Raw genomic sequence first — 144,179 nt, 5'->3', positions numbered from 1 at the left:
TTAGTCGCCGGTGATCCGACCATGAGACAGGTAGTACTGGGTTACATGGTACCAGTAGCATATGACATGACCTGACACATACATACATACATACATACATACATACATACATACATTACATATATACAAACTCGTCTAGCAGCAAAATCCCATGACTTTATTGTTGAGGTCTTTAGACGCTGGAAAACCTTCTACACTAATAGTTTCTTCTGTCGGAGTGCTGGACTTTGGAATTCCTCCATGTTTTCTGCTTCTCTGGCTGTACTGGCATGCAGAAGTTTAAATGTGATGCGAGCAGACATTTCACTCATCTCTTCACATAGTTCCCAGAAGACATGGTCCCAAATGGTAGCCACCCCCACCTTTGTGTCCAAGCAATATATTTTGTGTGGAGTGAGCAAGAGTAATAAAAATAATTAGATAAAAAAATAAATAAATAAAAATAAAAATAAAAAGCAGTAGACAATGGAAAGTTTATATTTGAAATATTAGTCAAAACGACCTTGCAATACTTAAGGATTGTATTGAGTCTGCTCAGAATCTTTTGAAATGAGTCGAGAAGGCTTGTCAAGACGTTGGGCTGCATCTCAATGCTCCCAAAAACAAAGTACATGCATCTAAATTGATCTTCTGACGCGCTGTTGCTTTCATCGGATTGATTAGAAATTGACTGTTGACGACTTCAAATATTTGGGAGGCTATTCCGAAAGCGAACATGATATGACTGTTAGGATCGCGCTGGCATGAAGGGCACTTCATTCTTTAGAGAAAGTATCGAAATCTGCAACCAAGAAAGAAACCAAGACCAAGGTCTTCAAAGCCTACATAGAGTCAATCATTCTGTACGGCTCATAATCATGGACGCTAAGCGTATCACGCCGAAAACATCTCGATAGTAAATATACAAAAATGCTTCGACTAGCTTACAACATCTCCTGGAAAAGTCACCCAACAAACAAGTCATTATATGGTTCCCTACCACGTGTTTTCAATATTGTGAGACAGACATCTAGCACTTGCCGGTCATATTCGTCGTCATGATGAACCGGCAGGAAAGCTTCTACTTTGGACTCCAGACGCAAAAAGAAGAGCTGGACGTCCATGTGTAACACTGAAATTCATTATTGAAGAGGATACTGGTCTGAGCTGGTTGCTGCAATGGCCGACCGAGAACTCTTCAATCGGAATTTGTTCACATTTCATCTGCGCCTACTGGCATTGGATGAAACAACAGCAACAATGTCTTCCTATCTCTCTATCATTGTGTATCTATCTATCTATCTATCTATCTATCTATCTATCTATCTATCTATCTATCTATCTATCTGTCTATCTTTCATTGTGTGTGTCTCCCTGTCACTATCTCTCTCTCTCTCTCTCATTGTATGTGTGTATTTCTTTCTCTCATATTTATACAAAAAATTATATTTAATTTAATTTTTTTTTTAAATTAATTTAAATTCACTCCATTTAAGTCAAACATACTCAGAATTGAATGAAGATCTCTACTTTGTACCTTTTTACGGCGCTCACAATACTATATTACTACCCGTCACCTTCTCCTATTTCACACCCTTACATGGTCAGAAGAAGCATTAGAAAATTCTGCCTTAAAGCCTTATACACATATATATCTTTATTTTCATTAAAATCTATATTTAAAGTTTTCGGAAAATCCTGAGTTTAGAGTTAAGGTAAATATTTGGTACATAGAAGGTAACAGGAATTCATTGTGTTCCCCAACGAATTTTATATATATGTTTCATCAAAATAGATTGTTTGAAGTTTTAAAAGACGTTTGATCCTCACAGTTTCTTGGATTAGGAGGGCAGTTGAAGATTTAGAACGACTTCAATCGTGACCATCGTCATATTACGGTAGCCACGCTTCAATTGTCTTCTCAAAAAATGTATTTTAATTTCATAAGGTAAGATATGTTTGAAGTTTTGAGGGGAGTATGTTTTTTATAGGATGCTTAGATTAGATTAGAGATTCAGGAGTATTTTTATTATCTTCTCCAGTAAATTTTATATTTTTATATTTTATATACATTTTTTTAAAATCTTTTCTTTGTATAGAGAAAACATAACCGATACACATACACACAAACATTGACTTAATATATATGATGCATATATATATATATATATATATATATATATATATATATATATATATATATATATATATATATATATGTATGTATAGGTGCCCGGAAAACTCGTCCCGGGAAAACGCGTCTTCGGAAAACCCGTACCCGGAAAACTCGTACCCGGAAAACTCGTACCCAGCAAAATCCCCCCCTTTTTGCTAAGTAGGAAAACTAGTCCCTTATTGAATAAATATCGATTGAAAACACATTTTATTATCGTTCTTGAAGGAGATATTGTTTTTAAAAGAGACTATGCACCCCCATAATATTTTAAAAAAATTATTTTTAACTCTTGCTTAAAAAAATAAACTTGATCACGGAGTCAAGATACGAAAAACGAAACCAACTATTTATTTTAAAAAATACTCTAGTTTTAACACTTTTTGTGTCATTACAAAACAAAAATAAAGAAAGAAAACACATATTATCAAAGAAAGCAATTATTTTATTTAGAAGAATTAATTCAGTTTAAATAATTCTTGTGTTATTACAAAACAACAAAAAAGAAAACACCGTCTTATGTAATTGTGGTACTGCGCTGAAATGATAACGTTATTATTTCGAAAGCCAGGAGGGGAGGGTACCTCTTAAAAGTCATGTCGGGGGCACTTGTGCAGTACTTAAAAATATACAAATTTATTTTCTTTTGGAGGTGGGGGAGGCTCGTTTTAAAACTATATCTACCTCAGTATTTTCTTTCATTTTCGGACATTTTTTGTAAAAAATTATTTGCTAAGTAATGTCGAGTGCGACGTTACTTGTTATTTCTTTTTAACCAAATAAACTCTTTAAAATAAGTTTAAACACCAAAAACTTACAAAGCTAGGTAGAAAACGAAAACTTAGAAAAGTCAATTTTTTTTTTAAACAATAAACGTGTAAAAATATTTTTTTTAAATATTATGGGATATGCATTATTACCTAAAAATATACACATTTATGTTTTTTTGTGAGGAGGGCTCGTTTTAAAATTATATCTACCTTAATATATTCTTTAATTTTCTATTTTTTTATCCTCCTGAAAACGTGATCCTCTTATGTCGGACATTTTTTGTTCATAAGGAACACTCGACATTACTTTTTTTTTTTTTTAACTAAATAAACTCTTTAAAGTAAGTTGAAAGACCAAAAACTTTCAAAGCTAGGTAGAAAACGAAAACTTAGAAAAATTAATTTTAATTTTTTTAAAACAGCAGTAAACAATTCAAAAATATTTTTTAAAATATTATGGGATGTGTATTCTCTTTTAAAGACAATATCTTCTTCAGGAACGGTCATAAAATGTGTTTTCAATCGATATTTATTCAATAAGGGATCAGTTTTCCTACCTAGCAAAAGGGGACGAATTTTCCGGGGTCGATTTTTCTGGGTACGAGTTTTCCGGGTACAAGTTTTCCGGGGACGAGTTTTCCGGGGACGAGTTTTCCTAAATTCATATATATATATATATATATATATATATATATATATATATATATATATATATATATATATTAAAAGTGGTGATTGTGTAGTTCCAACGAGAGAAAAAATGTATATTTAAAAGAGTGTAGCCATCAACAATTGTGGGTTTTTTAGACTTTTATAATTTTTTATTTTTATAAAGCGTTTCAAGCCTTGTTCATCTCTGTTCAGATGTTTTTATATAAATTATTTTTTAAGTGAACGCCTGAAATGTCTTTCTGGAAAACATTTTAACTCTGACAAAACTGATTGTGTTTTTCAGAAAAATGCCAATCTCAGACTTTTTGTCACCAATAGTCGGTGTGTTGCTCTAGAGTTCAATCAGAGTTAAGTCCATTTAGTAGGCGATGGGGCTTTCGGTCTATTTTGTGAAGATTTTTATGGTTTTTTTTTAATGATTTTCTTTCTTTTTGATGTCTGTGCATGTATACGTCAGTGTGTGACTGTGTGTTAAGGCGAGAATTGACTGTTGTGCGTGTGTGTGCGTGAATATGTGTGCGTCAAGATCCGTGATTTATTTTTGTCGATTCCCAATCCAAACACACATGCATACATGTACTCAGTCACCCAAACATATGTACACGCACACACACAAACAAAATGAAAAATAGATTACAGATGATATATACACACACACACAATCACACACACATATACATATACATACATACACACACACACATATATATATACATATATGTATATATATACACACACATACACACGCATACGCATGTAGGCACATACACACATATACGCATATATACAGAAACACATACAGGAACACACATGCATACACACACCTATATATACACACATACACACACGCATACATCCACCCACCCATCTTGACTGTCGTACAGACGGTCGGATTTAAATTCTGGCTTGAGGTAGTTGCCTGTCTAGCCGCACATAAGATGCGAAACAGCGAAACAGTACTGTATGTGGATGACTATATATATATATATATATATATATATATATATATATATAAATACACACACGCGCGCACCCACACCCACACCCACACCCACACACACACTCACGCACCACACACATATTGGTTAAGGTTTTCTTTGTCTAGAAAGATTTTCTTTTATTAAATGTGGGCAGAGTAGTGTATTTTGTTTCTACTTGTTTGTTTAGTTTAGGGAAATGGTATTATACTGGATACGGATGCGCGTGCCCGTGAATGTGTGCGCATTCTTTATCGTCCTTGTTTTGTTTCGTGTGTGAGGGTTCACATTTGCCTAAGTATGCATGCGTGTAAGTGTATTTTGTGTTTTGCCTATATACGTGTATTGTTATTGGGATATATTTAAAGTGGGGTTGAACTTTGCTATGAAGTTTTTTTTTTCTTATGTTAGTAAGTAGACGTAGTTGTCGGTTTGGAAAATGGGCATTATCTCGAATTTGCCTCCACTGCATGTGTGCATGTGCTGTGGCACATGCAGGTGTCTGTTTTCTGCGATTTTGATGTTGGATCGATGTAGAGCTACTTCTACTAAGGTTTTTAATGGCGCCTATGTAGGATTTATCGCATGCTGCACATTTATTTTTTGAGGTGCAGTCTAGGTCTTTTTTAATTTTGACTGTTTGTATGGGTTTCATGAATGTGTATGGTTTCCCTTTAATATTATGTTGCAGACTCCACATCGTTGTTTGTTGCACTTTGTGACTCCTTTTGTTGTGACTTGATTGAGTTTGGATGAAGTAAGAATGCGTTTTAGGTTTTTGAGTTGGCGTTTGCTTTTTATTATTTTTGTTGTTTTAAGGAAGTTGTTTAGTTTGCTGTTTTGGTTAAGTAGGACGAGGGTTTTCGTTATCTCTGTGAAAAGTTCTGGGTGTTTGTGTTGTGTGTAGAGACGTATGTTAGGATTTGTTCTATGTTTCGTTCTTTATGTATATATATATATACAGACACATAAACTAATTTTTTGTTTTAAAATACTATCTCTATCTTCTTGTATATAATATTTTGTTCGCAGACCCCCCCCCCGGGACCAATGTACACTAGGTTTGCAACAACAGATGCTACATACAAATGTTTTTTCTGCCTAATCTATTATACACCATCTTATGTAACTTCAAAACGACTTCACAGACACATTTATTCGTTAAAATAAAATCTTACTTTACTTCCTAGAAGAAACGTCATCTCGATTACCTACATCTTTAAAGGAAGTAGTTCGTATTTTTTCATTTAATCCTTAAGTCTTCTTATCGCACCCAGTGATCACCCGGAAGAGGTATCCACGTTATTACTAATATTAAAATTTGAAAAAGTTTAAACTGTTTCAAATTATAACATGTTCTATTTATATTTTTGATAATATATATAAAAAAACCTGTACATATTGTTTAAAATAAATGATAATTGTTTATTATTTAAAAGAAAACGTTCTGTTTACATTGTTTCTTTTTTCTGCTTATTTAAAACTGTCACTTTCTGAAATACCGTTTACATGTTTACATGTTAACGTACCGGTGACTACAGCAATTTAGTTCTTTTTAAGTGATAGAAGGTTTGAGAGTAATTTGCCACTTAAACTCCAGTCTTGCCAACAAAAATACCATACCCGCCATATTAATACGCATGGGCCGAGCGACACCGCAACCACCAAATTTTGTTGTTCGTTCGTTGTATTTGCACGTGGGAATCCTGACAGCGATTATCAAATTTACATTTCGAGCAAATTTTTTATAACCACACTCACACTTACAAAATAGAGTGTCTATTCGGAAAGCCATTCTTAACATAGAGAGGTTGGGAGTATCCATTCTGAAAGCCGTTCTTAACATGAGGATTGAGGTTGAGCAACAAGAGCCGTACCTTAATTCTCAACCACCGATTGCCATGACATATGTATCTGAGAGTCTGTCTTTCAAATTCATCGCCTTAACATTTACAGGTAACATGAATTGGAAGAAATACATTGAGGACATTGCTAAGGCTGCTGCTAAAATTATGGGTTCCTTCTATCGTGCTGGAAAATTACACACACCTGAGAGTATTCCTTTATCTTTACAGAGTCACCATTCACACATGCATGAAGTTTTGTTGCCGCATCTGGGCTGGTACACCAACCACTGGTCTCCCCTTCTTAGACAGGGTCCAAAAAGGAGTCTCAAATCCTATAAGTTTTGCAATATCACAAGCATGCGCAGAAACGCACAACAATTGTGCGCCAATGTATGAGTCGGGCCTTCCTGCAGTGAAAAGCGAACCTGGGACCTTTCGATTGCAAATCAAAAGTCTACCAATAAGCTACATCCATTCTGTCCACAGCAACGATTGAGTTTCGCCTAACAACTATAAAAAAACAAGTCGATAAGTCATTCAGGGGCAGTTGAAAAAAAAACTGATAGAACAGGCCTGATGGCTGGACACTTCACCAAAGTTAAATTGTTCTTAGTCAATGGAGGAGGAAACCTTTCTATACTGAGGCGATTTTATTTTTCCACTCTGCTAGAGTGACCCCTTGGGGACACTGGTTTTCTCCCACATTTAAAAACGACCTAGTGTCACATATTGTTTTTCGTTGAGAAATAAATAAATAACCAATTGAAAAAGATTGCTATGTGGTACTGCATTCGTGATTGTGTCATGTCAATTCGACAATATTGTTCAGAATCGTGTTGTGTCAATTGACGGTGTAGTTTGGGATCGTGTCGTGTCGTGTCGTGTCGTGTCGAGTTAACGGTATCGTTTGGGATCATGTTGTGCCGCAATCGTCGGTATCGTTTGAGACGAACTTCTACAGGACCGTGCTACCACGTGTAATATATATATATATATATATATATATATATATATATTTCTTTATTTTTTTGCATTCTATACTCCTTCGTGAAAAAACACAACCAAGCTCTAACTCCTGTCTCATTGCAAAAAATGTTGCTTCCATTTGTCTATTTTACAAGTACTTTAATGGAATATGCTCTGACGAACTCATTGATCATTCTATCCCATACTCTCTACATAATCTCGATTAACCCGGCAAGCAGCAAAATCCCACTCTTTCACTGTTGAGGTCCATACATGCCAGAAAGCTTTTTACTTTAAAAGATTTTACTTTGGATTGCTAGACTTTGGAATTCTCTACATGATTCCTGCTTTCTTGACTGTACTAACCTGTAAAAGTATAAATGTAATGTAAACAGTATCTCGGTGCTCAACTCCCCACAGTCCTCTGTTAGACACAATCCTAAATACTATCCCCTTACATTCAAAATAACAATATGTCTTGCTTGGGGTAGAATAGAGTTTTAAGTTTATCTTTAAAAGAACGGATGACGGTTCTTGCATTAGATGTAGAACAGTTGCGGTAACAAGTCTAGTTTACAGCGTAACACAAAACAAAGCATGAGCAGACGTGATAATGAATTAACTTGAGTGAAAGAGGTATAAATAAAGACCTAATCAGAGATAGGTTAGTTTGGAAGACAATTTTATTAAAGCTGTCCAACGTGTGCTAATTTGTAAAGTGGACGTTAAGCCGAATGCGATGATGATGAAGAGATGGAATATTTCCAACAATGGCAGGTGAATATCGTTGTGTTGGCAAAAAACTTTAATTATGCACTTGTTCAGCAAAAAAAAAAAAAATGATTTCTTAAAACACACAAAAACAGCTCCAATTCACGATAAATTCTAATGAAGAGTGATAAATCACTTTCAGAATGCAGGTGAGACACGAAAGTTTACTTAAATGGTGATTGATGGAAAGCTAATACGCAACACAGCCACCCAGGAGAGTATGTCAAAGTTGGTAAAATAAAAAGGCACTCGCTAACAATTGCATTCCTAAAATTAAGACAGCGAAAATGGATACAGCTGATGTAAATAGGGAATGGAATTAACTAAGCATGAAACGAAATACGAAACCATATAGAAATATTTTATTTAAAAAAAAATATTTATTTAAACAAGAAGTGTTAAAACTAAATTAATTTTTTAAAAATAAAATATTTCTATATGGTTTCGTATTTTAAATATTAAAAAAATATTTATAGAAATGCAACAAACAAAAGTTGTTTTTTTATTGTTTCACGGTAATACAAGAAGTGTTAAAAGTAAATTATTTTTTTTAATAAAATATTTCTATATGGTTTCGTATTTCGTTTCATGCTTAGTGACTTCCGTTCCCTATTGACACCAACTGTATCCATTTCTGCCGTCTTAATTTTAGGAACGCAATTCTCAGAGATTGTCAACAGAAATACTTAGCATATTGTGCTCTCTCTGTCTCTGTCTCTGTCTGTCTGTCTGTCTATCTGTCTCTCTCTCTCTCTCTCTCTCTCTCTCTCTCTCTTTGAGTAATGAGACTATGTACGTTGCATACGGTAGTGTTCGAGCTATTCTGTCAAGGAAATCCACTAACAGGGCTGTAGTGAATGTCGATGAAGAGAGGCATCAGGATATATTGTCCTCTAATTGTTTCTGCGTTTAGCAATTAAAGACATGCTAAGTGTAGAACGAAAACTCATCGAAGTAAGGGTGGTAACGTTTTTCTGACCATGATAAGTAAATATTTATATTTATACTAGCAAGTCAGCCGGCGTTGCCCTAGCTAAAAATGCATTTACATATAATATTTTAATTCATGCAGATTTCGTATTCATTTCTATAGAGTAAATTTTCTATTGCTTATTATATTGTACCAAATATAGAGTAGTGATTTCAAAAGTAAAAAAAATATGATTTAGATGCCATTAGCTAGAATCGAAATCAAAACATATATCTCTCCAGCCTTATTCGTTACCGTCTGACTTAAATCCATACGCATACAAAAACTTAAAAAATAACGTTGTTAAAAGTATAAATGTATATTTGCGCATACATAGAAACAGCACATTTAGTCGACCTACGCTTGCCAAGTTCTAATTTTATTTGAATTTTGACTCCTTAGCAGCTATTTTTACCAGCTAAAAACCCAATCGAATTTCTTCCATAAGTTTAAATTATCTATATCAAGATTTAAATCCATAGACAAAAAATTGACTGAGGAATTTGGTAGAGACCGTCTCTCACATAGACAAACAAGGTCACTTATATATATATATATATATATATATATATATATATATATATATATATATATATATTATTATTATTATTATTATTATTATTATTATTAGTACTTCTGTTCACCTCAAGAAAGGTATATTGCCACTGAAACACAAAGGTCTACCGTGATAAAGGACAAAATATTTTTAGTTTGATGTTAATTTCTAAAAGCGGTCCAACTCATACCAGCATGTAAAACGGACGTGAAACCGATGATGATGATGATGATGATGATGATGATGATGATGATGATGATGATGATGACAACGACGACGATGACGACGGCGGAAAAGATAAGTTCGATTTTATATATGATAAAAGTTTGTTTAGCTATTTTTTCTTATATATGTAATGAAGTCTCTTAAAAAAACTTGAGAGAGAGAGAGAGAGAGAGAGAGAGAGATCTATATCTGGTAGTGCAATATCTGTAATGTTTGTAAGAGGATATCAAGTCGTGATTATATTGTGTGGTCACTGCAGTATAAATAGCCGAGAGTTTTGTGTTGAAATGTTAAAGTCTGATTCTTCTGCACGCACCTGACCAATCCTGAATACACTCAGTCAGACATACAACCTTTCACCTTTAAATAAATGTAAACAGAATACTTGATCCCTTAAAGCAAAACACACACACACACACACACACACACACACACACACACACACAAATAACTTCTTTCTTTGATTCCAGTTTAGCAAAGTTGAACTTATTTCTTTGATAATAGTTAATAGCTTCTAATCTATTTGACATGTAAAATTTTTCTTTCTGTCCATGCATAACCTGATCGTTTACTGAAGGGAGTATATTCGTGTGCTCGCGTTGTGGAGCCATTTCTGGAACGGTTGTTACGTCCTGAATACGGAAACCAGCTCCCCGGGGAAATGAACGATAGTCAATAGGCACAATTTAAAAATGTAATTCTTTAGAAAACGTTTAATTCACAAAGCTTTGAAAACACCGCCTCCTTTAAAATCAAAACTCAAAAATGATATATGGTACACCTAAATTTTGACGAGTGAGAGAATATTACTTAAATAAGAGTTGAGTACTGTGGTTACTCTGTATGTCCGGCAAAAGCTTTTGGAGGGGTGGTTCTCAGGTTGGTCGCTCATTCTTATAACTTTTTATATTCTCCTTAGATTATAATATGTACAATTTACGAAACGACGTCGTAAATATCTTTTATTTCAGCGACTTTTATATTACAACATTCGCGCTGTGAATTCGTTTTCTCTGTTACTGCTACTGCTATGGCGCTATATTTGACCTAGAAAATCACCTGCGTTTTTAAACGATTATTTTCGACCGTTCTCAACTCACTGCCTTCGTGGTGTCATGCTATGTCATCAGACTATTAACCTTTCGGGTTCGAGCCTACCCCCCTCTCAAATTTTTTCGATGTTTTTTGTTTTTGTTCGTTTTTTTTTATATTTAAACAGGGTTATTTCTTCGCTTATTATTTAGTTTCCATTTCGTTTTGATCTACCCCCAACACACACACACCTACAAACACCCGGGCAACGCCGGGTACCCCCGCTAGTATATTCTAAAACTTAGATGCTTCAGGCATACTAGTGTAAACGAAAAAAGTTTTTTAGTGTGGAACGATAACATTGTCGCCCTAGAAAAGACGACATGATTCTATTTCCGTTTGATGAAAACGGTTTTGCTTTCTTTCTTTCGTTTTTTTTTTTTACAGATCATCTACTAGTTGACCAGTTGTGTACAAATCCCAAGAGCAATCAGAGCTTTCTATCATGTCTGAAAATGACACAATGTTCAATGAGCGAGATCGGAGAGGCGCCGTTGTACAACTCACGCTCGCTACCGACCCAAGTTATGATAACAGGATTATTGCCAACACCTTCAAAATGCATCGCTGGATTGCCACAAATAACAGAGACATGACCAGGGTAATGAAAACAAAGTTTCCGGGCACGATTATTGCTTTATCATGTCATGCCACTTCGAAGTCGGTTTGAAAGTCAACACCAAAGTGTACCTGGATGTGCTGAAGAGTGCGGTTATCCTCACAATCAGGTGGCTGTGTGGTGGCTGCTCTGACACTGTACCAAAGTTAAATTTAGGTGTAGCAGCAGAACTCGGCGCCGGCCCACATGTCCAAAGAGACTCAGGCTTGGCTTCAGAGGAGTGTTATGACTTTGTACCCTTCTCTCACTGGCCCCATCCTCGCCTACCTGGATCCGTTGGACTACTTCGTTTGGTCATATGCCGAGAACATCACCAACATGACCTCCCACAACACCAAAGCCAGTCTGATCTAACCATTCTTTAAGTAAATAAAACGAATGGCACATTTTTTAAATGTATTTATTAAAAATTATTCCATTTTAATCAATATAAAATGATACTGGAACAACATATCTTAGAATGAGTAAAATCAGAATTATTTACCTTAGCGACATCAGATTAATACCCAATTCTTCAGAGACAGACACCTGAATCCGCCCCTGGTAATAAAAGTAAAGATTTTCTATGTGAAAGATTCTACGATTTAAGTTTCAGCAAGAAAAAACGATGAGAAACGTTATTTCTTTTCTCGTGTAATGGATCTCGTGTGAGTCTTAAGCTTGGCCTTCTCACTGACCTTATTCATAAAAGTGAATTTGACAGTCTCCATATTGCAAATAGACTATTATAGGCCAACGAGAAAATGTCAGAATTTAAAATAGCCACAGGGATAACAACTTTCCTTAATCTACAGAAGAAAACTTCTTTAATATATATATATATATATATATATATATATATATATTCAACCTAGATGTCTTCAAGTCCAACACAAACAAATTCCTGATGAACCGCCCCCCCCAAGTAATGACACCTTATCACTTCTCCAATACTATTGCTATACTATCCCTTTGATTACTGTACACACAATAACCCTTATCCCTGAGTGGCCATTGGGCCTTAATAAGTGGTGAACTCCATGTAATATATATATATATATATATATATATATATATATATATATATATATATATATATAAATTAATAATGAAATAAAAATTAAATACGTTTCCAAAAGTAACATTCGTTTAATTGATCTGATGAATAATTAGCGGATAATTATTTTTACTATAAGAAGGAAAAGAATAGTTATTGCTTTATAAAGAACTAGCCTGGTTGCCCGGGTGTTTTTGCAATGTTTTGACCCTTTGATTATGATCATAGCGTAGTATCTGTGTTAACGGTGACAGGCAGGGCTAAGGGTCAAAACATTATTATTGTTATTAATTCATTTGAGCGCTGGATCGATTATTATGATTAGAAAAAAAAACAATTAGATTGGGATAAGTGTTTGACAACTGAAATAATAAACAACCACAAAAAATGTGATTTTAGAAAATACAGGAAAATATAATTTTTGGTTTGGATAAACTAATAATCAAATTTATGTTATGTCAGCGGTTGGGGTCTTAGACAGGTGATGAGATGTAGATTTGGAGAGATTCTATTCAGTCATTAGATGAACATCAGAGAGAACGGACGACTCAAGGGGTGGGGTGGTCCCTCCATGACGCAGGGAGCGGCGTTTTCTTAGGCAGCCAAGATGTGAAGACGTTGTAATCTCTGAATATGCTGACCGGAATCATGAAGATAAATATTCATATATAATTCAGGCATGTGTTGTGTTATTTACATCTGTTAAAAAGAACTGTTTATCTACAACTGTTTCGATACGTTCACGTCAATCGTTTCCTGTTAGAACTGTTGCATAAATGTTAAAATATACACACTAGACGATCAACTAAATGATACGACGTTTATACATACACGCATTTACATGTACATGAATATAGAGATAAAATATAAACCCCACTATTCAACATGAACGTCGTTATGGAATATAGTCATATACACACACAAAGTAAGATTGTAGATGTGTGTTGAGCAAAAACAAAAAAAGTTGTTGTAGGCAGGCAGGCTCGAACCCGTGACGCGAAGACGGAAAAGAAAGTGGAGGCGTGTGTAAGGGTATTAGTTGAGCAAAAAAAAAAATAAATAAAAATAGGAGAAGTAAGCAGGCTCGAACCCGTAAAGCGCCAAAGGAAGAATAAGTGAGGGAAAAAACGGTCTGATCGATGCTCCCACCGCGATTGTGACGTTACAGACGGTCGAAATAACGTGTTTTATCCGACGTCAGTGACGCGAGGTTTGAATGTCTTGCAAAAATGTAAGCGAAAAAATTGACTCCTCCTTGTAGAAAAGTGTCCAGTTGAGAGTGATGAAATTAATGTTTTTAGCCAATTTTTCGATATTTGTCGTCCGAAGGGTCGGGCTTCAAAAGGATACCGATCTCGTGAAAATCTGTCACCTCTGTCAAAAGTTTTAGGCACACATACATACATACATACATACATACATACATTTAAACAGACAGGGGAGATTTATATAATAAATTAATTACTTTTTTTAAAATTTCAATAAATAAATGAGGAGGGAACATATTTGTTTTATTTTTAAAATATTTACCTGAGAATGACAATTATTTTTACGGAAGAAGAAAAATCATTTTTTTTTTTTTTTTGTAAAAAGTATTAAATCTGATGGACCTTTCTTATTTAAAAAAGTGGATATTATTATAAACAGCAAATGAAACTGACTGATGTAGAAAATAGCGTGGAATTTCCAGAGTCCCATTAGTTATTTTAATTGCAATTTAATTGATTGCATAAAGTTATGTGCTATTAAAACTCGTGCATGACGTCATCGTTTTGCGATGTTACGAATTAAAAAAGCGGGTGAGTTCAACCACCAGAATAGAGAAAGGGATGGTATTTATTTGTTTCCCCACGAAAGCAAATTAGACACAAGGTCGTTTTTTAATGTGGGGAAGACCAGTCTCCCACCCCAAAAGGGGGCACTCTGGCAATGTGCAAATAAATAGCAAGTTTCTCGATATGAAGGGGTTCCCCCACATTGACCGAGGCCCAATTGACTAAAAAAAAGTATGTGTCTCGGTATGAAGCGTCTCCCCCCACATTGACCAAAGTGAAGCACCAGAACAGATACTACACTGTGATCCTGGCCTGAAGGCCAGGGAATGACATTATCTATCAAATCAGAAAGAGACGGTAGAAGAGATCCTCTATGACGTCATCCATTGTGCATGGTTATCAGGTTTATCTAGACAAAGGTTAAGAGTCATGGGTCGTCTAATAAACTTGAGAGCCTGGTACATCATATAAATAGGTTGTTTCTCTCTCCCCCCCTCTCTCTCTGTCTCTCTGTCTCTGTCTCTCTCTCTCTCCCTCCCGCTGTCTCTCTCTTTCTCTCTCCAGGGATGGAATTGAAAAAAAAAAAAAAAGAAGCTCTATTCCAAGATTAAATACTACTTATTTTAAATTTTGTAGCAGGAGTTTTTATAATTATTTCGTGGGGTCTTCGTTTGTAACGGACATCCATTTCTATATTATATTTCTCTTAGTCTGTCTTCCCGTTTCACTTTTTTTCAGAATCTGCTCAGCTAATCCAGCTGAAACTTTGTATGGACATTTGTTATGATACGGTGTACCAAACTAAGTATTATGGCATCCGTTCGAGCATTAGGACTAGAAGGAATTAATAGAGGTTAGTCACCACAATACAACATTTATTCTAGAAAATTCTAGAAATTTCGCAGAAATCATTCATTCTAAGTCAACAGTCTATAACTTTTGTTTAGCAGGCTAAAAAGTCTAGTTACTTATAATTTTAAAACAACAAAAATAAAGAAATAAGAATAAAAATGGTAAGATAAGGTTCAGGGCTAGGAGTAGTACACAAGGGTTATCATCTATTTCCAGGCAGCACTAAAGTTGTTTCTCCTCCTTTTTACATGAATCCACATGTAATTTTTATTTTCAATTTGATTCTGTTGTTAGCATGATTTCCTTGATTCCTTTTAAAAATGAAATACTCATAGGAGAAACTACATGAAGATTGTCAACATTTGTAGTGAAAACAGTGTTATGAATTTCACAAGATTTGACACGGCACTTCAAGTTATTAGTCAGGGTCGATATGCACTTGATCTGTTAGTAAAAGTTGCCGTCTCATATTTGATCAGACTAAACAAAAAAAAAATAAATAAATAAAGGAATTCAGCATTACATCTTTAGAAGTTGGTTGACGAAATCTGATGACCTTTAGAGGTCATACTGACAGCATTTACTGGAATGTTCTGTAATGTTGTTTATAATCACTGATTTCCATATTCAGCTGGTTTGACTTTTTTGGCTTTGTTGTGGTAAACGTTTTCTGAAAAAAATATATGAAAATTGCCAGGGAAATATGGAGGAGGGAGTACAACTGATGCTGTGTCTTTCACTCCGTAATGATAGATGTTCTACAACATCTCTCTCTCTCTCTCTCTCTCTCTCTCTCTCTCTCTATATATATATATATATATATATATATATATATATATATATATATATATATATATATATACAGTGATGATCATATTTATTGGCACGGTAAAATAAAAGTTAAATTTTGTCTAATAAATTCTAAAAAAGGGATTAAATTAAAGAAAATAACAAAGTATATTATGTATTTTTAACTGGCCTTTCCGATGCAGCAATCGGATTTTAGAAAAAAATAAATAACAAAGGAACAACAAACATAATTGCAAAAAATTGCAAAGAATATATATATATATATATATATATATATATATTCTTCTTTCATCATGTTTCAGATTTCAAATCTATTCTTTGTCTTACATAGAATAATAAAAATCTTTTGATTTGAAATTAAACCATTTCACGTCATAAATTTTTAAATTTATTGAATGACTAAAATATTATATATATATGTGTGTGTGTGTGTGTGTGTGTGTGTGTGTGTGTGTGTGTGTGTATTATGGCAGTAGAGTTTAGTTTCCTAGAAGTACATCCAATGAAACAACATGTGTCTACCAAACAGTGCTCAAAGAGTTATCGAGGATAATTCTTGGCCTGAAGACGTAATCTCCCCATTACAGAAACATGTATGCACATATGTAACCATAAATGTTTGTATAAATAGATTTTATATATATATATATATATATATATATATATATATATATATATATATATATATATATATATATATATGCCACTCCCTCTCGTCAAAATTTACGTATGAGCTCTGCGACAACAGCATAAGTTGCTTGGAAATCCATGCAGATGATTTGTTTATAGTGGTGAAGACTTTGTGCAGAACCAACCACATTTTTAGTACAACTGCTAATATTTGTCGGTGCAACGGTTACCAGAAGACAGAGCAGACAATAGACCTCAGATTTTACATCAAGATTTTCCTTCTCATGTCTTAACGAAGACTTGGGGTACATCTCTTCCAGTGAATAAAATGTGTCTCCAGATTCCAACCTGGAAATTTCTATCTCTCGGCACATATATATATATAGTGCGTAACCTTCCCAAATGGTCACTCTTCTAGTACTTGCCAGTTTCATTGTTGCTTAACTTCGGTGATCTGGCGAAAACTAGTGTGCAAATGAGATTATGCCGTATATATCGGTTGGCCTATCCATTAAACTTGGAAAAAATTGGATTTCTACCTGTGGAAATATTCTTTATTTTTAATGCTACCATCTCTTTCTTTGTCCAGAGATGAAATTGAAAAAAAAGCTCTATTCCAAGATTATATATTTCTTTCGTTTTATTATTAATTCTGACCGTTAATAAACAAAAAGAACGATGATGGCAACCTTCTGTCTTGTGAGATAATGGCGTTCTGCAACTGGTCTGGTGCATTGCAGCATCTTCTGTGGCTATAAAGTCGATATTGGAGTTGTCTCTCCAGATGCAGACGTGAGCGAGTAATATAGAGAACTAGGTTTGCCCAGTTACCAGGGTTTCTCTCTTGATTTAACGGACAAAGTCCGACATAAAGACAAGCGATATAAAGACAAGCTCAACTTCAGGAGTTGCCGGAAAGGTGTTACAGATCTTCATATTCTAAACTGGTTTTTCAAGGTTTACTCCCTTAGATTTGTCGTTTCCAAGGCATCCACAAGGCAGTGGAGCTATTTGCCTATAGCTGGTGAAAATTTGGAAATATTTCCAATGTTAACGAAAATAACAAAGATCTTTATCATAGTTATATTTGCATCAAAATATAAACGAAATCCTTAGGTGATGCTTCATAAAAACCTGAGATATCGTAAGGTTGGTTGGTTGGTTTTGTTTTACGGCATATCAACCCTTTTCGGGTTATTTAATGCCGAATCCAAAGATTTTGAAGAAATTTTTTTTTAATAGAATATATTTGTTGTTTTCACGTCGGTTTCTATTCAACCCATAGTTGGGACCCTAACAGGTACTACCACTCCGGGTCAGAGTGGACCTGGGAGCAATGGTAATTAAAGGGTGGCTCCACACTCCCCAAAGCCCACAAGCTGGGGCCCTCACCACTGGATATAGTTTAAGGTCATATCCAGGACCCCCATTGAGGAACTTTTACCCTCTGCAGGGGGGGGGTCAGTCGGCGTATTCTAATGCCCCCCCGACAGGGCCTAGATATCGTAAGAAATACAATCAGAGAGTTAAGCATGCAAGTGATGCAAATGAACAAAAAATGCTTCATTTCATGAGTTAATCGCAAAATTGTGGTTAATTAAAACAATCAAATTGGAAGCTTTTTAAACATGACCTAATCGTAAAAATGAGGAATATATTTTATGTGATTAAAATATATAAGTATAAGTTACATATTTTAGGTGTTATTTTCTTTTGCTCTAAGCAGATAAGTTTACGACAGAGTGATTAGTCCCCCTCCCAATTACCAAACCTAGCGTAGGAATACATTAATCGTTATCTACTTATTACAGGGCCCGTGCGATTTAAGTTTACCACCTTGGCCAGTTAGAACAAGTTCGTCATCTGAGCAAGACGCATTTCGTTGATTTCCCAAGTCGCCAACGATATAGTCAATCTACCAAGTCTCATGACGTGTTTTTTTATATATAAAAATTTACTCTTTGTTGCTTTAATTCACTTTCAACACAACCCAAAATAAAAGGTATTCCTATGCAATCTTCATCGTCGTCTGCTGTCGTCTATTAATTTATCCATTGAGTCAGATGAAGTTTCTCTTGCACCCCGTTATAACTATATTAGAGACTTTCATCGTTGTATCAATCAAAAGCCTTAAGGAAACAAACGTTGATTAACTCAGCTTTAATACATATAATACATACAATAGATAGTTAATTATTTTCTGGAAACTTTTATATAAAAAAAGTCTTACTGAAAAATATAATTGTGTAATGTCGGTTCAATGTGCTTATCTTGCTTAAGATGTTTGAGTTTTATTTTTTACCCCCCCCCCCCTCAAAAAATATATATAATAAAGTTAGACTTTAAAACAACTTCCGCCATAAGAAGTAAAGATAAGGAGATTAATGAGAGAACAAAAAAAGTTCTTAAAGAAATAAAGAAAAAAAAATGATATTTGATAAAAAGAAAGTAATAATTAACGATCGAAAAAGTATTTGGAAAATACAGAAAAGAATCGACTAGTTCAACAAAACATAGTAAAAACTTGCTCTTAGAGCTGATCTTCTCCTGTCAGACATAACTAAACGTACAGATCAAATGAACTCTATCAAGATTCCGAAGTCACATTTGGTGGGGGTGCTGCTCAAAGCATTCTTTCTTCCCTTGACAAAGTACAAAACCAACTTCGCAATCTAGTGGAGGACGACCATTTCTATTCGTTTCTCACAGAAGAGACATTTGTAGTCTTTCTCTACTCCAACGTTATTTTTTTCCAAGGAAGATGCTCGACTGGGCTCCAATTATTAGTTCTTTTTTATATGTTTACGACAAGAACTCGTCTCCTATATATATAAAAGCGAAAATGTGTGTTTGTTAGTGTGTGTGTGTGTGTGTGTGTGTGTGTGTATGTGTGTGTATGCACTTTTTGTGTATGTCCACAAAAGGCTTTTTTCCAGGGGGCCCTCGGTCGGCTCACCCCTTCTTAAAACTTTTTATATACTGTCTAAATCATAATACCTACTAGTTAAGAACGGGGGTCGCGTCTATCTTTAATTTGCCCGACTTTTACGCGCTATTTTCGAGATTTTTTTTTTGATCGCCACGTGTTCGTTTCGCTTTTCAGTATAAAAAAGCGAAACTGAACCCGAATCAGCGGTTGTCCATAAAGCAAATTGATGTTTGGTCAATGTCGGTTTTCACCGTTATATTAGACAATTGCTTTCATTTGGACATTCCCCTAATAAGGGGGTGGGGAAACACATTGGGGAAACAAAACCAGACAAAGTTGGGTAAAAAACAACTCAATTTTAACTGCGGGATAGCTCTTTTAAGTGCGAAATTTCATTTTCTTTGACCTAATTAGATTCGCCGCGCACCTGCCATTTATAAATGTTAAATTGAAATTGGTTTCAGTTACTTTCCTTTCGTGGGCGAGCGGGCAACTTAATTTATCAAGTTTTTTGCCTCAACGTTCCGGGTTCGATCCTACCTACCTACCAAAACTCTTTTCTTTTTTTTTTTTTTTTTTACTTTTTCTTCTTTTTACCTCATGTTCGTCGTGTTTTTTTCCGATTTTTCAAAAGAAGTTTAACATAGGGTTTTGATCTACCCCCAACACACACACCTACAAAAAACTTTTTTCGTTGTTCTTTTTTTTGTTTTTGTTCGTTTTTTTTAATATTTGTTTTCGAGCCTACCTTCCTAGCAAAACTTTATTTTCTTTTTTTATCTACCCACCTCCCAAAAACACAAACCTACAAACACCCGGGCAACGCCGGGTACCCCCGATAGTTTATAACATAAATCTCATCTGTCTTTTTCAATGCATGCATGTATGTATGTCTGCCTAAAACTTTCAACAGAGGCGACAGATTTTCACGAGATCGGCAGCATTTTGAAGCTCGACGTCTCGGACAAGAAATATCGAACAATTGGCTAAAACCATTCATTCGTTCACCCTCAACTGCGCACTTTTCTACAAGAAGGGGTCGATTTTTTGTGAGCCATTTTTGCAAGTCATCATATCGGTTGGATTGACTTTGCCTAATTTTAACATTCCGAACTTCCGGTCGCGTCATGGAGTAGCGGTAAAACGTCATATTTTCTTTCACTTTTTTTTCCGCCTTTGCATCATGGGTTCGAGCCTGCCTGCCTGCCTGCCTGCCTGCCTGCCTGCCTGCTACCACTTTTTTTTTTTTGCTCAACACATAACTCCAAACACCCGGGTAACGCCGAAAACCCAAGCTAGTCCTCTTATAAATGACTCCTTATGACTAGTGTGAAGTAGAATGTCTATGAAGAGTTTCTACAACATGGTTATCTTCAAATCCGATTTCAACAAATATATGTCGTAAATCATGCCTATAAGTGATCAAATTTTGATAGCGCATTGATCATTTTCAATCCTCTCATAATATTGTTCATAATTAAACCGACGATTCATGCATCTCATTGACTTTTATTTTCGAGTGACTTTTGGGTTTTGATAAGTTGTGACGCGTTTGTAAAATTCACATCTAATTTTGAATTGCCTAAGTATCTCTCTTAGAGGCTATGGCCAATAGTCAGTCTGTCAACATGAAGTTTGAAATAACATTTACTTTGCTTTCTAATCTTTAAGTTTTCGTCAGTTTGTTATACGTTTTAAAAATACAATTTCTGCTGGCATGTGATGGTTATGTTTTAAACAACATTTTTGTTGTTTTTATCAAATGTAAGTTTGAAATAGTATTTTCGTTTCTAAACCTGCTGAATGAATGGACACATCTTAAGAATCCTTTCCTTAAAGATGAATGAAGATTAAAAAATTCAGTAATGAGAAAAAGTATTTGAAAACTATAAAAAAGATTCAATTTGTTAAAAAAAAAATATGATTTCAGTTTGGTCGAGCTGATAGAAATTCTGTTTTCCTCTTCAAGGCAAATCATATTATCATATTATCATATTATAATGGAAACTTTGGTCAATTCATAATTAAAAATCGATATATTATTGAAAAAGAGATATAAAGACCTCAACGACATTGATCATAATCGGTTTATACCCAAGCGTATATAAAGTGTAATCTGTTTGAGTTGTTGAGTTTTACGGCAGGCCAAACCTTTATGCCGAATGATTTGTTCATTTATTTGTTTTGTTGTTGTACATATTGTAAATGAACTAAGAAAAAATTGCCGTTGACTCACCCATTGAGCTTGGGTTAAGTTGTTTGAATGAAAAAAAAATGTGCAAATCGATTTAAACATAAAAATATAAAACTGCGAAATCTAAAATTAGCCTCTATCAAGGCACGATATGCCACACACACACACACACACACACACATACACACACACACACATTTACTAGCAGGGAGGTGCGACGTTGTCCGGGACTGAATGAAGATCTCATACCTTTTATTGTCTACAAAATCGGTGAAATTGTCCATTTTTTTTAATCAAATCAAATCAGGGATCCCCTAGCACTGTACCAGGAGTAAGTTTGATACTCCTATTCGCAGTGATTTAGTTCACAATAAATTGTACTATACATTACACTGTAGATAATATACTATTTATTATATAAAAATTATCTGTAAAATAATAGGTTCATTTAAAGTTCAAATGCAAAAGTCAAGTATCATGGTTCAAGTGTGCTCTATAGAGAAACAGGGTGGAGCCACTCAAATTAGAGATATGTTTCTGCACTTTATCAAGAACTGTCAAATGGGACAGATATTCACCTAAATACGATAAAAAGCACGGCATACATGGTTTGATAGTATATTTGTAGAGATGACATTTTGAATGATGGAAAATAGAATAGCAAGTATTCTAAGTATCCAAAGCTTTTTAAAAGTGTTCTACACATGGATAAAACAGTAGATGTATGTATGTGTGTCTGTTTGAAAATATTTAACCGATAAACTTTTAAACAACTGGTCACATAACACCGAAATTAACAGAAAATAGTAATCATACACCAAGAACGGTTTATAACGAGTAAAATCTTTGTTTGGATACATTAATAATGTGTACAGAAATATGTCGGTAAAGTTGAAATACAAAATGTTCATTTCAACTCACCAACAATATTTCTTTTATTTTTGCACATGCGCAAATTCATTCGTAGCTTAAAGTAGTTTGATTTAAAATCTTTCTTATCTATCTGTCGATAGCTCAAATAGTAGCGAACGCAGCTGGAGCACTAAATCTTTTGGTTTTAATTATCTGTAAAATAATAGCTTCATTTAATGATGGCACTCAATTAATTTTTTTTAATATTTTGAAATTAGTACTGTATATTGGGTACAATATAATATTCAATAGAAAATTAGCTCTATAATAATAAATATGAAATCAGCATTAAATAAAATATATTTAAACGTATATACGACCGGACAAGACCAGGTGCCCCCCCACTAGTTTGAAAATAAAAAAGGTTTATCTCTCTTTCGTTTTCACGTTAATCTATTAATCTGTAAATGTCTGAAAGCAATTTATCTAATGGATCATCTTGTATCGAGAATGACATCACTTCAGGTACACAAACTATTGTCGATTGTATTTTAATATTTAATTCATCCATTGTCTTTACGTCTAGGTTCTGAGAATCATAAAACCAATCAATATTATCCCCTTTGTCTAGAATGAACTCTTTAATAATGCACAAACATTTCTCCAGCTTCCTGTTTATACCATCACCACCATCAGGTTTTGATATTACCTCATGTTCTATGCAAACAAAATATTATACACATAACAACTAATTAAATAACATTCATTATATTTTCGTCAGATATTTTTGCCGTTAAAAACAAGCAAAAGTTATATCCCGTTGATTATGGTTAAATTTATGTACATTTTTGCATTAAATACTAATCCCTATCAGTCCCTAACTCTGAATCGAGTGGATACCACAATACTAAGTTCGCTCCACCTCATAATAGCAAAGGTACATACAAAATTTCAATCAGATCGGTTCAGTAGTTTTGAAAAAAAATTCTGAAGTAAATGCGTAAAAAGTAAATGAAGTAAATAGTAAATGCTATTAATTCCTAACTGGACATCGGAAAGATATCATAATACTTAAACTTTACCATAACAAAGAACCATATAAAATTTTATCTAGATCAACCTAGTAGTTTCCAAGAAAAAGTGGAATGGACAAAAAGACAGATTAAAAATATATAATATAGATTATTTAAGAACAACCTGGTCTAAAATAGCTGTCAGCTCAAGATATTCAGCATTACCTTTCTTGAGCCATGTTTAAGTTATTTCCCTTGAATCATACTGCCAATAAGAAAATTAACTTTTAGTTATGAAGGACAAAAAAGACTCACACTACGCTTGTATGAGATTGAAATTTTTCTTGGCTGTGAGTTTGAGAACATGTTCCATCCCAGTTGTACGTTTTTACATATTTTCAAACCATTGTGTTGTCATATATCGTTTCTGATTGCAATTTAGATATAACTCACAAATGGCTCATTATAGCACGAGATCTGTCTACCGGTCACATCATTCGTTATCAGAATCGTTTTAAGCTGACTTCAAAGTCAGTCATAATTACTTTGCATAGCCTACGGATTTTCTATTATTTGTTTGCCCTGACAATTCATGGTTATTTTGACTGTGATTCAAGACTTTTAACATAGAATATTTAATCTTTCATTATTACTTTATATTACTCTCATTTCATGTATCGTGTTCCTCTTGCGTTTTTCTTATATATATATATATATATATATATATATATATATATATATATATATATATATAAGAGAGAGAGAGAGAGAAGAAATTATAACAATATAAAATTTATATAGATCAGATTGATTCACGAAGAGATCGAATGTCAATTACAAAAGACAAGTACAATATCAGTATTTAGTATTAAAAGAGCTTTAGATATGTTTTAATGAGGGGGGTCACTGCTTATCAAGGTATAGAGACCACTCGAGGATAAAGGTTAACGAGAGAACACCGTGATAATCAGGTAATGGATGAAAATTGGGCAGAATTTCGTTATTTATGGCTTAACAAGAAATTATTTATTTAATTGGACTTGAAAACGACCATTTTATAGTTAGTTGGGAAGCACCACCGTTGTATTGTGTTCCACAGAAAGGCAGTTCTAGGAAAGAAGCTTTGCTCATGGAAATTTGTTTAATTTTAGTTATAGATAGAAAGTAAGGGAAATTGTTGGTAGTGCTTGCAGTTAGGCGAGTTTTTGTCGTGAATGTTTGACAGGGAAGCACTATAGATTGAAGCTCAATTGAGTTCCTGCCATGAAAATAAAGATAGACCAAAAACAGACTTGTCTGTGAGAAAAAGTTCGGTATATTTATTTCAAGATTTACTATCATATATTTTGTAATAATTATATTCATTATATTTATTCATTCATTTATTTAATTCACATTTTTAAGTTGATCGATTTGCTTTTTGTATATAATATTTAGAAATATTTGCTTTTGCATATGAATTTAAATTTTCTTTCTATTTTTTTTTCAATAATACCTTTTTTGCTCCATTTTCACTTCCAGTAATAATAGTAGGAGTAGGAGAATGAGGAGGAGAAGTAGGAGAATGAGAAAGGGGAGTAGTAGTAGTAGTAGTATGAGGAGGAGGAGGAGGAGCAGGAGCAGGAGGAGAATGAGTAGTAGTAGTAGTAGTAGTATAGAAGGAGGAGGAGGAAGAGGGGAAGGAGGAGAGGTGTTATGTGTTTTCTTTCTTTTTTCCTTTCTTTTTTCGTATGCACTTTCTTTGTCCTTGTCAAGATTAATCAAAATATTTTCTGCAATAATTAGGCTAAATTTTTTCGTCACAATTTCTAGTTAATGAGAAAATTTGCATCTTCCTTGTGTTAATCTAATGTAAAAAATGTTATCCGTTTGGTCACCCATTGATTCGGGCTGAATGATTTAAATAAGCAAAAGGTGAGTTTGCAATAATAATAATAATAATACAACATGCAAAATTTCTGTTGTCAATATCTGCTATGCTCTATTTCTTTATATCATTTCTCTATTGTCATGTGTTAATTAGTATTAATACTTATTGTGATATGCCCTACGTTTCATGAAAGACTATGCTAATCTTTTATTTCATATGTAAGTTTCATTATCTTTGAGATATTGATAAACAAAAAGAAAAAGAGAGAATGACGGAAGCGAGAGTTATAGATAGAATTAAAATTTCCCTTCCCTACTTTCCCACAGTAGAGAAATTGTGAGAATATCATTATTTACATATCAGGTGCTCGACTGAGCTTTAATCTATAGTTCCTCACAACAAATACTCGTCAAACTACAACTACCAATGATTTCTCTAATTCTTAATCAGTGCCTAACACTAAAAAGTCCCACGAGCAAAGTTTCTTTCCTAGTATTGTCCGTCTATGGGACACAATACCACAGGGCTGCTTCCCAGCTCACTATAACATGGACGTTTCTAAATCTAATGGAAATAATTTCTTTTTGAGCCGCTATCTTAAATAATAAAATCTTACACAAGTTCTGCCATTACGAATCATCAAGATGTTGTCTCACAGTCTATCAGATATTCACCAACCCTCATTCTCGAGTAGATTTGGAGGATTGATTAACGGTGACCTAATAAAAAAGCAGAAAAAATACATACATTGTAAGAGGGTGAGAGAAATAGACAGAGACTTAGTAAGACATGGGTAACTTTGTGAATAAATTGCCAATTACAGTTAGTTTAACGACTTTTTACCAATGTAAATTTTAACACATAAAAAAGATAAGAAAAAACTTTAGGGAAACAAGCGTTGATTAATTCAGCTTTAACATAATTAGCTTTTTGATTGTTAGGCGTTGATTAACTAAGCGTTAATATGGAAATAGGTCTTTGATTGTTAGGCGTTGATTATTCATGGGGTCTGGTTTGAGTTAGGGTTAGTTGATTTGTAGAGAAAAATGTTTGTTATTGTCTTCAACTTTGCAGAACATGCTTGAGTTTTGCAAATCGAAAGAAAAAACAATAACAGTAATATCTAGTACATTTTAGGTCAGGCATTCAGTATAGTTGTTAGAGGAAAGGTGCTTCATCTTAGTAACATTAAACGTGATCTTCCATTTTTGGTCCCCTGTTAGCATAAAAAGTTTCATTGCTCTATCAATTATATATCTATCCCTTTTATATATCCATGACCCATCAGCGTTGTTATTCTTCCTTATGCTTAAATATATTGACAATAAAAGTTGTTTCTAATTTTTACATTTGGTTTAGTGTACCAGCACATATATGGTAACAATAGTCTATTCATGTCAAATACCGGCTTTGTAAAGGTATAGGACAGTGGCAGGTGTAAGAAATTACCTAGACCTTCCATCTTTGCAGCAGACTTTGCAGCATCTTCTATGAACTTCATTTTGCTGGAAAATGGCAAGTTGAGGAGTTTAAACATTGGAATCTTGGAAAGGGAGCTATAGGCTATGACAGTAGTGGTTGAAAATGTTTCTTATTTTATCGGATTTACCTCTTCTTCAGGTTATACACAAGGTTGAGTGTTGGTTCGATGAAAGTGTTTCTGTGAAACGAATTCAATTCAAACTTGACACACCAAGGTTTCCAGCCTGTTAAACACTTAGCCACCGTTATACTATAAGGTTTCTTATAATTGTTAGAGGAGAGTAATTTTGTCTTAACAACATTAAATGTGACCGTCTAGTTTTGGTCCTGTTAATATTAAAATAGAATTTTCGTTCGTCTGTTACATACATGTATCCAAGGTTTATCTGCTTTTGCTATATATATTCATAGCCCATCAATGTTGTTATTCTTCTTGGGCTTATTAAGACAATAAGAGTCGTTTCTAATTTTGACCGCTTCCAAATTATGGACATTAGGTACAAAAATAAACACGGCGGCTTTGTCATGAATTTTTAAATGGCTTAAAAGTCATGATAAGAACAATGCTTATGTCTAATAGTGTTGGACTATATAATATCATCTACACGCTACACTGTCAGTTGAACACAATAATTTCAAAAGGAAGAACTAAATAATAGATCAAGTGATTTATATGACATATTGACAGCATCATAAATAGATGAAAATACAGGCCAATAGGTTGGGTCCACAATTTGAAGATGAAGAATTTTAATCTTCTTAAAGGGGACATTATGTCAATGTTGTAAATACCATAAGACTTTGTACGTCTCAGTCTGGAGGATCCACGAAAATCAAGGGCTCATGCAGCCTCGTTTTGTTATTTAATCTATGGATATGTCCCCACATTCCTGCATGCGCTATTAAAATTAATTACATTTGACACAAGATTAAATGAGCGTTCAAGATTATAATGATTATAATTTTCTTTTTATAAAGGACCAGTTATACCTACCCGGCGTTGTCCGGGTGGAAGCATAATAGCAGGTAAAGTGTCTAAATAAAAACTGAAAAGAAACAAGATAATATAACTGGAACTTACAATAAATTTGTGGATATTCTTTTTAAAACGCAAATATAAACGTGATTATATTTTTAAGTATTTTTTAGTTTTACAAGTAATGTGCTCTGACGAACTAACCATCATCGGGTCTTCCAACATAAATACACTCGATCCATCCAACTAGCAGAAATATCCAACTTCTTTATGGCAGAATCCCCTAGATTCCAAATGTTTTACTTGAATAGTTTGTTTCCTCTGACCGCTCACTTTTGAAATTCCAGCCTTTTCCTGGTTTCCCCAATTATACAAACTCCTGGTAAATACAGCTATATATATATAATAAATATACATATTGCCAGGTAGGTAACTCAGATAAAATTAAAGATGAATATATACTGCTTGTATGTTTTTTTGTTTTTTTTACACAGAAATCACCACTTATCAAGGCCAAGACGCCACTTGAGGATAAGGGTTGCTGGGTATACATTAGTCAATGTGATTATAGCGTAGTAAACATAGATAGTGGTAATTTTGTAAATTGGATTACTTAGGGGGACGGTTCATCAAGAACTTGTTTATGTTGGACTTGAAAACAATCAGATTGTAGTCAGCTGGAAAGCAGGCAATCGGAAAAGAGTTCCACAGGCGTGCAGTTCTAAGAAAGAAGCTTTGTTAATGGAATCTAGCTTTAGGTTTAGGCACAGATAAAGAGTCTGGGAAATTATTGATAGTAATTTTGGCTAGACGAGTGTTTTTCACAAAAGTTTAGCGAGAGAAGGGGGAACCATAGATTGAAGCTCAGCTGAGCATTTGCTATGAAAATAATGATAAAGCAGAGACAGGCTCGCAATGTCTCTTTTGTGTGAAAGAGGTTGCAGGGAAGAGAAAAGGGTATCCACACTAAGCTACGAAGTCTATTTTGAACTCTGTCAAGGCAGGATAAGCTGTTTCTAGCAAATATACAAACATAAGATCAAAGGGAAGTAACTAAAAACATCATTATCAAAGGAAGCAATTTGCTGCTAATCGGAAAATATAGAAATTTAAAGATTTACTTAAAAGGAATACAGCTAGTATGTAATAATATGTCGGTGGAAGAATTATTACACAAAAAAGGCCGAATATACATAGAGGGAAAGAGTTGGTAAATAAGAAATATATTATACACCTACAAAGCTTTAATGGCTTCCATAATGAAATTACATTTGTTGCAGAAAGGAAAGATTTGTTTCAACCCGAAAAATAATCTGAGCAGGATATGCTGTATTTGCAAAGAAATGAAATTTAATCAAAATTTATTGTTCCTTATAAGTTAATATGCACCAAGGATCATCAACAGCAACAACAACAACAACAACAACACCCAAAAACAGGTAAGTAGAATCAAATATTGATTTTATATATTCGATACTATTTAGGCATGAAGTAAGTCAGCAGTGATATTTAATTATATACATGAGATAAGATTATATCCTCAATCTTGATCGCCAATCTTTCCAAGCAGTAGCTCTCCCATTACACCAAATTGGATGGGAATGTTGAATTATCTCCCTTTGTATTATGATAAAAAGAATTCTGTTGTTTGCGTTAAATTCTTAGAGTTATCTCCCTTTCGTTTTGTAGTGGATTATTGACTGGAAAACAAAGATGACTGCTTTGATAAACGATCGTGTGTTTGTAATTATAATTATGGGCAAAATAAATCAACATGGAAGATCCATTGGTTGTGTGAGGAACTCCCTTCCTTATTGATTACCAAGATATACGAGGAAGATTTTACAGATATTTTGTCCGAAGGGTCGAGCTTCAAAACACTGCTAATCTCATGCAAATTCATCGCTTCTGTCGAACGTTTTAGGCAGCCATACATACAAACATACATACATACATACATTTAAACAGACAGGTGAGATTTATATAATAGACAGCTGAAGTAGACTGCTCTCCTTCACTCAGCCATGACAAAGTAGAAGTATCAAGTAATTTTTATTTTATATTCTTAGCATCACCTATAACGAACATTGAACTTTCAATCTTCTGGAGATTGTCACATAGAACTGTTTTTACTTAGCAGTTTATCCGTTGCACAACAGACTCTAAACTTCTGGGTGGTCATCTCTGACGGAATGAGAACAATCTACCTTCATGGTTAAATGAATGATTCAGTTCCAAATTTTGTACAGATTCCAGAATTAGATTCATTTGCGGTTGAAGAATTGAAAAGAAAAAAAAAGGGAATCATCTCACCAAATTTCTTCAAAAAGAAAAGATGCTTACCTACAAAAGAGAAATAAAAAGGAAACATAAGAACATTTAAATACAAATGAAAATTCATGGAAATGACGTTAATCAGAATTAATAGAAATAATGTTAAAATGCACATGCATACATCTACTTTTATATTTCAAATACAAATACCTATTTCATATTTTTAAAAACAAAGTCCCATAAACAGCTCAATATCAAATAAAAGAAATAAAAATATCAAAAACAAAAGCTTTCAAGTACTGAATGTAAATCTGAACGGACGGATTGCAACAAAGTTATTCCCAGTAAAAGTTGCTATTTGTTTTTGTTGAGCATTATGGAAAATAGAAACACACATATGTGATGACCTTCAAATATATATAAATATATGTCGAAAAATATTTTGCTCTAATGAATAGTAAAAGACCTTTTTTGATGAGTATAATGAATTTTTATTCCCTGTATTAAAGTAGCAAAAGAATTAAAAAGAATATATATATGATGTTACCTAAAATCCTCTCTCTTCTTCTGATGAGAAGCATTGGGCTTCGAAATACCATGATATAAAGAGTTCTCACTTACCCTACACCCCTAATTGAATAAATGGATAAATAAATAAACAAATATATATATATATATATATATATATATATATATATATATATATATATATATATATATATATATATATATATATAAAATGAAAATTACAATTGAATTTACCAAAATGATCCAAGATGGTAAAATTAAAGTAAAGTATAAATATTAAAGAATTAATATTTATCAAATTATCTCAGCCAGATAAAAAAGCTCGATAAAACCAAATAGGAAATAGAGCTTATAATATGAGCAAACAGTTAATAAAATATGTTAAAAAACACTTTGAAATGAGTTAAAAATATATTTAATCTGAAAAGGAAACACTAGATAATTGGATAGTCCTTAATCCGCAGAGTTTCGAAGAAATGCTTTCCTTCTCATCAGAGGGTAGGAATTAGCAAAATGCGGGATTGGATTTTGCATGCAGAAGTATTTGATGAAACAACAAGTAAGCCAAAGATTTTACTTGAAAACAAAAAAGTGAAGCAGAGGGAATATGGTAAAGAAAAGGTGATTGCACACGAATGGATAGTCTGGTGGAAGATAAAAAAATCTAGTGACGGTAAAATCCAAGGAGATCCCGTAAATGGAAGAAGATGGTCCATAATAATCCAAAGGCAGAAATCCATGGAATAATTCACAAAAATGTGTACAAGGGGAAAAAAGAAAAGATTCCAATAATATTAATAAAAGAAAAATAAGATGTGCTTTTCACTCTACTTCCGAGACATAAATATAAATAAGAAAGATCTGGGAAGAGAAAGAAGAGAGAAAAAAATGATGATAAAGTTAAATATAAAATATAAAATAAAGGGAAACAAAAGTCAAAATGACCCAGACAGGAAATGTTAAAGGCGCGAAAAAATATATAGGGCAAAATAATATAGATCAACTGAAATGTACAAGTCATCACTTAAAAAAAATGTCAGCAAGAGTTATTAAACGACACTAAAAGGAAAATAAAAATAAATAAATAAATAAGTAATAAATATATAGAAAATAAAGAATAAATAAATAAATAAAAAATAAAATATAATATAAGAAATAATAAAATTAAGAAATAATTAAGAAAAGAATATCAAACCACATTTCTTCTTTTAACAACCATAATTTTAATAATAACCAAGGAACTTCTCTAACCACTTTAATTAAAAAACTTAACTCTAACAATACTCCCTTCTCAATCAAATGGAATATTATAAAAAAGTTAAGTCTTATACTGCAGGCTCTAAATCATGTCGCCTCTGCACAACCGAAGCTATAATTATAATTACTTCCCCTCAAAGTAACAATATAATAAATTCTAAAAATGAACTGATCTCTTTCTGTAAACATAAGTCCAAATTTAATTATGGCAATTTTGAAATTACATAGTTATTACTTTTACCCTTTATATAGATATAAAGATTTTTCTTTAACTTTATCGCTTTTCGACATACTTCTTAATACTTTATAATTTAATAATCCTTATTTTAATTCTTTACCTCTTTGCATTGCCGGTTTTTTATCTGCAATTTTGTTTTATTCTTTAAACTTTCATATCTATCTAATATATCAATCTACCCACACTTTCATTTTACTATATGCATTTACTTACTTTTTTTTCCTGAATTTGCAGATACCGGCCATCCTCTCCCCTTATATAATTTTTATTTTTTATTTTTATTCTTATCTTATTTTATTTTATTTTATATTTTATTTTTTATTATATTATATTTTATGTTTTTATTTATTTATTTATTCTTTATTTTCTATATATTTATTATTTATTTATTTATTTATTCCACCAGACTATCCATTCGTGTGTAATCACCTTTTCTTTACCATATTCCCCTTGCTTCACTTTTTTGTTTTCAAGTAAGATCTTTGACTTACTTATTGTTTCATCAAATACTTCTGCATGCAAAATCCAATCCCGCATTTTGCTAATTCCTACCCTCTGATGAGAAGGAAAGTATTTCTTCGAAACTCCGCGGATTAAGGACTATCCATTTATCTAGTGTTTCCTTTTCAGATTAAATATGTTTTTAACTCATTTCAAAGTGTTTTTTAACATATTTTATTAATTGTTTGCTCATATATATATATATATATATATATATATATATATATATATATATATATATATATATATATATATATATACAGTGTCTCACAAAAGTGAGTACACTCCTCACATTTCTTCAAATATTTAAGTATATCTCTTCATGGGACAACACTGAAAAACATTTTTGACACAATGAAAAGAAGTTTGCCTGCAGCATATATAACAGAGTTTATTTATTTTCACCTTAAAATACTCAAAATATAGCCATTAAAAACTAAATCCCTGGCAACAAAAGTGAGTACACCCCTTACAAAAAGTTGTCAATATTAACATACAACATGTCGACTCCCAATATTTTGTATGACTCCCGTCATTTTCCAAAAGCGCTTTTACTCTCCTAAACTAAAAGTTTACCAGAGCTTCACCTGTAGCCATTGGAATGCTCTTCCACTCTTCAATTACGACGCCAAAGAGCTGACAGATATTTGAGACTTTGGGCACATCCATCTTCTGCTTGAGGATGCCTCAAAGATGTTCTATTGGGTTCAAGTCTGGGGACATGCTTGGCCAGTCCATCATTTTAACCCTTGGCTTCTTCAGTAAAGCAGTGGTTGTCTTGGATGTGTGTTTTGGGTCATTCTCATGCTGGAACATTGTTCTGCAACTCAGTTTCTGGAGGGAGAGGGTCATACTCTGCTGCAGTATTTCACAGTACATGTTCGAGTTCATATTTCCCTTACAGCACTCATGCAGCCCCAGATCATGACATTCCCACCATCATGCCTCACTGTAGGCATGACACATTTACTTTTGGACTCCTCAAATTGGTGTACATGGCTGTCACCTCAGGAGGAAGGCCTTTTCTGAAGGCAACACACAAGAAAGCCCGTAAACAGTTATCTGAAGACATGTCCACTAAACCCATAGATTACTGGAACCATGTCCTATGAACCATGATGAGACGAAATTTAATTTATTTGGTTCTGATGGCCTTAAGCATGTGTGGCAGCGACAAGGTGAGGAGTACAAGGATAAGTGTGCCATGCCTACAGTCAGCATGGTGATGAGAATGTCATGGTCTGGGGCTGCGTGAGTGGAGAGCCATTCTTGTAATATACAAAATGATCCAAAAAGAAACTTATCCAATTGCGAATATTAGATTTAGTTGTCCCAAGCGAAACTTGGCACCATCAACCTAATCAGAGAAGCTTTGAATTGCAAACAAAAATGGTAATATTATCTAGTCACGATCAGCAGAGCGTAGTTTCCTTTCTCGTGTCTAAACAAAAAACTATGACTGAAAAATTGAAAAAAATTCAGCATATTTTATACATCGAATCTGGTATCTGGTTGGTTCATGCCTTTGGTTATAAATATAATCATTGAAACCTTTGTGATCATACCCAGTTTTTATACCAAAACTATTGCAACAGACTGAGTCTGATTAGACGATAAACTAAAATTGTTTGATAGTGACAGACTCACAAATAAATAATTTAAATATCCCATATATATATATATATATATATATATATATATATATATATAGTCTAAAGAAGCTTTGAATAAAAAGTGCAAAAATTAAAAATAAAGAATGCAGTTTAAATTCCCGGAAGGAAAAAAATATTTTAACTTTAACCTATATATATATATATATATATATATATATATATATATATATATATATATATATATATATATATATATATATATATATATATATATATACATATATATATATATATATATATATATATATATATATATATATGTGTGTGTTCCAGGTAGAGAGATATCCAAAAATGAAGAATAACTGAATTTCAACAAAGGTCATTAATAGTGCTCAATCTTATAATATACAAAATGATCCCAAAAAAAAGACGCTGCTTCTCTAAAAGAGTTGCAGCTAAGCAACTTTAACCTCTCTCTCCCCCTCTCTCTCTCTCTCTCTCGCTCTCTCTCTCTCTCTCTCTCTCTATATATATATATATATATATATATATATATATATATATACGAAACAAGAGTAAGAGAGAAGACATATAAAGCTATTTCAAAACGCAAATATTTATTCTGGTCTTCAGTGAATAGATCAATGATTATTTTTCGTCTGTATCTCGTTCTGTTATTTTTCTTTCTTCATTTTCCTTTTTTCCTTAGCCAGCCGCAATAATTGATGTGTAGGAAACCTCTTAAGATTTCTTCCAATGAGGATAGAGTCACACATGAATGAGACCAGCGGCCATTGCAGATGACAGTAGCACACGCGAAGTGGGCAGACGACATTTGCAAGAATGAACAGAAATCTGACAATGAAAAGAAACAAACAAAAAAAGAAAAAGAAAAAACTGAAAAGAAAACAATGATTTCGAAAAGAAAGAGCGAAACGAAAAGAGTAAAACAGTTGCCACAGAAAAGAACTGAGGTAGATTAAAACTTCTGTGGAACGAATACAAAAAGATTTTTTTTAACAAAAGACAAAAACCGTTATTCGTATAATACATCCATTGAATCGACATATGTAAAAAATGGTATTTCAAATGTTAGTGTGGCAGACCAAAATGCTATTTCAAACGTAAGCATGACAGACCAACAGGAATGCGACATACCAATAGAAATACCATTTCAAACGTAAGCCTGACAGACCAACAAAAAATGCTATTTCAAATGTTAGTATGATAGACCAAAAACAAATGTTAATTCAAACTTAAGCATGACAGACAAACAGAAACGTCATTTTAAATGTTAGCGCAACAGACCAACAAGATGTTATTTCAAACTTAAGCATGACCGATCTACAGAAATGGCATTTCAAGTGTCAATGTGATAGACAAAAAAAATGCTATTTCAAGCGTAAGCATGACAGACCCACAGAAATGTTATTTCAGATATAAGCAAAATAGACTAACGTACGTGTGACAGACGACCAGAAATGCTATTTCAAATAAACTGTGTCAATCGCTTTATTGTAGATTAGTATCATTTACCATATTTTTCTGTCAAAGAATAAGGAACAAAAGCACATCCGAGCTGCTAAGCCTTAAATAAATCAATTATTTATTGGCATATCCACCATTTTTAAAATAACTTTAAACAACCTTTTGTCCACCAGGGAAGTCAATTGTTTGATCTGAAAAAGAGTTATGGCTCTGGTGACATCAACTATTTTCCTCTACAGGGCATCCTTCGAAGTAAATTGCTTTCCTTCCTCATAAACCCCTCTTTTCAATATTGACCAGAGATGTTTAATATGGGTTACGATCTGGAGAACACGATGAATGTTTTTTCAATGAAGCTCATAGATTCAAGGAAGGCTGCAGTCGCCCTAACAAAATGTAATAGTGCATTGTCATTCATAAAAATCATCTGAAAACGATGTGATAAGGGTAGCCATGGTGACAAATGATTATCCAAAAAGGCCGAGTATGCATTGCTGGTAAGCTTTACACCCTCTGGCACTCGGAATGGTTCAACCAATTTATCCCCAATGATTCCCGGCCAAAACATGATGCCTCTATATTCTTGATAGCGATGAATTCTGTAAGAAGTTGAGGTTCCGTTTGGGCTCAAAAATTTGACCCGTTCATCTGAACCATCAAGAGTAGTACGGGCCTCATCTGTAAATTGGACACGTTGGAAATCCATTTTCATGTAATTCTTTGCCCAAGCCATTCGTTTTTCCCTATTTTGTTTGCCCAATGGAGATCTTGGAAGAGGTTTGATGCTCCTTGACATCTCATTACCACACATCAGCCTGCCTGGATCTTGAAACAATTCCAGCTCTTGCAAAAACGGAAACCCTGGTGCTGTTTGGGTTTCGGTTGACTTCCCTATGAATTTTGTGAATATCACAATCTGAAAGGTTTTTCCTGATGTCCTTGTGGGATTTTATGTTGGGGTTGTTCAAGAATGAAGCTAAGGTTCTTGGATCTCTTTTCAGCTCCATGACTAAATCTTTGATGGACAATTCTTTTGTGAGTCCAACCATAATCCTTTGCTTTTCGATAACCTTCAATCGATCGTTTTTTTAAGAGATCTGCAATAAAATTTAGGGAAATAACAAACCTTTAAAGAGGTTCTTTGATGATACAATTTTAATTTTTTTGACGTATATTTTAGTGAAATATTGATATTTTACTAATCTGCAATAAAGTGACTGACACAGTTTATAATTGTAACGAACCGATGTAAATGTGACAAACCAACAAATAAAAGTGTGATAGACCACCGGACATGTGACACACTAATAAATGCTATTTCACACATGAATATGACAGACTAACAGTTGGATAGAAGTACTAGAAGAATACCTGTCTCAGATCGAGTGAAATTAATTTCCTGGATAAAACTGTTTGGCATCACTTGTATGTCGTATTATAACGATTTAAATACAATTGTATTCTAATTTTGATCACAACCGATTACATGATTTTGATTTTTAAAGATTTTGTTGTTTAGAATTAAAGGTATAAGTTTCAGCTGTATTCAAAAGAAATTAATATTTATGGAATCTAGAGAATCAAAACAATGATAAGAATATTCTCTTTTCATCCATCCATCCAGCACGGCCGCAGTCGAGATTGAACTCACTACACGAGTTTGTAGTATAATTCAAATCTTGTTGGTAGCTGAAGACTTGATGCTTCGCTAGGACTATCAAGGGCATTTTTATCATGACGCCATCATGAGATGGGGTACCTACCACGGTTTAAGAGAGTCCCATCTATCCTCAAGAGAAGGATAGACTGCGCCAGTTTCGCAACCTGGTATTTTTACCTCACGATATATAATAATATAGCGCCTCACCTTCCTAAATAATCATCTGACCTGTACCAGTGTGTCAACGTTATTGTGCCGTATATAGCCCGACTAATGACTATAAATAAAATTCAACACAAATCTGAAATATTTTAATTTTCAAATACAAGGTTGTGCTTATGCTATGGCCTTTTAAAAACCTGTAAAATACTCAAAGGAACTTATATTTATGGAATATAAATATCTAATACCTATTGTTAAAAAAAAAAAAAAAAAACCAAAAACAGTTTGGTGAATTTTCACAAAGGGCTTCCATTCTCTTTTTATTTGTATGAAACTAAATATGAACCCCTTATGCTTACTAACTGCGTTCCAAAATTCATAATGATTGATTAATTAGTTTAGGAGTGAATCCTGTACATATAAACATAACTAACTTTATAATGATAGTGATTGAAAGTAGACAACCTTCTATAAATTTTAGAATTAAGTTTCTCTCTCCTTCTAAGTATCGCCATTATCTGCACTCATAACCCCTCCACCAGGAATTAGCTTAAACATGCAAGGAATGGTTTCAACAATGCTCTGGAGGTCTCTTTAGTTTTAGTCTTCTTACTTAAAATGACCAAATAAAATGATAAGATCATTTTTATGGTTGTGTAAGAAGAAAAAAGATTAGATCAGGCGTTTTTTTTGTTTTTTATTACTTTTATTTAAATTTCACTATGAAATGTTATTAATTGAATAAATGTTGAAAAAAAAATTTCATTAAAATTGTAACGTTCTCATATTTTTGGTGATATAAAACAAAAAAAAAATAATAATTAAGAAGAAATTAATATTTATGGAATCTTGCTTAATTAATGTGCAATGACTATAAATCAAATTTAATGTAAATTTGAAATATTTGAATTTTCAAATAATGTTTTATTCATACTATACCCCATAAAAATAGTTTAAAATATTCCAAAGAAACTGAAATTTAGTGAATACTTATTAATTTATGTCTAATATCCGTCGTAAAAGTTTTACAAAAATCGATAGTATCTTAATTTTCAAGTAGGGTTTCCATTCTCTTTTTACCTCTTTTGCCAAAAAAAAAAAACTACATTAAAATAATTATAGCCTACATTTACATGCTAACGCTTGCAGCTGTGTTCAATATCCATAGTGCTTGACAAATTTAGTTTAGGAATGAATCCTGTGACTACAAAATATAAACATATGCACACAGCTAACTTTATAAAAAATAGATATAATCTTTGGTTTGGTTGAAAGAAATCTAACGGAATGTTCAATTATTGAATAATAAGACCATAATAGTTATTGTGTTACACAAGATGAAAACGTATGAAACGTGATACTGCAGATTTCGAGTTGCACATCCCAAGAAAACAAAGCACAATATAAGCAAACCAACCGTAAGTTCTCGTCAGCCATGTTTGATATGTTCTGGTCTCTTATAATACAATTAATAAATACATAATAAATATATTAATAAAAATAGAGATATGCAGATACATCTAAAAGTCTTGTGGGGAGGGAAAAATAATAATGACAGATATCCAAACAGAATCTGTGTTGACCACATTTCTGGAGGTTAGGGTTAGGGTTAGGGTTAGGGTTAAACTTTTTGTTGTGTGGATCAGTATCGTGAGCGAAATAAGAGATAAAAATAAGGAATTTTCCTTTGCTTTTTTTTTCATTTTTTGTTAAGTCTGGTTCTCTGCCATCGAATTAACTCAAAGAGTGGACAGAGTCACGAAAAATAAAATCGAAAACCAAAAGCGAACAAATAAACACTGATTTAGAATGACAGAAGGTTGATCCGAAATAAAAGACGCCAGACAAAAAGACGGAGAGACCAAAATATAAGGAAAGATTATATACGATGTTTGAGACATCTGTTCAACAAAAAAATAATAAACTAAACTTGAAATACATCCGATGGTGTCGAAGTATTAACGTGATTGTCAAGAGGACAAGTTTGGTCATTTCATAGTGAATAAAGATCTTGGTTCAAGATTTTGTTTTGATTAAAGATTTCTTTAACGTTACCGACCAAAAATATAACTGAAGAAAGATGAAGAATATAGCAGTGAAAATGAAGCCATGACAAAAATAATGAGAATAACAATAAAAAAAAAATTCAAATTTGTTTACCTGCCGCATACTGGCACAAAGTAAGGCAAAATGTCAATTTGTAATAAGAAATGCAGATATCTCCAAAAGGGGCAGATGCAAATTTTGCTTTGCTTGGTTCTGCACACATTCCCCAGACGTTTTCTAACCCTCCCCCATTCCAAAGGGAGGTAATGCATAGAAGCATGACCTTATGAGATCGACTAAAATAAAAAAAAGGTAACTTCATAGTAAGAAATCAAGATCCAGAGTGTATAATTTGTTATGATCGTCCCTGTTGAGATATTCCCGGTGGGAGTGCCTCAGATGTTGGATTATAAGCCCCACTCGACAGGGGAGGTAAGGATTGGCAGGATGATCTCTTAACACCGACCAAAACAGAATGTCAGTTTATAGGAGAAAAGCCAGATCCATTCACAATGAGGAATTCTGAACACGTGAAAATTAGCCATGATCAGCCTTGTGGCATTTATCAAAGAGGTAATCGATTAATACCAACGAATACATAATAATGCAAAATCAAAGTTCCCACACGACGTAGAGTAAGTAAAACTAAAAATATACTAATTAATATATATATATATATATATATATATATATATATATATATATATATATATATATATATATATATATATATATATATATATATATATATATTGGCACCTATAGATACGAAATTTCCAGCTTACAAATCGGGATATTATTTTTTGCATACGAAAAATTTTCAGGATACGAAAAAATAATCCCTCATTTTGGGTGATAGAAAGACTGTCTTCAAGTACCTAGTTCTCTGAAAGTCTTTTTAAAATGAAATTGTTATTCGATTTAAAAATGTTTTAGTCATTTTCTGGTAATATTTGTGTTGATGTTTTTATTGGGATTGACTATATTTTTTTATTTTTCTGCACCGTCTTAATAAAACTTATTTTTAAAAAGTTGAAAAATGAATGTACAATTTTTGTTACATTTGAAGAAATATATTCTGTTTTCATTTTTATCGTACTCCCTTTTGTAAGAGGCGGTGTGATTTGTTGTTGTTATTTTGTTTGGAAATCGCAAATTAAGAGTAAGAAAATAAATAATCCATTTCGCTTTTAATCCTTTTTCTTTTGCTCGCCTACGGACCTTACGAGTAATTAGGAAAATAACGATAAAAAAAATGAAAATCGTTTTTCACTAAATAGGATTTTATATTTGGATGTCAAAGAAAAGTAAAAATATAAATAGCAAGTGAAAGCATAAACGATTAGATTAGGTACACTTAGGTCCTTATTTTATTTTATACGGATATTTAATTTAATTGTTTAATCTATAAGGATAAAACTATAAGGTTTTATCCTCATAAAATTTAATGAGTGTTTTCATAGTGCTTTGAACGCATCAAACGATTCACGTATAAAACAGCTTCCAGGATAGGAACATTTCAATATATGAAAGCCAAGTAGGGATCAATTAATTTCGTATTTAGAGGTTTCACTATCTATCTATCTATCTATCTATCTATCTATCTATCTATCTATATATATATATATATATATATATATATGTATATATATATGTATATATATATATGTATATATATATGTATATATATATATGCATATATATATGTACATATATATGTAAATATATATATGGTGCCCGGAAAACTCGTCCCGGGAAAACTCGTCCCGGGAAAACTCGTCCCGGGAAAACTCGTCTCCGGAAAACTGGTCCCCTTTCGTTAGGTAGGAAAACTGGTCCCTTATTGAATAAATATCGATTAAAAACACATTTTATGATCGTTCTTGAAGGAGATATTATTTTTTAAAATAGAATATAGCCCCCCCCCCCATAATATTTTTTAAAAATATTTTTACTTGTTCAATGTTTTTTTTTTTTTTTTTTTTAAATAAAAGCGATTTTCTAAGTGTTCGTTTTCTACCTAACTGGCTAAGTTCTTAGTGGTTTCACTTCTTTTAAAGCGTTTATTATGTTCATACAAAGTTAATTGCAAATTTTTTTTTTTGTTCTTATTTTAACGATGCTTTTTGGAGTCATAAAAACAATAATAAAAAACAAAACCAAAAAATTAAAAAACAGGGAGCGATTCGATTTTTCGTTACTTTTTTGTTTTGGTTTTTTAATTGTGATAGTTTTTTTTGTTGTTATGTTTTTGTTTTCTCTCATACCAAATGCGTTATTTAAAATTATAATTTTATCAATTATCAACATTTATTGTCGTCCTGTCAAATTTTGCAAAAATTAACTAATAAATTAAAAACGAAATATTTTTTGGCGCGAGGGATGCCATGTGCTAACAATCTCTCGTTAACTAATTTTTAATTTTTTTTAATTTTTACTTCAAAATTCTAAAATCAATCATTAAGATATAAGGTAATCACTAAATAAATTTATTAATCAATTTTATTGAAAACTCCGCTATCGTTTATCAAGAATCTTTTTAATTTCATTTTTTGTTGGTTATTTTTCGGAGGGAGATATAGTTTTTACCCCCCCCACTCTCTCTCTCTCTCTCTCTATCTAAATTATATTTTAAAAAATATTAAAATTTATTATTTTCTTTTTAAAACCAAATCTCCCTCAGTAATTTCTTTAATTTTCTATTTTTTAGCGATTATCAAGACCCCTAAGATGTGATACACCAGACATTATTTCTCGTTCTCACGTAACACTCGACATGTTTTTTGCTTGTTTTCTGTGTTTTTTTTTCTTTACCGAATAAACGATTCCAAATAAATTAAACAACATAGTCGGCGAGGTAGAAAAATCGATTTTACCCTTTTATAAACGACAGTAAATAAGTAATTTTTTTTTATATTAATATAAAAAAAATGCGGTCTCGTTTATGAACATAATAAACGCTTTAAAAGAAGTGAAACCACTAAGAACTTAGCCAGTTAGGTAGAAAACGGACACTTAGAAAATCGATTTTATTTAAAAAAAAACAAACAAAAAAAACATAAAACAAGTAAAAATATTTTTTTAAAATATTATGGGGGCTATAGTCTATTTTAAAAAAACAATATCTCCTTCAAGAACGATCATAAAATGTGTTTTCAATCGATATTTATTCAATAAGTGACGAGTTTTCCTACCTAGCGAAAAGGGACGAGTTTTCCGGGGTCGAGTTTTCCGGAGACGAGTTTTCCCGAGACGAGTATTCCTGAATTCATATATATATATATATATATATATATATATATGTATATATACATATATATACATATATATATATATATATATATATATATATATATACATATATATATACATATATATATATACGTATATATATATATATATGTATATATATATACATACATATATATATACATATATATACATATATATATGTATATATATACATACATATACATACATATATATATATATATATACATATATATATACATATATATATATATATATACAGAAAAGCTTTGAGGAGAAATTTACTATGTTTTATCTTAATTTTGAACTCTGAATGAACGTTCGCATGAACTGCTTTTCCATATTTATACTTGTATGTTTTTTAAGTTTTGTGACTACAACTCATAAAACTCATAGCGTCATCATATGCAATAACCAGCAAATACATAGAAATACTAAAATTTAGCGTGACTATCTGATTATTTTGCTAACAGTTTTCCTCTGATTAGAAGAATTAGCATTCATTGAAACTCCGCGGATTAAAAATTACCTAGCTACCAGCTTTGGAGTATTCTGCCGAATAATAAAATCTTTTTGTAAGCTTCTACTTTACAGTTCTGTTTTTATTATAATTTATATATATATATATATATATATATATATATATATATATATATATATATATATATATATATATCCTGGCTTGAGGTAACTACTTGTCTGACCGATCTGATGAGTGCTGAAACAGTGAAACAGGACAGTATATGGATGACTATATATATATATATATATATATATATATATATATATATATATAGTGAATGAATGACAAAAGTCTATATTCCAAAGTTCACAATATTGACCATCTTACAATTTATTTTTTTAATTCAGTTGACATTTACAATTCTTGACAAACTCTGTTTCAAGCACTTAATTGTTAAATCATTTATTCAAAATTGCGTAATGGAAACATATTATATTGTATTTACAGCTTATCTTCCAATTTTCGGATTTTAATCATGTCAAAGCGCACTTTATTTCCTTTTGATGGGTTGATTGTTGCTATTTCTTCTGAAGAGATAAAGATAAAATAGGTTCACTAATTGATATAATAATTAGGTGACTGATTTTGTGCTATGAAACAGATACTGTCAAGAATTGTAAGCATCAACTGAATTAAAGCAATAAATTGTAAGATAGTCAACATCATAAACTTTGGAATATAGACTTTTGTCATTCATTCACTATATTGCTCTGTAATTACATTGAGATTCTTCATATTTATATATATATTATTTTTTTTACATGGGGATCACCACTTACCAAGGCCCGGAAGCCACTCGGGGATAAGGGTTATTTTGTGTACAATAGTCAATGGGATAATATCCTAGTAATAGTTGGTATTGGAGATTTGATAAAGTGTCTTACTTAAAGGGGCGATTAATCAGGAATTTGTTTATGTTGGACTTGAAGACGTCCAAGTTGTAGTCAGGTGGGAAACAGGCAAACAGAAGAGAATTCCACAGGCGTGCACTTCTCAGAAAAAAGCTATGGTCATGGAATCTACGTTTTGATTTAGGCACAGATAAAGAGTGGGTAAATTACTGACAGTGGTTTTAACTAGATGGGTGTTTATCATGAAGGGTTGGAGAGAGGGGACCAGCGATTGGAGCTCGGACGAGCACTTGCCATGGAAATAACAATAAAACAAAGACAGGCTCACAACGTCTCTTCTATGGGAGAGAGGTTGTAGGGAAGAGAAGAGAGCATCTCCCACTAAGCCATGAAGTCTATTTTGTACTTTGTCAAGGCAGGATAGGCTGTTTTTTGAAGCTCTAGCCCAGATGTGGCAGCAGTATTCCATCTTTGGACGTACTTGGCTTTTATAGAGATAGAGAATTGCATCAGTAGTGAGATATCTTTTGGAGCGGTAGAAGGATCCCACCATTTTCCCAGCGGCCCGGGCAACAGACTTGATATACATGTTCCATTTCAGATCAGGAGTAAAGGTCAAACCCAGAAGCTTGTCAAAACATGAAGCCTCCCCACGACGAGAGCCATCCATATCAATTGATGCTAGATGAGGAACAATGCGTTGATGATGTCAAGTTAAGAGCTTGGTTTTAGATGCATTAAAAGGTAACCAGCCACCTCTTCACCCACTGTACCACATGCTCAAGATCAGAGGAGAGGGAATCAGAGAGAGCTTTGTCATTTACAGTCTTTGATGTGTTGCCGTAGATGGTCGTGTCATCACCATAGATGACAACGAATGATTTAATATGTGTGTTGGGAGATCATTGATGTAGATAAGGAAGAGAGTTGGACCCAGGATGGACCCCTGGGGGACTCCAGCATTAATACTGTGGGCCTCTGATTGCTGCCCATCAACCACTACTCTTATGAAGCTATCAGAGAGAAATGATTTAATTATTGAGAAAACATTTACAGTTATACCGTACCTGGAAATCTTGTGAAGTAAGCCCTTATGCCAAACCTTATCGAAGGCCTTTGATATGTCAAGATCAATTGCCCTAGAAAGGAAGCCTTTGCCGAGAGATTCACTAATTCTATGAGATATAACTGTTAGCACATCAGCTGTAGATCTAGCAGAACGGAAACCATATTGCATATCACTAAGGAGGTTATTTCTGCTGAGGAGGTTGTCTACTTCTTTATTTAATATGGATTCCAGTAACTTACTCATGACACACAAGAGACTTGTTGGTCTGTACTGAGATGATTTATCTAGTCAAAGCTTTTTCAATACTATAATTGGAATGCCGTCTGGGCCAGTTGCTTTGGCGACCTTGTGCACAGATATTTGTATGTTGGATAGTGTGTTGTCTGTTGTAGGAGGAAATACGGGGAGTTGATGCCTTTCGTCGCAGAGTGTAGAGTTAGCTGCAAAGTTTTTGGCGAATAGTTTGGCCTTGTCTGATGCTGATGAGATGACCTCAGGTCCATTGACGATGACTGGGATAGAACGCACTCATCTCTTCAGGATCATATTTGCTATTTGCCAAAACTGGTGGGAACCAAGCCGTTGCTCAGCTACTTTGGATTTGACGGACTGACCATATAGCTCTCTTGCATTTTTTATTACCCTTTTATAGTGGTTGCTGGCAGTCCTGAAGGCAGCTTTAGTGTCAGTACATCTATTACGTTGGTAGCTATGGAAAAAGTGATTTCTGTGTGCAATGATAGCAGCACATTCTGGGGAGAACCATGGCTGGCTCTTAAGTTTTTGTTGGAATTTTCTTAGATGGTACGAATCGGTCTGCCTACAATTAATCATTCAGTCTGAGAGGATACATCCTTTTTAAACATGGAATGCAGAGGTAGATCAGATATGAATGTACGGAAGCTATTCCAGTCAGCCATAGAGTATCAATATACAGTACGGTGGAGAGGTACATCTGAAGACTTATTGTATTTCATTTTTATCTTAACTGATACAACTGTGTGATCGCGTGATCCCAGGGGAGATAGAACGGAACATGAACATAGCTCAGTGGAAGTTGTGAGAAAAAGGTCTAGAAGGCTTGCATACTGACCAGTAGTATCAGACACACGGGTGGTTTTGTGAACAATCTGAGTAAGGTCATAGGCAATGGCAAAATCATCACAGAACCTCCTCTCATCATCTGTCTTATTTGAGTGGGTCAGCCATTCCACACTATGGACATTGAAGTCACCGCAAATGTGAATGGTAGCCGAAGGATGAGCAGACAGGATGAGGTCAATTTTCTCTTAAGGACAGTAACCCCGCTGTTGTAGGGGCGATAGAGGGCAAATATGAATGCGGTGGTGTAAGCAAGTGCAACCCAGAAGCACATCTTTAATGTAGGCGCATATTCCATGTCCATGGCGATCTTGGGGTTCAGATTTAGATGTTAAGTTAGAGTATCCTTTTATTATGAACTCATCTAGGGAAGTGGTCGGCCCTATGCCAGTTTCGCTTAGAAAGAGTAAGTCTGGTTTCATCTCCTGTAATTGAGTTTCAACCACTGGAAGGTTGAAACGTAGACCCCTGATGTTGGAGAAGGAGACATGGTAGTAGGGGTCTACGCTGGAGGATGGGGTTCTAGGTTTATTCGTGTTTTTTTTTTTTTAGATATTTCATGTTGACTTTTGGGGGTTTGTGGAACAGGTCGACAGACTTGGTTAGAGTAGGACAGAGAGGGAAAGTAAGAAAGAGAAAGAGAGGAAAATGTTTTTTTTGTAGCACATGATAAGGTAAAGCTGTAACAATTACCCACTAGTATGGCATCGAGAGGCCCCACCAGAAACTACTGCATGGTCCAGAATCCATTCACCAAATGACAATACAGCAGTCCCAGTACTTTACACCTGCTGATAGGACAGCCTCCTTAGTGGTTAACCAAGGTTCGGGTCCCTGACTATCAGGCGTTAACGTCAGCCCAGATGAAATGTTTACCTCCAGCACCCTTACTAGTGACGTGGCCACAAGGATAGACATAGAAACAGAAAAATTTCCCACATCCCAGGCTACTGTTCACAAAGTATTACCGACCTGGAAAGCAGCTTTTTCTACACCCTTTGTCAGAAAAATCACTCATTGGAAATGAGGACGGAGGGACAAAAAAAAAAATATATATATATATATATATATATATATATATATATATATATATATATATATATATATATATTTGTTTACATCAAAAAAATATGGGCGATTTTTTAAGGAAAGATATTTTCCTAGATCTCCAAAGTTTGAGACGCTAATAACTGTATTATCGTAAAAAAAAATCAACAACAAAAATATCAAAGTAAATTTATAAGTGATAAAAATAACATGTAAAGTCATCTAGAACTTTGTGGCATAATGGTTAACGCACTCGAACATATGGTATGAGGTTCGAATCATAGAATACGGTAGAACCGTGATGCACGTGTTTGTAGATTACTGTTTTATCTCCTATATAATAATTTGACCGCAGAAATTCACCTCTGTACCAAAGTATCATAGGTTTGCAACACCAAATGCCAAATATAAATTTAATACATCTAGCCTATTAGCCAGTTTTATATGTAGCTTTCGCCCACCATTACAGACACATTCAGCCATGATATCAAAATGCTACATTCCATCCGATGAGCATCACCATTGCAATATTTTAAGAGGATGGGGTCCTTACTTTTCTCTCTAGATATTTAGTCTACCACTACTACCAGATGTCACCAGATCCTATTGTACATTTTTCAACTATTACTTTGTAACTGGCTAAGACAAACATAGACATGACATATTCTTTCCGATTTCCAAATACTAAATAATAACGTCTCCCTAGCAATGTTCCGCCATTTCTAATTGGCTGAGACCGTATATTCTCATTTTCCAGAAAAAAAAACTAATTCCTAGTAAACAAACACTTCTAAAAGTTTACAGAAATGGCGTCACTCTCCACATGAGGTACTGGCGCTAAAAAAAGAAGAACTATAAACATTTTAACTACTCATAAATAAACACTTAAATACTGATAACGTTAATTACTGGAACCAACGTGCAGAAGTAACCAACTTTATATACATGGCGTAATTTGCTTAGAGGTCCGGAAGACTCAGAAAAATGTAAACACAGCAATGGTTTGGAAATGTAATCATATACAAAGTACCGACAGCACTACCCCTTCCCCCAAAATTTTAATCTACCTGGAAAAAAATAAACGTTTGCTGGGTTTTAAATATGTACGACTAAAACTTATCTGCAATCAATGTACGACTAATTGCCGCTGCTGCTGATTAAAGCAATTTCGACACATACGGTCGACTGGGTCCATCAGTGTAAAATATCGTAAAACAAAACAATTAAACGAATTTACTCAGAAGTTTTGAGAGGTTATTTTTGGAAAATATCTTTTAAATTCCATACTTAAACAGATATTTACTAAAGAAAACTTCCAATTTTTGTTAAAAATTCCCTCTTATACTAAGTCCGTTAGTGTAAAAAATGTTGTTAAAATAAAAAAATAACACTTTAGTCAGAGTTGCGATTAATTTTTGGGAAATTCTTAAACTTTCATTTCAACCCAGTGTGCCACTTTGTTTATTTTTAATCTTTGTAAAAAATAAATAAATAAATAAATAAATTTTCAGCTGAGAGATTTTTTTGTAAATTAAATCTTACAAGTGACCTTTTTTAAAATTTGAAATTTGTATCTCAATAACAACGTAACACTAGAAAATCTTTGTAAAAAGTAGAATCTGTTAAATGTCTTCATCCAAAATAAACAAGTTTTTTATTTATTTTTTTAATTGGGGTAACGTTTTAAATACGATATTGTGTGTGTGTGTGTGTGTGTGTGTGTGTGTGTGTGTGTGTGTGTGTGTATTTATTTTGCTTTCAAGTTTATAAAATTCAGGAGTTTATTTTTGAGGCTTTACCAAAATGAAACTCGATTTCGTATAATTTTAATAGTTAAATATTGTCAAACATGAATAATAATAAAACGAAAAGTTATTTACGAGCACAGGAGAGAGTTAGACACAAGGTCCGTTTAAGATGTAGGGAAAATCCAGTTCTTCTAGAAGTGGTGCACTGGATTGAGAAAAAAAACTTTTTAATAGGTGGGAGGTAATGTTTATATTAGGTCCACCTTCACAATTTTCTTTACAATGACGACGTTTATTGGTTTTCAACTATGCTGATTAATAAAATCCCATTCTTATTTTGTGGAGACAAATACTTTTAGAGATCACTGCCTGTCAGGTTTGTACGCATGCACGATAAACAAATCTACTTCTCTCCGACCGACACTGCCACACCTATTTGTTTTTGTATTTGCAGGTGGGTATGCTGACAATGATTATCCCATTTAAATTTGGGGGAATAATTTCCCCCTCCAAAAAAGGCGGTTGTCTACTCTGACAGCCGTTCTTCACATGGTGATGTTAGGTTGTTCTTTGTTGGGGACGTTCTTAAGATAGGGAGGTTGGTGGTGTCTATTCTGAAAGCCCTTCTAAACATGGGAAGTTTGGGATGTCTATTCCAAACGCCGTTCTTAACATGGCAATCATCAAAAAAGTACAGTGAAAAAAGTCGCAATTGTTTTGTTTTACACGTTAAAATAAGACGCCATAAAACTGGAATTTAATTTAATACTATTGGTGGGAGAGTTAAAAAGAAGAAGAATACTTGAACAACAAACGGAAACAGCTAGGACTGCTTCCACTGATTACAATCACTATACACAGTTCATATACAGTGAGAATCTAAAACTTCTGTTTTTACGTTCTAATATTATTTTAATGGATCATTTTTCGTAATTTTATTTATTCATACTGATTTACGCATTCTCTTAATTGCTTTTCTTAGATTAAAACAGTATCTGCAGTGAAAGCCAGAGTATTACATTTCAGCCACGGTCGTCAGTACTTTACTGTTTGCAAGGGAGAGGGTAGGCTTCCACTAGGCGACGAAGATTAACAGGTCCTTCTAGTATATATATATATATATATATATATATATATATATATATATATATATATATATATATATATATATAGGGTGCCTTAAATAAGTTTTTAGACTAGTTTTGTATGGGCACTTTTATTGATAGTACGCATACGAAACTTAAGTGCCCTTCGAAGTAATCTCCTCCGGTTGCAATGCACTTGTACCCTTTCTACAACTTCTTGAAGACCTCATGTAAGTCCTCTTATGTGAACGTGTCAATAGCCCTTGTCACAGCCTCTTTCATCTCCTTAATTGTCTCATAACGAAAGCCTAAGCTTTTCTTGGAGTTTAGGGAATAACCAAAAGTCACAGGGAGCAAGGTCTGAACTATAGTGAGGAACTGTTTTGATGCCCATTTTGGGTAAATAGTCTGTAAAAAGGATAGAGCACCCTTAGATCAAACTTTGCGAAACTCTTCCGCATTTTCAGTTCCTCGCAAATAATTGTGTGTACAGTTCCCACGTTGATATCAAACTGTGCACTTATTGTCTCTATAGCCAACGATGATCCTTATCCATGAAATTCTTTATCTGGTAAATCAACACTAGTATTCTGAGTAACTTAATCCTCCCACACTTCTCACCATCCCTCACAGACTCTCTGCCTTCCTTGAATCTCTTATGCCACTCAAAAACTGATGTTCGATTCATGCACGATGGTCCAAACGCAGTTTCAAGCATCCCATACGTTTCTATGGCTTTTATCCAAGTTAAGAACAGAATGTATATTACATATCGTTCTACTAAAATGTCCTCATGTCCGATTTGCATTTTGGAAATTCACCAGCTGTGACAATCAGACTTTAGTTGGTGGTATTCCAATTACTGCTGTAGCTGTTCATTTGAACCTGAAATCAATAAAATTGGCAGTCATTTCAGACATACTGAATTTTCAAGAGTCTACGATAATTTTAAATGCCCATATAAAATGTCTGGAAACTTATTGAAGACAACTCATCTCTCTCTCTTTCTCTCTCTCTCTCTCTCTCTCTCTATATATATATATATATATATATATATATATATATATATATAATTATAATTATAATATTTGCTCAGGCCCTATGTACTGTTCATAAATTTATGTGTATATATATATATATATATATATATATATATATATATATATATATATATATATATATATATATATATATATTAATTAAAATGTTTGACTCATGTCCAGGTAACCTATATCTAAAATTTCAAGTGTTTAGACCCAAAATTGGCGAAGGAGTTTGGTAGAGTCTGCAAAGTTCAATTCTGTAAACTTTGACCTGTTGGTGGCAACCAAATTTTCGCCCAAAAACAGATTAAAAAGCTTGCTGTGTGTCTGAATACCCTTTATGTAAATTTTCAAATGTTTAGACCCAAAATTTGCTGAATAGTTTGCTAGATACTGCAAAAGTAAAATCTTTTGAACTTTGACCCCTTGACAGCTAAATTTTCGTCCAAAAACCGATTCAAAAGCTTGCCCTATGTTCGAATACACTTTATGTAAAATTTCAAATGTTTAGACCAAAAATTATCTGAGAGGTCAATTTTTAAAAATACTTTGACCCCAATTTTGACCCCTTAAGTTTGATCTATGTCCAAGGAACCTACATCTAAAATTTCAAGTGTTTAGACCCAAAATTGACGGAGGAGTTTAGTAGAGTTTACAAAGGTCAAATCGTTGCACTTTGACCCCTTGACAACCAAATTTCTGGCCGAGAACCAATTAAAAAGATTTTCCCAAATCTCTATACTATTTATGTCGAATCTCGAGTCTGTAGAATGAAAATTGACAGAGTAGTTTGGTAGAGAAATATACACACATTCAGACAGACAATTTCACTTCATATATATATATATATATATATATATATATATATATATATAAGATACCTTCTATTATTATATTGTTTTGCTTTCAAAACATTGCCTCCCCAATACTCATCTATTCATCTAAATTATAATTATTATTTTTCTCCTGTCCTATTATCTCAGTAGTTTTCAAAACTCTAGACAATTCACACCCGGTCATTAATATCCAGCAAAACTAAAAGCGCTACAATACAACCCCCTCCATAAACCCTGACAATGTATTGACTGTTTAGGTCTATAAAAGCAAGCCAAACTATCAATCAATTGTTTATTACTTAACTAATGTGACGAGGAATATTAATGGCTAAGAGTGTATTGGCTGTGTTTCAGAATAATGATAATTGGTTCTGCCGAACAAATGACATGATAATTTCGTACTTGCACACAATTGATTATACATAATTTCCATTATTGGAACTCTGAATATTGAAACTTAGACTAATAATACAATAACAATATTGTTATTATCAACAATTTTTTTGTTCTTTGATGTTAATCAGAAAAACTTACGTTTTTTGTCAATGTCCGTTTGGCTTCTGTGTTTCTCAAAATTGGTTCATTAGTTTTTTACCAAAGTTGGCAAAACGTTTAACTGAGCTGGATTATATATTGTGCATTAAATAGTCTTAGAGAGGAAGAAGACAGGATGTAAGTTATTAAAAGTTAAGGGATTCAAAATGAATGCATAAAACCGGAAGTGGCAAAACGGAAGTATAAATTAAGCGAAATGAACACGCATGATAAAATGCAGCTCTTAGAATATTCAATAAGAGATTATTTTTCTGCTTCCCTCTTTTTCTATTCCACTTTGCTCGAATAATGTATCTGAAATATTAAAATAAACAACTTTCGTTTATCTTTCATGGGGCTAAAATGTCCCCAATGATATTTTTTTTATAAACACGGAATTTTTCAGATAAGGATTCATAATTTGTATTATTTAGACTACTGTTCTCATCTTGGGTATTAATGTTACAACGTTCAGCCGATGTAACGTCCAAACATTTTCAGGTGCATCTTTTCGAACTTGGGAATCTTTTTGTTATAAATCTATATGGAATTTCAAACTGAACACTTTATTTAATCTACAAGGTTAGATTATTCTCGTTAAATCAGCCATTACTGGGTAGAAGTAAATTTTTTACTTTATTCTTAATATTACTTAATTGAAACTTCAACATCCAGAAATTATCACATAGACCTGATTGTACTCAATACGTTTATCCGTTGCACCATATGTTAAAATCTCTCTGCAGCACAATGACAAGAAATATTTCATGACATAATTATTTCCCTTCTATGCTTAAAATATTCGGCGAATAAAGAAAAAGGACTTAATTTTAAAAGTTGTCTTTTAGCAATAAATATTTTCAGAAAGAAACTGATACAATATAAATTATAATCCGGCCAATAACTTAGCAGAAGAAAAAATGGAAAAAATATAGGCTAGTCCGAATCAAGTATCACTTCAAGACAGATTGCTATTTCGGTCTGGCTTCTAAAATCTTGCAACATAATTTTATATGTTAGATAAAATTTATACATTAAAATCAGTTACATGATAGGATGGAAGCAAAAACCCATTTAGCATTGCTAACATCATAATGTTTTCATTTGATGTTGTCTTTTGTTTGTTAATCTCTTAGTGATAATAACGAGAAGAAATAATTCAAGCGTAATAATGATATGATATAAATGTTTGTATATAGAGCTGACATATGTGAGAAGGTCCACTAGCCACCTTCAACTCCGATGTTGTGAGACAAGACATGAACACGATTGACATCAACATTAGGTCTTGCGAAGGCATTGCAGATGACCAATCAAAATGGAAAGGAAACCTGCACCCACATCTGAAAGCAGGGGGGGGGGAGAAGCTGATAAACGTTGATGCAGAAAAACATGCACACATAAATGAGAACATCATTATGCACGTTTTTGCCCATTGTTTTGCAATCTCACATTTTTTTTTCAACCACAAGCAGTTTTGCTCCATCCAAGCAAAGCGGCCCTGTCGGTGATGCATTAGAATACACCGACTGCGCCCCTGCAGAGGGTAAAAGTCCCTCAACGGGGGTCCTGGATATGACCTTAAACTATATCCAGTGATGAGGCCCCAGCTTGTGGGCTTTGGGGAGTGTGGAGCCACCCTTTAATTACCATTGCTCCCAGGTCCACTCTGACCCAGAATGGTAGTACCTGTTAGGGTCCCAACTATGGGTTAAATAGAAACCGACGTGAAAACAACAAATATATTCTATTAAAAAAATGTTTCTTAAATCTTTGTATTCAGCATTAAATAATCCAAAAAGGGTTGATATGCCGTAAAACTAAACAACCAGCCAACCAACCAAGCAAAGTCGAAACAGTTAGGCTACGGATGGTTCATCCACAATCGACTCTGACTGACAGAGATCTACTATAATATTATATAATTTTTTTTTTTAAATTAATTTCCTAAATACTTATTGAAAGTAAACAAATTTAATATTATATTATTTAATACAAGTATAAATCTCGATCATAACATTTAACTCTACAAAATATATAAATCACGTAATGATAAATATTAAAACCTAGTGAATGTTCGCCATTTATTTTTTAAGCATTTTTGCTACCATGTTTGCCAGATTTGTATCATATATATGCCGGTGATATGAAAAGAAACTGGATTAAAAAAAAAAATTATCTAACAAATATGCCCGGTGACCCAAGTGCAACAGAGATTCAAACAATTCCGTTTAAAAGGACGGTTGGGATCTTTAAAAAGATCTCTCGGTTGGAATGTCTAAGATAGTGGGTGAATGTCTGGCATTCGGAAGGATTTCCCATCTCCAGCCAATCAAAATGATAAGTAAATTGAAAAAAAAAAAACTTGGTTTTATATATATATATATATATATATATATATATATATATATATATATATGTATATATATATATATAAATATATATATATATATATATAAATATATATATATAAATATATATATATTAACTACTTCATTTAATCACATAAATTAATATGCGAAAGTATTATTTTATGCGTAAACTTTAAGTATTTACTTCAACAGTGCTCAATACATAGGTAGAGCTAGGAAGTAAGTTATAAAAATATATATCCTGGCGTCTATGAAACGCGAAATATTCTGTATAGCTTAATTGCCATACATATTTTTATAACTTACTATATATACATATATATATATCATATTTTCTCCCGCTAACATGGAATGGAAGTATTAAAATTGGCTGTCTTCAATATTTTAAACTCCTGTTTCTGACGACGGATTTCAACTTGGATTATTCAAACGCGCACCTGTTGTTTTTTTTTGTTTTTTTTTACCTGCAACTAATAACCTCCATTACAGTGGGCTTTTCTTTATATACGGTTGGTTGTTTTTTGTCTTAATGTTGAACTCTGAATCAAATATATGCCTATGGATCTATTTATGTGCATGCATGCTCTTATATATATATATATATATATATATATATATATATATATATATATATATATATATATATATGCCAATTGGATGTATACCTATATACATCTAATTGACTTTTTCCTCAAAATATTTCTATTTGCATTAATTGTTTCCTTGTTTATATTCTTATATTTTTATATTTTATGACTAAAACTCATAAACTCATAAAAGTTTTAGTTTCATCTTATGCAGTAACCAGCAAATGCATATAATGCTAATATCTAGCATTCCTATCTGATGTTTTTGCTAACAGTTTTCCACTGATGAGAAGATTTGGTTGGTTGTTTTTGTTTTACGGCATATCAACCCTTTTTAGGTTATTTAATGTCGAATCGAAAGATTTTGAAGAAAATTTTTTTTAGAATATATTTGTTGTTTTCAAGTCGGTTTCTATTTAACCCATAGTTGGGACCCTAACAGGTACTACCACTCTGGGTAAGAGTCGACCTGGGAGCAATGGTAATTAAAGGGTGGCTCCACACTCCCCAAATCCCGCAACCTGGGGCCTCACCACTGGATATAGTTTAAGGTCATATCCAGGAGCTCTGATAAGAAGAATAAACATTCTTTAAAACTCCATGGATTAAGGATTACCTAACATACCAGTTTTGGAGTGTTCTGCCGAATAATGAAAACTAATTGTAAACTTCTATTTTACAGCTTTGTTCTTATTATATATATATATATATATATATATATATATATATATATATATATATATATATATATATATAGTAATTTATAAAATATATATGGCGATTAAGCTACACTGAATATTCTGCGTTTCATCCAACTATAGGATTCGTCAGGCTTATGCGCGAATTCTGTCGTTGTTTCTTGTTTTTATATATGTTGAGGATTTCTAGTCGGCCAATCAGCTTTCTAGTATCCACCGCGCCCCTTCCTACCAGCCAATGGGCATGCATTTTATCAAACAAAGGATCTGTTTTAGAACTAGGTTAGTGGTTTTAGGTAGTTGTTCTCGTTTTTTTTTTTTTTTTTTTTTTTTTTATACATATAAATATTTTTTTTATACACATAAATGCATGCCCATTGGCTGGTAGGAATGGGCGTGGTGGATACTAGAAAGCTGATTGGCCGACTAGAAATCCTCAACATATATAAAAACAAGAAGCAACGACAGAATTCGCGCATAAGCCTGACGAATCCTATAGTTCGATGAAACGCAGAATATTTAGTGTAGCTTAATCGCCATATATATTTTATAAATTACTAACTAGCTCTACCTACGTATTGAGCACTTTTGAAGTAAATACTTAAAGTTTATGCATAAATCTATACTTTCGTATATTAAATTTATGCGAATAAATGAAGTAGTTATATATATATATATATATATATATATATATATATATATATATATATATATTCACTTGAAATAGCCCTTATGCACAGATCATCATATAATGATTAGATCACTTTGACAGACGTTAAAAAGCATTTTAAAAAATAAATGTTTAAATTTCAACAGAGATGGCTTCTGTTGCCGGGTTTGAATCTATCAGCTGGTATTAATCGTGACACCTGGCACTGATGATTCCCAAAAGGATGAAACACTAGTGTCTGTACGTATTTAATAATTATTATAATAAATAACTATATATATATATACATATATTTAAATAGAATTATAGAAGGCGGTACAATGCAGAAGTAACGGAAAGACACAAGCTGAAGCAGGTAAATAGAATTCCGTTACTTCTGCATTGTACCGCCTTCTACAATTCTATTTAACTACATACTATACAATGCTTCAAGCAAACTACACCCACCTCATATACATATATATATATATATATATATATATATATATATATATATGAAAGTTGAAATATGAAAGCTTAATCGCGTTGAGACACCGGTTCTCATCAGATTACCAAAGTTAAGCAACATTGAGCCTAGTTAGTACCAGATGGGTAAATATTTGGGAATTCTAGGCTTTTCATGTGCTCTCTGCTTATCTCAGCATTTGTTTCCAGTCGTCCTGCACATACACTTCACTTGCCACAGGTATTTAACAATGTTGACTCAGGAGAGGTGTGGTTGGAGATTGTGCACCTCCTGCTACAAAAATTTCATGTGCAGTCACCCCTACGTGTGTATCCATAGTCTGTCAAAGACTGACGGAGCCTATATGAAAATTGTATGTGAGTGAATTATATATGCACATGACATTTAATGTATACATATGCAAAGACGCATGCATATACATACCACTTAATTGGCACAATTATTTACACATATATGCATATACATACCATTTAATTGGTACAATTATTTACACATAAAAGAAAGGAGAGAACTTGAACGCCTACTAGAACTGAATGCCTTGGAAAATATGGGCAGAATTTATAAGAATAAACTTTTCTTTTATTTTTTTACACAGTCATAACCACTTATCAAGGCCCAGAGACCACTCGAGGATAAGGGTTAAGAGTGTACAGTAGTCAATTGGAAATCGTTAGTAATGGAAATTCGGTAAATTTGTTAACTTAAGTTGAACGGCTCATGAAGAACTTGTTTACATTAGACTTGAAGACAACCCTATTGTAGTCAGCTGGAACTTGCGATAAAGAAAGATAAATAAATACCTGGATAGAGATAGGTTAATTTTGAAGGAAATGCTTAAAAGATGCCCATGTGTGCAAGCAAATACGACGATAATTATGAGGAGAACGGAAGTTTATTTCATACAATGATAGCTGAATATCATTGCAGTGAGAAAAACTTATGCATTTGTACTGCAAAGAACGCTCCCTTAACAAAACAGATCCAATGTACAAGAATGCAGGTGAGACATAAAAGTCTAATTATGTAGTTATTAACAGAAAGCTGATATGCAACTCAGTCAGAGTGTATTGAAGTTGGTAGGACAAAAATACTTAGCGTATTGTCCTCTAGGCTATGATCCGTCTGCAAATTAATGGGACTAGGTGTGCTGTGTGCGCTATAAGTAAATTAGAATAAGTATAAGGATTTTTTTTTAGAAACAGCGAACTTTAAATTAAAATAAATCACAGAAAATAGTTTTATTATACAAATATGTTTTATTCCAAATATTAATTTTTGGCATTTATAATTAAAATAAAATTTTGGATATATAGCTCACACAAAGATGGCATAGTCTACAGGTTCAATTTTGACAAATTCTATGCATTAAATTAAGCTATATTTCAGCAATAATGCGCCGAATGTTATATTCTAAGTAGTCTATTGTATCTGGTTTATCAGCATATACATGAGACTTTGCATACCCCCCCAAAAAAAAAATAATGTAATAGGATTAAATCGCATGAACAAGCTGGTCTGTTCATTTTGTCAAATTTTTTATTCATCAAATGTTTCTCTCAGTAAATTGATCATATTGCGTGTTGTGTGGCATGTGGCTCCGTCCTCCTAAAGCAACATGATGAATTACTAAACCAACTAAACTCAAAATAACCGATAATTGCCAAAGTAACATTCATTGGTGGCTAGGCTAGTCTTTTACCATAAAATGGTAATCTTTTTAGTTCCTTACTTCAAATGGCTTGTCTGGAGCAATTTTCATAACAAAAAGAATAACTAGTGGTAGTAGTTGTGTTTTGTTAGTGTCTAAAACTCTAAGAAGATCTAGCAAGCTTAATGATTGTTACATACTCCATGATAAAGGCCTGTATACATTCTGGAATGTCCCATTAAGAATTGGTCTATAGCAGAATTATGTTATTATTCTATTTTGAATTACATAATTCTAGGTGTTTTTGTTGTTTTTTTTTGTATGGTATATGTTGTTTAACTCTACTATCCAGTTGTTGAGAAGTGCTACCTGAAATCACACCAACACCAGCATTGAGATACTTAAAAACCACTTTGGTTAGTAGGAAAATAAACCTCAAGAACAGATGGTAGAGTATATTTGATACTAAATGATAAATACACATTAAATTAGTAGCAATGAAACATCTTCTGACAGCCTTTGTGATTTGATTACGAAACCACAAAGCATCGCCTCTCTGAGAAAACCATAGATATACGGGGATATTCTATCACAATAAACATCTGAAATCTCTTTGCAAAGAAACGATTTATGATTATAGTTTCTGGGTAGCCATTTTGTGTAATGCAGTTTTATTTTTATCAGTTCAAACGATGATGTATGAGTCGTATTCTTTTGTATTTATGACAGCTTAAATGCCTAAGAATCAATAAACAAGTAAAATGGATTTCCAACGGTCGTTGTTAATAGATGTACAAAAATCTATATAATACAAAAACTGATAATCTTGTTTGCTTATTCGCACGTTGAATATCATAGATGGTGGGAGGAAGAGAACATGAGGCAAGAAGTGTTTGCATGAGACGAATGAGGAAGCAGAAAGTGGTGGGAAGAGGGGAGAAAGAGAAAGTAGTAGAAGTATTAATAGTAGGAATTAGTGAATAAATGATGTCAATAATAGATCAGCCTGTAAATGGTTGATTGTTCATTTAGTCAACATGGCAACAAGTGTTTTACTTGGATAATGTAAACATAGTTTTATTTAGCAGCAGCATTTAAACAATAAATTAGTGTGCTTATTTCATTTTATTTTTTTTCGTAACTGATACTTTCGATGTGTATTCATAAAATTTTAGTAAGTTTTCCTTAAATTGTATTTATCCTCTAACTCATTTAAAACAACTATTTGCCATTACATCAATTAAGGCGGTTTTGACCTTCCCCTATGTTTTTTTTCCATTGCCTCAGGATTCGTTTTATCACTCTCTCTCTCTCTCTCTCTCTCTCTCTCTCTCTCTCTCTCTCTCTCTCTCTCTCTCTCTCTCTCTCCCTACCTCTCACTCTGTATATATAACTTTTATTAACCTTAAACAAGGCACAGTGGCATTTGAACGTAAGGGCTACTATTTGAGATTATATCTACAGGGGCACTATGCTGGGAGTAGAGCAATGAAATTTTTTTTGTAGCTGATATTTTTTATGTGTATTCATAAAATTTTAGTAAGTTTTCCTTAAATTGTATTTATCCTCTAACTCATTTAAAACAACTACTTGCCAGTACATCAATTAAGGAGGTTTTGACCTTCCCCTATGTTTTTCCATTGCCTCAGGATTCGTTTTATCTCTCTCTCTCTCTCTCTCTCTCTCTCTCTCTCTCTATATATATATATATATATATATATATATATATATATATATATATATATATATTTGAGATTATATCTAAAAGGACACTATGTTGGGAGTAGAGCAATGGGATGTCTGTATATATTCATTATATTTATGCTCCTGTATATCAGAGAAGTAGAAAATCAGGAGGGAATTTTAAAATCAAGCAGTTCAGGGGCAAAAAAATGTATTCCACCCTAATAGCACCTTCCCTCAAATTTCCGGCATCTGATGATCTCTACAGTGCAGAAGTGGGGTTTTGTTGCTTGTTGAGGGAGTATTTATGTCAAGGGGGGCACAAGTGCTACGAGTGTCAGTGCATATCCAATAAGAATACTTGTAAAATAGGCACAGCGATGTAACAGTGTGGCAATGGAACAGAGGTTGGAATTTGGTTGATAGTGCAGGACCTATTAGGTTGGAGACTCTTTTCTGGACCTTTCCAAGAGCGAAATACTAGTCTGGGTGGCAACCTCCATGTATGGGCAAGGTGGCTTTGTAGAGGTGTAGGATACTCTCAGGTGTGAGTTTCTAGCATGGTAGAAAGATCCGACCTTCTTTGCAGAATCCTTGGCAATATCTTCATTGTATTTTTCCGATTCTTGTTGCCAGTGAATGTTAAGTCGAGTAGTTTGAATGAAGAGCTCTCAGGTAGTATATTATTAGTCATGGCAATCTGGTTGAGAAAGTTACTTATAATTGATAAAGGAAAGAAGCTTAGTCTTAGTAGCATTAAATGTTATCATCCATTTATGTCCTCATTCCACTAAAGACAAGAGGTCTTCCTCTAAGGTTTCAGCATTGTCTTAGATATGTGTTCATTCATTTTCTCATGTCTGCTATAGTGCGTGGTATCACCAGCAAATATAATCATCTCAGAGACAATTTTATCTGAGAGGTTATTTATGAATATCAGGAATATTAAAAGTCCCGAGATCGACCCTTGTGACACACGTGCATTTGTATTGTGTAAAAAGCACATTATTATACTCAGCACAAAAAAGTAAAAATTAAAATTCAAAGCAAGTTTTCTAAATTCTTTTCTATAAAGCTAATTAAATCTTCAACAGCTACAAATAATGATATTCAAGTCAAGAATCAGAAATGTTTGGCATAATATCTTAAAGTTTTTGACTTTGAAAGTGGTTTAAACTAGGAATCTTTAGAATTGTATATTACTTAGTTTCTTTTCATGAAAATCGATCCAGATGCAACATGATGCCAATTCAAAGTCAAAATTAGTCAATTATAATGTAACTGTTAAAGGAAAAAAGCTTAGTCTTGACAGCATCAAGAGTTACTATCCGTCTATGTCCCCATTCTACTAAGGTTTCAGCCATTGCCTTAGATATGTGTTCATTCATTTTCCCCTTGTGTCTATTATAGAGCACACACTATAATCAGCAAATATACCCATTGAGGAGACAATTTTACCAGGGAGAGCGTTTATGAATAGCAGGAATAATAAAGGTTGAAGGATCGACCCCTGTGGCCACCCACATTTATATTATGCTGTTTTGACATTTGACCATTAGCAACAACCTGGATGGATCTGGTTATATTAAGTAGTCACCGTATGATTTAATTTTCATAAGACTTTCATGCCAAACCATGTCAAAGGCCTTAGATATATTAAAGACTATTGCCCTACTCAGCCTTGTTCAGTGCATGATATATATGTTCAGAGATTACAGTTAGGATATCTGCAGTAGAATAAGCTTATCAGAAGAAGTTTGGTATCTATGAAGTGGCGAACTAGTGCTTGATTGATTATGTACTCAAAGATTTAAGCAAAGAGAAGAGGGAAGCTAATGGAGTGATAATTGGGTGGGTTTGTTCTTTCACCAAAATTTTTGAAAACTGGTATCACAGAAGCAATTTCCAACAATAAATGAAGCAAGATTCAGTGAGGCATTAATTGTAGAGTTTGGAGAGAACGGGGGCAAACTCAGCGGAGGATTTTTTTTTATAGTATAGAAGGGATGAGATCAGGCCTATGCACCTTTGATGTGGGTACGTTTTTACGATATCACGAACATGAGAAGAGGTGATTTTTCAGTCATTGAATGTGGCTTCTGTCTACAAAGGGAAATTTGGGAGGGAATGATTTGTTGGGTCTAATATGGAGTTAAAGGCCTTTTCAATCGCATGCAAATAACCTCGATGAATAGTGGAGGAATGGTTACCCATTATTTGCCACACAGATATAAATTTTTCCAGAAATCATAAGTTCTTAGCTTTTGCAACTCACTGCAGTTTCTGGTGATTTTGATGTGCCTTCTCTTGACTGCAACTATTTCACTTCGATAATTATTTCTAGTTTCTTTAAATTTTATCTATTTAAATTTGACTTATGGAGGTTAAATCTGTGAAATGCATGCTGCCTTTGAGTAATGACAGCAACACAGGTAGGATTAGACCATTAGGTAAAGTGGATTTTTCTATAAAATTTCGGTGTGGGAGCTTCAATTGCTGCTTTAAACCAATTATTAACCTCATTTGCACAGGAAGAGAAAAGATTGAGCTTTCTTCAAATATTTAGTCATTAAGGTGATCAGCATTCTCGAGTGGGCTATGAGCATTTGTCAAACAATCCACATGAACTATGGAATGCACTAACCCTATGTGGATTTAACCGACTTCCTCCAAAAGAGGAAGATGAAATTCACAAGCGGTCCCCAGTTGCATGCGTATCCCTGTAAGGGGAGATGACGATGTTAGGTATTTTAAACTCTTGCAAGGTGTCAATGTCCCCCTATATACAACACCTGAAATTCCTGAATTTGTCACCCATCTGGTACGGAACTGGCTCAACATTGCTTAACTCTGGTGATCTAATAAGAACTATGGTCAACAATAGGTCTAAAAGTGAGATTGGCTGATCTTGACGATCTGGTAGGTGGGTTGGGAATGTGACAGTCTGTATCAGGAAGTGGAATATAAAAAACTATGTGCGTTGCTACCAGCTGTGTCTGTGTAACTCGATAAACTAAGTCAATTACTGTGGTGACCATTACTGTCACTAAATACTTGGTCACTAGTATCTAAAAAAAAGTGCTGTATCTATGCTGTCAGAGACATGGTTGATTAGAATACAGTCCTGAGTTGAGGTAAAATGGTATAGAAAATATAACTAACACTATGATGCAGGTTCAGTCTGAAGCACATGAACGCCTGGTCATCTGATTTTAGTTTGAATTCTCTAGTCAAGGGGAGGGTATTACAAATGTAGATTCCATGTTGGCTAAGGCTGCTGCTGTGAGGAAGGAGGGCGGCTTTCTCTACCGTGCTAAAAGGCTACTCATACCTGAGAGTATCCTGTGTCTCTACAAGGCCACGGTTCGCCCATGCATTGGGCATTGTTGACAGGGTTCATAAAAGAGTTACAACTGAACTATCAACTAAACTCCAACCTCTGTCCCATCACCGAAACATGGTATTCTTGTGCCTGTTTTACAAGTATTTCAATGGTAAGTGCTCTGACAAACTTCGAGCACGAGTATCCTCTTGATGACAAAACTCTGACAAATCTGACAAGCAGCACAATCCCACCCTACACTGTAGAGATCTCAAGATGCCGTAAAGCCTTCTACTCAAATAAGCTTTTTCTCTTGGACTGTTGCACTTTAGAATTCCCACTCGGGCTCCTGCTTTCCTGACTGTACTGACATCCAGAAATTCAAGTGTAGTGTGAACAGACATCTCGCTACACACCTCCATAAATAGTATTCCTGCAAATCTGGTCCCAAATAGTAGCCCCTCACAACTAAGTAGTCCTGTGTCTTGTTTGGGGTGAAACATTAATAAATAAAAAAAGTTTGTGCATATGTCTGAGTCATTACGGCAAAGTGCGAGATAACCGTTCATGCTTAAGTGGTTAGATTAGATGAAAGAGTGTAGGTTGATTACACCTAGTGCTAAGATATCCAAGAAGTTTGCTAGGAGAAATGATTCTACATCACCTAGGTTAGTTCTAAGCCCACAGGTATTTGTGAAAGTTAACCTCAAGGGAGGAGGCAAATTGATTTTGTTTGAGGGCGTATTTTCTGTTTTGTCTGTCATTTTATTTAATTGTCTCTGTTTTGGGTTGAAAAGTGTTGGAAAAAGTGGATGTATGTGATGCCGAACATGCACACACAAGTAGACCATTAGCCGACCCCTCATCTATAGGATTTGTGGCTTTGGGAAAGTTCACAAGAGATGGGTGCAGGGTCCCTTTCTATGCAAAACATGACACTACAACCATCCTGATATTATGGAACTGATAATAGAGCAACCAATCTAAGCGCTACCAAACAGTTAGGACTCCTGTACTATCAGTCAGAATACAACAGCTAAGTAAACTGTTTAACCGATACCTTCTAACCTGCTAGAAGAGTGACCCAAATAAATCACATGAACATATGTGGCAAGCAAGCAAGCAAGCAAGATGCTTAGTTTTAGAGGAAGGAAATGAGACGAAACTAGCGATGAAATACCTTGTCAGGAAACAAGGCCAAGCACTGGGTGCATCTTTTTTTTTTACTCATGTTCACCCTTTACAAAGCATATCGCCACTTGGACGTAAGGGGCTACTATTTGGGGCCATGTCTAGAAAAGATTAACAAGATATTTGTTTATGTTACATTTAAACTTCTGCATATCAGTACAGTTAGGGAAGCAGACATCAGGAAAGGAATTCTAAAGTCTAGCTGTTTGAGGGAAGAAACTATTAGAATAGAAAGCTTTCTGGCATTAAGGCACAACAACAGTGAAAGGGTGAGATCTTATTTCTAAGTGGGTTTGTTGGGGATATGTCGGTTGAGGGGATACAACTGAAACAAGTTCATCAGAACACATTCCATTAAAATATTTGTAAAACAGGCATAGTGATGCAACATTGCGATGATGACACAAGGGCTGGAGCTTAGTTGATAAAGTGGGACCGATTAGATTGACAACTCTTTTTTGAACTTTGAAGAGGGAGTGACTAATGGTAAATGCAGCAGCCCAGATGTGGCAACAATACTCTATGCATTGGCGAATGGCAGCCTTGTAAAGGTACAAGATACTCTCCGGTGTGAGTAATCTTCTAGCTCGATTGAGGGAACCCACCTTCTTTGCAGCAGCCTTTGCAATGTCTTCTATGGATTTGTTCCAGTTCATATTGCCCGCAAATGTTAGGCCGAGGATTTTGAAGGTAGAATTCTCAGGTAGAGTGCTATTTGTCATGGATATAGGGGGTTGGAGAGGCGTCTTGTAATTTTTAAAGGAGAACAGCTTAGTTTTACTAGCATTAAATGTTACCATCCACTTGCGACCCCATTCCACTATAGTCTGGAGGTCATTTTCTAACAATTCTGCAATTGTCCTTGATTTATGTACATCTGTTCTTCCCTCATGCTTATTACAGAGCGTTGTAGCATCAGCAAATATACCCATCTCGGACACAATATTATCAGGGAGGTCGTTTATGAATATCAGGAATAATAATCGTTCAAGGATCGACCCCTTAGGCACTCCCACATTAATGTTATGCTGCTTGGATATGCGTCCATCAATGACAACATGTATGCTTTTATTGTCTAAGAAGGATCTAATTATATTTAGTATACATTCAGTTATACCATCCGATTTAATTTTCATTAGCAGCCCTTTATGCCAGACTTTGTCATTGGCCTGGAATATATGAAGAGCTTCAGCCCTGGCTTCGCACGCTTTATTCAGTACATTTTAAATGCGTTCAGAGATGACTGTTAAAATATCTGCAGTAGAACTGCATTGCTTGAATCCATACTGTTTCTCAGAGTAAAGATATACTTTTGCGAGGTGGTGAACTAGTGCTTGATTAATTAATCTGCTAAGTTCCTGTGATTGCACCACTGTGTCCGACTAATAGACAAAGAAGGAGTGTGAAGATCAGGTGATAGACAGGGTCTAACTACTTCTCAAGCAATTTAGATTTGCAAACCGGATAATTTGTTTGAGTTACTAGGAAGGTTGTCGACTAGAACGAAAGAGGCCTCCCTACTCCATTCGTTTGGTGCCATAATGTATGAGGTCAGTAGTACAGATTTAATATCAGACTTTTTCTTCTCCTAGATGGATAACCTGACAAGATCTACGGGTTCATCAGCACGAGAGGGGCAGACCCACTACACCTTTAATAAATTATGGGAGAAACAAGAAATTTAATTTATTCAGAGGGTGACGGGTACTTCTACGGAAAAGTGTGTCGGGGGGGGGGGCATTTTTTGAATAAGCAGTCAGAATTATATATATATATATATATATATATATATATATATATATATATATATATATATATATAAAGCTGAATGTGTGTGTGTATGTGTGTGTGTGGTCACGAATAGGCTCCTACATGATTGACTATTTTAAAAAACTGATTACATATAATGATAGAAGATGTATCGAGACACAGGAAAGGTATGTTTGATCTGGCAGAATGGTGGTTTATAAAAATTGTGGGGTCTGCGTTCGCGCCTGGTCCACAAAGTATGGAAATAAAAAATTAAAAAATTAAAAAAAAGGTTTACAAGTGATTTTGATATAGATGTACATAAGAATACTTTGATAACTATGTTTTAACTTAAATACGGATGGTATAATAAAATTGTGGGTCTGCTTTCGCGCCTGGCCTCCATAGAATGGAAATAGGCACAAACTTTAATAAAGACTTTTCATATCTATCTACGTAAGTATACTTTAATAACTATGTTTCAGTTTGAAGAAATATGGTATAATAAAATTATGGGGTGTTCGTTCGCGCCTGACCTCCATAGAATGGACATATGTCACAAAGTTTAACATGGTTTTTCAATATAGATCCACAGAATATTGTGATAAGTGTTTCAGTGGGAACAGGTATGGTATCATAAATTATGGGGTTTATCTATTTCATTTTTACTTTCATAATATTTTGCTTTGGTTTTGATACCCCCAAATTCGAAGCTATCTCTTTACAACCCTTCCTTTTCATAACTTATCATACTTTTATAAATCAGAGTCCATTTTCTGTAGGCTGTTTTTGAACCCAGTCAACGACGGGTACTTTTGCTAGTATATATATATATATATATATATATATATATATATATATATATATATATATAGTCTTGGAAGTTTTTAACCTTTAAAACTATACAAAAAAATATTTTTTATCATTCGTTAGAAAACCATCTAGTCAGTAAGTCATTTAATCACCTGCAATCACTGCATCAACTCGCTCTCGAATTTACTGTAATATCAATAATTTATTTTTCAAGGGATCATCAGTTGTTTACCATGAAACACTGTTTATATATATATATATATATATATATATATATATATATATATATATATATATATATATATATATATACATATATATATATATAACTACTTCATTTACTCACATAAAATTAATATATGAAAGTATACATTTATGCATAAACTTTAAGTATTTACTTCAAAAGTGCTCAATATGTAGGTAGAGCTAGTTAGTAATTTATAAAATATCTATGGCGATTAAGCTACACTGGATATTCCGCTATTCATCCACTCTAGGATTCGTCAGACTTATATATTATGACTAAATATAGACCAATTAACATGATGATTTAAAAAATAAAAAATGAATGTAAAGGCTAATGTAAAAATATCATGAATATGGCAGGGGTGGGGGAGAAAAAAAATAAAAAATAAAAAAATAACCATGCATGTGTCACGAATTTCAGTGTTGACATGTTTACGATCTTGAGTAAGTAGAACTCACCCTTTCATCTAAAAATTCTAGAAACTATTTCTATTAAGTTCTGGAGACCTTCTCTTTGCAAGCAAAATGAAAACCTCTTAGGACTTAATTTGATTTATATGTATTCCCCCCCCACCCCCGCTTATTTTTCGTTTTTTACATTTTTTTTTTCCTCCCCCGCCATATTCATGACTATTTTTTTTAAATCGTATTTTGCTCCACTTAGTTCTGGTGAGCGAGGAACGAAATCTGGTCAGCTAACCTTTATTTCCATTTTTTTAATTTTATTTAATCATTATGTTAATTGGTCTGTACTGAGCCATACTTAAATTTTGTACCCCAAAAGAATTTCATATATATATATATATATATATATATATATATATATATATAGATATGTATGATGAAAATAATGGAAATAGTATTCCGACAAAATAGAGAAAATAAAAAGGAACAAACCGTATTATGTGTTCATCAACGTTTCGTCTCGAAATAAAGATGAAACGTTGATGAACACATAATACGGTTTGTTCCTTTTTATTTTCTATATATATATATATATATATATATATATATATATATATATATTAATTTTATTTATACAGACATTAATGGCTACATATGTGCATACATGTTTCTGTAATCACCCACGTTGGGGGATTACGTCTTCAGGCCAAGAATTACCGTCGAAAGTCATATGTAGCCATTAATGTTTGTATAAATAAAATTAATATACCTGCTCTGTTCACTCATTGAGCACTATTTTGGTAGATACATGTTGTTTCATTGGATGTACTTCTAGGAAACTAAACTCTACTGGCTATATATATATATATATATATATATATATATATATATATATATATATATATATAGTTCGATAGAATATAAAGTAAAATCACTAAAAACAGAAATATGTTCACCAGTTATATATCTCGAAAAGTGACCTGCTCATCTATGTTTTGCTGGTTCTGTGGTAATGATGATGTCACATACTCCAGTTTACTGTCTGATTTCTTTTCTATCACATAACGTAATGCCGAGTATAATGCATTCAATTTTTTAAGTGCTAAGTGATCAACGACATGGATTAAAAACGTGGGTGTGCAAAGTTCGTTTCACAGAAACACTTCAAGTCCACGCCTAACCTAGTGTCAGAACTGTTTATTGCTGAAAAGAAATTACTAACTCATTACTCAATAAATCTATTATATAAAGAAGAGTTGTATGTGTGTGTATGTCCAGCTAGAAAGAAATGGTCAGAGCGGAGGTGAGAGGTGGGTTTGGGAAAGACGGATGGACAGACAAAAGTTTTAATAGACTTTGACTTTGGCATATAGATGTTTGAGGTCCACATTTTTGGACCTGTTCATCATTTCAAGGGAAAAATTTCCTAGACAACTTTGTGGCATGCGTGGCAGAGAAACCCAGGAATTTGCACTTCCATTTAGGAGGATGGACAATATAAATTTGGCAGCAATCTGCAATGGGCATGAAGTCTGCTTTTGAATGCGTTTACCGTTTGTGCTTGTACAACTGCATCTGGGAGATCATTCCATGTGTTGACAACCTTTTGTGAGAAGGTCCCTTTGCGGACATCTAGCCTACAGTGTTTTTTTTACGATTTTGAGGCTGTTCCCTCTGGTTGCGATGTTTTTGGCGATCTGAAAAGACGGCTTTCTTGTATCATTGATCCCATGGATGTACTTGTAGAGATCGATCATGTCACCACGATTTCTCCGATGCTCAAGAGTGGGCAGTCTCAGGGTTCTCAATCTTTCAGAATATGGCTTGCCCTTCAGTGATGCCAGCAGCTTGGTTGCTCGGTGCTGTACGTCTTCCAGATCACTGCATAAGCTCTTATGGTGTGGCTGCTAGACAGAGTGGCGATACTCCAAGATAGGACGCACAAGGCTCTTGTAGAGTTGCACAAAGACTGTATTCGAGAGGAAGTCAAAAGTGCGGCGAATGATCCCGACCACTTTATTAGCTTTTGCGATGGATTTAGCCACCGAAATAGCTATAGAAATAGGATTCACTTTTGCTTCAAGCAACGCTGGGTAGCCCTGCTAGTTAGAATATAAAGATCAGTTCTGATTTATATGGAAACATTAGTTTATTTGAGAGAAATGGCTATTTTATTCCGGGAGACATTCTTGGCCACAACAACATAGAGAAAAAAAAGGTTAAAAAAACAGCGAGGAGAGAAAAAAATGAAGATCCTGAAATATGAAGATTGGATAAAAATAGTAAAGATTGCAAAAGCATAAAAATAAAGGGAAAAAGATATCACAGATGGAAGTAGAAGTATTTCAACTATACAAATAAAGTAAAAAAGAAAAAAAGAAGCAATTAGAACATCAATTATTCTTAAGATGCGTCCAGTCAATCTACCCTGTTAGCAACGAAAATTGTTTCAAACTTAAACATGTTGACCAGCAAAAACAAAAAACTTACTAGAGCTGGATGTACACATTTCCAAATACAATTTCACATTAAGTATGATAGACTGACAAAAATGTTATTGAAAACTTTAAATGTAACAGATTGACGAAAATACTATTCCAAACTTTAAACTAATGCGAATGTAATTTCAAACTTAAGTGTAACAGACTGGCAAAAATATTATTTCAAACTTCAGATTTACGAAAATAAGCATAAGTATAACTCTCTGACAAAAATGTTATTTCTAATTTAAGTATGACAGACTAACGAACATGCTAGTCCAAACTTAAGGTTGACAGACTAATGAAAATACTATTTGAAAATCAAGATGACAGAATGAAGCAAATCTATTTTGAATTTCAAAGCAGCAAAAATGATTTTTCAGAAATAAGCATAATGGACTAAATGAAAGTCCTTAACCGTGACAGACCAACTGACAAATAGAATGTTATAGACATGCTTCGACACAGCCAAAATGTAGAAAATGGTGGAGAAAGAAAGAAAAAACCCAAATAAAACAATATTTGAACTAAAGAATGAAATTATAGTTTTATATCAAAAGTCAAAATTGCTATGGTGCTTTGTGGTCTGATGATTTTTACCATGGCTTAAATAAAATAAAAAAGGTAGAACCAAAAACAAAAATTGACGTCTAAAAGAAAGTTCTATTCATATTTTGAAAATATGTCTGACTTTCAAAACGAAATTCTCTCCAAGAAGGATTCTCATGCAAATGAACGAGCTCTAAGTTCTCCGAACAGATGATATTTTTAGACTTGAATCTTGTATTAGCAAAGAACAAGAAATAAGAAAGATAACACAAAATAAAAAAAAAGAAATCGAAATGAATGTTCGATCTTATATAAGACTATTCTTCTCAAATTCGATGTGTGCACGAGTTTCGAAAGTGTAAATTAGAAATACTTTTTGGTTTCTTGTTTTTCATTAACAAGACTTTCAACATAAACGCGTGCAATGCACACACACGCACACACACACACACACACATCCATATATATACACACACACACACATCCATATATATATATATATATATATATATATATATATAGTATGCACGCATAATATTGAATACTTATAGCTCTTAGCATGTGAGAGCAGAGCCGATGCCGCCGAGCTTACAACACATCAACCACGAATAAAGAAGAAGGGGAACAAGTCTGCTGGTGGATATGAGCTATGATTACAACACTGTACCAAAAGCTACCACCATGGTCTGATTTTTTCGTCCCCTTACTCAAAATGGCATTGGAATATATATATATATATATATATATATATATATATATATATATATAGGTATTTAATAATTATTATAGTAAATAATTATATCAGCCTCTTTAAGAAACTCGTTTTTTTTTATCGTTGAGCACTTTCAGTTGAATTAACATCGGTCAATTTAGCTCTTATGCGTAGATCACCATATAATGATTAGATCACTCTGACAGACGTTAAAAAGCACTTAAAAAATAAATGTTTAAATTCAACAGCATTTCTCACGTTTAACATTAGCCGAATGGATTAGGTCCTTGCTAATGAAGCCAGAGATGGCTTCTGTCGCTAGGTTCAAATCTATCGACTGATGTTAATCGTGAAACCCTGCACTGATGATTCCCGAAAGGATGAAGCTAGTGTGTGTAGCTATTTAATAATTATTATAGGAAATAATTATATATATATATATATATATATATATATATATATATATATATATATATATATGTATGTATATATATATATAGTAAGTTATGAAAATATATATAGCAATTTAAGCTATACAGAATACTCCTCATGAGAATTTAGATTTAAGCCTGACGAATTTGTCAGGCGTAAACGTAAATTCTCACGAGGAGTATTCTGTGTAGTTTAATTGCCATATAAAGTTTCATAACTTACTATCTAGCTCTATCTATGTATTGAGTACTGTTGAAGTAAATACTTAAATTTTATGCATAAATTTATATCTTCTTCTATTAATTTATGTGATTAAATGAAATAATCACACACACATACATACACACACACACACACACACACACACACACACACACACACACATATATATATATATATATATATATATATATATATATATATATATATATTCATATATTCAACCTTCGTAGATTAAATAAAAAGTTCTGTTCGAAATTCTGCTCAAATTCCCAAGTTTGACGGAAAGAAGATTTTTTAATTCAACAGAAAAATAAGATACACCTGAAGAAGGTCGGAGGTTACATAGGCCTAAATACTGTGAAAATAGCACTCAAGATGAGAACAGTAGATGAAAAAATCCAAATAATACGAATTGTTGACGATTTTCTTAACGTGTTATTGAATTCAATCATTTCATAAGTCAAACATCAATTGTTCTTATTAAATCCAATAATAAAACGTGTTGAGACTCTCTCAGAATTTAACTCCAAATTTGTTCTGACATGTTAAGTGATTATTTGAAATTTGACAAAGAAAAACAAATTCGTGTTATTGGGATGCATACGATTTGCATAATAACTCCAAAATTACAACATCAATAAACAGTCAATATGTCTTATTTTTATTTACGAATTATCAATTCATCTTTCAAATATTCAAATATCTTTTTTATTCACATTCACGCCAACCAAGTCATATTGCTACTGACGTGAAACTTCTGTCGTATGGGACCAGGCTTATTGGACGGCAAGTTGAATGGGAAGTTGCACAGCAAGATATTTATTCACATTACATTTAAATTTATACATATTAATACCGGAGGGGCAACAGGGAGCAGGCAGGAAATTCTAAATGTAAGCGGTCAGAGGAAAGAAATTATTAGAGCAGAAAAACCTTTAGTATCTAATGACTTCTATGGCTAGCTGATGAGGGGTTGACATTTTTTTGTGGAAATCGCTCCAGACAAGGCATTAAGCAACTTGATGTAAGAAGCTTACAAATACGAAAACTGATTATTTAAAAACAGGAGATGCCTACCTACTGATTATTGTAAAGATGCCTACCTACTGATTATGGTAAAGACAGGAGATGCCTTTTACCTACGGCTTTGGTCTTGAAAAGACCAAGGCCGTAGGTAAAAGGAAACAGTGAACAGGAAGAAAATTCCACAACCTTGCTATCCTTGAAAAGAAGCTACTGGAATAGGAAACTGTATTACAATGAGGTATTAAAACAACGATTTGATGAAGACTACTAGATCAACGAGTCAAACGAGCTGGAACAAAGGAAGCAGGGAATAGGTCAGACAATTCTGAGAAACACATGCCATAATAGTGCTTGTAGAAAAGACTGAGACTAGCAACATCACGTCTATGAGAGAGAGAGGTTACAGTGAAGAAGAAAGTGTGGCGGCCAATCAAATTACAGATACGTTTCTACAATTTATCAAGAACCTTCAAATGGGACACAGATTTACGACCCCCCAATTTTTTTTTTTTTTTTTTTACACAGTGATCACCACTTATCAAGGCCCGGAAGCCACTCAGGGATAAGGGTTATTGCAAGTACATTACGTTAGTGTGGAGATTTGATGAAGTGTTTACTTAAGGGAGCGGTTCATTAGGAATTTTTTAACATTGGACTTGAAGACATCCAAGCTGTAGTCCGGTGGGAAGCAGACAGACGGAACAGAGTTCCACAGGCGTGCAGTTCTAAGAAAGAAGCTTTGTTCATGGAATCCGCGTTTTGATTTAGGCACAGATATAGAGTGGGGGAAATTTTTCACAGCGGATTCAGCTAGACGGGTGTTTTTCGTGAAAGATTGGCGAGGGGGGACCAGAGATTGGAGTTCAGACGAGCACCTGCCATGGAAATAACGATAAAACAAGGATAGGCTCGCAACGTCTCTTCTGTGGAAGAGAGGTTGCAGGGTAGAGAAAAGGGCATCCCCCACTAAGCCACGAAGTCTATTTTGTACTCTGTTAAGGCAGGATAGGCTGTTTTTAGCAGCTCCTGCCCAGATATGGCAACAGTATTCCATCCTTGGACGTACTTGGCTTTTATATATATGACAACACTATTCCATACATTATCTCATAGTAGATTTGTAGAGATAGAAAATAGCCTAAGGTGTGAGAAAGTGTTTAGCGTGATAAAGAGAAATGATTTCACGAGAATCAGAGGGAGCAATGGATTTAATATATTGGATCCAAGAAAGAGTTGATGAGAAAGAAAGAACCAAAACTTTTCTCATAAAGAGTAGAGACATCCATAAGAATCTCAGAAAGAAACGGATAAGTCTGCGATTGAAAGACTATAGTTGAGTCTTTAAAGGATTAAACGAAACAACACATTTCATACCCTAATCCATGATAAAACCCAAATCAACTTCTAGATAAACGGCATATTTTAACTGATCTAGGAAAGATGGGCGAGAAGCAACTAGTCGAGTGGGTCGAAAGTTTTTTCTCTAAGGGGTACAACACACTAAGTTTATTGGGGCATATTTGATTGAAATACTTATAAAACAAGCATAGGGATGCAAAAATGCAGTGATGCGACTGAAGCTTGAGCTTGGTAGACAATGTGAGACCTATTAAATTAGAAAATCTTCTTTGTATTCTGTTCTAAAGAGAGAGAAAGAGAGAGAGAGAGAGAGAAAGAGAGGGGGGGCTAGTAGTTAGTGCAACACCCCAGATGTGGCAACAATATTCCATGCATGGTTGAATAGTGGCTTTGTAGAGATATGAGATACTGAAAGGTGTGAAAATGTAGTTTTACAGCGGACTTGGCAGCATCTTCTATGGGCTTATTTCACTTCATGTTTCTTGAGAATATCAGGCAGAGATTGAACGTAAAGTAAAATCAATAGACAAATAAAACTCTGATAAGAACTAATGTAAGTTTGCAGTCATGTTATTGCAACTAACAAGATTGAAATAAAGTTTTTGAAAATAAAAAGCAGTTGGTAATGGAAATGACATGAGAATTTGTGAGAAAGAAAATTGAACTTTAATAATAAAAAAAGAAAGGCTGCTTACAAGGAATCCATTTTGCAATTGACTATATATATATATATATATATATATATATATATATATATGCTCTTATATATATATATATATATATATATATATATATATATATATATATATATATATATATGTGTGTGTATGTATGTATATCTACTAAATATATCTAATATACATTAGGCTAAAACTAAATATATAACAGGAAGTAAAAAATTTAAAAGCAAATAATTTATTTCAAAGTCTGTTATGGAATTTGGTTATATTTTGAAAGCTAAATTATTTAAAGAATGCATGCATTTTGTCGAAAGAAAACATTTATTTTCTTTTCAGAAGAAAATCAAACACAAAAAAAAACTAAAGAGAATCCAATTTTATGCATTTTATTTGATGAAAAGGTTTTAAAAATATAAATTACGATACAAGTTTATTCAGTGGGATTTTCACGTAGCGTTTGTATGTATGTATGTCCTTTAACATGTTCAGCAGAAAAAAATACTGATTTGTCCTTCAAGAAAATTTATTGAAAGAAATGGATTAAGGTTGTACAGAAATATCTCCTTTTTCTCTCCATCTTACAATCAGCTTAAACTCAACTTTGTATTATTTATCTTATTCGACCTACTATTCTCGTCTTACAATTATTTTACTAATTTTTATACTAATGAATCATTATGTATGAAAACTAAATGCCACTGAAGGATAAATTAATAAATTGTCAAAATATTATGAGAGGATTAGAAATAATGAATGGAATGGACGAAATTTGATTACTTATGAAGGTTTATGACAAGTGTTTGCCAACATTAGCTTTAACGACGACTATGTTGTAGCACCCAAGGAAGTAATCTCATGGTAATACGTTTCAAAGATTCGAAGTTCTTGAAAAGAAACCCAGTTCATTGAAATTTTGTTTCATGTAAGATACATGTAAGAAACAAAAAGAAATTTCTTTTTTAATTGTGTTAGCAAACTGAGTTCTTACTGTGAATGTTTTATAAGGATGAACCGGATTGAAACTCATTGAAGCACCTTGCATTGAAATATCGATATGGCAGAGAACGACGTGCAACGTCTCTCCTGTGCAAAAGAAGCTGTAGGGAACAGAACATCCCCACTAGATTGTGAAGTTGATTTTGTACACTGTCCTGGCTGGATAGAGTATTTGGATGCCACCTCCCCAGATGTGGTAGTAGTATTTCATCTTATATAGAGTTTTCATATTTTAGTTTGAAATATCATTTTCATTGGTCTGCCATATTAAAGTTTGAAATCAGATTTTCATTGGTCTGCTATATTAAAATTTAAAATAGCATTTTCATTGGTCGATCACATTTAAGTTTGAAGTAGCATTTTTATTGGTCTCTCATGTTTAAGTTTGACACATAAACAGTCTTAACACAATTAAAACTATAAAAAAAACTACAATTTCTAGCAAAATAGGAATATTAGGCTTAAATTTAAAAGTTTATATAAATCTTTACTTTGTTGTTGCATGTAGCAAACCTAGCACTTTGTCTAATCTCCAAAAACAAATATCCCAAATACGTAATCTTTTCAGACTCTCAATCTTCCCTGAAAAAATTAACAAAAAAGATAAACATTCTACTAAGTGCTAAACTACTCTACAATCTAACATAATTGAAGAGTCAAAAAGAAATCATTTTCTGTTTGATACCAAGCCAATTAGTTCATTCAGCAGCAAAATCTGCCTTAAACATCCCAACTGAACCAAATTTGAAAATCCTTTACTCGGATCTTAAAAGAACATATCAATGCATATTCACTGGAAAAATGGCAAACGTATTAGAATAAATTTTTTAACAACAAATTATTCGAAATAATGGCAAAACTTATAAAGCAAGAACAAAACATCAAACTAAACAGAAAAGAAGTCACATTAACAAGAATAAAAATGGGCTATGCTCATTTGATCCATTCATATATTTTAAGAAATAAAAACCAACCCATCTGTATACTATATCAAACTCCACTCACAAACACATTTTAATTAAGTGTATTGATTTTATAACAGCACTTTATACAAAAAGTCACCTAGGATCTATTCGATAAAAAACAAAAACACACACACAAAATACTTTCATACCTTAAAAAAGGATTCATCAAAAACTTTAAAAAGAACATATCACAGTTGTATTTGTTAGAGCAGCGAGTAAAAGCTCCCTAAACCCATAAATAATCAGCATAAAATGACCCAAAGGGTTGACATACTTTAAAATCCAATAAAACAAATAAACAAGCACTATCTCAATTATTTGGACTACTATCTTCTAGTTGTTGTTTTTCACGACGTCTCGGCCAATTATTCCTCTGGTCTTCGTCTGGTTAACTGCGACTGGATAGGAATGTCGAATCCGCCAACTACATCCACAACAATTGCTGCCTTCAATCGCTGACGAAGGCCAGAGGAATAATTGGCCGAAACGTCGTGAAAACAACAAAGATGAGGATAATAGTCCAAATAATTAAATAAAAAAATGTACCAAATTACTCATCTCCAAAATAATTCCAAACTAATTCAATAATAAAGCATTATCGCATTTATAAAATTCACTATATCTATCTCTCTGTCTTCATTTTTTCACACTGTATTTCCTCCAAGACAGGAGGTCACAGAGCGGCCTAAGGCCAGTGAAATAATTGCATTTTTGGTCCGTTTTTTTTATGGGTCTTTACCCGGTTAAAATAATTAATAACGGAAATGGTTGAAGTAGTTTACAATTTGAAAGCCATATTTTGGGAATGGAAGACGGTCAATTATTTTTTTAGGAGCAAAAATATATTATTAATCTGATTTATAAAACTTACTTTGTCTGTCTGTCTGTCTCTATTTTCCAAACTGTATTACCTCCAAGACGAAAGGTCGCAGAGAAGCACAAGGCGGTTGAAATGATTGCATTTTTTTGTGGATCTTTTTATTTTATATAGGTTTTTACCCGGTTTAAATCGTTGCTAACGGAAATGGCCAAATCAGTTTACGATCTGAAAGCCCTATTTTTTGGCGTGGAGGGGATCAGCTATTTTTTAAGGAGCTTAAATATATTATTCTAATCTAATCCTAAACATAACCTAACCTTTTTCATGTTTAGTGTATTTTATGATTAGCAACGCCGGGTGCCCCCCTGTTAGATCTAGGTAATTTTTTTGCCAAATTTTAAAATCCTGTATATGGAACACCAAAACGTTTCAGCAAATGTCCTGCTAGCTTGTTTGGTGGAAGGCTTAAAGCGTCCTTCAAATTATAGTGATGGAGATGCGTTCATAGAACTAAGTTGATTCACGATGGTGCACCATTAACTGATCAAGGTAATTGAGGAAGTCTTGCATGGTGGGGCCAATCGCTCAACTCGTCTCCATGGTAATTTATTGGAATGTAAATCTATTAAGAAGACCGACGTATTGAAATAGAAATTTTATTGGTCTGCAGTGATGCTGATAGCTTTTTAATTTAGTGAGTCCTGGGACTCACAAATTTGATTTTAATGCATACCCGGAAAATTTATTTTACGATTCCCGGAGTAAGATGAGAAAAAATAGAAAGGTATTGCGCTTATCCTTATCACAAAATTAAATTGTTCAGTTTTACAATTAAAACGGTAGATCAGTTGACTGCTTTTGGCTTGAAATGGTAAGGGAATAAGAAAGAAAAGCAGAAAAAGAGAAAGAAAAAATACGAGGTTATAGGAGAACATGCTATATGCATTGTTATATATTTTTCATTTTTATGAAAAAAACTGACTTGCGTTTTTTGTGATGCATGGACAAGATGTTAGTGCATCCTTCTGGACATTTTTTGAGTCTTCGAGGTAGGGCATATAGCTATCATTATCTCTAAGTCTATTTCTGAATTTTTGTGAAGACGATTCATAATTTGGATTAGTTGAATTATTTGGTCTACTCGAACTATTCAGTCCACAAGGACCCGTAGCGTGACGGATAAAGTACTAAGTAAAATTCAGTTTTAAGTGACATTCTTCTGGAGGCTGAAGGTTCAATCCTCAGTCTGGGCAATAATAAGAATGCAATCGCGAATTACTTATTTTTTATTTCTTTTTCTTTTTTTTTATTGAATTTTCACCCCAAACAAGGCATAGTTCCACTTTGAAGTTGGAGGCTACTATCGGGGACATAAGTTGCAGGTGTATTATGAAGGGAGATGAGCAGCAAGATATCTGTTCACTTGAACTTCTGCATGTCAGTACAGTTGGGAAAGCAGAATCTCGGAAGAGAGTTCCAAAGTTTAGTAGTTCTGGGGAAGAAACTATTGGAGTAGAAGGCTGTGTAAGAGTGGGATTCAGCTGCTTGTCGGGTTTGTCGGGGGTATTTACGTCGAAGAGGTGAAAGTGCTTGTAGTTCGTCAGAGCATTCACCATTAAAGTACTTGTAGAACAGGCAGAGGGATGTAACATTTCGTCGATGGGACAGAAGTTGAAGCTTAGATGTCAGTTCAGAACCTATCAGGTTGGCGACTCTTTTTTGAACCCTGTCCAAGAGTGAGAGACAAGCAGCAGATGCACAAGGCCAAATGTGACAACAATACTCCATACATGATCGAATGGTAGCCCTATAGAGGCACAAGATACATTCAGGCGTAAGTAGTTCGGTCGGAACGTTGTGAGAACAAAAGTCAGAATGTGAGCAGTAGATCGAATAATCGAAATAATATAAAATCTCTTGATCTGTCACGTTTGTGTTTGGAATAGCATTTTCATTTTGAAATACATCAAATGGGCGTATCTTGAAGCTACTCGTTCATGCTTGTGAGTAATTGGCAATTTATGCTTCGATTTAGGATTCAAGTAAATTCAAATCTGAAAGTCAAGTGAACAAACAATAAAGTTACAAAACAAGAGAAGCATCTTCTCCAATTCGTGCATTTTACGAAGAACAACATATAAAGAAGAAGAAGGAGAACATTATTGCTTGAGGAAACGAAATTGGAAAACATCGAATCCTATCAGCAAATAAAATACACAGAACCCTTTGCCTTTCCAATTCTCCTGGTGACCATTTTTGTTTTCTCGTTAGTTTAATTCTCGTTTCTAAACTGGCGCCTGTCATTTATTGTGACAAAAAAGCAGAGCAATTATAACGAATGGATTTATTCAGCTTGTAGAAGGTTGGTTGATTTTGGTTTGAAAACGGGAAAGAATACGATGATAAAAGGAAATAACTGCCAGGAAGGATTAAATATGCAGGGGAGTGAAATGAAAGGGAGATAAATGAAAGGGAAAACAAAAACGAGTTAAAAATGGAAATATTTTGTAAGTGTATAAAGAAATAAAGAAACAGACAAAAAAAAAATGGAAGTATTTCAAAATATAGAAAATAAAATAAAAAGTATGAATAAAGAACAGAACATATAGAAATGATATAATTCGAAGATATAAAACATGAACATATAAAAAGAATATTACAATGATATGAAGAAAAGAAAGGAAATACAGAAATGACATATTGAATAAGATGATAAAAAAGGAGAAGAAATGTCAGAAAGGAAATGAAAGTGAAATGAGGCAAACAAATAAGAAACAAAAGAAAAAAATACAACTATTGAAATGATTTAAAAATATAGAAACATATAAAAAGTATCAATATGGGAAGGAATACATAGACATGATATAAAGACAAGATGTGAAACATGAAAATATAGAAAAGGATATAAAGAGTACAACAATGATGTGAAGAAAGAAACGGAAATATAGACAACATATAAAAATGGAAACAGAAATAATATAAAGAAGACATATTGAAATGATATACGGAAAGAAAAGAAAATATAGAAATGATATACAGACAGGGTTAGGAATACTAAAATAGTATGTAGAAAAAAATTTTTGAAATGACATAAAGAATGGAAATGTTGAAATGACAGAGACAAAATATTGAAATGTTATCAAAAAAGAAAATATTGAAGTGTTATACAGACAAGAAAATATTGAAATGTTATAAAGAAATGAAAATATTGAAATGTTATAAAGAAATGAAAATATTGAAATGTTATAAAAAAGAAAATATTGAAATGTTATAAAGAAATGAAAATATTGAAATGTTATAAAGAAATGAAAATATTGAAATGTTATAAAAAGAAAATATTGAAATGTTATAAAGAAATGAAAATATTGAAATGTTATAAAGAAATGAAAATATTGAAATGTTATAAAAAAAGAAAATATTGAAATGTTATAAAGAAATGAAAATATTGAAATGTTATAAAGAAATGAAAATATTGAAATGTTATAAAGAAATGAAAATATTGAAATGTTATGAAGAAATGAAAATATTGAAATGTTATAAAAAAGAAAATATTGAAGTGTTATACGGAAAAGAAAATATTGAAATGTTATAAAGAAATGAAAATATTGAAATTTTATAAAGAATATAAAATATTGAAATGTTATGAAGAAATGGAAATATTGAAATGTAATAAAGAAAAGAAAATATTGAAATGTTATAAAGAAATGAAAATATTGAAATGCTATAAAAAATGAAAATATTGAAATGTTATAAAGAAATGAGAATATTGAAATGTTATAAAGAAAAGAACATATTGAATTGTAATAAAGAACTGAAAATATTGTAAATGTTATAAAGAACCGAAAATATTGAAATATTATAAATGATGAAAATATTGAAATTTTATAAAAATAAAATATTGAAATGTTATAAAGAAATGAAAATATTGAAATGTTATAAAGAAATGAAAATATTGAATTGTAATAAAGAAATGAAAATATTGAAATGTTATAAAAAAATGAAAATATTGATATGTTATAAAGAAATGAAAATATTGAAATGTTATAAAGAAATGAAAACATTGAAATGCTATATAGAAATGAAAATATTGAAATGTTATAAAAATAAAATATTGAAATGTTATAAAGAAATGAAAGTATTTGTTGTTGTGGCACACATTCATTTGCATATGTGGATAATAATTACACATAAATAGGAAGACTCAGTTAGTCTGGGTGTGTGTTCACCAGAAGCCACCGAAGGCCGCCGAGAGCAGATATGTTTCTCCAGCAAAGACTCTCTTATTTGACACCATTATGTAAATATCCTGTAAATATACCTTTTCCTAATACACTTCTTATTTTATCTTCCTTTAATTGTTGAGTCGTCATTTGTATTGCTTTCTACGTTACTTGTTTCAACCTGCAAACTTAACAGTGACGACGAGGATGACGTCAAATATGACAGTTTGACGAAGAAATGGAAAGAACTCACTAAAAAAAAAGTACAACGCAACGGTTGACCTTTCTAAGGAATACAAGTTTTGACGAAAGAAATAGTCGTAAAAACGGATTTTACGCTAAAGAGAAGTTCGACTCAAGCGGAAAAAATGAATAATTCAGCGAACATTGGAAAACTGTAAAATATTTTCCTCGCGAAGTACAACACTAAAGAAAGAAACGGTTGTTTCCCGAATTCCAAGAAGAAAAACTACGTTCAGGTTAAAAAAAAAGTAACCTCGATTAATAGTATTTTATTTACTAAAATACTAGTCGAAAAAAAAAGAGACAAACCAAAACCTTTAATTGCAGTCTCCAAGATAAAAAAAAAACTCGAACGTGGCAACAAAAAAAAAATAAATAAATAAAAGTGACGATTTACGCCGTTTCCCGTGGAATCTATCTTAAAAAAAATAACAAACTGTAAAAGTGAATTTTTGTAAAACGACAAACAGATTCGTATTACTAAATTACGAAGAACAGATTCGTATTACTAAATTACAAGGAAGTAACATACGAAGAAAAAAAAAGTTCACCAGTGGATTGCCTATATTGTTGTAAATACCAACTAAAGACTTTTTGGTAAACCAAATTTTTCTCTTCGGTATTTAAAAAAAAATACCACAGTTAAACTAAAATCAAGGAAAGATATTTTTAAACTAAAGTCGTCACTGGATAAAGGATATAAGACAGTAAAACGTCACGAATAAAAAAAAAATTTGAATGTAGTCCATACATTTTATTTTTTTCAATTGTGACTCGAGTTGAAAAAAGTTTTTTTTCTATGGAAAGAGTTGTACTTAAGTTCGGCTGTTATTTATTAGGAAATGCCTAAAACGGAAAAGTAAATCGTATTTTGTGGTTTCAGCAAAAGCCTCAGTTCTTATGTTGTGGTTGGATGAGCTTGACTCGCTAGCGAAGTGAGAAAATATTATTCGAACAGCAATATTACCATTGAAAACAGGAACTATGAACAATATTTTTTTGTAACACAAGCCATTTTATATGGTACGGATATTGTGTTGATGTGAAATTGTACAATTTTTCTTCGTAACTGCATTACTGCTACTGAAGGTTACAAAAAAAATGGAAGATTTATCTAGAATGTTAATGCAATTTTTGCAGATGCAACAAAAGGCGCAATCCGAGCTAGATGCACGTAGAGAGAAGAAATTATTGAAATGGCAAATGGAACAAGAAGAAAGGCAGAAGAAATTACAATTTGAACAAGAAGAAAGGCAGAAGAAATTACAACTTGAATAAGAAGAAAGGCAGAATAAATTACAACTTGAACAAGAAGAAAGGCAGAAGAAATTACAATTTGAATATGAAGAAAGGCAAAATGAACGTTTTGCTAAAACACTGGAATTATTAAAGACTAATCGAGAAAATGTCGACAGTACTAATTTCTCGCATACAACTATATTTAATAGCATGGACACATTTAATTATGTGCCGGAGGAAGAAAAGACTTTTGAAACACACTATACAAGATACGAGGATGTCTTTCAACTGGACTGCAAAAGTTGGCCAAATAGCCAGAAAGTGAGCCTTTTACTCAGGAAGTTGGGTGTAAGAGAACAAAGCAATTTCGTAGATTATATACTACCTAAAAAAACTACGGAATTAGATTTCATGGAAGCTGTAAAATTACTAAAAGAATTATTTAATCCGAATATATCTCTTTTTCATAAGAGATGGTTGTGCATGAATCTAAGGAAGATGGACAACCAAGATTATTTGACATACGCATCAGTTGTCAATAAAAACTGTAATAATTTTAAGCTAGCGGAACTAACAGTAGAAGATTTCAAATGCCTAATCTTCGCACAAGGGTTAGTCTCAACGAAAAATGCAGAAATACGCAGACGAGTGTTGTCTAAGCTGGAATCTGAGCAAGATTTAACACTTCAGAAATTAGCAGAGGATTGTGAAAGGGCCATTACACTAAAAAAGGATTCAAAAAAGATAGAAGAATCCGGAGTGACATATGTAAGAAAGGTTAGAAAACCATACACGCCAACCAAGAACTATACAAATAAAAGCAGTCAAAACGGAATATATTCCAAATATAATAATTATAATTATAGTAAAGAATATGACAAGTCTCTTCCTAGATATAACTGTAAGAGATGCGCAAAAAGACATTGGGAATCGGATTGCCCTTATAAGAAGAAAACATGCGACATTTGCAAGAAAGTCGGACACAAAAGCGATTGTTGCAGATATAAAGATTTCACCAGAAAGAGAGTACAGCAAACAAAATCAAATGAAAAATTAGCCAAAAATCGACGAAAATACATAAAAGCGGAAATATTTAAAACGCCAATAAAATTACAACTGGATTGAGGATCCGATATCTTCTTCTCTATTCTTCTATCTTCTCTTCTCTATATAAATAAAATGAACTCATTTTTTCCCGTCTGATTTTGACATTAATAGGATTAAAAATCAAGATATTTCATGCAAATATAATATGCACAAACGGCAGAACAATATCTGAGGTGTGTTATAGGCTTATTATTTCTCAAATTCCTCGATAATCTTAGATTTCTATACTTTTTCTGCTGAGAAGTCACGGCCAAAATCGGTTAAGATCAATGGAAATGGTAAAATATTTTCTCTCTAATAAATTCCTCCTCCCCCTGCCACCACTTAACACCGTTTGGGGATCGTTCACAAGGAACAGTTGAGAAGAGAACACCGGTTTGGCTTCGTAGTTCTTTCATGTGAAGTTATTTAAAATCACTAAACTAAGCTGCAGTGCTCTGTGGCGTAGTGGTTAGCGTGCTGGACAATTCATATTATATTTTCACGTTCGCGCCGACCTACCGTAGTCGTTTTTTTTTTTTCCTAAACAACTGGAATGGACTTTTCTTGGTGGCCGAACTGTTAACGTTGCAGATGTTTTTTTTTGTTGTTTTTTTTTCACACTTTATTTTCCTACTTTTACTCATGACTCCGGGTTTGATCCTTCCTACTTACCTACCATAACATTTTTTAAAACTCCCCCCCCCCGTCCCGGAAACAAACACTCGGGCAACGCCGGGTACCCCCGCTAGTTTCTATAATAAACTTGAATACATGGAAAAAGTTGGGTAAACCAACCATGATGAAAACAAGTAAATCAGCTCGGACGGTAACTGGTGGTGAGATAAAATTTGAAGGAGAAGTTATCCTTCCGATAAAATTGAAAGGGATTACGAAGAAATTAAAAATGTTCGTATTGAAAAATAGCAAAAACCTGTTTGGAATAGATTTAATTGAGAAATTTGGACTCTGGGATAAGCCAATTAATACATTCTGTAAAAAAATAGAATGTACTACTCCAACAACAGAAAATATAAAAGAAGACTTAAAAAAATTATTCCCTGATGTATTTATGACTAAATTAGGTCGTTGCAATAAATTTAAGGCCTCGTTTGAACTTAAAGAAAACACCAGCCGCTGGGTTGGGAAAGATTAATAAAGAATTAAACAGAGGAATACTATCAAAAATAGAACATAGCGACTGTATATGTAAAGAAAAAGAATTATGAAATCAGAGTGTGCACAGACTTTTCGACAGGTCTAAACTCCATATTACAAGATTACCATTACCCTCTACCAAGCCCAGAGGAAATATTCACAAAGTTGAATGGTGGTAATATCTTCTCCAATATAGACTTGAGCGACGCGTATTTACAAATACCGGTCGAGGAGAATTGCTCAAAAATACTATGCATCAACACGCATAAGGGATTGTACAAATACAACCGGTTGCCCTTTCGAATCAAAGTAGTGCCTGCCATTTTTCAACAAGCGATGGACACCATGCTAAGTTGTATTGAGTGCGCATGTGCATACGTGGACGACATTGTTATCAGGAGCAAATCCCTAGAACATAAGGAGCATTTAAAACAAGTATTCACTCGAATACAAGAATTCGGCTTTAAAGTAAAAGAAAATAAATGCGACTTTTGTATGAGCGAAATTAAGTATCTTGGACATATAATGAATAAACATGGGCGACGTCCAGACCCAGAAAGATCTGCGGCAATAAAAAACATGCAAGCACCTAATAACGTAACAACCTTGCAGAGTTTCTTAGGACTCGCAAATTATTACCAATCTTTTATTGAAGGGATGCATAATTTGCGAGCTCCCTTAAATGAGCTGCTAAAAAAGGACACACCTTGGAACTGGACGCAAGAATGTTAAACCGCTTTTGACAAAATAAGGAGCACACTAACATCTGAATTATTTCTAACTCACTATGACGCAAAATTAAATATAGTCGTCGCTAGTGACGCTTTTGAAAATATTGAAATGTTATAAAGAAATGAAAATATTGAAATGTTATAAAGAAATGAAAATATTGAAATGTTATAAAGAAATGAAAATATTGAAATGTTATAAAGAAATGAAAATACTGAAATGTTATAAAGAAATGAAAATATTGAAATGTTATAAAGAAATGAAAATATTGAAATGTTATAAAGAAATGAAAATACCGAAATGTTATAAAGAAATGAAAATATTGAAATGTTATAAAAAATGAAAATATTGAAATGTTATAAAGAAATGAAAATATTGAAATGTTATAAAAAAATGAAAATACTGAAATGTTATAAAGAAATGAAAATACTGAAATGTTATAAAGAAATGAAAATATTGAAATGTTATAAAGAAATGAAAATATTGAAATGTTATAAAGAAATGAAAATATTGAAATGTTATAAAGAAATGAAAATATTGAAATGTTATATTGTGAAACAGAAATAAGTGTTTAATAGAATTAGTTCTCATTGAACGAAAGCAAGTTAACCTCATGGATGAAGAAGTTCATTCAAAATGTTGTACGGATTCCAAAGTTCAGCATATAGATTCCCGAGTTTGGAAAGACACAGCAAAAGAAGGTCGGTGGTTACATCGTCCGAAATGTTGTGATAACAACATTCAAGATAAGAATAGTATTATTTGAATAATCAAAATAATAAAAATTATTAATCTTTATCTCAAAAATTGGAAGGTGACGATGGTCTAGTGGTAAACGACACAGGCTAACAACATTGGTAATCATAACTAACAACATTGGTATTCATAATTAACAACATTGGTATTCATAACTAACAACATTGGTATTCATAACTAGCAACATTGGTATTCATAACTAGCAACATTGGTATTCATAACTAACAACATTGGTATTCATAACTAACAACATTGGTATTCATAACTAGCAGCATTGGTATTCATAGCTAGCAACATTGGTATTCATAACTAACAACATTGGTATTCATAACTAACAACATTGGTATTCATAACTAACAACATTGGTATTCCAAGTTGGAATCCAGTTCGTTCCACAAATATTACTTTCAATTAGGATATTGGCAACCTTCTCATGGTTCCTCCTGTAAATGTCCGATGTCTTTCTAGAAAGAATCCTGATTAGAAAAATATTAGGGGAAACCAATGCCAACAATAGAATCTTTGGATTCATACCTGATGATGATGATGATGATGATGATGATGATGATGATGATGATGATGATGATCTCAAATATTCGGAAACATAAAGTGTGGTATTTATTGTTTCAAAGGATTCGATTAATTGTTGATGCTTTTATTAACTTGCTATTTTAATTTATATTTTTATAACTTCGTATTGAAGATAATCCCTACATGGTCACACAGCCAATTTTCTTTATTAAATCCAATAAATGTAATAAAACATGTTGAGCCTCTCTAAGAGCTCAACTCAAGATTTGTTCTGACAAGTAAACTGATTATTCGAGATTTGACAAAGAAATGTAAATGAAAATTGCATAACAAAGCGCTTTCTCGTTTCAACAATAACGCATGTACATGTCAAGAGATTGTGCTAACCCTAACCCTTATTTTAGGGCATTAAATTGAGCATATTGTTGGTTCCATCATCTTTGGTTTTAGTGGGTGCGTTGACTTAAAATGGACTCTTGGCAGAATGTGAGGCATAAGTACTTAAAGAAGTTGGCTGAATATCATAAAATATATATACATATATTTGTATCACTCTGTTTATGCTTCAGGCTATTCAAGAATTATGGGGAGCATAATGGGCATCTGACTTGAGTGTTTACAATGAACAAGACAAGTATGCAACTGTATACACACACCTCTTATTCCGTCGAAGTAAACACTAAAAATATTGACATAAAATTTTATGTAGATACATAAAATAATATATATAGATATTATTCTTGAATTTTCCTGGCTGAATTCAACGTTTTGAATTCAATTTTGTAGTATGGTTTTGATAAAAAAAAACAATGAATCACTTATCAATTCGATGAAGAATCCAATTGGTTATGATACTATTATTTGAATGTAAACCTGGTATCAACCCTCCATTAATCACCGTCTCGTACTGATACAGAGATGATATATGAGTAAACTTGATATCGAATTTGGAATGATTGTCACAATTTTAAGTTGTTATTGTTTTAAATTATCGAAACATATGTAAATGATTTTATAATTATTTCATTTGCCTCCTTATATATATATATATATATATATATATATATATATATATATATATTAAGGCGTATATTTGGTCAAAAACAGGGGGGAAAGTGCTCGATACGTTAGTAGAGCTAAATATGTTTTTATTATTTCAACCTCGGGAGTATTTGCTTTAATCATTATAAGATTGTTTCTATAGACGGGATAAACAAAAAAATTACCCAGTCTATGTCATCAGACAATTTAAGTAAAAAAAAAATGGCTTGTCTGATGACATAGGTTGGATAATTTTTATACTGTCTATAGAAACAATCTTGTAATGATTTAAGCAAATACTCCCGAGGTTGAAATAATAAAACACACACACACACACACACACACACACACACACACACACACACACCTCCCTCTCTCTCTCTCTCTCTCTCTCTCTCTATATATATATATATATATATATAGAGAGAGAGAGAGAGAGAGAAAGAGAGAGAAAGAGAAAGAACAATAGAGAGACATGTATCTAACATATAAAGTTATCTTGTCGGACTTTCAATCTGAATAGTCGATATTTGATTCCGACTATACAATTAATTATGTCATTATGTCTCTCGTTTTTCATTGAAAATGGACATTCCAATCTATTTCATTGATTGCAGCTCATATCCAACCCAGCATTTCCCTTAGTAACATGTACATCAAGATATACGCCATTGCCTGGGGCAAATGTGTAGCATAACTTTTAACTATATCTCTTTCTTCTTTACTATCGTCACCCCTTTGTCTTCTACACCCAGCCCGTTCTAATCTCTATAGAGACACACACACATAATGTGAGTCGGCATAAGGGAAATAACGCTGTGAAAGCAAATTACAGTTATTTCTTTTTACATGATAACATTAAAAATCGTGTTTATTTTTTCCTTATAAACATTAAATGATATAAATGGCCATTTGACCACCAAAGAATGATTTTTTTTTTCTAAATTTTAGGTATCATTTTTCTGGGGTTATGCCAAGTTAAAAGTACAAATAATTTTAGAGTTTGAGCGAGACGTAAAACATGTATATGTTTGCTGCTTATATAAGAAATGGCAGATATTTCGTCCATATGTTCTTCATTCTTTCCAGAAATTTTTACCAACTTACAGTAAAGACGGTAAAATAAATAACATTTTTTTCACGAACTTGCAATGGTGATACCAGAATATGCTCTCTCTAGACAATAGCTTCCTGAACTAAAATGCTCCAAACAGTGATGCTCTCGTTTTTTCCTTTCTCTTTGCAAAACTCAATCATGTTCTGCAAAATCCAAAAACAAAAGAAAACCCCACAATCTTCCTCTACAAAACAGGCAAACCATACATCATTATTTTATTTTATTTTTTATAAATCTCACCTGTCTGTTTACATGTCTGTATGTATGTATGCATGTTTGCATGTTTGCCTAAAACTTTCGACAGAGGCGACAGATTTTCACGAGATTGGTATCATTTTGAAGCTCGACCCTTGGGACGACAAAACAAAACATTAATTCCTTCACCCTCAACTGGGTACTTTTCTATAGGGAGGCGCTTTTTTCTGCTGATATTTTAGAAGGTCATTTCCTCTTTTCGATTGATTAGCCTTAATTTAAACATTCGTCACTTCCGGTTTTGCGATGGGCACAACAGCACATTTTTTTTCACGTTTTTTTCCTTCTTCACAGTAACCTGCCTGCCTACTACCACTTTTTTTTTTCTCAACACACATCTCCAAACACCCGGGCAACGCCGAGCACCCAGGTTAGTGAATACATATTTGAAGATATAAAACATTTAAAGCATAAAAGCTTTTACCAAAATGACTAGAGGCAGGATTAAATAACTTGAAAACGGTTGATATGTCGTAAAACAAAACAACGCAACAAAGCATCATGATTAAATATTTGAAGATATAAAAAACTAGAAGCATAATAACTTAATATGGCATTAAATTATTCAAAAAGGGTTGATATGGCGTAAAACAAAACAACTAAACCAAATTATTAATTTCCATTGTTTTTTTCTTTTGTTTCTTTTTTTCTTTTCCTTTAGTAATTTTCTGCAGGAATTTGTAAACATACACAGCCTAATCGAATGTGGTGAACTGAAAAGAAAACTTTTAACATTAGACAGAAAATAATTATTTCTTTTCAATTCAATCAAGTCAGAAGTCAAAGACATGCTTCCATTTATATGCTAATCGAGAGTGAGATTTTCTCCTGTTTGTTTTATATGCAAATACATTAAGTCAATAATTGAATAACGTTTAATCCAATTTAATCTAAATAAACAAAAAGGTTTCCTTGTCAAACACAAATATTGTTTTCAGAAATAGATAAAAAAAAGTGTTATTATCTAATCTAATACTATTAATTCATGAAATGGTAGGTAAGCATAATAACAAACCAGTAAAATACATATATAAAAATTAAGTCGATTGAATTCTTGAAGTTAAACCTAAATAAGAAATGTGCTCTGATGAGCTCATAGCACTTGTACCCTTTCGACATACATACTCTTGACTAACCCAACAAGCAACAAAATTTCACTCCTTCACTCTAGATGTCCTTAGATATCGGAAAATCTTCTACAACAATAGTTTCTTCCCTCAGAATGCTAGACTTTGAAATTCCCTCCCTGTGTTTTGCTCCCTGACTGCATTAACACAGAGAAGTTTAAATGTTATGCGAACAGACAGCTCATTGCTAAACTCTTCACATAGCCCTCTGTAGACATGGCTGAAAATAGTAGTCCCTTACGTTCAAATGGTAATACGCCTTGCATGGAATGAAAAATAAATAAACAAATGAATAATTTACATTTGAGATGATAAATCGATGTTTGATTTTACTTAGCCAGGTAATTGTAGACATCTTCAGTCTTTGTTCTTTTTTAAAACACCATCCCATTGCATATTCTATCCAGTCTGATAATTTTTTTTCGGAGGCGCGGGTCTATGCTATGAACTTTAAAGTGATTGCAAAAAGACTAATACGTTCTCATCTTTTTTACTTTTCCTTTGATTTGTAATTTATTATTTTCCTGTCACTTTTTCCTAAAGTACCACATGTTAAACCATTTTATTGAATTAATACTTCTACACATAGAAATCACCAAACACTTACTTTTAACTGTTAACAAGTTCATCCAATATCTATTTCATTAAAATAGACGTTGTGCAAGAAATTCTGCAGAAATAAGCAAGCTTTTTATTGGACGGTTTCTCCGCCCACGGATTTATTTTAACCAATCAAATTGCATGTTATAACTAACTGCCGAGAATATTCTCGGCGCCAAATTTCCTTTTCAGATCAGAATCCGAGAAGACACAGAGTTGGAAAGACTGGATTTCTCACTCGAATCGAGGCAGCAAAAATACTTTGTTGCTTCGAGACTTTTTAATGCTCAAATGTGGAGCAGAACTTTTGCAATTATCAATGCTCTTAAGTAGGGGGAAGATATATCTGCATGCTTGTGCCACAATTTAATGTCTGTCAAGACGAAATTAAGATCTACGGTTAGACCTGCCTTGTCCGCCATTTGGACTGATTCTACAAGGATTCCTCGTGTATGCCCAGCTAGGAGCACCCAACTTGGAAATCAACTCAACATATCCAACCTGCACGCTACTTCATCAGTGGGAATTCTATCCAACCTTTATCGAAGATGAACTATTATCCCTCCGAAATGTTACCAGCCCATAGTGGCAGATAGCTGAAGATGACGCATCTTTTGCAACATGGACATTTTTCGACTTTAATAAAATTTACGTTGAAGTCTTAAGGTGAACGTGTTGTATTTTCTGTTTGGTTTTCTTCCATTCTGCCGAGGGCAAAAACCTTGTGAGAGAAATCTCACAATTGAAACAAAATATTCTTCAACATTAATCCTTAATTTGGTGAAAACTAAAATATAATTTTAATTACATTGTTTGGATTAATTACATAATAAAAACAAGTGAAGCATGCATGGTCCCCCGTGAGTGCACAGTGAACAAGGCATAAAAAAATGACTAAATACAGCATTGCCTCCCCTCCCCCATTTAGCCCTAGGGGACGTCAAATCCAGGTGAAAATGAATACATGATGCAGTTTTAGGCCTTAACATATGTAAATTTGAGTTCTGCACCATGCAAAAAAAAAGAAAGAAATGACTAAGTCCATCATTTGCTCCATCCCCAATTTAGCCCCAAAAGTGCTCAAGGCCTTAACATATTTAAATTTGAGTTCAGCACTATGCAAAACTGCAAAATAGACATACACAGACAATAGTCCCCAAAATGGAGTGGTTTTATTAGTCCTAAAAGAGCCCCTGGGGCACAACTAAGAGTTATCATGAAGAATAAACAAAGAAAAGTATATATAAATCAGTTTGTTACAAATTTTCACAAAGTTTTATAAAAATCCAAGGCATCATTTATTTTTTAATACACACAAGTGTCAATTTTAGCCATTTAAGCCCAAAAGGCACCCCTAGGGGGGCAACCGGAGTTTTCCGGAAAATCCGTCCTGTTACTTTTTTACTCATATCATGTTTAATGTTTATGCAAAATTTCAAAAAATTCCAAATTGTAGTTATTGAGAAAAGTGCAGACAGACGAACGGACGAACGGACAAGGGTGAATTTACAGATCCACCCTCCTTTTGTCGGGGATCAATGTATAGTAATACATTCTTATATAGTATAGTAATACATTCTTATATAGTATAGTAATACATTCTTATATAGTATAGTAATACATTCTTATATAGTATAGTAATACATTCTTATATATATGTATAGTAATACATTCTTATATAGTATAGTAATACATTCTTATATATATGTATAGTAATACATGATTATATAGTACAGTAATACATTCTTATATATATGTATAGTAATACATGATTATATAGTATAGTAATACGTGATTATATAGTATAGTAATACATTCTAATATATATGTATAGTAATACATTCTTATATAATATAGTAATACATTATTATATATATGTATAATAATACATGATTGTATAGTATAGTAATACATTCTTATATAGCATAGTAATACATTCTTAAGCATATACATGCTTATATAGCATAGTAATACATTCTTATATAGTATAGTAATACAATTTTATATAGTATAGCAATACAGTCTTATATAGTGTTGTAATACATTCTTATATAGTATAGTAATACATTCTTATATAGTATAGTAATACATTCTTATATAGTATAGTAATACATTCTTATATATAGTATAGTATAGTAATACAGTCTTATATAGTATAGTGATACATCTTATTAGTTCTTTTTTTGTATAGGTGTCACTACTTATCAGGTGTGAGTTTTAAGAAGGAAATTTTGTTCATAGAATCTGCGTTTAGGTTTAGGCACGGATAAAGAGTGGGGGAAATTATTGGTAGTTTTTTCAGCTAGACGGGCGAGTCTCATGAAAGTTTGGTGAGAGGGGAACCATAGATTGGAGCTAAGACGAGAAACTGCTATGAAAATTGCGATAAAGTAGAGACAGGCTCGCAACGTCTCTTCTATGAGAAACATGTTGCAGGGTAGAGAAAAGGGCATCTCCTACTAGGCTTTGAAGTCTATTTTGACCTCTGCCAACGCAGGATAAGCTCCAGCCCAGATCTGGCAACAATATTCCATTCTTGGACGTACCTAGCTCTTATATATGTTGCGTAACTAATACTGTAACACATAGTAACATTGTTTATTAGTTATGTTACTAATACAGTAATAGCCATTATTAGTTATGTAACTAATATAGAAATATTTCTTATTAGTTAGTCAACAATTATTGTACCTATTTACTATGCCTCCCCACGGGACAGAGTTAGACACCAGGGTCGTTTTTTAACGTGGAGAAAAGGTACAAAAATAAAAATTGTCTCAGTCGTGAAGGATTTCTCCTCCACCGAAAGAGAACAAGAAATGGAAGTGCAGCATCTGAAGAACAGATACTAGTAACATTCCCTATTACTTACGTAACTAATAGAGTAACATATAGTAAAATTCCTTATTAGTTATGTAACTAATAGAGTAATATATAGTAAGACTCTTTATTAGTTACGTAATATTATAACATATGTAAAAGTCTTGTTAATTACGTAACTAATAAAATAACATATAGTAACATTCTTTGTATGTGTTATAGTCCTGTTAAGGGGTTCAAAGAAAAACAGAACGCCAAAATAAAGTAACATCATGTATTGCACAGCATACAATAGGTGGGTCGTTCGGATATCGACTGGGTATTTGCTTCCCCACGAAAACAAAACGTGACACAAGGTCGTTTTTAATGTGGAAGGAAACCAGCTCCCCTCAAAAGGGCACTCTGGTAGTTTGCAACGATAAAATTGCTTTAGTATAGGAGGGTTTCCCACTCTATTGATTAAGGACAATTTATTTGAGTGCAGCATCTGTGCAGACACACACTTCAGAAACCAGCCCAGTACAAGTACCGGGTGTCGCCTGGTTATTTATTTGTTTCTCAGGGAACAAACTGTGACACAAGGTCGGTTTTATGTGGGAGATAACCAGATCCCCTCAAAAGGGAATTCTGCAAAAAATAAAGTTGCGTTAGAATAGAAGAGTTTCCTCCTCCATTGACTAAGGACAATTAATTTGAGTACAACATCTGTGCAAACACCACACTTCAGGTACCAACCCAGTACAAGTACCGGGTGCCTACTGATATATTACCGCTTAGTCTTCTGGTATTCATTGAGATTGGAATAGTCTATTAGTAGGTAACATAGATTAGTTTTGCCGCACCCCCCCACCTCCTAAGCTAATACCCTGGACAGTGTATTAGTACTTTTCTTCTTTGGGTAGATTATGAACAGCTTGGTGATTTTCCTTTTCTCGTCCAAACGTTGTGGTTTTCGTATGATTTGGAGAGGTTCAATATCAAATGTGTTGTAAACGGTTTCAATAGCCTCTACTTCTTGGGGAATTCATTGTTCATGGCGAAAATTATTTTCTTTTGACCTGCAAGAAAAACGTTTTATTGCCATTTTCTCATGTATTAATCTTGAGAATTTAATAAAACAATTCATTACTTGCGTGGGTAGACCCCGCTATAAGTAATTAAGGGCCAATAAACCTCACCTAGGACCCCGCTTGTAATAATCTATCAGACCAGGAGCGATATTGGGATTTCCACTGATGTTGTTACCCTGATGAACTGTCTATTTTGAAAAGACGCCGGGTAAAACGGTCCGGCAGTTCTTCCATATTGTGGAAAAGCAATTTGAGTATTATCATTTTGCTGCATGTAATATCTTTGAGTGACGTTAACTCTCAGTAAATAATGTTCCAATACTGGGAAAAATAGAGTTGTGGCTGATACGTGTTGTGGTGTAGATGAAGTTTTCGTATCCGCTGAAAAATCGCCTGCAGTGGCATAGACATTTATGACTGAGTTGTTTGGCGAGGGTGTCATTACTTTAGGACTAACAATAGAGTACCCTGCCTGATTTTGGTTTTTTGGTTTATGGTCTGGCGCTGTTCTCGTTAGAGGAGAGTTACTTTTGTTCGATCTACAACAATATCAGTTGACTGTCATGGAGACATCGGCTAAGACGTCAGATTTTCATTTACTTTCTTTTCCGCCTTCACGGCACGGGTTCGAGCCTGCCTGTGTACAACCACTTTTTATTTTTTATTTTTGTTCAACACACACCTCCAAATACCCGAGCAACGCTGAGCACCCAGGTTAGCCTATAATATAAATCTCACCTGTTTAAATGTATATATGTATGTATGTATACACACACCTCAACTTTTTTCCGCCTTCACGACACGGGTTCGAGCCTGCCTGCCTACTACAAGCTTTTTTTTTTGTTGCTCAACACACACCTGCAAACATCTAAGCAACGCTGGGCACCGAGGCTAGTCTATAATATAAATCTCACCTGTCTGTTTAAATGTATGTATGTATGTATGTATGCATGTATGTATGTATGCCTAACACTTTCGACAGAGACGACGGATTTTCACGAGATCGGTTTCATTTTGAAGCTCGGTCCTTCGGACGACAAATATCAAAAGATTAGCTAAAAACATTAATTCCTTCACTCTCAATTGGACACTTTTCTACAAGGAGAGATCGCTTTTTCGCCGATATTTTCGAAAATCATCCCCTTTTTTTGATTGACTAGACTTAATTTAAACTTTCACCACTTCCGGCTTAACGATGGACGTCACGTTTTTTTCCTTCTTCAAGCTACTCCCTCTTTTTTTTCTTTTTTGCTCAACACACACCTTCAAACACCCGGGCAACACCGGACACCCAGGCTAGTTTACAAATAAAGTGCAACTGCAACTGAAACGAAAGTAAGATTTGTTTCAAACGAATTTATATTTATTTTATGCCGAACAACTTCCGGTTTCTAAAAATTTTCGCTGAGAGACAAGCTATATCATTAAATGTTTTTTCCCCCAGGATACGGCGTGTTGTTTCGTAGTTGTTAATTCTGGTCTTTTTAATTAATTCGTGACGGATTGATTAAAAATATATTGGAAACATTTAAGCTGTCGAGTAGAGTTATTTCTGGCTTAAACATTTTTAAATCCTCATGTATTAAATCATTGAAAGTTTTGGAATCTATTGACCTCACATCCTTTTATAAATAAAAGCTAAATTAATAAGTTAATCACAATATGAGAATGTAATACTAAAATTATATTTGAAAATAGTGTATTTATAAAATTAATCCATAATTTCCTAAAACAAAGAAGTACTTTATGAAAAATGCAACTAAAATGAAATTAAATTTTTACAGTATAAACATCTTTATATATATATATATATATATATATATATATATATATATATATATATATATATATATATATATATATATACGAGGAGGGGCGTGCAATAACTAATGCCCCTGATCCAGTTCCAGTTGTCTGATCTAGCTGACATTTTGCATGTGCAATGATTTATATCTCTACGGGGTATATGGCAAATTACAGCTCTGAACTAATTGTGGTTTCTGTTTTACAGATGTTTGAACTGAGTCAGGTGTGAAATGGAGCCTGTTGAATGTCGAGCAGTGATCTGGTTTTTGTATTTGAAAGGACGCACACCACAGGAGACTTTTGATGAAATGAAAGAAACTTATGGTGATAATGCCCCATCATATGACCTTGTAAAACGCTGGCATCGTGAATTCAAACATGACCGGAAGTCTGTGGAAAAAGTTCCCAGGCCTGGTCGCCCCCGCCCCTTCTGCCATTGATGAGGCATCTGTCGGTCAAGTTAAGGCTGCCATTTTGGAAGATCGGCGCATTACTATTCGCCAAATAGCCCAAGATATCAAGATTAGTACAGGGTCTGTGAAAACTATCATTCATGATCATTTGCATATGCATAAGGTGTCTGCCAGATGGATTCCCAGGTTGTTCACACCATCCCAAAAGCGAGAACGCGTCGAGTGCTCAAGGATGAAGGATGAATTTGGAGATGTGCCAAGAAGATGAGTCAAAGTTTTTCGAAAGACTTATTACACAAGATGAAATCTGGGTCCATCACTATGATCCAGAGACCAAAGTCCAGTCAATGCAGTGGAAGCACTTGGACTCACTAACTCACAAGAAGGCAAGGGTGCAGCCCTCCGCAAGGTCATGCTCACAGTCTTCTGGGACCAGGACGGAGTAGTGATGACAGATTTCCTGGCAAAGGGTACCACAATTACAGGAGCCTATTATGTTTCCCTTTTGAGGAAATTAAGGGAAGCTGTCAAAATCAAGAGGCGGGGCAAGATCAGCAAAGTTACCCTCCTCCTGCAGGACAATGCTCCAGTCCACAACTTACATGTTGCCAGATGAGAAGCACGGGTATGTGGTTATGAAATCCCTCCCCCATCCTCCATATTCTTCTGACCTTGCACCCTCTGACTTTCACCTCTTCTCATCCATGAAGTTGTTTTTGAAAGGAAAGTGTTTCCCAGATGATGCAGCCTTGATTTCTGAAGTCACGTCGTGGTTGGAGGACCAACCTGGGGTGTTCTACAAAAACGGTCTCCAGAGCTGCATCAAACGATGGGAGAAATGCATAACTCTGGATGGTTCCTATGTAGAGAAAGACTAGTAACTGTGCCAAGTTTCGTTGCTCTACTGCTATGGGAAGTGGGTCAGGGGCATTACTTATTGCACGGCCCTCGTCTATATATATATATATATATATATATATATATGTATATATATATACATAGTAAGTTATAAAAATATATATGGCAATTAAGCTACACAGAATATTTCGCATTTCATTCTCGTGAGAATTCGTCAGGCTTATGCGAGAGGTTGTGGTTGTCGCTGTTTTTATATATGCATATGCTATTGAGTTTTTTATTAGCCAATCAGCTTTCTAGTTGCCACCGCGCCCATCCTAATCAGCCATTTTTCTTCACACAATATTGATAAAAGTTTCATATGTGTTTCTTTTTCGAACGTTTTCGCCATTCTCCGGCATTGCCCGCATTGGTAGTAAAAGCAATGCTTCAGCAACCATTAGAAAAAAACCCAAAAAACATCGTTATCTATAGGTTTGCATGCTCCATGGGAAAGTGAAACTCCTACAACAATCAAGAAACCAATAGTTCCTTCAGTTACACAACCACAACCCTATCCCGCCACTTAATCATGCATAACATTGACTGGTGCAATCTTTCCAACATCTACAAAAAAATTATCTGTCCTCTTCAAAATCTTGCCCAAAACACAAAAATTAACACCATGAAACGAATGAAAAAGAACTGTCGATTCTCGAAACTATTTATACGAAATGATAAAGCCTAAAATTAAGTCTTCATTCTTTTCACTCAAGCACAAATGTTTTAAAAATTTTATCATAAACCCCTACCCACCTGCTCCCTTCACACGACTCAATGACTAGTTTCAACACCGAGCTCGCCAGTTTGCCTCCCTACAGGAACATAGCAGTCTATCAGCACCATGCTGTTTCTATTAAAAATTTTCCAGTATTTATTGGAATTCATTTATGTTCCCCTTCTCCTCACCGATTAGTTGTTGTCTTGTCCCTTTAAAGCACGTGAATTGGCTAACAAAAATTCCAACCCCTACCCCCTTACGGGTCACGTGAGCAAAGCCATAAAAACCCTCGCACGTTGCATTCCGGCTTCTATTTCGGCTCCAACAAAACGGCTGAAGTTCGGTTACAAAGCCCTCGACGACAATCACAGAAAGCCACCCCTTTGTTTCCGCTGTTATAACATTGAACAGTGACTACTTCTTGACGCAGCTCCTGACGGAAGCAAGAAGATAGTCATTATTCATCCTTGCTTACATTGCGACTAAGGCCAAGAAGCAGACTATATTTACGTCCACACAAAAAGAGCCAAAACTGAGAGACTCACACGTGCAACCTGCTACTTAAACTCTCCACTCAGATAATTCCAGCAAAGCTCGTTTTCGCAAATTTAACAATCGTCCTCGTTTTTGAACATTCATCTTTTTCTTGTTGCATTATATGCCATTTTTACCTACCCAGTAAAATTGCTCTAAGTATAATATTACTCCATAATTTCCTCTCTCTCTCTCTCTCTATATATATATATATATATATATATATATGTGTATATATATATATATATATATATATATATATATATATATATATATATATATATATATATATATATATATATATACGTGCTGTGTTCCTTCTCACAAAAGTTGTCGTCATATTTCAGTTTTCGCAAAATCCCGGGATTAATATTACCCTGAAAAAAGTTCAATTCTAACATGTGAGAATGCGGTAATAATTCTGGGGATAAGTTCTGAAATAGAAATATGGCGATGTCTTTTGTGAGAAGGAACACGACAAATGTATATATTTAATTCCAATATATTCTCCTTATCCCACCTAGTATGTATATTAGTATGCATATGTATATTATATTATTATTAGTATGCATATTATTCCACCTACTATATCACACATTTCCTGACGATGCCGAATAACGGCGAAAACATTCGAAAAAGAAATACATATGAAATTTTCATCAACATTCCCACACAAAAGAAGGTGGAAAACGATCCACACTAAAATGAGTGGATATGAATTGTTTATGTTATTTAATGAACTATGCTTAAAAGAAAGAGTGTTACCCAAGTATATATATATATATATATATATATATATATATATATATATATATATATAGTTTCTTATCGTTGAGCACTTTCAATTGAAAGAATGTCGGTCAATTTAGTTTGTATGTGCAGATCATCATATAATGATTAGATCACTCTGACAAACGTTAAAAACATTTAAAAAATAAATGTTTAAATTTCAACAGTATTTATCACGGTTAACGGTGGCCGTATGGATTAGGTCCTTGCTAATGGAGTCAGAGATTGCTTCTGTTGCTGGGTTCGAATCTATCGACCGATGTTATTTGTGATACACTGCACTGATGAGTTTGGAAAGGATGAAACATTAGTGTCTGTAGGTATTTAATAATTATTATAGTATATATATATATATATATATATATATATATATATATATATATATATATATATATATATATATATATATATAATTCGCCAAAGGGCGAATGAACCTTTTTTCGGGGTCAACGGCCAACTAGCACCGTGTATATTTGTGTGTGTTTATATGTGTGTTGGGGTGGAGAGGGCTCCTGTAAGCCGTGGTGAAGGCAACCTTTCTAGGAGAAGCAAATCTCTGATTTAAAAAAAACATAAAGCGAGAGACCAGTACCCGCATTAAGCTGGTCTGCAGTTTAACTTCTTGCTGGCTATCTTGCTGTTGCTTATTGCTGGATCTCAACATTTTGAACCGAGAGAGAGACTTAGCTGTCATGCAAAGCTAAGACTCTGTAACATCATCTGTGTATAGATACTCCTTCGGGCATTTTTCTATTAAAATGCTCCTGTGGCGATGGAAGTCATTTTTGGGCTCGTGGACTTTAAGTGTCTGAGGGAGTTGCACTCGTCTGACAAGACGTTGCAATCATAATATATATATATATATATATATAATTCAATAAATTTAAAAATTTATGACGTGAAATGGTTAAATTTCAAATAAGAAGTTTTATTATTCTATGTAAGACAAAGAATTAATTTTATTCTGAAGTATATATATATATATATATATATATATATATATATATATATATATATATATATATACTAGCAGACCGCTTGACATTGTCCAGTCGTATAATGTGCTTAAATATAATGATATTTAAAAGTTTGACTCATGTCCAAGTAGCCCACATATAAAATTTCAAGTGTTTGGACCTAAAATTGGCGGAGGAGTTTGGTAGAGTTTTCAAAGGTTACCTCTTTTAACTTTGACCTCTTGGCAGCTAAATTTTCGCTCCAAAACTGATTAAACGTCTTTTTGCATATCTGAATACCATTTATGTCAAATTTCAAATGTTTATATCCAAAATTGACTGAATAGTTTGCTAGAGACCGTAAAGGTAAAATCTTTTAAACTTTGACCTCTTGGCAGCCAATATTCGGCCAAAAACTGATTAAAGAGCTTGCATTATGTCTGAATGCACTTTATGTAAAATTTAAAATGTTTAGACCAGAAATTGGCTGAGTAATTTGGTAGAGACCGCAGAAATCAAACTTTTTTAAAACTTGGGCTCAAATTAAATTTAAAAGTTTGATCCATGTGGAAGTAACCTATACCTAAAGTTTCAAGTGTTTAGACCCAAAATTGGCGGAGGAGTTTGGTAGAGTTTTCAAAGGTCAAATCGTTGAACTTTCTGGCCAAAAACCGATTAAAAAGATTTTCCCGAATCTCAATGTCTCTTATCTCAAATCTCGGTCTTTAGAGTGAAAATTGACAGACTAGTTTAGTAGGGAAATGTACACACACAGACGCAGACACATACACACCTGCACAGACAATTTCACTTTTATAGATATATATATAGATTATATTGGACTCAATATATAGTAATGATTTAAAAAAATTTTTAAAAAAATGATTCGTGCGCCACTACGAAATATCAAAACCAAAACGTTTAGCCTATGATTTACTTTTTCCTTTGACGTTAATGCCTGGGCTGTTCAGATATGTTTGCTGCAAGGCTAAAAATTAAAACATGAACCAATAGCTATTACGTCACGCATGCATATTCGTAATGCTGTTGTTCGACCTTCACCTGGCAAATTTCATTTTTTTAAGTTTCACACTTTTGCACCAATTTCCCCGACTAAAACTAAATAAAGTTTCGCATGGGTTCGAATACTCTATATATTAAGTTTCATGTCTGTAGACCAAAAACTGACAGGAGTTTCGTAGGCATTTTTTTTTAAACAAATATATATACGCATATATAAATATATATAGAAAGAGGTTTGTGTTTACTATAACATGTTTACACAAATATTACGCAATTATAAATCATGTAGAATATCTGCATGAATATAATTACCCATAATAGTAAACTAAAGATGATCATCCTTTAAAAACCAAAAAGCTAATAGAGAATTCATTGACATGAATGTTTAAAAGAATATGCAAATTAGCTAGATCTTTTTTAGGTGATCTTTATGTAACAAAAGTGTTGTCTTTTTAAATAAGTAAATAAAGGGTTTTTTTAATATGAATATCAATACACACACACAAAAATCATAGGAGTACACAGACACACATGTATATATATATATACACATATATATATAATCATATATATATATACATATATATATACATATATATACATATATATTTACATATATATATATATATATATATATATATATATATATATATATATATATACGAGGTGCCTTAAATAATTTTTCAGACTTTTTCGTATGCATACTTTTATCGATAGTACACACGTTCTGATTTCCTTACTACTCCCACACCTCTCCCCGTCCCTCACAGGCTCCTAGCCTTTCTTGAATCTCTTATGCCACTCAAAAACTGATGCTCGATTCATGAAAGATAGTTCAAAAGCACTCTGAAGCATTCCCTACGTTTCTGTAGCGTTTTTCCAAGTTTAAAACAGAATGTTATTTAATGTCGTTCTACTAAAATGTCCTCACGTCCAGATTGCATTTTTGAAATTCTCTAACAATTAGGCTTTAGTAGGGTGTATTCCAATTCCTGCTGTAGCTGTTTATTTGAATCTGAAATCATAAAAATTGGTTAGCCATCTCATCAGATGTATAGCAATAAAATATTAGGTTGGTGCAAAAATAATGTCGATTTTGACATGAAGTTGAACGCAAAAAAAAACGACATTATTTTTGCCCCAATCTAATACTGAATTTTCAAAAGTTTATGCCAATTTTAAATGCCTGGGAAAAAAAATCTGGAAAGGAACCTTGTATAATAAAATCTGGAAAGGGAACTTGTATAATAAAATCTGGAAAGGGAACTTGTATAATAAAATCTGGAAAGGGAACTTGTATGATAAAATCTGGAAAGGGAACTTGTATGATAAAATCTGGAAAGGGAACTTGTATAATAAAATCTGGAAAGGGAACTTGTATGATAAAATCTGGAAAGGGAACTTGTATAATAAAATCTGGAAAGGGAACTTGTATAATAAAATCTGGAAAGGGAATTTGTATAATAAAGTCTGGAAAGGGAACTTGTATAATAAAATCTGGAAAGGGAACTTGTATAATAAAATCTGGAAAGGGAACTTGTATAATAAAATCTGGAAAGGGAACTTGTATAATAAAATCTGGAAAGGGAACTTGTATGATAAAATCTGGAAAGGGAACTTGTATGATGAAATCTGGAAAGGGAACTTGCATAATAAAATCTGGAAAGGGAACTTGTATAATAAAATCTGGAAAGGGAACTTGTATGATAAAATCTGGAAAGGGAACTTGTATGATAAAATCTGGAAAGGGAACTTGTATAATAAAATCTGGAAAGGGAACTTGCATAATAAAATCTGGAAAGGGAACTTGTATAATAAAATCTGGAAAGGGAACTTGTATAATAAAATCTGGAAAGGGAACTTGTATAATAAAATCTGGAAAGGGAACTTGTATAATAAATCTGGGAAGGGAACTTGTATAATAAAATCTGGAAAGGGAACTTGTATAATAAAGTCTGGAAAGGGAACTTGTATAATAAAATCTGGAAAGGGAACTTGTATAATAAAATCTGGAAAGGGAACTTGTATGATAAAATCTGGAAAGGGAACTTGTATAATAAAATCTGGAAAGGGAACTTGTATGATAAAATCTGGAAAGGGAACTTGTATAATAAAATCTGGAAAGGGAACTTGTATGATTAAAAGAAAGTCCGCACTTGTAATTTTTTCAAAAAATGCAAATTTAAACTAAATCTAATGTAACTGTATAAACAAACCCTAACCCTAACCCTAACCCAACCTACACCTCATTTGATTGGTCTTTTATTCTTCTGTAATTTTACCTGTTCATATTTGACTTTTAATTGAAATATTCTAGTGTTCACGTCAATTTAAAAAAATAACTTCAAATTGAGGAGGCAAAAAGAAAGTCCGCACAATGGAAAATTGTTATTTAACTGTAACTTTAGGACATTAATGCAAGACAAATACAACAGGAACACAATGAACTAGTTAATATTTAGTAGCATAGCCCTTCTGCAATTTGACAGCCTGAAATTGTTGCTGCGGAATAAAAAGACAATCAAATGAGGTATAGTTTGTTTAAACAGTTACATTAAATTTAGCTTAAATTTGTATTTTTTTTTTAATTACAAGTGCGGACTTTTTTCTGCCGCCACTGTATATGTATATATACAGAGAGAGAGAGAGAGAGAGAGAGAGAGAGAGAGAGAGAGAGAGAGAGAGAGAGAGAGAGAGAGAGAGAGAGAGAGAGAGAGAGAGAAGGATGCAGTGAGTTTATTTTCGTTGGAGGTAAATAAATGTTTTCACTTAGGTATTGTAAACGAAAAACGTTAAAGAAGAAAAAAATGTTCACGAAACCTGTGAAAGTAATACTTCCGGGCAATGCTGAGTAGCTTTGCTGGTTGAATTATGCAGCAAAACAAAAGTTAAAGCATGAAAATCCAATTTACAATCTATTAATTCATCTTATCTTTATTTTACGGCAATTTTATTTTCATTTTAGAAAAATCCCAATTACATCTAAAACCAAAATACATCTTAGACATTTTTTTTCTCTTCTTCGTTCTTTTATAATATGAATCTCTGTTTCCAATTACCCCAATCTCTTTCTCTCCCTCCCTCCCTCTCTTTCTGCTGTTTACTTACTTATCATCGTCTTTATTTTTTTAAATGCTTTTTTTTTTAATAGATGTCTTATTTTTTTTATTTCCTTTCACTGTAAACATTTGCAACTCGCGCCTCAATGATGTTTAATTTATTTTGAAACGCCGGTTGCCATAGCAACGTGCAATGTATTGAATGCAAACAACTGGCTTTTCCTCATAGTTGAAAGAAAGACTTAATGAGCTTATTGATAGATGATGAAAACTAATATCATTTCACTAATGTTATTGTTAGCTTTACGTCAGAAAGCTGTGAATTAGGACTACATACTTTACATCATTAATTCAATTGAGATAAAATAGAAGGAAAAAAAAATAGACTTGTGTTTTACAATATTTTGTCTCGGATTGATACCTGCAATTCAAAATATCTATTTCGTTTATTTGCTTTGTTTTAAGCTAATATTTAACTAAATCTCCTGTTATGTGCTGCATTATCTCCCTTGGAGATAATTTGCCTATCCGGTAGAATTCCTGCAGATCAAGTGTCTGGTCCCCTAAGATATCTTAATTCCTACTCTAAAACTGTTCTCTCTCTCTCTCTCTCTCTCTCTCTCTCTCTCTCTCTCTCTCTCTCTCTCTCTCTCTCTCTCATCATTAGGTTTCACGCTAACTAAGAGATTTATGTTTTATTGGTATTGTATTTATATTGTTGTGTTATATATATATATATATATATATATATATATATATATATATATATATATATATATATATATATATATATATATATATATGAAAAACTAGATTTACCCACTCGACGTTACCCAGGAGTGTATTAATTGTATTTTTTATTATTATTTTTTTTTTTTTTTGCTTTTCTATTCAAAATATGCGTTTTATGGTGTGTTTTTATCCTCAAAATATTACTTTTGCTCCACTCAAAAGATGTGACTCTGTATGAATGAATACAGAGTTAGGTCCCTTTTTAAGATAATTAAAACAAGTTATTAAAATAAATTTTAACCCAAACATAGTAATTTCTAGAAAGAATAAAATCTAAAAACATTAGATTCTTGTGCAACGATTAACAAGAGAAATATTTAAAAAAAAAAACAGAATCAAATACTGATTTTATAGGAAGAAACCTATCGATAATACAGAAAATATAAAGTGATTGATAGTACGTTATAACGTATGTTACCATTTTACCTGAGTGATTAACCTTGTCCTTCCTAATTTGCATTAAGTGTTAGCATATCACAAATATACTAATTATATTTTTTGTAGAAATCGCTTCAGACAATGCATGAAGTCACTTGATGTAAGGAGCTAACAAGACGAAAAGATGATTATCGCAAAGACAGAAGATGCATATTGACCTTGAACTTTGAAAGACTAAAGCTATAATTAAGAAGAACATAGTGAGTAGGGCGGGAGTTCTACACGCTTTTCTTGGAAATAATCTATTGGAATATGAAGCTGTATTACAATGAGGTATCAAAACAACGAATTGGAGATCAGTAGACCAACGAGTCACACTAGCTGCGACAAAGAAAGCAGGAAACAGATCAGACAATTCTGAAAAACACATGTCATCATAGTGTTTATAAAAAGAAAGACTGACATTAGCCATAGCACCTTTGAGAGAGAGAGAGAGAGAGAGAGAGAGAGAGAGAGAGAGAGAGAGAGAGAGAGGGGGTGCAGAGAAGAAAATAGCGGGCACCAATCAAATTACAGATACGTTTCTGCACCTTATCAAGAACCCTCAAGTGGGACAGAGATTCACCATCCCAGATATGATAACAGTGCAGAGTTGGGGTGATTAATCGGAATTGGGAATCGGAAAAAATCGGAACTTTTGGGGGTATCTTTTTTTTTATTTGATTTTGTTTAAAACAAAATCTTTCACTGTTGATCGTAATAATGAAATAATAAATATTTATTGATTTAAACTACCAGTAAAACAAATAAGTAAGATTTATACTCACTTTGAAAATCATTATAGGCTAAGTAAGTAACCTGTGATATTGTACGTGTGACGAATATTCTAGTCGCTAAAAAACTATACTGCCTGTTATGCTTTGAATAGCATTTAAAATCATTAAATTATGAATGTGCAGGCTGTTTTGCCTTATCTATATAAATAAAAATAAATAAAACAGTAGATGTGTGTGTGTTTGTGTGTGTGTGTTTGTGTGTGTGTGTGTTTATGTGTGTGTGTGTGTTTTGTGCGTGTTTGTGTGTGTGTTCGTGTATGTGTGTGTGTGTGTGTGTGTGTTTGTGTGTGTGTGTGTGTGTTTAACCGCTAAACTCTTAAACCACTGGTCACACAACTTGGGAGGCACTTTTGCGGTATGCAGACGGCGGCTATTGTTAGGGGGTGATAACTCTAATTTCTTCTTTGTCAAATAACTAGGCAAATAAGTAACAAACAATCTTTTTTTTTCGAACAGTATTTAACCGCTAAACTCTTAAACCACTGGTCACACAACACTGAAATTAACAGGAAATAGTAAACCAAGGATGATTTATAGCGAGTAAAATCTTTGTTTGGATAGATGAATGTTCAGAAGTCGGCAAGTTGAAATACAAAAAGTTCATTACAATTTTTGCCGACATTTCTATTAGTTTGCACATGCGTCAACTGATGATGGATAAAAGTTTATAACTTTTTTATCTATCCATCGCGATAGGTTGAATAGTAGCGTACGCGGCTGGAGCGCTAAATGAGGAACGCGGCTGGAGCACTAAATGTTTGGATTTTGATTCTAGCTGATGGCACTGAAGTCATTGTTTAACTTTTGAAATCAGTACCACACACACACACACACACACACACACACACACACACACACACACAATTATTCAATACCGAATTGGTTCTGTAATAATAAATATGAAACCCGCATGAATCGAAATATATTTAAGCGTATTTTACGACCAACAAGCCCGGGCGCCGTCGCCGTGCCCCTGTTATATTTAAAAAAATAATATTTTTAGTGCTATAAAGTTATGGATTTATCAGTGAGTCAGTCAATGTGACTTTATCTCTAATTATATAAATATTAGAAAAAGGATAAAACCATAAATACATTTTTATTTCGAAAATATACTAAGTTTAAAAATATCACTTTCTTTATTGTTTTTTTTTTTTTTTAATTTTTATCTCAAACTAATTTCGCTGCTACATTTAAGTGTTGCCTCTTACCAACACCAAGATTATCCTCGGCTAATCGAACTGCTTTATCCGTTTCAACATATGGAATTAATATTATGGGCAATTCCCAACACCTCATCTAATGAGAAGCTCTTTACCGCCATCAAAACCCCCCTCGAAAAGTGCGACTGAACAGCATAAGCACCATCATGACCACTTCAGTAAATACAAGTGTGCAAGAAAACAATGAGTTACTCAATTAAGTATACTGGGCAGTCGCTATCTAATATACTGAGATACGGCTGATGTCAGAATTTAAGAGAATATATGTCGAGTTGATTTCATTATTTAATTATCTGTGTTTAACGAAAATTCGTCCCCGGAAAACTCGTTCATTTTTGCTTGGTAGGAAAACTGGTCCATTATTGAATAAATATGGACTGAAAACACATTTTATGACCGTTATTGAAGGAGATATTGTTTTTAAATGAGAATACACATCCCATAACATTTTTTTTAAAATTTTTACTTGTTTACTGTTGTTTTAAAAAAATAAAATTGATTTTTCTAAGTGTTTGTTTTCTACCTAACTTTGTAAGTTTGTGGTTCAACTTAGTGTATTTAGTTAAAAAAAGAAAAGAAAAAAAAAACAAGTAATGTCAAGTGTTACTTTTGAATAAAAAATTCCGACATGACAGGATCACGTCTTAGGAGTTTCGATAATCGCTCAAAAATAGAAAATTAAAGAAAATACTGAGGTAGATATAGTTTTAAAACGAGCCCCCGCCCACCAACAGAAAATAAAATTTGTTTGTTTTTTTTTAGGTAATATCCAAGATCACTACTCGGAAAAAAAAAATCAAGCTACCGGAAATGGATACGGTTTATTATATAACGAAACCGAACTGAAGACACGAAAGACGAAAACATATATTTATTTTAAAAAATTACTTTAGTTTTTAACATTTCTTGTGTTATTATGAAACAAAATAAAAAGAAAACATTTCTTGTATTATCAAATAATAAAACAAATATTTTATTTAGAAAATTTTATTTAGTTTGAACACGTTTTGTGTTCACGAAACAACAAAAGGCGTTTGTGCAGTATGCGGACGGTGGCCATCTTTTCTTGGTGCGTTTCACTAAACTGTCACCAGGTAGCGCTTCTCAATCAAAAAACATCTAAATTATTAGTTTGTTGTGGACCCTACAAAATTGCTTCAATTAAAAAATGTTTCATTTAAATTATTTATTTGTTCGAAAAAAAAAAGAAGCTATTTTACTTAATAAAAATCCAATGTTGTTTTTATTACAAAATTGTTTTATTAAAATTATATTTTTACGCAGACTTTTAAATAATTTTTTTACAATTATATTTTGATACATTTTTATACAATAAATGTTTTTACAATTATATTTTGATACATTTTATACAATAAATGTTTTTACAATTATATTTTGATACATTTTTATACAATAAATGTTTTTACAATTATATTTTGATACATTTTTATACAATAAATGTTTTTACAATTATATTTTGATACATTTTGATACAATAAATGTTTTTACAATTATATTTTGATACATTTTTATACGATAAATGTTTTTATAATTATATTTTGATACATTTTTATACAATAAATGTTTTTATAATTATATATTGATACATTTTTATACAATAAATGTTTTTACAATTATATTTTGATACATTTTTATACAATAAATGTTTTTATAATTATATATTGATACATTTTTATACAATAAATGTTTTTATAATTATATTTTGATACATTTTTATACAATAAATGTTTTTATAATTATATATTGATACATTTTTATACAATAAATGTTTTTACAATTATATATTGATACATTTTTATACAATAAATGTTTTGGTTTTCGAATATTTTTCTGTTCGAAAAAAAATCTTGTTTGTTACTTATTTGCCTCGTTATTTGACCAAGAAGAAATTGGAGTTATCTCCCCCTAACAATAGCCGCTGTCTGCATACCGCAAAAGTGCCCCCCCAAATGAATTTAAACAAACAAAAAAAATTCTTATATTATCAAATAATACAAGAAGTATTTTCGGTGCTTATGAATTTTTGGTATCGCACTATTTTTAAATAGAAACTATTTAAAAATAGCGCGGTACCAAAAATGCAGGTTTAATTCAAGTTTCAGGATTTTTTTTTTTAATTAAATTGTTAGGTTGGAAGCACAGAATTGTTACAAAACACCCTCCTCTCCCCCATGTTAAGAATGGCTTTCGAAATAATAATCTTATTATTTCAGCGCGGTACCAAAAATACGTAAGTACCGTGTTTTCTTTTTTGTTTCGTAATAACACAAGAATTGTTTAAACGAAATTAATTCTTCTGAATAAAATATTTGTTTTCTTTGATAATACATAAGTGTTTTTTTTTTGTTTTTTTTTTTGTTATGTAATAACAAAAAAGTGTTAAAACTAAAGTATTTTTAAAAATGAATACATGGGTTCGTTTTTCGTGTCTCCGTGACTCCGTGACTCCGTGATTAAGTTTATTTTCTTTAAACAAGAATAAACAAGTAAAAATAATTTTAAAAATATCATTGGGGTGCGTAGTTGCCTTTAAAAACAATATCTCTTTCAAGAACGGCCATAAAATGTGTTTTCAATCGATATTTATTCAATAATGTACCAGTTTTCCCACCTAGCAAAAATGAACAAGCTTTACATATACGAGTTTTCCAGGTACGCGTTTTCAGGGTACGAGTTTTCCGGGCACCGTGTTTAACATGTATGAACTAAACGCCGACTGCGATGAGAAAGAAAATAAAGTCTCATTTCTAGTTCTGAAGTGACGTCAGTGAAAAGTTTTAATAAACGGAGATATTTGGTCATAAATATTCTATTCTAGTCACCAATATATATTTGACTCACGTTCACACCTAACAAGGCATATTGCCACTTGGACGTAAGTGGCTACTATTTGAGACCATGCTAAGGGAAGATTAAACAGATGTTTGTCTACATTACATTTAAACTTCTGCATATCAATACAGCCAGGGAAGCAGGTAGCAGAAAGGGAATTTCCAAGTAGCTGTTCGAGGGAACACCTTTAGGGACCTCAACGGTGAAGGGGTGAGGTTTTGTTGCTGCACGGGTATATATGGAGATATATATGTCGAGGGGGGACAAGTACAACAAGTTAATCAGAGTACATTCCATTAAAATATTTGGAAAACAGGCACAGAGATGCAACATTGCGACGATGGGACAGGGGTTGAAGCTCAGTTGATAAAGTGGGACCTATTGGTTGAAAACTCTTTTTTGGACTGTATTTAAGAGGGAGAGGATAGTGTTAGACACACCAACCCAGATGTGGCAACAATACTCCATGTATGAGCGAATGGTGGTCTTGTACAGATACAGGATACTATCAGGTATGAGTAGTCTTCTAGCTTGATAGAGGGAACCCACTTTTTTGCAGCAGCCTTCGCAATGTCCTCAATTTATTTGTTCCAGTTCATATTGCCCGCAAATGTTCGACAGCGGAGTTTGAAGAAAGAATTCTCAGGTAGGGAGACAAGGTTGAAATCAGGAATTAATAGAAGTTGTGTGGTTTTCACGTTATGATTTTATTATCTGCGTTTTACACGTATGAATTGAATAGGGTATATCGATGAGAATAAAGATGAATTCTCGTTTCTATTTCTAGAGTGACATCAGTGAAGAGTTCTAATTAAAGGGATAACTTATAACTAACTTACATCTACTATTATTAAAACCCCCTTTGCCAATGTGATTGGAAAGCTGTATCCGCTTACATGACTCTTACAGTTATACAATTTATACGACCTTTTCCTTCTTCTACTCACCAATAACTATGAGCTACTTAGTGATACAATTGGCCAACACATAATCTTTAAAACGTTCATATCACTATTTTCCATGGGAGTAAGATTAGATATGAATTCAATTTAATGTGATGGGGAAAAACAGCTCTTCCAAGAGGAGCATTTTCGTTGGTAAAAGAATAATCAAGAACAGACCAGTTGGTATTCCTAGTAATGGCGACTCAGGCGACCGGCAATAGGCTATCCCTTCAAAAGGAGCAAGTAATGTCTGAGTGGGCTCATATCGTAGAACCAAACTAGACCATACCTCATCCAGGTGAAGGAAAATTTGATGCTTCGGGACAGATCTGAAATTGCCAGAACGATGTCAAGGCGAAATTTAGATTCAACTAGTAGGGCTACCCGGCGTTGCTTGGAGCAAAAGTGTAATATACTTCTATTAAAACTCCTATTTTTCTAACTCTCTCTATTTTTCTCTCTTTCCCTCTCTCGTTTTCTTCTTCCTCTTCTCAGCCCATCTTTTTTCTCTGAACCAATCCATTCCTCTCTATCTACACTCACACACACACACACACACGCACGCACACACACACACACACAATTCTTCTTTGTATAATAGACTATTCATGAAATAAGTCAGCATTTTATTTAAAAATTAATGCCCCCGCCAGCCCTGATAAAACTCGGCCCACTTGACCTTCAGAGAATGAATTTTTTTTTTTCTAAATTTTAGATATTATTGATTGAAGACAATACCGACTTGATGGGTTTTTGTTTAGTAGTTTTATACTTTTAACTGGACATACAAACATACATACAGATATCTGCCCTTAATATAATAGATAGCATTAATTTAATACCGTTTTGTTCTTAAATTTAAGGGTTCAGTTTTTATGTTTATCTTTAATCACTATCTAATTAGGAAAACATTTTTGCATGTTCAATACTTTGAAACGGAATAATATTTACTTGGTAAAAAAAGTTCGACCTATAATTCCGACCGACCCATGACACATCACACTAATTGTTCAGAATTGACATAACAGTTTTATTTACTTTCTCTTGAAAATTTAAATTATAGTTGGAAAGAGGAAATTTATTGGATTAAAAAAATATATATATCTGCTTCTGCCGGTCACATATCATAGCTAAGCTGTGAGGATTATATAATTGTGCAAGAACTACATAGAATACTTAATTAAAGTAAAATAAACGGTTTTACATTATTAAAATAATTTCTAGCGATACTGATGAACAAAGTTTCTTTCTTAGAACTGCACACCTGTAGAACTCTCTTCCATTTGCTTGCTTTCTGGCTGACTAAAATATGGTCGTCTTCAAGTCCAACGTAAACAAGTTCTTGATGAGCCGTTCCACTTAAGTAATCCAATTTACCAAATTTCCACTACTAACAATTACTACGTCATTGTCCCATTGACCACTGTACGCTTATTAACCCTTATCCTCGAGTGGCCTCTTGGCCTTGATAAGTGGTGACTCCTTTGTAAAAAAAAAAAAATATGTATATTTACCATTTTTTTTTTTTAAATTATTCCTTATGTTTGAATTCATGTTTCTATGACGTCACGCCAAAGCGTTTTGTTAAGGTAATGTCTTATGTTCTATTTATGAGAAAGTCTACATAGATCTAATTGGTAGAACCTTAGACTGAAAATCTAAAGGCTTCGGTTCTAATTTCCGATAATGACATCTGCTTTATTTGAAAGGAATTTATTATATACTATGAATGCAATATTTACCGTTTCTAAAAATAAAGATCTTTGATGTTTTGAAATGAGACGAATTCTGCAATGCATTTACTATGTTTAAAAAACTATGACTTCAGACGAACAGACAGACGGACAGAACCTTTATTTACGTAGGATGATAATTACTGCCTTTTGTTAAATTTTGTCAAACCCTTACACGTCTCCACGGATTTAAAAAAGGTATGTTTTCTATTGAATTACAGAATTCAGTGCAAAGACTTTGTTCAAACTGTCAGGTGTGATTAATTATTGATACTTTAGTGAAATTTTTATCCTGACGTGTGTCATAGCGAATTACATACTGCGAGACCATTTCTTAAAACAATCTTTTAGAAATAAGAAACGTATTGTATAGAAAATAAAAATTCGATAATAATACACTAAGGTTTAGTTTCGTTTAGTTGTTTTGTTTTACGGCATATCAACCCTTTAATGCTGACTCCAGTCATTTTGGTAAATGTTTTTATGCCTCAATTTTTATATATATATTATATATTTATTTATGGTGTTTGGTTTGATTTGGTTGTTTTGTATAAGAAAATTGTTATTATTGTTTTTGGCTTTATATAACACTAGCATGGGTGCCCAGCGTTGCCCGGGTGTTTGGAGGTGTATGCTGAGCAAAAAAAAAGTCAATTTTTTTTAACTTTGACCCCTATTATAACCCCTTAACATTTATTATTTTGCGCTCAAATCAAGTTATTAAGTTAGATCCATGTCCAAGGAACCTATATCTAAAATTTCAAGTGTGTAGACCCAACATTGTTGGAGGAGTTTGGTAGAGTTCTCAAAGGTCAAATCGTTGAACTTGGACCTCTTAACAGCGAAATTTTTGGCCGAAAACCAATCACATCGATTTTTCCAAATCTCAGTACTCAGTAGTATATCAAATTTCGAGTCTTTAGACTGAAAATTACCAGAGTTATTGCAAAGGAAAATGTACACAGACACACAGACGCATTCACTTTTCTAGATATAAAGTGAAAGGAATAAAACAATAACATCAAGCTTTAGTGCATTTTAAGCCAGGAAACCAATATCTTCAGACAGCCTGATCTAGTAGCACAAGAACGCGCTAAGGCATTTTATGTTCGTACATGTGTTATCACCTTTTACACAAATTTATTTAAAAAAAATAAATAAATAAATAAATAAAAATAAAACGAAATTTTCTGATCAACAAATACTGATTGGCTATTAATATCATGCTGCTAAGGTATGCACTTCCGACTTTATCCTTTTAGAAATTAATTGTTCCAAAATCAAACAATGTCGTCCTGTCGACTAATTTTAAATGAATAAGCTTCAAAACATTCGTTTCATAGAGTTGAAGAATACTAAGCTGACAATTATTTTTACGATAAGAAGACAAAGAATTTCTATTAAATTGGTCCAATTTTATATAAATAAGCGAGAGAGATTTGGTATTATTTGATTATTCAGACTACTATGTTCACAATGTTTCTGTGGATTTTACCTCCGACCTTCTTTAGGTGAATCGTGTCAAACTCAAGAATCTGTACAGAGTTTTGAATAGAAAACATTATATTTGATCCACAGGGGTTGTTGTCTCTCGTTCTGTCAACTAGGAAAACAGTAGTCCGAATAATACAAATTATTAATTCTCATTTCAGAAATTCCGAAAAGGTTGACATATTCGTTTTATTTGTTCAAACGATATTTATGAGGGCATGCCAAAAGTAATGTTTCCTATTTTTTTATTTTGCCTGAATGAATAAGAGAAGACTGTAAATTACGTTGTTATGATGACTGAACTCATGCATTCATGACTTACACGTTTCAACTCTCTGTTGGAGATATTGACCGTGTGAGACTCTAAGAAATCGACCTTTGTCATGGACATGCATCAGGCAATGGCAAAAGGGCATTGAGAATGGTGTTGTCTACGCAGAAATATAAATTCTGGTGCACAAAAAGTGGCTTGTTTTAATAGTACTACTCCCATCGTCGTAGTTCTTCAACTTTTTTTTATTTAAAAAGATAGGAGGCTTTACTTTTGGAACGACCTTCGTAGTTTACATTGGCAATTATTTTTATGGAAAAAGAGAAATTTTTTTAATTGTATCCATCCTGACAAATTTTTATTATTTCAACATGAATATTATTATTAACAGTAAATTATACTAAGTGATGCAGAATCACTATGGAATTTCCGCGTAATTTCACTAGAATGTTATAATAGGAATTTAATGTATAAAAATTTGTTAAAAAAAACAAAGAAGAAAAAAAGGATGAGATAATGAAGAAATAAAGTGCTGAAAGCATTCATGTGAAAAGCCAATAAATAAACCTTTTTAGCCAGAGATTTATTTTTGGTAATCTTTTAATGTATGCGCCACTATTATATGCATTGAAAGCAGTTTTTGCATTAATCATTAACAACTTATTTTTTGTACCCAAAATCACATTTTCTATTAGAAAGAAAAAAAGGATTAAATAAGTTATTCATAGCAAGTCGACTTGTTTATACAAAATGGTTAATAAAAACTGGTCATGTTTTGGGATTTTTCTGATGATGATAATTTTAATTATTTGGAGTATTCGGACGGCTGTTTTGAAACATAAGATCAAATCAGAACCAAAACGATGAAAAGAAATTGAAAAATAATATTAAAAAAAAAACGAAGAAAAAAAAAACTGAGACAAAAAAAAAAAATACTCCCAAGACTAGAATATTAATCTGAATAATACAAAACTGGTCATATTCGAAAAATCCAATATGGCGTCCTGAAATGTCAAAGAAGGTTGTAAGGAAGATAAATAGGTAAGCATAATTTACAGCAAGGATAGTAATTCCTTGACATTATTCATTTTTTTTTTATAAACCTGTGTTGCATGAGGAACTAATCTCAGGTTACACCGCTAGAGTAATGTCCCTTGGCGGTGACGGACCTGTATTGGAGATGTTGGCACGAGAATAAATAAGATGCTTGTAAACCACATGTATGCATTGTATTGTTTTCATTAATGGGAATCCGCATGTAAAGATAATGAAACATGGTGGCAGAGTTCCAAAGGAGAATACAAAATGGAAAATGTATTGTAAGAAAAATAAACGAAGATAAGTAATGTTTGATTTATTGTTTTACATTATGCACGGACACACACAAAAAAAAAACAAACAAAAAAGTTTTGCTTGATCTGGCCATTGTAATCTATTTGCGTTTAAATAATATGAAAAAAGTAGTTTAAACCAATTTAATCGGCCGTAAAACACAAGATTGTATTGAAAAAAAAAAGTGTCCGAATTTAACATGAAGAGATAAATAGACCAGTGGCGGGGATACGACCCCCACAACCCGCGTATGGAAAATAATCTGTCAGCGAATTGGAAGCTGTTTAAATTAAGATGGAATAACTATGCTATCATCACGTATCTAGCAAGACAGCCAGTACCATACCAAACGGCGATGTTGCTGCATACACTTGGAGATGAAGCGTTAAAAGTATATTATGGGTTTCAATTTAAGACTCCGGAAGAAGAGAGAACACGCAATGAAATTCTCCAAGCGTTCGATAAGTATGCCATTGGAGAAATTAATGAGACATACGAACGATATATCTTCCACATAAGAAAACAGGGAGAAGGTGAAACAGTGGAAGCATTTATCACAGCACTCCGTACGTTGATAAAGACATGCAATTTCTGTGAGAATTGCGTCTCTTCCATACTACGAGACCAGATAATTCTTGGAGTATATAACCCCCACACCCAAGCGGAACTGCTTAAAATGAGACAGTTGGACTTACAGAGATGCATAGACATATGCAAACTATCGGAAAATGCAACGCTACAGTTGAGAATTCTGAGACCCGAGGCAGTTAACAGAATGGATTTGAAACCTAAGAGAAGGCCAACAACCACAGAAAGTAACAGAGGGTGTAGGGCGTGTGCATTGCGACATGAACCCGGAAAAGAGTTTTGTCCAGCTTTTGGGAAGACGTGTTTCAAATGCAATGGAAAGCACCACTTTGCAAAAAGATGCAAATCAAGAAAAAAGAATATTCGGTTTGTTGGAAAACAAGATGATAGCAATAGCAGTAGTGATGGTTCAGACTATGGACACGTGGACAGTGTGACCACGAAAGAAGGAATCAATTCTATCAGACCTGAAGTGATAAAGGCAGAAATTATGGTCAAAGGAAAGCCAGTTGTTTTTCAGCTAGATAGTGGAGCCTCAGTAAACATCCTGAACAAGAAACATGTGGCGGAAAAAATACTTGAGCAATCCAATAAGACCCTTGTCATGTGGAACGGGTCACAAATGAAACCGTTAGGAGAACGTCGGATAAAAATGATAAACCCAAAAACCGAGCTCAAGTATACAGTGAAGTTTGTCATTGTAAAGAAAGACTTCCATCCACTACTTGGAGCGAATGCCATCCAGCAAATGGCACTCATTAGTGTGAACAATGACAAATTTAAGAGGGTTGCAAACATATCTCAAAAAGACAGCAGCCACCACCCGGAGAGCATCATATCCGAATTTCAGGATGTATTCCAGGAAGAATTGGGTACGTTACCTGGAGAGGTTCATCTGGAGGTGAACTCCAACGTAACGCCACATGTTGTAGCGGCTCGAAGAATACCAGTGGCTATCAAGGAAAAATGAAAGTGGAATTCGAAAGACTGGTCAAAAAGAAGGTAATTGAACCAGTGAACGAGCCAACACCATGGGTAAGTGCCTTATCACTGGTAATCAAAAAAATGGAAAGTTACAGATATGTATTGACCCCAGACCATTAAATAAGGTTCTTAAATGGGAGCATTTCCAGTTACCAGTACTGGACGATCTCCTCCCAGAACTTGCTGATAGCAAAGTTTTCTCAACTCTTGATCTAAGGGATGGATTTTGGCACCTGAAGTTAGATGAAGCCAGCAGTCGCTTGGCCACTTTTACCACTCCATATGTTCGGTTTCGATGGAAGGTCTTACCCTTTGGAATTGCTCCAGCCCTGGAAATATTTCAAAGAGCACTATATAATAATGTGGCCAATTTGAAAGGAATCATCAACAAAGCAGACGATCTTCTGGTGGTCGGGATTGGTAAAACGATGGAAGAAGCAACAGAGGACCATGATAGAAAGCTCAGAATGCTATTGCAAAGATGTTGTGATCGTGGGATGCGATTGAATGCTGAGAAAATGAATTTACGGCAAACATCTGTATCATTTCTGGGTCACAGGATAACCAGTGAGGGTTTACTTCCAGATCCTGACAAAATAAAAGCCATAAAAGATATGCCACGGCCAACAGACCATAAGGGAGTGCAACGATTGGGAGGATTCGTGAATGATTTGGCAAAGTTTCTGCCCCATATCTCTGACGTGATGGCTCCAATTCGCAACTTAACAAAGACGAATGTGCCATGGACGTGGTCTCAGATCCATGAAGAAGCTTTTGAGAAAATCAAAAAGTTGGTGAGTGAAGCACCAGTATTGAGATACTATGACCCCAACAAACCATTGGTCGTTCAATGTGATGCAAGTGAGAAAGGAATGGGGGCTTCATTGCTACAAGAAGGTCAACCCTTAGCATATATTAGCCAAGCACTTACAGACACAGACACCCGATATGCACAGATTGAGAAAGAACTATTGGCAGTGGTTTATGCCTGTGAACGGTTTCACCAATACACATTTGGTCAACAGGTTACAGTACTGACTGATCATAAACCATTAGAAGCAATAATGAAAAAAGAATTGGGGAAATGCCCAAAGTGACTGCAAAATATCTTAATACGGTTGCAAGTTTACAATGTGATTGTTTTATACCATCCTGGTAAGATGTTCCTAGCAGACACATTATCAAGGGCATACATTCATGGAATGAGCAATGAATGTATCGATGATGATGATGATGATGATGATGTCCAGGAAACAGAATATATTCCAATAACTGAGGGAAAATTGCTCGAATTGCGCTCAGCCACAAAAGAAGACAGATGTATGCAGATGTTACAGCAAGTAATTGTGGAAGGCCAGAAGACAAAGTACATCTTGACCCCTGGTGAGATCATATTTCAGCATGCGGAATGAAATGACGGTACAAGATGGATTAATATTCATAGGAAACCGAGTAGTAGTACCAACAACACAGCGAACAGTGTTAAAAGAAAAATTGCATTCCACACACCTAGGGGTCGAAGGATGCTGCAGAAGAGCAAGAGAATGCTTATACTGGCCAAATATGAATAGTGACATCAGAGACTTTGTCTCAAAATGCCCAACGTGCAGGAAATAGGAGATAGCCAATCCTGCAGAGCCATTAATGGTTCATGAAGTTCCAGAGAGACCCTGGGCAAAAGTAGGAGTAGATCTCTTTAGCTTTGCAGATAGGGACTATCTCTGCACCATTGATTATATGAGTAATTTCTGGGAAATTGACCATCTCCCGACTACACAAGCTAGTACGGTGATCACTAAGCTTAAGCACCATTTTGCACGACATGGGATACCAGATCAGGTGGTCACTGATAATGGACCACAGTTTAGTAGTCAAGAATTCTCCACCTTTGCAAGAAAATGGTGGTTTGCACATACACTCGTCAGTCCTTACAATAGCAAGGCAAATGGAAAAGTAGAATCTGCTGTAAAGATGGCAAAGAACCTTTTCCGGAAATCAATGGAAGATATGGCTGACCCATACCTAGCGATGCTGGATCGCAGGAATATGCCAGCCAAGGGTCACTTATCACCTGCACAGAAGCTAATGTCAAGAAGAACAAAGACACTTCTTCTAACCAGAGAGGACCTACTCAGACCAGAACTACACAAAAATCTAAGAAAAACAGTTAAGTGGGACAGCAGAAAGCAAAAGCATTATTTCAACTGGAAAGTCAAACCACTCCAGCCAGTGCAACATGGAGATGTGGTACGTATTAAACCACACATAAAAGGTCAGCGAGAGTGGAAGAAGGCAGTTGTGTGGCAGAGATTGGATGAGAGGTCATACCATGTCAAAGTTGATGGGGAGTTGCTCCGATATAATGGGGTGGATTTAAAAAAAACAGCAGAAGCACTCCCATCACCATCATTGATCCCTCAGTCATACCAAAGGCCTAGCAAGGAGGCACTAATAACTGAACTGCCAAGTACAGAAGGAGTTTGTAATTCGCAAACACCTTGGCTCGAAAGTAATAGAAGAGAATGAAATGAGGCCGGCGACACCATTCCCAGCAAACCAAAATACTGAAGGAATGAGGATGACACGTTCAGGGAGACTAGTAAGGAATCCGGCTAGATTCAAAGACTATACAAACTAATTGAGTCCAAGTGAAAAGGGCAGAATAATCCCTGTTAGGCCGGAGGGTAGTCAGCCCAGTGAAAGCCTAGGTCACAAGGACAAAGCATTGTTTTGTTTTTGTATTTCTGTTATTTTGTGTTTTTTGTTAGTGGATCTTTTTTCTTTCGTGTTGTCTTAAAAGGGGGGAGATGTTGCATGAGGAACTAATCTCAGGTTACACCGCTAGAGTAATATCCCTTGGCGGTGACGGACCTGTATTGGAGATGTTGGCGTGAGAATAAATAAGATGCCTGTAAACCACGTGTACGCGTTGTGTTGTTTTCATTAATGGGAATCCGTATGTAAAGATAATGAAACAACCTGTAACTTGCTATAACTTATTTCATCTTATTTTGTTATTATTTTTTACTAGAACATAATTTTAAGTAAAAATAAGTTGTTTGGGAGTAATGCAAGCAATCATTTCACTGTGCATAATAAGCGACCATATCTTAAGAAATTACGTTATTTTTCCAATAAATGAATAAACCATCTGAGATATTGATTCCTATTTTAATCCTTCCATTCCTATAGTATCAGAAACTATTTTTTATGATGCTAAATTGAAATATCTTATTTTAAAAAAAAGTCTTTGTTCTATTCAATTGACAAACTATGAAAAATGAATACCAAGGAAAAAAAAAACGAACTGGTACCCCCCCCCCACGAAAAACATAAACAAACTCAGAAGCAGAAAATAAATAATTTGATATTGGCACAGAAGATAAGATAAAAATAAATTTTCTTTTTCAATAAATCTAACATATCTTATTAAATTTAAAAGTTGAACCTGGGTAGAATTTTAAGTTGCCAGAACAATATTTGCTTCTTAGTAGCCAATCTTGACCTTTTATTGTGGCAAGTAACAAGTATTTTGTTTCGGTTTCTTTACAAAATTAGATATTCGAGTTTGGAAATTTTTTCAAATAGGAAAAAATAGCTGATGTCACAATAATACTGCTTCTTACATAAATATTAGCACATCTATTTTTTTTTTTTTAATAACTTAATTATCGTTTTTATAACCAATATTTTCCAATTATACCAACTATTTAAAATTACTGATTTTATTCACTCTTCATATTAATAAAACTGCAATCATGTTTGTCCTTGTGTGCGTACGTTTCGTGTACAAGTAACGTTAAAAAATACTGACAACTAATTTTCTTGATTTATAGTAATATAAAGAAAAATCTAAAACAATTGTCCTGCGAATATAAAAAGTTGGAAACGTGGCTATATTTTACATTTTTTTATCTATACACTGTTTCGCTGCAATAGTCCCAACTCGAGCAACATCTAGTAGGTGCTAATAGCTTGGACATTTTTTTTTACAAAAAGTAAATAAACAATAAATGTTACCAAAGGCAAGATAAGCTACTTTTCTACCACCCTAGATAAGTTTTATGTGTTTTAACTTATTTTAAAGCGTATATTTACTTTGATAGAAAAGTAGTGTCAAGAGTTAGAACAATATCAGATCTCGATAATAGCTAAAAATAAAAAAATAAACAAAATACTGAAAGAAATTAATCCAATAAATGGCACCTATCATGCGAAAATGTAATATTTTTACAGTATTTTGTTTATTTTTTTTATTTTTGAGGGATTGCCAAGGGTTGATACGGATGTAACGGGACCAATATTTCCTTTTATCGTTCTAACCCAACAGATATAGCCCTACTTTTATTTCAAAGTAAATAAACGCTTTAAAATAAGACAAAACACATAAAACTTTTCCAGATAGATAGGAGTAAATTTTTTGCTTTTTGTAACATTTATTTGTTGAATTTTTTTTCACCCAGTTTTCTTTTATTGGTTATTGCAACAAAAAATGCCCGATAGTTTCCCATGAAAGAAAATCTGTTCAAGCTGATGCAACTGTTTATATAAATACCTCGAGCAGCAGCACAATGCCTTATATAAATCGAGCATTGAAAATAACTGGAGATTATCTGCTATTTTAGTTAAAGCTGGACAAGATGTATACACAGACAATCGAAGTTAATAGATCTGGTAGGGCTTGAATTCAACTTTGTGCTTCCATAGTCAATTCTTAAATAGACTCATATGAATAAGCATAGGAATCGATAGATACATGTACGAGTAGATAATAATAGGTATGAAACATTATAGGAATTAATGGCTGTACAAATTTATATTATATTTCTTTTGTATGTCTATCTAGAATTAGCATTTTTTGTCTGTCTGGCTAGAATTAGTATTTAAGTTCCACTTTTCACAGAAACTACTGAACCGATCTGGCTGAAATTTTATATGAACCTTTGTTATCATAAGGTGAAGCGAACTAATCATTATAGTATCAATTAGAGATTAACAGAGATTAGTATTTAATGCAAATAATGAGAATAAATATAACCATATTCAACCATCCATTTGACATAAAACATTAATTCTAAGTCAACAGTCTATAACTTTTGCCTCTTTTTAATAAGCAAAAAGTGTAGTATATATATATATATATATATATATATATATATATATATATATATATATATATATTGACAACCATATCTAAATAATATTAGCAGCGACTAAATATTGACAAATTGGTGCTCTTAAGTTTTTTTTAATCATTTAAGACAAGGCATGAAGCCACTTGATGTAGCAGTTAAAAAATACTACTTCAAGGTCAAAATGTAGCCAACGCTAAATGTTAGATGGAATAGTTTTTGACTCAGAAAACAGCAATTCCTCTTTATTCGAAACATCGCTTATGGAATGTGAAGGCTAAAGGGCGAAATAAAGAAAACGAAAGTTACCAAAAGTAAACCGAAGGTCCATTTTATATTCTATTTAAATAATTTACAATAAAATTAAAAAAACAATTCATCTATCTATAAGACTAAGTTTTTACTCTTGACACCAAAAGCAGCAATGGTTAGAGATTGTATACGAAATAGGGGAAGGTTCGACCTTGACTAACAAAGATCATGCCTCAGAATTGCCTGGTCTGCATGAAGTCTTTGTCATTCATTAACCTGCACGATTGCAGGTGTTTACTCTTGACACAAAATTAAGTGGTTGCATACGAAGTTGAGGAAGGTTTAACTCAAAACATACAAAGGAATGGCGCAGTAACAATGTTGCTATTTTCACTTCATTAATTTATTGTTGTTATTGTTAAAATAAATTCTGGTGCACAAAAAGTGGCTCGTTTTAATAGTACTACTCCCATCGTCATAGTTCTTCAACTTTTTTATTTAAAAAATAGGAGGCTTTACTTTTGGAAGGACCTTCGTAGTTGACAATGGCAATTATTTTTATGGAAAAAGAGAATTTTTTTAATTGTATTCATCCTGCTTAACTTGCTATATGAAGAAGCAAAGAAGACTAGAAGATGACGGATCCTGGTGCCGATCTTAGCTTGATTTCACCAGAGCCCTGTTAGCTGGATTGCAGTTCTTAGTGTCAGATCTATCCGCCACAAGTGGCCCTGTCTGGAACCAGAATTCCAAGCAGATTAGCTCTAACCATACCACGTTGCCACCACCCCTGCTTCTGCTTTTCTCATTAGAAAATGATGATGAAGTCTTTGGTTTTGAACTGAATGATAAGAAGATACTAATACCTCTCATAATAGTTTACAAATCAGTGCTGAACTCCATTTTCATAAACTCCTCCGGAGCAAACTTCCATATCTTGTTATTCTGTCTCCTAATGGCATAATAGACATAAAAATCCGAAATTAATTCAAATTTGTTGAAGAATTTGGAGTCCACAGTGTTTATTGCTTCGGTACCATATTTCGACGGGGTTTCACAGAATCACACGCACAGAGGACTTAAAAGATTATAAGAATGAATGAAATGAGAGATTACTTATGACTTGGACTTAAAGTTTGAAGATAGAGAAACGTCAAGTATTAAGGTACATTTGAGTTCTTAGACCAAATTAAAATGGATTTCGTATGCGCCCCTCTCATTGAATGCATTAAGAAGGAAAGAAACCAGGAGGAAAATTATAAACAAGAAAACTCAACTTAGGAGGGGAATATTTCTCTCTTTCTCACGGTTGGATGATGTGACACAAGGGTTGGAAAGTAGGATTAAAGAGCTAGCAGCCTAGAGGTTGAACACTTTGGATAGAGAAAAATTTCTGGGAAGCCTTGTTCGCATTCTTCAATGAGGGTGCAATAAGCTAAGGGAAACTGCAAAGCCTGAGAGAGTGGACCTCCTAGAACTATGCAGGAGTAACAGCCGTGCTCTTAGTCCACAGGGAAAAGGCTATTTCAATAATAGCTTACATCCTGTTTGTTTTGGGTTAAGAGTAAACCTCTCCAGCTGATGTCACCTATGAGCTAGATAATGGACTAAGAGAAGGATTAAGATTTGTTAGTCTAGTTTCGGCCAATGTGTGGTCGTCAGATTTTATTTATTATATTTTTTCATGATTTGTCTTAAGAGAGAAAGAAAGAAAAGAAATATCTGAGTGAGAAAGAGTAATAATTATTAGTCATTCAATGCATTTATTTTCGGCCAGACATAATCTAACAATCAGTGAACATCAGTTTTATTGGAGTAAAAAGATTGTATTTAATGATTTATTTGCTTTTAAGAGGATTTTTTGTTTATTTGTTCTAAAGAATTACACTATATCTACCACCACAGAAAGATGTGACATGAAGTCGAAGTAGGGATTGAAATGCCAGCACATAAAAGTAAGTGCTCTCTAGCCCACAAAAAATGCTTGAATGGCTTTGTCAACTTTCCCCGGTAGGGGCTCTCAGATAATTAGTAATAAATTAAACTCTTTAAGCATAAGAAGCTTAAACCTTGGAGGGTAGTCCCATTGGTATGCCTTGATAGGGGTGCAATAAGCTAACCCTTTCTGAAAAGGAGAAGGCAAAGCCTGGGAAGGTAGATCTCTCAGGACTACACAGAACCATACTGACGTCTTAGAAAAGCAAGAGAACCAGCTTCAAAATGGCCCAAACGCTGTCGAATTGATTAATGAGGATGTAAGTTAGTTTTATAATAAATGCAAAAAAGTATTTTTGTTGTTGTTGTTGTTGTTGTTGTAAAGAACATAGTGCAAGCATAAAAAAGAAAAATTGACTAGTCAGAATCAAATATTTCTCAGATTTAAAGCTACCGATTAAAAACTTCAAGACCGGCTTTACTTTGATATATATATTATTCTCATTAATATCTTTAATGACCCAGCTTATATTTTGTAATTTTTTGTTTAGCCATCTTAATACAGCATGATACAATTTTTGCAGTTGTAAATTTCAACCAACTTTTCATATCTGACAATATTTTTTGTATTTCTGGACTATTCTTTCAGGTATCTATTGAATTGAGCAATCAGTGCTCAGCCATCTGACCAGTTGAGCTTAACTGAATACACTAAGAAAGTTGATTTAGAAGAAGGTTGAGATGCTTCAAACTCATTTCTTTGGATTTTGATTGAGTGCTAGTCCATGAATGAGTAGACTATTCTATAAATATTTCTGAATTTTTGAGATGAGGATTGATAATTTGTATTATTTTGATTATCCAGACTACTGTTCTCATATTGAGTTATTATTCTCACAAGGTTTCGGCTGATGTAACCTCCAACCTTCTTCAGATAGATCTTGTCAAACTTGGGAATTTTCTGTCGAACTTAGGAATCTGTACAGAATTCTGAAGAAACCCTTTATTTAATCCAATCACTTGTTCTATCAGCCATGAGTGGGTGCAAGTATTTTGATTATTGAATTTAGTAGTCATGATAAACTGTCTGACTAGTTGAGCTAAACTAAATAAACTTAGATAGAAGCTAAGGAAGTTTGTTTATAAGAAGGTTAGAACGTTTCATTATGTGTGGATGAGCAACTTCATTCCCCTGATTATGATTGGATGCCAGTGCATGAGCGGGTAATCTATCATATAAATGTTGCTTCATTATAACAAAAAGTTTCCTATTGACTATTTATGCCGTTAAGTGTCAATTGAATTCTGCAGAATCCAGACATTTTCCAATTGCAGAAGAAGATCGATTTTATGACAAAATCAACTGTCATTCGGAACTTTATAGATTCTGTATTTTATTAACTTCTTCAAGTATTCTTTCTTTGCTTTATTATTTGGACTACTGTTCTCATCTTGCACAACGTTTCGGCCAATGTAACTTTCGATTTTCGGTGTGTCTTGTTGAACGTGAGGATCTGGGTAGAATTTCAAAGGAGAATTCATGACTTAATCGATAGCTGCCTCTCATTTCGTCAGCCATGACTGGGTAGAAGTAGTTGAATTAATATAGAATGAGAGAAGGCAAGAGAAATACATAGCTAAAAGAGAGAAAGGGGTGACTTTATCAGTTAATTATAAATTTCAGTTAATAAGAATAATTAAAATAGAAGTATTTCAAACATAACTGAATCCAAGAATTAAAATATATTTTAGTACATACTTTATGCTATTAAAATAGATAGGAAAAGACATTGGAAGCAAATATTAACTAACATTTAGTAGTAGTAGTAGTAGTAGTAGTAGTAGTAGTAGTAGTAGTAGTAGTATAATAATAAATAATTTATTTGTTTATTTTTTTATATGTCAAGTTTGAAGTGTTACGGTCCTTGGTCATTCCAAATCTGACATAAAAAACAAGAGAACTTGCTCAATCATTTACATAGGCCTTTCAATACCAGAATGCAAGAGAAAGAAGATAAAAAAATGAATATCAAGATTTGAAATAGGAATTAGTTAGACGATAGAAACGTAAAGAAGTCAAAGTAATTTCCATTGTAATTGGAACGCTTGGGAACATAATGAAAAGCCACCATAAATGTATTAATCATATTGACGACAATTTCTTTTCCAATTTTACAATAGGCTTGCCTGTAAGGAACGGTGAAAATGTTAAGGTACAGCTTTGATGTCTAAAATGAAAGGAATTGACCTGATGTTAAAAAAACCAAATAAAAAAAAAATCCAACTAAAAAAAAATCCAAACGTTGAAGCTCTTACGACAACGACGACGACGACAACAACAATAACGACAACAATAGTAATAGTAGTAGTAGTAGTAGTAGTAGTAGTAGAAACACTACGAAAAATCCCGAAAAACTTAAAAAAAAAATGGGAGACATTGGAATCAGAAGAATAACTGGAAAAATACAACGAACAACAATAATGAAAACAGTTGAAATATTACAGAAAACCCCTGAATGTGGAGACTAATACACACAAACCATAAGTGCAGACCAAACAAACTGCTGCAGAGACAAAACATGAAGCGCTACATGGAACCAAGAACATGAATTCTCTAACCCCACCCCCATTCTCCCATTACCACATCACTGACCCCCCCCCTCTTAAAGAGTGAGACCGAATAGTCAAGTAATCAAGGATGAAGGAAAGACCAAGGAGTGAGCACTGATCAAACCTCTACTGTATAAGTGCGAAGAGAACAGGGACCTTGGAGAGGCTTATTGCCACTCAAATTCCAGTAAAGACCAATGGCTGCTGTCAACGAGAAATCAATCGCGAGCAGTTGTTACGATAATGCAAATTTATTTGCAAATGTTATCGAAAGAAGTGGAGAGTACTGGAGAATCTGGGGAGACTTGTTGTTACTCAGTTTCCAGGGAACACCACAGGCTGTATTCAATGAGATCTTTGTGAAGGCTCCTTGTGAGCCTCAAATAATAATAATCTATATATCTATAAAAGTGAGAATGTGTGTTTGTGTGAGGACAACTTGAAATTTAGTATATAGGATATTCAGACATGTGAAAAACTTTTTAATCGGTTTTCATCCAGGAAAAGGGCTGTTAAGAGGTAAAAACTGAATAATTGGTACGTTGAAATCATCAGATTTTCATCTGTTTGTCAACTGTTTCATGAATGTGCATGAATGTTCACATGATAGATTACTCATGTTAAGCATAAGTAGATTTAAAAACATTTTTTAAAGACGTGTCAAGCTGGCCTAATGGTTATCGTACTTGATTCACTGACTTTAGGCTTTGGTTTCGATCTCAGCTCAAGTATTTTTTTTACTTACAAGAAGTTAACTATTTAGAAAATACATAATACGCATGTATATATGTCTACGTTTCTTTCCGTTTTTTTTCTTTACTTCATTTGTTTTAAAAGGAATTTAACATTACATGTAATACCTATGGTATTTCTGTTTATAATAAATAAGAATTCTGCATTAATTAAATTATAATATTTGTGCGCATTTTACGATCGGGCAACGCCGGGCAGCCTGCTAGTAATAATAATGAAACTTAGATAAACTGCAAACACTAACTCGAATACAGCAATAGAAAGAAAATAAAACAGAATACACTCGGGCCTTGGGGGGCTTTTTTCCACCTAAATCTCAGGGAAAGCCAATAATTGTTACCAGCAAGGGATCAAAGGTAAGCGGCTGTTGCGATAGTGTCATATGCACTGATTATAGAAATAGATGGAGAGTACTGGAAATCTGGGGAAGCTTGTTCTCATTCAGATTTCAGAGGACACCACATGTTCTTGCCAGTAAGTGATCGCTGGTGATACCGTGTGTGAGAACTTCTACTAAGTAAGTAAGTAAGTAAGTAAGTAAGTAAGTAAGTAATAATAATAATAATAATAATAATAATAATAACAACAACAACAGCAACAACAACAACAACAACAATTATTAAAATTTAGGAACTAAAGATAATGGAATTAATCTGTAAATAGATAAAAATCATAATTTGCCAATTTTTTATTAAGAGGTTGAAATTTAACTTTATAATTTTGTGGTTCCCTCGGGACAAGATCAAAGTGTAGTATCTGTTCTTCAGATGCTGCACTTCTATTTCTTGTTCTCTTTCGGTGGAGGAGAAATCCTTCACGACTGAGACAATTTTTATTTTTGTACCTTTTCTCCACGTTAAAAAACGACCCTGGTGTCTAACTCTGTCCCGTGGGGAGGCATAGTAAATAGGTACTCCAAATCTCGACGGTCTGTTGTCAAAACTCAACTGTAGAACACGTCACACTGCTGATAACACTTGTTCTTCTGACATCCAAATAAAAAAAATAAGGCTTTTCATATCTAAGCAGGAGCATCTCATTTGCATGTTAGGTGAAAGTATCGCAAGAATATAAAGAGAAAAGGCGGCCATTGTTTTTTCTTAATTCTTCATACTTTTTGTCTACACGGAACTCTACAAACTGCACACAAACAGGTTTGTACTATTATTTTAAGTGTTTTATTACAGAAGACAAACTTATTTTGCCTTTGGTAGCATTTTAGACAACAAATTCTACAAAGACTAAAGAGGGGGAATAAGGCCTTAATCTGGAAAGTAACGAATCCACAGCAGAGGTATATATGTTTAACCTTCATGAAAAATGCTACAATTTTATAAGAAATCGATGAAAATGAATCAATACATGTTTTTTTTTTGGGGGGGGGGTATCAATAAAATATGTTTTCTATTTATACTTAAAACAAAACGTGTTGGACACCTGCCAGGTACTTTAAGCAAGTATATATATATATATATATATATATATATATATATATATATATATATATATATATAAGTAAAATTTTGGTACAGCAGAATGGAAGGAGAAATTTCAGAGGAAACATAATTTAATTTAAATACCAAAAAAAAACAAGAAAACAAGAAAATTTTCCCTAAGGCCTTATCGTCTGACCCTCTAAGAGGAAACGTCAGAATGATAGATTAAAAACTAAGAAAACGAATGAGGGAAGAGGGGAATTTTGGTTACAGTTGGAAGAACAGTGGAGAAAAAAAAAAAAAAAAAAAAAAATCTCACTGTTCAGGTGGTTTTAAATCAATGAATATCTCCAACTGATGTCTAAGAATCTTTTGTCTACACAGGCTATATATATATATATATATATCTCCAACTGATGTCTAGAATCTTTTGTCTACACAGGCTATATATATATATATATATATATATATATATATATATATATATATATATATACATATATATATATATACATATATACATATATACATATATATATATATACATATATAAATATATATATATTTATATATATATATATTTATATATATATATATATATATATATATATATATATACTTATCTTAAGTAAACTAAAAGATACTTTATTTTCAGGAACTAACCTCCCCGCCCCACTCCCGAGTAAGTTATATTGCAGTCTGTTTGATAAGATGAATATCAGACTAATCAAGAAAAGGCTATAGCACGACAAAATAAAATAAATTTTGATTCTTTTAAATATTTTGTTATCGACTAATTCTAGTTATCCGGCGTTTACCGGGTGTAAATCTTCTCAAGTTTGAATTATAAAAACATTTCATCTGCATTGGGGTGATATGAATTTATTTAAAAACTTGAAAAGTTTTCACTTACTTAGCTTTTTTTAAACGACTAGGTTGATTAGTCGTGTTACAATTGATTGCTAATATTACGCTATTTAATTAAAATTTTATAGCATTAAAATGCATTAAATACCCACATAATGATTTTTCAAGTTTAAATAAAAACACAAAACTGATTTCATAATTTTAAAATTGTTTATATTTATTAGTCATTTTATAGTGGTTTTAAAATATCAGCTCTAAGAAAACTGTGGTTATTCTTTATAATTTTATCAGCCTCACTCTTTCTTTTTCGTTGCTCTCTCTCTCTCTCTTTCTCTCTCTCTCTCTCTCTCGCTCTCTCTCTCTCTCTCTCTCTCTCTCTCTCTCGCAGTCGTGATGTTGCTAATCTTAGTCTTTTTCATAAATATTATTATGACATGTGTTCTTCAGAATTGTCCGATTTATTCTTTACTTTTTTTTGTGCCAGCTCGTTTGACTCCTTGGTCTAGTGGTCTCCATCAACTCGCTGTTTTGATGTAGCTCATTGCAATATACCTTCCTATTTTAGTAGATTTCTCCCAAAAAAGCTTGTAGAACTATTGCCTTTCAATCGTAGGTGTGTCCCTGAGATTCATGATTCTACTCTTGGTGTGAAACAGAGTCTTTAACCTTTTCGCCTTTTTTCTCTTATCAAAGTTCATATATTAGATTCCTTGTTGTTATTTCTTCTTCTTCTTCTTCTTCTTCTTCTTCTTCTTCTCATAAAATCGTTTCTCTCTATCGCTCTAAACACTGTCTCACATATGAGACAATTCTCTACCTCTACAAATTTACTATCAAGTACTGCTGTCACATCGTCATGCATCAAGTAATGTTGTCACGTTTGGGTTGGTGAACCTCTGAATCATTTAGGTTACTTGATGCTGTTTTATCGTTATTTTCATGAAAAGTGCTCGTCTGAGCTCCAATCTATGGCCTCCCTTGCCAAACATTCACGAGAAACACTCGTCTGGCTGAAAACACTATCAATAATTTCCCCTACTCTTCATCTGTGCCTAAACCTAGACGTAAATTCAATGAACAACGCATCTTTCTTAGAACTGCACACTTGTGGAACTCTCTTCCGTTTACCCGCTTTCAAGCTGACTACAAAATGGCCGTCTTCAAGTCCAAGATAAACAAGTTCTTGATGAGCCGTCCCCCTTAAGTAATCCAATTTACCAAATTTATACTTCTAACGATTGTCCTTTTCACCACTGTACACTCTTTAACACTTATCCTCGAGTGGCCTCTGGGCCTTGATAAGTGATGATTCCCTTGCAAAAAAAAGAAGAAAAAAAGAGATCTGTAATTAGATTGGCTTCATCCTGTCTTCTTCTCTTCACTCTCCCTCTCTCACAGCCGTGATGTTGCTAGTCTTAATTGTTTCTATAAATATTATTATGACCTATGTTCTTCAGAATTCTTTGATTTGTTCTTTACTTACCTTTAATACCTCATTGTAATAAAGCTTCCTATTCCAGTAGCTTTTTTTCAAGAACTGTAAGCTGCGTGAAACTTTCTTCCTGCTAACTGTTTTAGCCTTGGTCCTTGGATATAGCCCCGATGGGGCTATATCCAAAAATTCAGTACGCAAAGTTAAAACGACTGGAAATGGGCTCGGTTTACTTAAATATGGAATGGAAGTCACTAAGTATTTAACGAAAAACGAAACAATAAAAACAAATGAACTTTTATTTTTTGTAGTGGACTGGTGGATAAATTTCTATAAATATTTTTTTAATATTTAAAATATATTCATATGGAAATATTTTATTTCAAAAAGTAATTTAAACTTTCATAGTTTACATTTTTATAAAATATTTTCTAAACATCATATGGAAATGATATAAAATGTTCACAAATTTTATCACATAATTTTGTCATAAATAATGTATCATAAAACAAAGTAGTTATCTTTAAGTGAATTACGAAACCGAAAATTATTTTGATAACACAAGACGTGTTAAAAAAAAAACTTTTTACGTTGTTTATGGATATATTTAATAAAATTCGCAATCCTTTTCATAGTTCAATCGTATTAACGCAAAGTTAAGACGCTGGAAGTGGACTCGGTTTATCTAAATATGGAATGGAATCAACTAAGCTTGAAATGAAAAACGAAACAATAAAAACAAACAATAAACTTTCATAGTTTACTTTTCTATAAATAATTTTCTAAATATTTAAAATATATTCATATAGAAATTATTAAAAAATTTCACAAATTTCATCACATAATATTGTCATAAATAATGTATCACAAAACAAAGTAGTTACCTTCAATTGAATTACGAAACCGAAACTTTCTTAATTACTCCACTAAAAAATCCCAACAGTACCTCTTAGAAAACAATAAGCGATGTCTCATGGAATGCATATAACATATTGTAGGATGATGTTTATGCCAATGATTTCATATGGAATGAACAATTAACATTAGAAGAAGTGTTAATAAAAAAACTTTCATACATAATTTATGAAAAAATTCTGTAGTAAAACATTATTCCAGTAGCTTCTTTCCAAGAACTGCAAGCTTAGTGGAACTTTCTTTCTGATGACTGTTTTCCTCCTATCTATAGCCTTGGTCCTTCCAAAACTAAGGCCAATAGGGCTATGTCCAAGAATTCAGTATGCAAAAGACGCTGGAAGTGAACTCGGTTTACTTAAATATGGAATAGCAGTCACTAAGCATTAAACAAAAAACGAAACCATATGAAACCGTTTCTTGTATTATCTTGTTTTATCATGAAACAATACAAAAATAAAAATAAACTTTTGATTTTTACATTTCTATAAAATATTTTGTAATATTTAAAATATAATCATTTGAAATATGATCATAGACTTGTAAACATAAATATATTATTTCAAAAAGACACCATTTATAGAAATGTAAATAATAAAAATTTCATTTTTTTTTGTATGATAACGCAAGTGTAAAAAATATTTATAAAAATATAAAAATATAAAAAATAAAAGTTTATTATGTTTTTATTGTTTCATGAAAGCACAAGAAATGTTAAAACTAAAATATTTTTTTGAATAAATTATTTCCATATGGTTTTTTATTTCGTTTCATGCTTAGTGACTTCCATTCAATATTTAGGTAAACTGAGTCCACTTCCGGCGCCTTAACTCCGCGTACTGAATTTTTGGACATAACCGCCCCATAGGCATCTCCTGTCTTTGCGATAATATTCTGCATATCTTGTTAGCTCCTTACATTAAGTGGCTTCATATCGTGTCTGGAGCGATTTTCTAAAAAAAACGGAATTTGCAATTAACTCACAAGTAACTGCATATCATTCTCTTCCTTTCTCATAGAATGTTGATTCAACTACTCTATAATAGTCTTAGCTGTGTTTGTGAATATTTAGAAAAAGAGTGACTTTTTCTTTTTAGCTAATTTACAGATTGTTGTAGCCTTGTAGGCCAGTAATAATCAAACAAGTACAATGGTATAATTAACAAGAAAGTGTATTAAACGAACAGTACATTACAGAAGTACACGTCATGATTCTGGGGCCATAACTGGCATGCAAAATGTATAACAATATAGAAAGGAGCACTCAGGATTAGAAAAAATTGTTGGGGCCTTGCAGGTCGGTAATAGTCAAGACAATCACATTAACAAAAAGTGTGTTAGATGAGTTGCCTTCAATAAGTTTCCAAACTTTTTTTACAAGCATTTAAAATTATCGTAGAGTCTTGAAAATTTACTATGTTATTGCTATACATCTTTTGAGATGACTGACCAATTTTTTATCATTTCAGGTTCAAATGAGTAGCTTCAGCAGGAATTTGAATACACCCTACTAAGACCCGATTGGTGACAACCTAGTGAATTTCAAAAATGCAACACTTTAAAAGAACGATATGCAATAGAATTTTGTTTAAACTTGGAAAAAATGCCACGAAAACGTATGGAATGCTTCAAACTGCTTTTGGACCATCTTGCATGAATTGAGCATAAATGTCTATAGAAACAATAAGCGCACAGTTTGATGTCAGTGTGGGAACTGTACACACAGTTATTTGTGAGGAACTGAAGATGTGGAAGATTTGCACAAAGTTTGTCCCCAGGGTGCTCAGAGAAGATCACAGACTATTTGACCAAGATGGGCATCAAAACAGTTGCTAACCCTCCCTATAGTCCAGACTTTGCCCCCTGTGACTTTTGGTTATTCTTTAACTCAAGAAAACCTTAATAGCTGTCATCATGAAATAATTAGGGATGAAACAGGCTGTGACGAGGGTCATTGACATGCTCACACAAGAACACTTTTTTTCGCCGTAAATTGAAGCACAAAGCTACTTGGATACACCCACATTCAAAGCATGGTCACCTAATTGACTTCATCATAACTTAAAAACGCGACCTTCGAGATGCATATACTGTTGGTATCATGTGCAGTGCTGAATGTGACACCGATGACAAGTTGGTGAGAAAAGTTAAATTCACGAATCCATAAGAAAGTTCGTCATAATGGTGTTAAGGTGCCTAGCCATATTGATGTCGCCAAGTTAAAGTTGCCTGAAGTTCAAAAGAGTATGGTGGAAAAGCTCGATAATCTTGCATTTGATGGTACATTGGTGAATTTTAAGACTCTGGGTTATTCTACTGGTGCTGAAGTTCTTGGTTACAAGAGGGATAAGAACAAGGACTGGTTTGACGACAACAATCTTAAAATTAATCAGTTGCTGATGAATAAACAGACAATTTATGAATTTTTACTTCGTGAAGATCATTCTGATCATACAACTAATTTGCAACAATACAAAGAGATCAAAGTCACATTGCAACGTGAATTAAGAAAAATAAAAAACCAATGGTGGATGAATATAACGGAGCAGATCCAAAAGGCGTTTGACACAAAGAATACGAAGGAATTTTATGGACTCCTGCGTTAAGTATTTGGTCCTCCTACCTCTTCAATATCTCACCTAGTGGTTTTGTTGTCATTAAGGATCCAGAAAATATCTTGAAAAGATGGCAGGAGCACTTTACTGATGTGTTTCACAATCCCTTAGCAGTAGATGCTGATGCAATTGATAGCCTACCACAATGTGATATCATATTCAGAATGGATCGTTTGCCTAATCTGGTTGAGGTGCAGTTGGCTATTGCAAAAATCAGCAGTGGCAAGGCACCTGGTTTGGATGGTGTTCCGGTGGAACTTCTTAAGATTGGAGGTGTGAATATTGCTAATTCTATCCTTGGTTTTGTTAAGGAAATCTGGGAAGGTGCTCCCGTTCCACAGGATTGGATTGATGGTGTCTTGGTGACCCTGTTTAAAGGAAAAGGACAGAAGAATGTTTTTCACCACTACCGTGGGATTATGCTTTTGAAAGCTGCTGAGAAAGTTCTCGCACGACTTCTATTAAACAGGTTACTGGAGAGTGTTTGTCCTACTGGTATTCCAGAGTCACAAAATGGCTTTAGGTCTGGCAGAGGAACTATGGATATGATTTTTTCAGCCCGGCAAGTCCGGGAGAAATGCATTGAACAACAGATACCATTGTATCAAGTGTTTGTGGATCTAACCAAAGCATTTGACACTGTTAACAGGGATGCACTCTGGTTAATCTTAGAGAAAGTAGGGTGTCCTCCAACCTTTGTTAGAATATTCATGGAACTGCACAAGGACATGAAAGCTCGAGTCTCGTTTAACGGAAAATTGTCTGATGAAATCCCAGTTGACAATGGTGTCAAACAAGGTGATATTCCTGCCCTACTCTTTTCTCTATATATTTTACTGCTCTACTTGCTCATGCATTTCGAGATTGCGATAGGGGTGTCATGTTAAAGTTTCGAACCACAGTTCGCATTTTTAATCTTAGAAGATTTAATGCCAGAACCAAGCTGCATCATGTCTTGGTCAAGGAGTTACTGTATGCAGAGGATGCTGTTTTTTGTCACACACTGAGACTGATATGCAGCATATAATGGATAGCTTTCCTGACTCCTGCACTGCCTTTGGTCTGAAGATCAGTCTGTCTAAAACAAAAGTGATGTTCATTCCTGCACCGGGCCAGTCATACGTGGAGCTGAACATCATGGTTTGTGGTGCTAGATTGGGAGTAGTTGATTCATTTGTGTACCTTGGTAGTTCTTTGTCGAGGGATGGCAGTCTCGACACTGAAATCTACTGGCGAATTCAGAAGGCATCTGTAGCTTTTCGAAGGTTGGAGAAAAAAGTGCGGTCTGATCGTGGCATCACAAACAGGATTAAGATATGCGTTTACAAGACCTGTGTGCTAACCACACTTGTATTCATTGGAGACATGGACATTGCATCAAAGGCACATTAAATGGCTTGAACGATTTCACCAAAAATGCTTGAGACGTATCCTAAACATCAAGTACCCGATACTGAAGTCCTTGTGAGAGCATGTTGCTCTAGTTTTGAGGACCCTTGTAATCAGATCTCACATGCGTTGGGTAGACCACTTGGTTTGAATGAAAGATTGTAGGCTGGAAAGATGCAGCAATTATCCTCACCATGTATGTCTAAAACTTTTGACAGAGGCGACGGATTTTCACAAGATTGGTATCGTTTTAACACTCGACTTTTCGGACGACAAATATAAAAAAAATGGCTAAAAACATTAATTCTTTTATCCTCAACTGAGCACTTTTCTACATGGAGGGGTCGCTTTTCCACCGATATTTTCGAAAGTCATCCCCTCTTTTCGATTGACTAGTCTTAATTTAAACCTTCACCGCTTCTGGTTTTGCGATAGATGCAACAGCAAAGACGTCACGTTTTTTTTTTCATGTTTGTTTCCTCCTTCGCCGTATGTGTTCGAGCCTGCCTGCCTGCCTACTACCACTTTTTTTTTTTGCTCAATACACACCTCCAAACATCCAGCGGCAACGCCAGACTAGTCTATAATATAAATCTCACCTATCTGTTTGAATGTATGTATGTATGTATGTATGTATGTACGCCTAAAACTTTGGACAGAGGCGGCGGATTTTCACGAGATCAGTATCGTTTTGAAGCACAACTTTTCGGATGACAAATATCTAAAAAATGGCTAATACATTAATTCTTTCACCCTTAACTGAGCACTTTTCTACAGGGAGGGGTCGTATTTTCAATAGGCATCTTTTCGATTGATTAGCCTTAATTTAAACCTTCGCCACTTCTGGTTTGGTGATGGACACAACGGCAAAGACGTCACGTTTTTTTTCATGCTATTTTCCTCTTTCGCGATACAGGTTCGAGACTGCCTGCCTGTCTACTACCACTTCTTTTTTTGCTCAACACACACCTCTAAACACCTGGGCAACGCCGGACCTGCAGGCTAGTCTATAAAATAAATGTCATCTGTCTGTTTAAATGTATGTATGTATGTATGTATGTATGTTTGCCTAAAATTTTCTAAAATATCGGAAATTTAAAATATAAAAAGAAATTATATGTCTTGAGAGGCTTAAAAAATAGTTGTTCTTAAAGGTCTTGCTCTGCATTAGCACCATCATCGTGTTATCTTGTTATAAAGGTGCTCATTGATTTTCGCCTGTAGGTATAGTAAGGCACATTTGGTCGTTGAAATTAAAAAAAAGAGAGTTAAGTATTTCAAGTGACGTAAAAAATCAATAAAATTTTGTTTTTATTTAATGAAAATAACATACGGACACCCGACGTTGCCCGGAATTGAATAAGCATCAACGAATATTCCACACTTCCAATACTTTTTATTGTAACTGAAATCGATGAAATCGCCCATTTTTCAATCAAATTGATTGATTGTCTGCTCTAGTATGGGACTCACCGTGGTGCACCAAGAGGAAGTTTACATTCCTTCTCACAGTAATTTAGTCCACAATATATTGTAGTCTACATTGTATTGTGGAGAACCTACGTTTATCATAAAAGTCAGGCATAAATCTTTTAAAAGTGGAGAATTCCAGCTCCCTTAAAAATGGCGCTTACCATTGTACCACAAAATAAAAAAAAAACGTTAAAAAAATAAAGTAAATGGAAAATGGAGAAAACGTATAAATCGGTATAGGAAGTATAACAGAAAAAAAAAGAGAAATTGTCTTAGGAAAGCAGAGTTAAGGTTTTTTTTCTGAATTCATTTTAAACGGCAGTGAGGGGTATCTGACTTGCTATTTGAATAAATCAGAAAGAAAAAAAAGAAAGAAACCGTTTTATAATGCAAATAGATTTGCACTATCAGTATTCATACTTGAAATAGATTCGTCCGGTAATTTTCCTTATTCACTATATATGGCAGGACGTTGCATTGATATTCATATTAAACACCTTTTTTTTCTATTTATACAACTTTGTTATATGTAGGTCGTGGAATTGCATTCACTAGCAAAAGATCTAGCTAATTTGCATATTCTTATAAACATTCATTTTAATTAATTCTCTATTCACTTTCCGATGACAGGACGTGTGTATATATATATATATATATATATATATATATATATATATATATATATATATATATATATATATATATATATATATATTACAACATAAATTAATAAGTGCTGCTCTTAGCACAACGGCTAATATACTTGAATACAGGTTTAATTGTCATAGGTTCGAAAGCTGTCATAGTCAGTCACACTGATAAATTGTACTGATAAAAATTAATATATATATATATATATATATATATATATATATATATATATATATATATATATATATATATATATATAAGAGCAAACAGTTAATAAAACATGTTAAAAAACACTTTGAAAAAGAGTTAAAAACGTATTTAATTTGAAAAGGAAACACTAAATAAGTGGATAATCCTTAATCTGCGGAGTTTCAAAGAAATACTTTCCTTCTCATCAGAGGGTAGGAATTAGCAAAATGTGGGATCGGATTTTGCATACAAAAGTATTTGATGAAACTGCAAGTAAGTCAAAGATCTTACTTGATAACAAAAAGTAAAGCAGAGGGGATATGGTGAAGAAAAAGGTGATTGCACATGAATGGATAGTCAGGTGAAAGGTAAGGTATCCAATGACGGTAAAATCCAAAAATATAAATCCAAGAAAGTTAATTGACTTTCCATTTCCACAAGTAAAATCCAAGGAAATCATGTAATTGGAAGATGGTCTAAAATAATCTAAGAGGCCGAAATCCATGGAATAATTCACAAATATGTACAAGGAAAAGGGAAAAAATTCCAATGATATTGGTAAAAGAAAAATAAGATATGCGCTTGACACGGCTGCCGAGACATAATGTAATTAAGAAAGATTAGGGAAGAAGAAGAGAAAAAAATCAGTGAAGAAGAAGAGAAAAAAGAGAAAAAAAATGAAATGGTGATAGAATTAAATATAAAATAGAAAAACAAATGTCAAAATTACCCAGACAAAATGATGTTAAAAGGCGCGAAAAATATAAGGCAAAAATATAGGTCAACTGAAATGTACTAGTTATTACTAAGGAAAATGTCAGCAAGAGTTGCTAAAAGACACTAAATGAAAAAATAAATAAATTAATTAATAAATAAATAATAAATAATGAATAAAAAATAAATAAATAAAAATAAAATATAAAATAAAAAAATAAAAACATTTTAAGGGGAGAGGAGGTATCTGCAAATTCCGGATAAAGCAAGTAAGTATGTAAGTAAATGCATATTGTAAAATATAAGTAAATATACATACAGGATATGAATGTGTGGGTAGATTGATATATTAGATAGATAGGAAATAGAAGATAAAAAACCGGCCAAGCAAAGAAGAAATAAAGAATTAAAATAAAGGATTATACAGTTATAAAGTATTAAGAAAGTATGTACAAAAACCATAAAGTTAAAGAAAAATTATAAATCTATCTGAAAGGTTAAAGTAATAACTATGTAAGTTCAAAATTACCATAATTAAATTTGGACTTATGTTTACAGAAAGAGATCAGTTCATTTTTAGAATTTATTATATTTATTATTTTTTTAATTTATTTTATTTATTATTTTTTTATTTATTATATATACATATATATATATGCATATATATATGTATATATATATATATATATATATATATATGTATATATATATATATGACTACTTCATTTAATCACATAAATTAATATACGAAAGTATAATTTTATGCGTAAACTTCAACACTTCATTCATTTATGTGTAAACTTCAACACCAATTTGATGCATACACTTCAACAATGCTCAATACATAGGAAGAGCTAGGTGGTAAGTTATAAAAATATATATGGCAATTAAGCTACACAGATATTCCGCGTTTTATAAGCCTGATGAATCTTAGTGTGGATGAAACGCGGAATATTCTGTGTAGCTTAATTGCCATACATACTTTTATAACTTACTATATATATATATATATATATATATATATATATAAATATATATATATATATAATTATTTACTGTAATAATTATTAAATACCTACAGACACTAGTGTTTCATCCTTTCGGGAATCATCAGTGCAGGGTGTCACGATTAACACCAGTTGATAAATTCACCCGGCAACAGAAGCCATCTCTGGCTTCATTAGCAAGAATCTAATTTATTCG

Source organism: Euprymna scolopes, chromosome 13, assembly GCF_053919585.1.
Source record: "Euprymna scolopes isolate OS-2025 chromosome 13, ASM5391958v1, whole genome shotgun sequence".
NCBI classification, from domain to species: domain Eukaryota; kingdom Metazoa; phylum Mollusca; class Cephalopoda; order Sepiida; family Sepiolidae; genus Euprymna; species Euprymna scolopes.
This window is presented reverse-complemented; position numbering follows the sequence as displayed.